General features: G+C 37.8%; 1 protein-coding gene and 1 long non-coding RNA gene across 6 annotated transcripts; both read right to left on the reverse strand.

The window, feature by feature from the left end:
* Window positions 1–4345: 4345 nt before the first annotated feature.
* Window positions 4346–104599, reverse strand: pamr1b (peptidase domain containing associated with muscle regeneration 1b). Of its 4 annotated transcripts, XR_009269268.1 has the most exons (15): window positions 103986–104599; window positions 68623–68799; window positions 66772–66897; window positions 53711–53825; window positions 36064–36281; window positions 24853–24960; window positions 23926–24096; window positions 23602–23790; window positions 21752–22588; window positions 17648–17833; window positions 11634–11700; window positions 11170–11402; window positions 8715–9058; window positions 7725–7820; window positions 7406–7515 (listed from the first exon to the last, which is right to left on the reverse strand). XR_009269268.1 is itself a non-coding variant. In XM_058766482.1 (14 exons), the coding sequence occupies exons 1-14, from the start codon at window positions 104119–104121 to the stop codon at window positions 6961–6963; spliced, it is 3462 nt and encodes a 1153-aa protein (XP_058622465.1). In that variant the 5' UTR covers window positions 104122–104599; the 3' UTR covers window positions 4346–6960. The 4 variants fall into 4 exon arrangements, 3 of the variants coding, with proteins under 3 accessions (XP_058622465.1, XP_058622466.1, XP_058622467.1); XM_058766482.1 differs by lacking the exon at window positions 7725–7820 and having other exon boundaries at window positions 4346–7515; XM_058766483.1 differs by lacking the exon at window positions 7725–7820 and having other exon boundaries at window positions 4346–7515; window positions 68690–68799; window positions 103986–104126.
* Window positions 91302–96662, reverse strand: LOC131533964 (uncharacterized). 2 transcript variants are annotated; one of them, XR_009269270.1, is made up of 5 exons: window positions 94171–96662; window positions 93952–94054; window positions 93053–93137; window positions 92835–92954; window positions 91302–92707 (listed from the first exon to the last, which is right to left on the reverse strand). It is a non-coding gene; the product is annotated as an uncharacterized LOC131533964 (long non-coding RNA). The 2 variants fall into 2 exon arrangements; XR_009269269.1 differs by having other exon boundaries at window positions 93053–93140.
* Window positions 104600–123699: the final 19100 nt, after the last annotated feature.

Genomic DNA, 123699 nt, shown 5'->3' on the forward strand with positions numbered 1-123699 from the left:
ATTATCTTATATAATCTATAGTGGCTGTTGTCGTTTATTTCTGCGGTGTAAAAGTCTTAACATGTATGCTCTGCTGAAACTCACAGTTGTTTGTGATGTTACCGCCTCTCTGTTCTTAAGTTGCCAGGGATACATTCCAAGTATAATACACATTAGTAAAAGGATCTATTTTAATTTGTATTTGTCTATATACACCTTGGGCGGCCGTGGTACATTATAAAAGTAGCCCAAAAAAACGCAACCCACGGCTCTGTAATTTTTTCCTGCGACTGTATTTTCAAAATAGCCCACTTGTGCCGGTGCCCTGGCAACACTGGTTCGCTGTACCCTCATCAAACAATGATAGATAACTTTCCGCGCTGTGATGACGGGAAGAAGTTGGGCTCAAACCTTATCAAATGATTAATTTGCGTTAAAAAAATATTAACGCGTTAACATTTTTTAGATTAACACGTTAACACTCCTATTTAAAACAATTGTAAAATGTTACGAAATGTAACAAAAATGTAACGATTTAGCGGACGCTTTTATTCAAAGCAACTTACAAATGAGGAAAGTGTTGAGGGCTAAGCAATGTGACGAGTCCTGGATAGTCTAACGCGGTACAGATAGCGAGTTTTTGTTGTTGTTTGTTATCAATTTAATAAAAAGAAAACCAGTAGACAATAGAACGTACGAGCGTAGACGGAAAATGATAAGAAACGATCTTGTATCTTATATCTGATATAAACAAGGATAACATAATATAAAGTAAATGTCTCGAATGAAGATGAGGTTTAAAGCAATATTTTATTAAATCAAGCACATTCGCAGAAATATTGACATATATGAACAAAGAGGCCCACTAACACGACAGCAAAAATTAGGAGACAAAGTGTATAACGCCATAAGCGTACGGCCTAACAATTACAATTAGGTGGGAAAACAAGATGAGAATGAATTTGTTTACGGCAGTTTCACCAAACAGAAAAAGCGAACAGTCATGGAAACATATAAAATTGGTCTGGTTTCAAAGTGTAAGGTAATGAAAAACTTTGCGGTTTATATCTCACAACGGTGCGACGAGGCCTAGAACAGTAGCGCCGTTAAACATGTAGGTAGATGAAAAATGTTGAATACAAACTAGAATGCAGCTCTGATGTGACTTATCTCAGTAATAAACAGTTGCATTTGCTAACTAACCACTGGAATTTATGACATGTTAAAACATGTTGGTATACTGCAGATGAGGACAAAAACTGCTTACCACATGTTTTCATAAAAGAACAAAATATTAAGACATCTGTTTTCTGGGATAGACTGAAAAAGACAGACACCTAAAACACTGGTATCAAAGTATTGGTGTGGACAGAATAAAAAAAAAAAAAAAGACATGAATCATCCCACTTTTCACTTAAAATGACTTATCAACTGTAAGTCATTTACCTAACTATTGTTTAGAGACATACACAAAAGAAATGCGTATCTATGTATGTGTAACGGGAAGTCAGACTCGAGACACAGGTGAATTATAATCAAACAGATGGGTTTATTGAATAGTATGCAGGAGATCAAGGAACTGGTGAGTATAGCAGAACTGGACTGGAGATGATACTGATAGTGATGTTCTTGATTACCAGGTCTAACAGAGATGTCGAGGATCCCGGGTTTTCCAGGAGCTAATGTGACGGAGCTGGATGCAGGTAAGTAGACAGAGCATGCGCACGCAATGTGCGATGTGGCTGTGTGAACTGTGTGTTCTTATAGTGCGGTGTGGGTGATTAATGAATGACAGTCAGGTGTGCATGATCAGTATTCCGGTGATTGTGAGCGCTGATAGGTGGAAGAGCCTGGCGTGTCCGTGATAGTCTGTACTGTGAAATGCATAGCTTTAAGTGTAATAGTTAATATAGCACATTCGCAGAAATATTGATGTATATGAACAAAGAGGCCCACTAACATAACAGCAAAAACTAGGAGACAAAGTGTATAACACCATAAGCGTAAGGCCTAACAATTACAATTAGGTGGGAAAACAAGATGAGAATGGTGAAACTGCCAGGTTGTGAAAATGCTTGGGTTGTCGTGTGTTGTGATCCCACATCGTAGACAGACCAGAAAGATGATGTAAAAAAATATATAATTTGTTTATTGTTAAGCAGTGCCACGTAGAAGGACTGTCATTTAATTGATCAATAAAAAAATCAATTCTTTTGCTGTATTTCTTTTGAGAGTTTAACCCTGTTAACCCTAATTACAGAATAATGCAATATCAAAAAATGATCAGACAAGTCTGAATATAAAACACCAGATTAATTTTTTTTCACTTAGAGAATTTGTTAAAATGTTATCAATTAAAGGTGTTGAATTTTCTTTAACTCTTGTAGGTTTATGAATAAGAGGAAAATAATAACTAGAATAAAGAATATTAAGAAAATCTACAGTAAGGATATCAAATTTCTCGGACCCTAGTATGTTACTGTGGCAAAGAATAATTATTTTGCCCTTTCTCTCGATCCATGTCAACTATTGTTGAGGTTTTGTCCGTCTCTCTTTTGGTCAGGTTTTTGATTGAATTAATTGTTTTAAGTTGAGCAGAATGCATTAGATCAGTGCATGAACTCTATGTGTGACGGATATTTATATGTTTTGAACATATTTTCAAGTTCGTTACATGTTTCTGTATGTAAGAACATGTTGGCTTACATGAGAACAGTTTGAGAACTTGTTGGTAATTTACATGTTGTGAACTTGCAGACAACGTTCTATTTGACAGCGCTTAACTGATATGAGTTTTATAGTATTTGATAAATGTTTTATAAAGCATTTCCATAAGAGGAATGTATTGAAGTGGTTGTTTAACAAGTTTGAAATGTTTTAATGTTCTTGTTTAACAGTTTTATATTCAGCATACTGTAAATCAAGTAGTTAAATGAGCACATAGTATTATTTCAGTTAATTCCATGTTAACAAACAGTACGCACTTCAGTGGTTCTTTGTGTCATTTCATAATTAAAAGCATCTAAATTGTTAACAGACTATTGTCTTTTAAATTAAAACTTAATACAAAATGTTTAGTAATGCACAATTGTGTAAGACACAAACCAGAACATCACATTAATATGTTATCAGTCCTTTTACACATGACAATGACATCTCTGAAGTCAATAATGAAATGCCTTTAACTGAAAATTGAGTGTTTAATCTTATCATAATACATTACTGACACTCTATCCTCCAATCTGATACTGTTAAGTGCTTTGACACAATCTGTATTGTTAAAAGCGCTATATAAATAAAGGTGACTTGACTTGACTTGACTTTACACATCTTGTGGACTATCGATTTTAAGAGTGTATGGTTTATTGTGCATGCAGATTATATTTTAAAGTTGTTAAGATAAATAAATGAGTTTATAAACTTATATGAGTTATAAGTTTATATTCTTTCTACAGGCTTATACTTTAGATATGTAGAACATATCCACATTTATGTGTCGGCTACTCAATATTGGTCGGTCGTGACTCGTATCCGACATGAAGGATCAGTGAATGAAACCGTGACCACAAACATCATCAGCTTAAATGAACAAAATAAGATACATATTCACACAGTTAACTTTATTTGAATGTTTCACTGATATAAAATGACCCTGAGTTGTTAGAAAAGAAATGTGTACTGACGTCACTGCGAGATGACTTAAGGAGCCGATGAATCGGTTCATTGAACCGAACTGTGGGAAAGAATCGATTCGCAGAAATGAATCGCACTTTGCATCACTAACAGAGATCACAAAAAAAGGTTTGTAACATCACAACACGGAAGGCGCGTATACTTCACAAAAAGTGTGGAAATGTAAATCTTTTTATATAGGGTATCTGAGCATAAGTATAATCAGAAGTCCAAAGATTTAGAGCACTGTCATGTATGAGTATTTTGGGATATGGATCCCCGGCCGCCATGTTTGAAGCCTGAGGTGTATGCTGGGTATTGTAGTTCCCTGACCTGAAAGTCCATAACGTTTGAATGAGGCATTGAATTACACATGTTCAATTTAACATCTTTGTAAAAACAAAAATAATTGTTAAAACATATTTAGACTAAACAAACATATATAAGAAGAATACGATATACGTATGGTAAAACAGACTTGACATGAATATGTTGTAATGGAGCAACCGTTGTTGTTGTGTCATTTTGTGAAATAGCATTAGGATTTGGTTGTGTGTTCTTGAAATCAAACAATTGTCTTTATCTTAAGAAAAGTCAATCGGTTCCATCTGCTATCTGAATATTCAGACAGTATTCATCATGAAATTATGAACCCGTCATCAGCACCATTCTGGAGAATGTGCATTATGTTAGACAGTTTGCTTCATGACCCCAAGGGGTATGTTTGTTGTGTTCGCTACCTCTGCATGTCTTCATCTAATTGAACATGACCAGTATTTTTAACGACTGTTAGCTCACGCCTATATTTTTTTAGTTTCATCATAAACTAGGTAGGCAGGGCCTTGTAATAATATGTTGAATCTTGATAAGTTGGTCAATCACACATCCAGAGTTATATCTTACTGCGGTGCTATAATACATTTTCTGCAATGGTTGTACTTGTTGTTAGAATGCTGCAAATTGGGTCCAGGCTTGTTTTATGAGTATACCCTTGATTGTCAAACTAGTCTTAAGTGATATTGTTCACATTTTTAGAGTTAAAAAGGTTAAAAATGTGATTAACTACAAACTACAAGCATCCTAACTTAGAAACACAACACTATATGTTTTTACCCCAAAAACTGGTTGTTCAACACATTTAAAAAAGTCATAAGAAAGTCAGATATGGTATATAAATTAAGTATTTTTTATTGATTAATATGATAGAATCATGCTGAATTGATGAGGTTATGTATTTATACTGGTTCATGTATTCACTGATTACTGTATACATATTCAAGAGAAATGCATACACTCATTTTTTTTTATCAATCTAAAGCTTTTAGTCTGTCATTACAAATATCTTAAAGAGAAAAGTCTTTCAAGCATTCTATTTTCTTTTGTCTCAGGACTCCATTACACAAAAACCACTTGAGTGTGGACATGAATCCTACATGAAAGCTAAAAAAGATGACTTTTTAAACTATTTTTACAGATTCTTAACACATCTGTATCAGTAAGATATTTATGTCATCACACACCATCAGACACATCAGGTGGGGTTAATAAGTTGGACTTATTGATTATTTTAATTATTTCTTCTATCAATTATTTGATCAACTCTTAGTAAAATAAACCTATATAGACCAGTTGTTTTTATTTTAATAAAATAAAATATTATACTGTGAAAAATAAATATGCTGCATTTAAATACCATGGTTAATACCATTTTTAAAGTGAGAAAGAAAGTCTAATCTGCTGTAAAGATTCTGTGAGACATTTGTAGCACCTTGTTTAAGAATTACTTTTGTTGCAAACAACCTTACAACTAATTTTCAGTCTAATTTAGGTCTAATTCATAAAGAAAAATCTCTGTAATCGCCTTGCATTCATCAGAGGATCATTTGACTGCATCTAATCCTTGCTTTAGAGCATCATGGTTTTAGGTTTGAAAGATCTGAAAAACATATGCGTTAAAACAAAAGTTATATCATTGTTTAATCATACTGCTTTTCATAATCATGTAGATTTTGCATGCATTTTTGAGTTTGCATGTTTGTGTTTGATCTTTAAAATGAAAAACTCGAACTTGTAGGCTATTAATGTTAAAAACAGAAAGAATGCTTTCATCAATTAAGAAATGTCAAAGATTTATTTAAAACAACTGTTTAATTTTAAAAACATTATTATGTTTATTTCTTTTGCCATACGTTTAAATCTATCTTTATGTTGGTCTCTCCACCGGTCTTAGGGGTGGGTTGTGGGTGTGGCTTGACCTCTGCGCTCTTAAGTTCATTCTGAGTTTTGACAGCGCTGAGTGAGAAGATGTCGCAGACAATGTGTAAGATGCTTTCTCTTATCTAACTTGTGACAAAAGTTTGCTTTTCCTAAAATTGTAATGTTACAAGGTTTTGACAACTGCCTATTGTTTAACAATCTTTTCTTTATTTTACTTGTAACAAACTCTACCTTTTTAAAATTTTAATGTTAGACTACAAGATTTTGACAACCACTGTATTGTTTAACAAACGTGTCTAATACTTTTTTTGTTTCGATCGACACAAGATGGTCGACTCTTCTTTTTTTTTAACTTTGTCAAACTCTACCTTTCCTAAAATTCCTAAAACACAGTTATTACATTGCTCATATTGCATGTATGTTAGATGTTTTTTCTTCAAATGTGTGTGTGAAAAACTTTAATAAAAACTTCCCTTGATCCCGTTTAACGACCAATACATCGTTTCACATTTTAAAGTTTAAAGCACATAGTTTTTTTGAACACAGAATTTTTATGACGGGTCATCAATCAAATTTTGACATTTGGTATACTATACTCTCTCTGTTGTAGTATTTGATTTGTTGTAATTTTGTCACTGCAGTGCATATCCATGAGTTATGATTCTTATCTGGGTTATCCCAATAAGAATGTATTGTGAAATGTTTGTAAATATATACATCTATTATACATCTTTCAATAGCGCTTACAGTGGTAAATACAACATTACAATTTATGTACATTTATAAGATTAGTCAAAGCAAATATCACCTGAGAGACTGAGGGCCATCATGAATAGGAAGCTGCTCAGTGTTGGTGTTTTAGGACTTTTTCCCGAAACATTAAAATATTGTTTTAGGACCATGTTGTTTTAGGACTATTTCCCTTATAATGGTTACAATAAGGTTTAAATTAAGTCCATGTCTTATATGTCTGTGCACTGCATAGTCCAGTGTATTTAAGCCTATACATTAATGCAGTATTATAATGGATAGAAGAAAATGAATGAAATAATATAAATGAGACAGAGATTAGATGTAATATCGTATGTAAGCCTATGTCATATTTTCCTCTATAAAGCTGACAAAATTAGCAACATGTGTGTACACGGTGTAAAGCTCTGGGTTGCAGTTTAAAGAATCATATCCAAAACTGACCAACCCTAAAAGTTTCCACTCCAGTGAGCCCTGTCCATGTGGAGGTGTCAGACTAGAGCCTGAGGAGACTGGAGGCAAAATAAGAATCCCTCCAGTGTCAGCAGGGCAAATGTTTGACTGTTCCACACCAGAACCCTGTCGCCCACACAGCATGTTTTCAGACACACTGATAGGAACACCATAACCGGCATATTGCTGCTCACACTGAACAACATCCCCCAGAATCACGCGGCCCACACGTGCTTTCTCAGCATCTTCAGCCTTCTGGTCAGGTAAGAGGGACCAGCCTGTCACCATCCTCTGTCTGGAGTCTTCTTCTGTATCACGAGCATCTGGTAGGCAGATCGGTAGCACATATTCTCCAATACGAGCCTTGTCCAAGAGCTTCAATACGGCCACATCTGAATCCAGCACCAGGGGATCATAGTTTGGATGTAGAGTGATGGAAGATACCTGACCAATCAAAGGTGAGACATGGAATGAATTAGCAGCATATACAAAGAACAAAACGTGTAAATATGCTGTAGTAGTCAAAACTTGGGCACACATACTGTGATTCAAATTTATGTTTTCCACGAACTTAGAAAACCTTTACATGTAAATAAATAATTCACATAAAAGTTGAATAGATATTCATATACAGATATTCATTAAATGATCACCTCTTGGGTTTCACAAAAGAAAGTTTGTTTTGGAATGACATGCAGGGGAGTAAATCATGACGGAAGCAGCAATTACATGGCCAAGCGCACCAATGCCTTGAAAAAAGAATTGTAACATTGATTTGGTGAAAAAATATGGTATTGTCAGAAGAAGGTTACAGTGGAACACACAATGTTTTATGTCAATACCCCAAAACATTGCAAAGATAAACACTCTCACTGTTTGCTGTCAACTTTTACAGTACTTCTTGCTATTACGCTCCTTGATCTATTATACAAGAACAGTTAACGTAGGTATATCTTTAAATAATTTGTATTTTGAAAATGATGGCAATATGGTGCTGGGCCCAATTTTTACAGTTACATTCAGGGCACAGATGACATACCAAATTTCATAATGATTTGTCAATACTTTCATAAAATTCAGCATTTTATGACAAAATTAAAATCCACTCATGAGGGAACACTGAGGATCATTCTCAGTACTCAACAGGGTGTGTCCAAAGGCATATAAAAAGACTGGTCTTGTGGTTTCAGGCAAAACTATTCAAATGTTAAAATATCTAAAGAAAATATCTATTATTCTATGGTTTGATCAGCAGGTGGTGTTGTGTCCAGCTGCTCAGGCACTACACTTTTTCATATGTTTTAAGTATAAACAAGTCAAAAACAAGTGGGGGAAAAATCTGGCAGGCACTAAGAAACAAATATTCTTAATATTATTTAAAAAGTCTTAATGTCATGTGCTTCTCAAATAAATGTAATGTTTTTAAAGGATATTTAGATATTTTTACTGGAAATCAGGACTAAAAAAATAATTTAAAACTCAATGTTTTTTTCAACTTGAAACAACAAACAGAAAGTTGCTTATGATAAGCAGCATATTTAAGCACATTTAATTTTAATAATTAGTTAGTTAGTTGTAAATGTGCAAATTAGTAATAATAAAGAATGGGTAGGAGTGTCCGATGTTCTGACTTTCAAACTAACCCGTAATCGTTGCAGTCCCTTGGTCACTCTCAGATCACTGCGATACTGTTTGCCAAGCACTACCCTGATTTTGGCCGTGTCAAGTGGATATAATTTCCCCAGCTCTGTGACACAGTGGGCAGCTACAACCACACTTCGCTGGTTCACCAGGGCTCCGCTGCAAACAAGCTGCCAACCATCCATGTCACTCTCTTCTTCCATCAGTTCAGTGTTTGCTCCCATTGTCTTGGTCACACTTAACTTCCCTAGTTTGCTTGCAACAGGCAAACGGTAGATGGCAGCCAGCCAGGGCCAGTTAGTCTCAGAAGGGTTCTGAGGGTCAAAGTTTGTCAGCTTCCCACACACTGGCATAGAGAAGGAGAGAGAGAGAGAACAAAAATTAAGAGAAGAAAACAAAAGCAATTCATATTTTACAGATTATCGAGTATGACAATAAAAGTGTACTTTAAGGGCTTGGATTGTTGTGGATCATATAGAGAGTTCTATTTTATTTTATTACTTCCTTAAGCATTTGCATGTGCTGACGCTCTGATAAGTGTGTATGGATGTGATAATTTCCTTCCGTAACTCTTGCATTTGACAAGAGCATTCGGGCTCACTTTCAGAGGCTCACCCTAAAATACTGGCAGATCACGAACAATTGGCATATTCACATAAATGTGTGACTTTGTTGGCATTTACAATGAAAGACATGTTACATCTTACAATGAAAAAAAAAAAAAACTTGCTCATTTTCTTACAAACCTCCATGATTTTCCATCACATGAAAACCTAATTACAGTATATCACAGAAGTGAATACACCCCTCACATTTTTGTAAATATTTTATTATATCTTTTCATGTGACAGCACTGAAGAAATGACACTTTGCATATTTTGTATAACAGTGTAAATTTGCTGTCCCCTCAAAATAACTCAACACACAGCCATTAATGTCTAAACCGCTGGCCACAAAAGTGGGTACACCCCTAAGTGAAAATGTCCAAATTGGGCCCAATTAGTCATTTTCTCTCCCCGGTGTCATGTGACTCGTTAGTGTTACAAGGTCTCAGGTGTGAATGGGGAGCTGGTTAAATTTGATGTTATCGCTCTCACTCTCTCATACTGGTCACTGGAAGTTCAACATGGCACCTCATGGCAATGAACTCTCTAAGGATCTGAAAAAAATAATTGTTGCTCTACATAAAGATGTCGTAGGCTATAAGAAGTTTGCCAAGACCCTGAAACTGAGCTGCAGCACTGTGGCCAAGACCATACAGCGGTTTAACAGGACAGGTTCCACTCAGAACAGGCCTTGCCATGGTCGACCAAAGAAGTTGAGTGCACGTGCTCAGCGTCATATCCAGAGGTTGTGTTTGGGAAATAGACGTATGAGTGCTGTCAGCATTGCTTCAGAGGTTGAAGGGGTGGGGGTCAACCTGTCAGTGCTCAGACCATACGCCGCACACTGCATCAAATTGGTCTGCATGGCTGTCGTCCCAGAAGGAAGCCTCTTCTACAGATGATGCACAAGAAAGCCCACAAACAGTTTGCTGAAGACAAGCAGACTAAGGACATGGATTACTGGAACCATGTCCTGTGGTCTGATGAGACCAAGATAAACTTATTTGGTTCAGATGGTGTCAAGCGTGTGTGGCGGCAACCAGGTGAGGAGTACAAAGACAAGTGTGTTGCCTACAGTCAAGCATGGTGGTGGGAGTGTCATGGTCTGGGGCTGCATGAGTGCTGCCGGCACTGGGGAGCTACAGTTCATTGAGGGAACCATGAATGCCAACATGTACTGTGACATACTGAAGCAGAGCATGATCCCTCCCTTCGGAGACTGGGCCGCAGGGCAGTATTCCAACATGATAACGACCCCAAACACACTTCCAATACGACGACTGCCTTGCTAAAGAAGCTGAGGGTAAAGGTGATGGACTGGCCAAGCATGTCTCCAGGCCTAAACCCTATTGAGCATCTGTGGGGCATCCTCAAAAGGAAGGTGGAGGAGCGCAAGGTCTCTAACATCCACCAGTTCCGTGATGAGTGGAAGAGGACTCCAGTGGCAACCTGTGAAGCTCTGGTGAACTCCATGCCCAAGAGGGTTAAGGCAGTGCTGGAAAATAATGTTGGGCACACAAAATATTGACACTTTGGGCCCAATTTGGACATTTTCATTTAGGGGTGTACTCACTTTTGTGGCCAGCGGTTTAGACATTAATGGCTGTGTGTTGAGTTATTTTGAGGGGACAGCAAATTTACACTGTTATACAAGCTGTATACTCACTACTTTAAATTGTAGCAAAGTGTAATTTCTTCAGTGTTGTCACATGAAAAGATATAATAAAATATTTACAAAAATACGAGGGTTGTACTCACTTCTGTGAGATACTGTAAATGATGAAGTTGATCTCTTTAATAAAGACCTCTACACCTCCTACACTTGTATCTTGTCTGTCATGTGTGGCCTCACCAGGCGAACAAGAAACATGACGTCCACTCCACTTTCCCATCTTCAGACAGGTTCTGCGTGCACTTCCAAAGTGCTGGTAGTAAGGTGACATACACTCATACTCAATGTGTGTGTAGACATGATGAAACCCCTGTGGGAGCGGGGGCATGGTGAAAGGGGCCTGGGTGGGCTGCACTTCCCTTAAGAAATTGGTCACTCCAGAGGAAGAATAAAACTTATGCACAGGTGTTTTCCTGAAAACACACACACACACAAAAGAACAAAGGACATCATATTAGACAAACATACAGAATTAATGAAATGCATTTTACAGTTCACAGATTAAATTTACTTGAAAATTACTTGAAAATTCTGCTTTGGAATGAATGGGAGAATTATGGTCATAGTAATTAATTAAATGGTTCAGCTTTGTATGTTATTGTAACATTCTGCCATCAGGAGTGACATAGTGCAATTGTCTATACCTGGATGGGATATGGGGATGTAGAACTCTCTGTTTCACCAGCACAGATACTTTGGGCTCTCGACAGGCTATAAATAAGAATACAAACAAAACATCTTAGTTTTGAATTTGTCAATGTTTAAAATGTTTAAGTCAGTACAGTATTTATGAAAACACTAAGAAAATAGATTGGGAGATTTATATTGTTTGTTTAAGTATTCTGTATGAATGTATTGGGTTTCTTTTTTACCAGCAGCTATCGCTCTGTAGCATCCGCCTTGTTTCCCATCGAAGCTAAACAGAGCTGAAACAGCCGGGAAACCTGAATGAGTGGAGCATGCCAGCTCATTTCATACCCATATGTATGGGGAGTGGCTGGCAAATTCCTCTAGCCAGTTCTCATTAGCCTTTTTTGAAAGCATCAGAGGTGTTTAGGGCTGGCTCTCAAGTGCAACCCCTAGTGTCACTACATTGAGCATATTGTTCCCTCCATTAGGGAACGGAGATTACAATAGTAACTGAGATGTTTCCTTTAGACAGTTTCCAATCCAACTCTGCTTAGCTTCAGTGAGCATTGTGTCAATGTAGTGACACTAGGTCCCTATACAAAATGCCACAACCAGCTGAACTGTGTTACGAAGTTTGGCGTTGCAGATGCTGGCAAGATACTGCGAGCCTGGTAGCACATCGTAACCCTCTCAATGTTCAGGTTAAGTGTATACTGAACCATGTCTTAAACATTCCTGCTTTTTTTTTTTTTAAATAAATAAATAAAAGATAAATTTACAGCCTTGCAGACCCTTAGTTTACGCTGGGGAAAGTGCTCTTTTTCCATATAGGGAAAAAAAAAAAAACTATGGAAAAAACACTACCCAGAGGAGGACAGTATGTGAAGAATACATCACATGGGTTTACCTAGTGGGAAGCACTACACATGGAAGAGGTCTCTGGGATGGGCTCTAACCAAGACATGGGAGAGGCTCATATCCACAGAGACTGGCAGCAAGCAAGGCTCTGCCCAGGGAATATACACGGTTACCGGCAGGGCACCTTTACAGTGAAGAAAAAAAAAAAGCATATAAGATTACCATATAGGAATCACCACATATGGAGCACTTAGTCCAATTAGACAGGCTCATCAGAAAAGAGGCATACCACAAATAATGGGCCTGGTAGCGGAATTATTTTGCCACTGATTCAGCTACTGATGAGTTCTGAAAACAGTCAGTTATTATCCCAAGTTTCGCCAGAAATAGGAAACACATGGATTGGAAAAGTGCGCATTATGGTGGTGTGTTTGCAGTGCTTGCAGGTTCACCACTTGGACCCTGAAAGGGGTAGTGGAAACTTTGTGTACAGAGCCAGTCTTCTTGCAGCTCCTTAACCCTCTTGATGGAGGTAAGCATGGTCAGGACAGCCGTCTTCAAAGAGAAGGCACTAAGCTCAACTGATTCTAAGGGCTCAAAGGGAGCTCTCTGCAGACCCTGTAAGACCAAGGAGAGGAATAAGGTACAATCTCAATGTATTTAGCCTCCTCATGCTTTTGAGGAATCTTACGATCTGGTTGTGATTTCCTTTCCTACCTTCCACAATGTCATGATACGCCACTATAGTCCTGATGTATATTTTCAATGTGGAGGGGGACATGTGTCTGTCCAGCCTTTCCTCTAGGAAGGAAAGCACTGACCCAATGGCAAATCTTCTTCTTCTCAGGAAGAAAACTAGTTAGCAAAAAGAAAGTGAAGGAGGGCAATTCCCCAGGGAGGGGGCAACGAGGGGAGCATGAGCTCCGAGAAGCAAGTCTTTGTTAGCCAGCAGGGTGCAACCAGCAGGAACTGTTCTCCTTCCTCCCTGACCCTTGAAAAATATCTGTGCAATCAGGCTCACTTGGGGGAACACATACATTGCACAGTCCCAGGGCCAACTGTGTGCCAAACCGCCCGTGCAGAACAGTGCTTCAGTCAGGGAGTACCATAGAGGGCAATAGGAGGACTCCTGCAAAGTGAACAGATCTACCTGTGCTTTGCCGAATCGACTCCAGATAAGCTGGACCAGATAAGTCTTGGGGATAGAGGTGGCCTGTCCAGTGGCACTATAAGCCTTTGCCTTAGAGATAAAGTAAACACACATGCTCTGGACAGCAGTCTAGTAGGGAAGTGGCAGAGATGCACCACAATCACCTGCTTAACCTGGGGAACCTAAGTGTACGCATGGCTGCCCACTGTCAAAAGTACTGACAGCTTGCAAATTGGACCCTGGCAGTAAGGAAGGTGCGTTCCACGATTTGATGAATCAATGTCTTCTGAAGCAATATGATGTGTAAGAAAACTTCACTTTGTGTTGTTTTTGAAGCGGTCTCATACACATGCATTGTATGGACCCTGTTAGGATCACCACTAAGCATAATTTACAGTTAATTTTACATACAATGTTCAATTTGAATATTTAAGATTTGTAACTCAATATGCTTCCTCAGATTTTATGGTCAGAAATTTCCCTGATTATAACTGAAGCTAAAAGCTTCTGTTACCATATTTAATACATTTAAGGTGGAAGAAAATAAAATGTAACGAGTACTTTTCAACAAAATTGTAAGGAGTAAAAAGTATTGTTTTTTTTCTTCAAAAATGTAATCAAGTAAATGTACAAGTAGCCAATTTATATTGTACTTAAATACAAGTACAAATCATCTATACTTAAGTATAGTAATCCCTTACACAAGTATTTTACACCCCTGTAAGCAAACTAATCAAAATGAAAATAATTCTGTCAGCTAAGAACAGGACACTGAGACTACAGTTCACACAGGCTGACCAAAACTGGACAACAGGAGATTGTAAAATGGTTGCCTGGTCTAATGAGCCTTGCCATTTCAGATGGTAGGGTGACAAATATGCGTAAACAACATGAAAGGATGACTTTCCTGCCATGTATCAGTGATTCAGGCTGTCGGTGGTGGTGTAATGGTGTTGCACACTTCGGGCCCCTTAGTCAGTGTTGGCAAGTAATTTCAGGGGAAGTTGCTAACTGAAAGTCAATTTGTTGCTAAAAGTTGCTAAATGACTTGATTTCATTGTGCAATGATGTCATTGATCACAACGCAAAATTGTGTCACTGCATCAAATCTCATCAAAAATATATTTTATATACTGTATGTTCATTTATATTTGAACAAATTTTCTGTGTTGATTTTTCACAGTTTTTTTTACCTGCATTTTAAATTACGTATTGTATTTTGTGTTTTCAGGTTACAGGGTTACAACAGATAATGGATAAGTCCTGGGAAATTAATCCTGGAATCTTGTCCATTTTTCTAGATATTTTTCTTACAGTGTACTAACTGATCAACAATTGCAGGTACAAGCTACTAACAAAGTGTATCATGAATAAACAATTATTATTATTATTAACTAATTTCATGTGATGTTCATGCTAGGCCTCTTTGGTTTCCTCTTTTTGTGTAATTCAGATGGAAAATGTGTGCCTTTTTATTGTTCAAGTTGCTAAAAGTTGTCAAATACATTTTAAAAACAGCTAAATTTGTAGCTAGGTGCTTTTTAGAAGAAAAAACTTGCTAGGGTAGTCTGAAAACTTGCTACAATAAGCAACATAATCGGTAAGTTGGCAACATCGCCCTTAGTACCAATGGTAACACTTTAGAATACTGTTCCGTCGTTAATGAATAACTACACAGGAACAAATGGCTAATGCACTATTAACATTGTAGTAACTACTATTAACTAACAAGAAACTCTGATTATCAATTTATTACTGTAAGTAATAGCGCTAAGTTGAAACTGGTAGCTCACTATTAGCTAACCAATAACTACTATTTTTTTCATATATCCTGAGAACTCCTAAGAACTACTTTATACAGGTTCATAATTAATGTGAATTATGCATAATGAATAATTAATTCTAAAATGAAGATCATGGTAACCCACTAGTAATGACTCAAGTATTGCCAAATCCTTCTAAATGAACTACTAATTACTTGGATCAGTATTCTAAAGTGAAAATCATCATAACTTCCTAATATTGACTGATGTCATAGTGAGCTTTTGAGATATATGTAAGGTTTTGGATAGTAATGACTCAAGTGTCAAACTACTAATTATTTGGATCAGTATTCTAAAGTGAAGATCACGGTAACCCACTAGTAATGATTTAAGTGTTACCAAATCTAGCTAAATGAATTACTAACCAGGACCTTACAAAAACCTCAAAAGTTTACAATGACTTCAGTAATTACTAGATAATCATGATCTTCACTTTAGAATACTGATCCAAATAATTAGTAATTCCTTCTGAAGAATTTGGTAATACTTGAGTCATTACTAGTGGGTTACCATGACCTTTACTTTAGAATGAATTATACATTATGCATTATTCATATTAATTATGAACCTGTATACAGTAGTTCTTAGTAGTTCTTGGGGAGGTATGAAAAAAATAATAGTTACTGATTAGCTAATAGTGAACTACCACATTCAACTAAGCACTATTACTTACTAATTCATTAATCAGAGTTGCTTGTTAGTTACTAGTAGTTACTAGAGTGCTAATATTGCATTACTCATGTGTTCTTGTGTAGTTATTCATTAATAATGGAACAGTATTCTAAAGTGTTACCGTACCAATTGAGCATAATTTAAACACAGCCTACCCTGATATTGTTGTTTATTGTGTTCATCGCTTTATGACCACAGTGTACCCATCTTGTGATGGCTACTTCCAGCAGGATAACGCATCATGTCACAAAGTTTAAATCATCACAGACTGGTTTCTTAAACATGACAGTAAGTTCACTGTAATCAAATCGCCTCCACAGTCACCAGATCTCAGTGCAATAGAGCACCTTTGGGATGAGGTGGAATGGAAGATTGGCATCATGGATGTGAAGCCGACTAATCTGCAGAAACTGTGTGATGCTGTAATGTCAATATGGACCAAAATCTTTGAGAAATGTTTCCAGCCCCTTTGTTTAATCTGTGCCATGATGAATTAAAGCAGTTCTGAAGGGAAAGGGGGTCCAGCTTGATACTAGCAAGGTGTACCTAATAAAGTGGCTGGTGAGTGTATAACCCTATTCAGATGGGATTAGTTTTACAAGGGTAGATAGAGTATTGTAATTTTACCACAGGACGTCTGCAATATTAATGGTCAATTCACATGGGAAAACAAATCTCAGAAAAGCTACCAGAAGTGGGAGGGGTAACTCAATGTACACACCGCCGTCACCTTCCTGTCATCATGTGCATGCCACATTGCTTCCTGTGCTTATATGTTTATAATATGTTGCTTATAAGTTCAGCTAGGGCTGACCGCACAATTTATTCATTAAATTCCGATTTTATTCTGTTGGCACTTACCTAAAGCTAACCGAAGTTTTGTTCCAGGAAATGATGTAATATTAACATACATATTTCCAGCTAGTCTATTCACATGGGATTAGCATTACTGTTCCTGAGGTAGGATTTTTCCGAATTTTTTTACAGAAGGCAAATGTCTTTGTAATATTTACTGACAATGTCCGTAATGATTACTGAGATTGCACATTCGAACGGGACTAAAATAACTGAGAAGCTCTATTAATAATTACTTTACCCCACCTCTCCATGTAAAACTAATGCCATCCAAATAAAGCAAGCAAATAAAGCAAGTTTAATAATTTGGCAAGGCACTGCCACCTAATGGCTGTTCCTGGTAACAGCCCTCTTTTTAAATCAGCACCTGCCATGATTATGTCATTTCTGATACTGTAAATAAGACAGCAAACTCGGTTAAAGAAATCACTGCTTGCCACTGCTATACACAATACTGTAAAAAGCCCCCTCCTCTGGAAGAGGTGTTACACCGAGGTCTCCTGACTGCTCTGTGGTCCTAAAAATAATTCTGCATTTCTGTGCAAAAGGTAAAAGTGCCGAATTGAAAACTGCCATTAGAAATCATTTTATGGATGACTTTGCAACTGTTTTGTATCTCTTCAGTAAATTCAGTGCTAAAAAGACTGCAGAAATCTGAGACTGGTTCAACCTCTCATACAGATGGGCTGCGTGCCAGACCAGGTGCCATTTGGCTGACATGTCCTCCGTGCGCTGCCACTCAGAGCATAAGATTGGTTACAGAAGAACTCCACTGTTTCTGGAAGGAGGTCAGGAACCAACTTATAGTAACCATTATACAATGGTGACAGTCGAAGACATGGTCTCCCTTCACCATCTGAGAGAGAAAAGAAAGTATGACAGAGAAAAAAACATCAATGTAAACATCAAACAATCAAAGTGCATGATTAGATAAAATGGTTATTGTTGCATAGGGCACCCTAGAGCACAGTAGCAGTGCTCCAAAAAAAAAAAAAGTCAAGGTGCGTTTCCACTGCCAGACCAGTGCTACACACTAAAACCCACCCTTAATTGTAGGTTAACTCGTAAGCTATTTCAGACACTCAGTGTTTTTTGTGAGTTTTTAAGTGAGTTTTGCCAGTAAAATTGTTTGAAATGTCTTAAATATTGATGTTAGCTGGTAGCTTAATAAGAAAATTGAAAAAGAAATCGAAAAAGAAAAACATTGAAAATGATCAGCAGTGCCAACTGTCTCCTGATTCAGATAAACTCCACTTTTGTTCATGACCACTCCTCAAGTCCCAGTTGACCCGCTTTAGACCAAGGCATTCGGCGGGCCAAAAATCTCTGGCCGCTGGTCCCGTGGAAGCCCCGAGGAGGCACAATCAAACCTCCAGTGACAGTGGAAACATAGCTGTTATTAGTCTCACCATTCAGAGGTTACTGTTTGTCCAGTCAGAGGTATTAACAAAATCAAAAATAATGTTGGGCATGCCGATTTATTCAGTAAACGCAATCATTTTCAATGGCTCGGAAAAAAACAAACAAACACCAAAAAAAAAAAAAAACTGTGTGATAAGACTAAGATTAATTTTGACTTATTAATTACCAGACATGGTCATTTGAGTAAAATGTATTTTGTTTTGAGAAATGTGAGATGTAGCTTTTTATTGGGGATGTGAGTTGGGAAGAATTTATCAGTTCCAATTTATCTTAATTTCAGCTCCTTAATGGTTCCATTAACATTTCTTGTAGTACTTTTAAAACTAAAAATTTGGAAAAAAGAAATGCAACACCATTGCCAAAGAATCAGATAATTTCAATTCATTTTGGAATCAGACAACACTGGTTGTGTTGTACAGGCACATCTCAAAAAATTAGAATATCGTGAAATTGTTCTTTTTTTTTTTTTTTTTTTGGTAACTTGTAAAAGTAAAACTTTCATATATTCTAGATTCATTACATGTAAAGTAAAACATTTCAAAAGTTTTTTTTTTTTTTTCATTTTGGTGATTAGAGCTCAGCTTACAGCTCATGAAAGTCAAAAATCCAGTATCTCAAAATATTAGAATATTTCCAAAGATCAATCAAAAAAAGGATTTGCAATACAGAAAAGTTCAAGTTCTTTAAAGTATGTCCATTTATGCACTCAGTACTTTGTCGGGTCTCCTTTAGCACAAACTCCAGCATCAGTGAACAGCCTGTGGCACTTCTGAGGCACTATTGAGCCTTCAGCTCATCTGGATTGTTGGATCAACTGTTTCTCATCTTTCTCTTGAAAATATCTCATAGATTCCATATGGGGTTCAGGTCAGGCATGATGGCTGCCAAACAAGCACAGTAATATCATGGTCAGCAAAGCACTTGGAAGTGGTTTTGGCACTGTGGGCAGGTGCTAAAGTCCTGCTGGAAAAGGAAATCAGCATCTCCACAAAGCTTGTCAGCAGATAGAAGCATAAAGTGCTCCAAAATCTCCTCGTAGACGGCTGCATTGACTTTGGACTTGATAAAACACCATGGACCAAAACCAGCAGACGTCATGGCAGCCCAAATCATCCCTGACTTCGGAAACTTCACACTGGACTTCAAGCAGCTTGATTTCTGTGCCTCTCCAGTTTTCCTTCAGACTCCAGACCTTAATTTCCAAATGAAATGTAAAATTGACTTTTATCTGAAAAGAGGACTTTGGACCACTGAGCAACAGTCCAGTTCTTTTTCTCCTTGGCCCAGATAAGATGCTTCTGACCAGGGATGGACTGGGAGTAAAAAACGGCCCTAGATTTTCTCCTAAATAGGCCACCCCAACTACAATACAGTCGCTATATCTCATAATATTACAGCAATCCTGTCGCATTTATGGCAAATAACATCACAAAACCCATGGTGACCCTGCTGACAAAAACAAATGAAACCATCAGAAATTCTAACGATTTCCACTACAAATACCATTACAAACATTACAACCTATCAACTTTTAACCATTAAAACTATTAAATAATGGTTTCCTGTAGTGTTTTTTGGGACATATTACATTAGGGTTTAGTGTTTATTTTTTTTTTTTTTAAAGCGACCAATTGCCTGTTGAGACCAACGGGCACCATTACAGTTTCCATTAAAACAATACAATTTTCATTATAATCAGTAAAACCATTACAAATGATGTGATGGTTTCTATTTTTTTCAGCATGGGATTGAAATAAATATATTATTGTATGAACTAAAATACTTGAAATCTACATAAAAAGAGCAGAACGCAAAATTTATAATATGACAATGATAAACATAAACCTAGAATCTAGATACCTGAAACAACAGAATTCTTCAATTTGAGTATAGGCTATGTCTCTTTGTGTGTGTGTCATGTTAATCAGACTAATCACCTTAGGCAACTTCATTTACTGTATTTTCTAACTCAATATCTCTCAAATGTAACCCGTTGTTGTAGAATCGCCGCTGTTTCTTTATGAATGAATATGGTTATGCCAGACAATGCAGAGTAATAATAAATAGCAGTGAACATTTGGACTAGGGGTGTCTTGGGATTTTACTCTAGTGCTCATAGGCTACACGCTGTGTATAGTGAGAGGTGGAAAAAGGTAACCAAACCTTTTTAGCTTCTTTCAACTGCCATCACGAGCCCACTTCGCGTCAGTATCGGTTAAGCAAAAATAGATTACATTAGCGCCCCCTTTTGTTGGCCGTCAACCTCACTTAATCTGACACTTTTTCTTTGATGAACCAGCCAGACTGACGGCCGTTCAGGACTTCTCCAGAACGTCCAGATGGCCAGTCCGCCCCTGCTTCTGATGTTGTTTCTGTTTCAGAAGTGGCTTGGTAGCCCTTTTCCTGAAGACGTCTGAGCGTGGTGACTCTTGATGCACTGACTCCAGCTTCAGTTCTCTCCTTGTGAAGCTCTCCCAAGTGTTTGAATCGGCTTTGCTTGACAGTATTCTCAAGCTTGCGGTCATCCCTGTTGCTTGTGCACCTTTTCCTACCCAATTTCTTCCTTCCGGTCAACTTTGCGTTTAATATGCTTTGATAAAGCACTCTGTGAACAGCCACCCCTTTCAGTAATGACCCTCTGTGACTTACCCTCTTAGTGGAGGTTGTCAGTGATTGTCTTCTGGACCATTGCCAAGTCAGCAGTCTTCCCCATTATTATGGTTTCAAAGAACAAGAGATACCAGGAATTTATACTGTAGGGATGGTCATTTATTCAAACTCAAATATAAATATTCTAATTTTGAGATTTTGAGATACTGGATTTTTGACTTTCATGAGCCGTAAGCTCTAATAATCAAAATTAAAACAAAAAAAAAAACTTTTGAAATGTTTTACTTTACATGTAATGAATCTAGAATATATTAAAGTTTCACTTTTTGACATAAGTTCCCCAAAAAAAAAAAAAAAAAGAACAATTTCACGATATTCTAATTTTTTGAGATGTATCTGTATATTTTCGATTCACTAAAAATAACTGGCTCTTATTTGTTTTCTGCACAATGAGACACGTTTATATATATATATATATATATATATATATACATATACACTTTAGCCCCGTTGCACCCTACTGTAGATTCAGTAACTGTATTGAAGCATCATTAAATAAATATGGCAGGAAATCTGTGTTTTACCACATAATTCCACTCAAGTCAGCTGAAAAATATACTTATGGGAACCATTAACAGTACTGGACATAATTCTTGCAAAAGCAATTTAACTATTAAATCACTATAAAACATTTAATTGCATAATTCTGTGGTGTTTATAGAGCATCGTAGAGATGATTCACCTTCCATGTCTGTGTTTTGTTGAGATTCTTTTTTTGTCTCTTGTTGTAAATCCTGTTCTGTTGTCTTTTCATTCACTGCATCCACTTTGACCTTTTCCATAGGTTTAACCATCATTGTCATTTTGTCAATTGTTTTGCTCATTGTTGGTATGACTGTTGTGCTATTATTTCCAGTAGTAGTTGTTGGGAGTTGTTCAGTTTCTTCAAGCAGTGTCTCCGAATTTTCTATGTCATTCCTATTGAAAAATTGAGTGTTATTCCCTTTGTGTATGGTATCTATTTCATAAAGAATGTTGTCTTTCTCATTTTCAGTCAGGCTTAATATTGTATATTGAGGTCCATCAGTTCTTTTTTGTCCTTTGTCCATTCCACCATCCTTGGTTTTGTCAGCCTTCGTTGTCTGATTATTGGCCATCCTATTGTCTATCAAAACAAAATCTATATATTCCATGCCCAAATCTTTTGTTGGGCTTCCAACTTTCTTTCCGATATCTAAATGTGCATCTTTGTCAAAGGGTTTAAGAGTGTCCTTATCCTCTTCAGTTTCCTTCTTTCTGATTGTGTTAATGCTGCTATCAGCATCTTTGTTTTCAACTTTAGGTTTTTCTTTTACAAAATTGCTGCCAAAATCTATGCCCATGTCTTCACCAAACTTTCCATCTCGTCCCACATTATCCTTTCCAGGGGTAGGTTTTTGTGGTTTTATATCTTTGACTGTTTTTGACTCGTTTTCTTTTTCTTGTGAAGTTTTGTTCTTGGCATGGCCCGCTTGGTCTTGTCCGGAAGGTTTGTGTTTGCCTTTTTGTTCATTATCTGCTGCAGGAATTATGTCCAGCTCTGTAAATAGAAGAAATTCAAAGGTTTAATTAAAGCACTTCTCTACCACACAAAAACTGAAGTACAAATGGAAAAGAAAATGACCACCATACTACCTACCATACTGATTACTACAATAATGATTTAATGTAAAATACATAGAAGACTTGAGATGCTTAATATTATAAGCAGTGACCATGGAGACAATCTAGCTATCCACAGAAGTGTCCAATGCTCAGGACCAAGAGCTACAAATGGTGCTTTTCCACTGCATGGTACGGCACGGTTCAGTTCGGCTCACTTTTGGGGGGTTTTCCACTGGGTACAGTACCTGGTACTTTTTTTAGTACCACCTCGGCCGAGGTTCCAAGCGAACTGTACCGTTACCAAAACGTGACGTGTAAACTCTGCTGATCACTGATTGGCTGGAGAAAATTGCCACTGCCTGCATCATTGAACTTGCGGCACGAGACACAACAGACCCGCTAGATGAACCTTAAAGCTCTTAAAAAAGTTAATTTATTTAATCTTTTTAACTTATTTTGTTAAAGCTTTGTTTTGGATTATTTACTTGTTACATACATCTAGAAATGGTGCTTTACATGTAATGTCACCTCTTTGTACGTAATGTTGATATTTTCTGTACTTTTTTATCTTTGGTACCTTGACATTAATAAAAAAACAAGGATAGAACGCGACTGTTTTGAATGAGCGCACCTTTCTTTTAACAACCAAAAAATGTCTGTTTCGTTGTCTGTTGAGGAAGTAGAGACGTTCCTCTCGTTGATAGCCAAGGAGCGGATCCAGCAAGAGTTTGATGGACGGACGCGGAATTAATACGTTTTTCAGGAGTCACGGCAGTAGAGGTGGCACAACTGTAACTGTGACACGTGAATAATCCCGCCCACTCTAAAGCGGTACTAAACTGCAGTGGAAACGCGAACTGAGCCGAACTGAGCCGTGCCATGCCGTTCTGAGCCATACCACGCAGTGGAAAAGCGCCATAAGTCATTGTATGGAATGCAGTTCGATACCTTTGACACAGGTTGGTGCTGTCCCACTCCAAGTGTTATTGCCCAGACAGGTTCTCTGAGGGGTTCCATTCAGTTTGTATAGCTTATAGCAGAAATACTGTATAGCAATAAGTACATCATTTGGTCCATAAACAAGGAAGTGATCACCATGCTCTGGCTTTGGAGGAATCCCGCAGTTTTGGTCAGGCACTGATGAAAAGATAAAGTCACGCTTCAACTATGATCAAATTAATTTTAACCCAAGTACAATGACTCAATTTTAAAAAGTAGTTTTTCTGCCTTGCTTGTAGATCTATATCTTATAATGAGTTTTTAGTTGCTTACCACACTGTGGACTTGGTGTACTCCATGACCCATCCAATAAACAGGTGGCCATCCTGAAACCCTTTAATGTGTATCCAGGGTCACACTGGAAGACAGCATGTCCTCCAACCCTTACATCCAGATGCTCTATAGTCCCGTGGGCTGGAACCAAAGGCCTTCTGCACTCAAGCACTGGGAGATCATATATACATACACAGGGCTCGGCATTAAAACTTGTCCACTTTTCCATTTCCAAAAAAATAAATTTTTTTGCAAGTGCATGACTGATTTACATGTCCAAATCACAAGCACAAAACAAGCCCTGCATACAACTGTTACATGCTATGGTATAAAAAGTGTCATGGAACACATTCTGTTATTTATTTATTTAGCACCACAGTGTGGCAGTATGATGTAAGATCAAAAACGACATTGATAACTCTAAACTGATTTCTTAGTGGTTGGTTCAGGTCATGTGACTCTTAGGTTAGAGGTTAACCAGTAAATGACTACAGTGTTCTAGATTCTCTCCATGCAGTTAGCTGGAAATTGCTCCTCTGCCTGTTTTCCTCACATGTTGTGCCTTGGAGAGCCTTTGCTTTTTTACAAAAAAAGAGAAAAGAAGTGGAAAAGAGCATAACAGTAAAAGCCCACAAATTTCCTCCTGTGTTCGACCCTTTTCTGAATCCTGTTAGCTTACTGTCAAGTTTGCATAGATCGAACACACATCAGGGGCAGAATAAAAAGTGCAGCCTTATAAAATACACGGCATGAATTTGCCTGGTAAGGGTAGTAGTATAACCAAAAGTTAACACATTTTAAACAAAACAACAGCAGCAGCAGGAACAACAAATTAGCTGCAGTTTGAGTCTAGACTTAACCTCTGGTCATGTCTGCATATGGATATAATTAAATTGTTAATTTATCTCTTTAAAAGACTGTTCTCACCATGTTCACATCTCTTTCCAGTATATCCAGCCAGGCAGGCGCAGTGGAAGGAGTGAGAGGAGTCTACGATGCAGGTGCCATCATGCAGACATGGAGAGGATATGCATTCTATACAAATACATACACTTAAATGTCAGTCATTCAGTTCCAACAATAATACATTATGCATTATATACACATGCCTAAACACACATAGCAATATATAAACTATAGATTGTATGTTAAATTTACAAGATAGCAAGAAAATACAAGATAACAAGATTTGTTTTCTTGAGAGGCAAAATTGAATATAGTACATGCATTAGGGACTTCAAGAGGATATTGTCAAGGTTATCTTTTTGGACTTTTTATCATTTGTTTGTTAATAAAACCTGCAAATAAATTCATATTTCTGACTCCTACTTGCAACCAGTTGCAAATATATCTTGAATTACAGGAATTTTATACAATTGCACTTTTTTCCCTCATTTTAACCCTGTGACATGCAAAGATCACAGGCGGCCACAGATTATTGTTGTACAAAATTTACAGCATGTTGAAACATAATACTTATGCCCGTTTCACACCGCAAGCGTGAGCAGCGCATATTTTTTCCGGCGTGCATGTTAACAAATGAGTGCATTCACACCGGGAGCAGAAGCAGGAGCAGGAGCAGCGTGTGAGCACCAAATAGGAGCGTCGAGTGAGCAGCAGTGCCGCGATTATTTTGGCACCGAGTCCATTTTTGCTGCGCCGCTTACGCTGAATTAAAGTCACAGTGCATTGTTCTTGATCAAAATTGACCCGATTAACATTAAAAACAACAAATTTCACCATAATATCATGTAAGTGATGTGTTTTGTGTTTCACAATCACCATATAAAAAAATAAAATGCACGAAAACACGTCACTTCCCAGATGTTTTCCCCAAACTTCAAAGGTCTGTTAAATCAATAAAACTACAGGCATTTATTAGTTTTAATATTACTTTTTCAATTCAATTATTCAAACCAATTCCACTTTATTGTTGGAATTCTTTCCAAAATTTGTCTTGGATCTTGCAGTGTGTCTCACATCAACTCACATCGATAATTACTAAACAAACAATACAATAGACTCACCTAGTACAAAAAACAACAGTATATACTGTGCATAAACACATGGCTACAGTGCATTAGAATAGTGAGTCCTTTCTATTTTCCAGAGCCCAGAGGACTATTTGAACCCCCAATTCTGATTTATTAATTTTACAGACTGATACACAAAAGATTTACTCAACAAAGCCAATTCAATCTAGCATATGCAACTCTAAGCCCTCTGTAAGATGGCAAAAATGAATATTCCTCATACAAAATGTGAGAAGGGTCAGCCAATTTGTCCTGACAGGGTCGGCAATTTTTTCGTTTTTCGTATTTCGTATCTTGAAAACTTGGCTCAAGTTTATCGTGTAAACTACCTACATATAGGGTAGAGTGGGGGAAAATGCCCCCCTTAAGGATAGTGCAATTTTTTTTTCTGTGAAACAAAAGTTAAATGTGATCAGAATAGTTATTGTTTTAGTGACAATGACATAAATTATAAACCAAGTATGAAAAATGTCCAGAGTTTTCATTTTATTAGATTTTTAACAAAAATTTAATTTGTGCCAAAACGCCCCCATGGGTGGGGTAAAATGCCCCCAGTCTGACAAAGCAATTTGCTTTAAACTTTTACAGCAAAATCAGAGTACAGGCAGCTTTATATATAATCACTATGAATAACAAAATTATAATAGCCTATTTGAAAAAAAAAATTGTTAGCTGATGCTAACTGGCTAGCTAATTAGCTACCTGATGCTAACTTGAGGTAATTTTTTAAATATAAAGTCCAAATATTTTTAGTCAACCAACTAGTTAGAATACATTTGATGGAAAAACAAAGGATTTGATGTTCAGAACAGAATAACTACAATAACTTGGGGGCGTTTTTCCCCACTGACTATGTTTGAGAGAAAAATTATGTCATTCTGAAAATATAATTATATTTTTTATTAAATAACACTTACTCCCTATCTACAAGTCAACTCAAGTCAAGTCATCTTTATTTATATAGCGCTTTTAACAATACAGATTGTGTCAAAGCACTTAACAGTATCAAATTGGAGGATAGAGTGTCAGTAATGTATAATGATAAGATTAAACACTCAATTTTCAGTTAAAGGCATTTCATTATTGAATTCAGAGATGTCATTGTCTAGCTCAGTTTAGTTTAAATAGTATCTGTGCAATCAAATCGGCGATAATCGCTAGAAATTAAGTGTCCCCAACTGAGCAAGCCAGAGGCGACAGCAGCAAGGAACCAAAACTCCCTCCGAGACAGAATGGAGAAAAAAACCTTGGGAGAAACCAGACTCAGTCGGGGGTCAGTTCTCCTCTGACCAGACGAAACCCGCAGTTCACTTCCAACCGCAGACATGTCAGACTGTGTAAAGGGCTTATCTGATTCCCGTGGTCTTGTCCCGATGGAGCGTTTTAATTTATAATTTAGTGTATTTGTTATATTTGTGTTTTATTCATTATTTGAAGTTTTTCATTTATATGATTTATTCATTTGCTATAATTGTAATGTATAGTTTAAAGCATTCATTGTTTCTTGGTGTATTTTTATAATCAGGGTTCCCACTCTTTCATGAACACCAGATTCAAGGACTTTCAAGGACTTTTTTAAGCACCATTTATTTTATATCAAGCACCTATCAAATTCACACGCCAGCATATGTAGTGTCATGAAAGACCTTACAGTACTAAACATTTTACTTACACTCAACATTTACATTAAAAATTTCAGAGTAATAATGTTTTGAATGTGTAGGTTTCCTAAATTTAGACCGTTTTGAGCAGTCGTGTTCAAAGGAATTTAACAAAATCCATTGAAGTTAATACTGGTAATATTCAAATACAATTTTTTAAATATTTATAAAATATACATCAAACTGGTTTTTGCTGTAGTTCTTGTACTAGATTTAAATTTGAAAGAATTTTGCAATTTTTAAATTAAATGTTAAATGTTGTAATAACACTGTAAAACCTGTTAATAATAATAATAATAATAATAATAATTTGTTACATTTATATAGCGCTTTTCTGGGTACTCAAAACGCTTTACATAGAGGGGGGATCTCCTCATCCACCACCAATAGAGACGTTACTCATTAATAAATAACTCAAGTCAAAATTATTTTGTAAATCCCATTGTTTCATCTTTGACCTAAAGGAATGCAGGTGCTCAAACATGCAACTGCTCAAAATTTCAATATTTTTTTAAAATATGCCATGAACATTTTAAACCTTGTGCATGTGCAAATCTGCAAAAAAAATATAAAGAAAAGAAATAAAAAAAATAGGACTTTCTATTTGCTTTTAAACTGTACTAAGCTGTTTTTCTTATTTTTCAAGTTCTCCATTTTCTCCTTAGCTCCATGTCGCAGTAAGTTTTGGGAGTTCATTTTTAGTCCATCTCCTGTCCTGAAAAGTCTGTCTTGCAGAGATTGAATAAAAATGAGCTCCTAGAACTTACTGCTATTCTGGAAGATAAATTCTTCAAACAGTGGCACACGAGGATGTGGTGCTGCTCCTTAAAGAGTCTCTCTCAACTTATCCGTCTATAAAAATTAGTCTTCATGTATTTCACAACACTTCAGCATGTTATTCTTATTAAGTGAGGGTCATTTTTTAGGATTTTTTACCCAAGCAAAGTCTCTGAGAACCTGACGCCTTGTAATTCTGGAGACTCCAGGAAGGTTGCAGTTCTGAAAATGGTGGCGCTGGAGAATAAAGGTTTGATGGTTTACACCTAATTCTTCACATTAATTCTTAATTATTTTGCAGTTACCTTGTGTTTTTTTCTTCTCCACCTGTTTTTGTCTGACCCCGCTGACCCAGTGAGCATTTCGCTGAACAATGGTCATGTCTTAACTTTACAATTTCTGTATTGCATTGGTTTTGAATATTTCTCATTGGGGATTTAATCATTTTTTACTTTTCAGTTAAATCTCTTTTTTGGCTCATTTTATCTGTAAAAGAAAACGTGCCTATAATTCTGCACATATGAATATAAGGAGTTTTTCACTTCCAGCCTTCATGGACAATTACATATCACTTATAAATGATTAAATACAAAATTAATAGTAGTTATTAAGATCGATGTGGTTTGGAATTGGTAAAATGTTCTTGGAAAAAAATATGATCAGAATATCAACGTGCCTAATAATTATTCACGCACTGCAAAGATGTGCTCACTTTACACAGAGTGCGCGTGATCGCGAAATCGAAAGTGAAAGTGAACTGCGAGCGCTCATTCAAATGTGATTTCAATATCCCACATATTAATAGCGCGAAAATGATATACAATATAGAATGTTTGCGGGAGCGGGACACACACGTTGCAGGAGCTGGCGGTAATGGTCAGAAACTCAGCGGGAGCCACTTAAGAAAACTAGGCTGCACATCAACACACGCTAAGTTTTTTTTTTTTGGCTCTACCCCATCTTTGACAGCACATATAGGACAATTTTTGAAATAGCGCCATAAACTAAATTTATTTCAAATTTAATTCAAGCACTTTCAAGGACCCATTTTTGTTTTCAAGTACTTTCAAGAAGCGTGGGAACCCTGTATAATATATATTTGTACAGGCCCTACTGTTCTCATATTATATATAACTGTAATGTTCTACAAAACAAGCTTTAAAACACTTTTTTTCTTACTGCTGAAAATTAGATCATTTACTGTGAAATCTGTTTTCTCTCCGGTACATCTATAGATGTACATCTCCGGTACAGCGCACTATAGATCCCCTGAGGAACAATTCCATTCATTCTCTACTGTAGGAGAGAAAGAATTGTATGAACTTGTTAAATCATCTAAACCAACAACATGTATGTTAGACCCGATTCCATCTAAACTACTAAAAGAGCTGCTTCCAGAAGTCATAGATCCTCTTTTGGCTATTATTAATTCATCATTGTCATTAGGATATGTCCCCAAAACCTTCAAATTGGCTGTTATTAAGCCTCTCATTAAAAACACAACTTGACCCCAAAGATCTAGTTAATTACAGACCGATCTCAAATCTCCCTTTTCTGTCAAAGATACTAGAAAAGGTAGTATCCTCACAATTATATTCCTTCCTAGAGAAAAATGATATCTGTGAGGAATTCCAGTCAGGATTTAGAGCGTATCATAGTACTGAGACTGCTCTCATTAGAGTTACAAATGACCTGCTTCTATCATCTGATCGTGGTTGTATCTCTTTATTAGTTCTACTGGATCTCAGCGCTGCGTTCGACACTATCGACCACAACATTCTTTTGAATAGACTAGAAAACTTTGTTGGCATTAGTGGAAGTGCCTTAGCATGGTTCAAATCGTACTTATCTGACCGCCATCAGTTCGTAGCAGTGAATGAAGAGATATCATTTCGATCACAAGTGCAGTATGGAGTACCTCAAGGCTCAGTACTAGGGCCATTACTTTTCACGCTTTACATGTTACCCTTGGGAGATATTATCAGGAGACATGGTGTTAGCTTTCACTGTTATGCTGATGATACTCAGCTCTATATTTCTTCGCCCGGTGAAACACACCAAATTGAGAAACTAACGGAATGCATAGTCGATATAAAAACTGGATGACGGTAATTTTTACTGCTAAATTCTGAAAAACAGAGGTGTTAATTACGGACCTAAAACCCCACATGTAACCTAGAACATTATCTAACACTTGACGGCTGCTCTGTCAATTCTTCTTCATCAGTCAGGAACCTAGGTGTGCTGTTCGATAGCAATCTGTCATTTGAAAGCCATGTTTCTAGCATCTGTAAAACTGCATTTTTCATCTCAAAAACATATCTAAATTAGACCAATGCTCTCAACGTCAAATGCAGAAATGTTAATTCATGCGTTTATGACCTCAAGGTTAGACTATTGTAATGCTTTATTGGGTGGTTGTTCTGCACGCTTGATCAACAAACTACAGTTAGTCCAAAATGCAGCAGCTAGAGTTCTTACTAGAACCAGGAAATATGACCATATTAGCCCGGTTCTGTCAACACTGCACTGGCTCCCTATCAAGCATCGGATAGATTTTAAAATCTTGTTAATTACTTATAAAGCCCTGAATGGTTTAGCTCCTCAGTACTTGAGCGAGCTCTTATCACATTATAGTCCTCCACGTACACTGCGTTCTCAAAACTCTGGCTGTTTGATAATACCTAGAATATCAAAATCGACTGCGGGCGGCAGATCCTATTCCTATTTAGCACCCAAACTCTGGAACAATCTACCTAACACTGTTCGGAAGGCAGACACACTCTGTCAGTTTAAATCTAGATTAAAGACCCATCTCTTTAGCCTGGCTTACACATAACACACTAATACGCTTCTATTATTCAAATCCATTAAAGGATTGTTAGGCTGCATTAATTAGATCAACCGGAACCGGGAACACTCCCCATAACACACAATGTACTCGTTACATCGTAAGTAGAGTGGCATCTACGCTAATATTTGTCTGTTTCTTTCTTATTCTGTTTCTCAGTCCGTATCCGATCAGATGGTGGATCAGCACCAAGAGATGATGTCTACAGTCCTGATCGTCAGCAGAGACCAAGACACCCAGATGAGCCCCAGAGACATATCCCCAGTGAAAACCTCGATTGAATACAATAAAACTAAAAAATATAACAAAATAACTAAAATATAATAAAATACCTAACTACATAATACTACTATTGTTAGAAATTGCAACAAAATTAAAATAGAAATAGAAACTTTTGAAACTTCTGGTCAGAGGAGAACTGACCCCCGACTGAGTCTGGTTTCTCCCAAGGTTTTCTCCATTCTGTCTCGGAGGGAGTTTTGGTTCCTTGCCGCTGTCGCCTCTGGCTTGCTCAGTTGGGGACACTTAATTTCTAGCGATTATCGCCGATTTGATTGCACAGATACTATTTAAACTAAACTGAGCTAGACAATGACATCTCTGAATTCAATAATGAAATGCCTTTAACTGAAAATTGAGTGTTTAATCTTATCATTATACATTACTGACACTCTATCCTCCAATTTGATAATGTTAAGTGCTTTGACACAATCTGTATTGTTAAAAGCGCTATATAAATAAAGGTGACTTGACTTGACTTGACATCACCAGTGTAAGCTTCACGGTGAAAACTTCTACATTACTCTTCTCAACATAGTGGCGCGCGCTGCTCCTGCTCTGGCTGCTCTGTAAATTCTTCGTCATCAGTTAGTAACGTGTACTTTTTGATAGCAATCTTTCCTTCAAAAAACATGTTTCTAGCATTTGTAAAACAACATTTTTTAATGCAGAAACATTAATTCATGCGTTCATGACCTCGAGGCTAGATTATTGTAATGCTTTATTGGGTGGTTGCTCTGCGCGTTAATAAACAAACTCCAGCTGGTTCAAAATGCAGCAGCTATAGAGTCCTTACTAGAACCAGGAAGTATGACCATATTAGCCCAGTTCTGTCAACACTGCACTGGCTCCCTATTAAACATTGTATACATTTTAAGATCTTGCTAATTACCTATCAGGCCCTGAATGGTTTAGCTCCTCAGTACTTGAGCGAGCTCTTATCACACTATAGTCCTTTACGTCCGCTGCGATCTCAAAACTCTGGCCATTTGATAATAACTAGAATATCAAAATCGACTGCGGGCGGGAGATCGTTTTCCTATTTAGCGCCCAAACTCCGGAACAATCTACCTAACCCTGTTCGGGAGGCAGACACACTCTGTCAGTTTAAATCTAGATTAAAGACCCATCTCTTTAGCCTGGCTTACACATAACACAGTAGTTGTAATGCAACAACTATGGAGTCAATTTAATGCCGCATATATATGCAAAAGAAAATAAAGTTTTGCAAAAGAAAATGAAGTATTGCAAAAAGAAAATAAGTTTTGCAAATAAAAATAAAGAATTGCAAAATAGATAAATAAAACAGAGCAAAAGCAATGATTTTGCAATACATATTTTCCATGGCCATATCTACTAATTTATTTGCAATGCAGCTTTTATTTTGCGTTTCAGTCAAGTTTGAGCTTGCGATACCGTTTTCCCTTTGCGCTTCACGTTTCTGTGCATCTCACTTTGTGGCGCTGTTTTGACATGGGGGTGGAGTCAGGGGACGGGGGCGTGTCCAACAGGCCTGGGCATGCCTCCCTGGAAGTGACGTCATCGGCCCGAGACGCAGATCACAGCTGATCCAGGCACCGTCACTGAGCAGAGGCATGCGGGCGGATCGTTTCCTTTTATTCACTAGCTTTAAAACATGCATGCTTTCGTTTTATTAACAAATGTATATGTGTATTAGCAGCGTTTGCTCAAGTTAAAGAAGTTGTTAATATAAACATCTGCTGTTTATTGCTCTCAATGTGTGCACACTTTTATAGCATTAAAATGTGTATTGTTTCATCTGGTTAACTAAATGTGCATTAATAGTGCTCGTTTAAAATCTCTTAACCTGTGCACAGCGCTCTTTGTTTACATTAGTTCAGAGTTACTGCTAGTTTTAATGTAAAAGAATGCAATTAACTTCACAAACTATACATCATTAAAAGGTCTAAGACTCAAGCTTCATATCCATCTCGACTTTGTTTTCATTTACATAACTCCTGGCATAAATTAAGAAATGACTGTCACTGGAAGTTTAAAAAAATGAAGCTTGAGTCTTTTGGTTTAAATTTCGTGGCCACGAGATGTTAATGGGTAAACAAACAAGCGTGACCATAGCAACCTGGGATTATCAGAGATGTATTTATTAATATTTTATTTTTAATTAAGAAATTATAAAAAAAAATACATTATTAAATTATTATATTACCACCACCACGGGTAATTTTACCCATGGCTGTTTTTCAAATAGGCTACATAATATATTTTCAATTAAAAATATCCAAGTCTTACAGTCATTGACTTTTACTAAAATTGTGTTATTTACAATCCCTGTTTATTGTTAAAAAATTGTTTAGATAAAACCAGAACAAAAATGGGGCATTTATACCTATAAGCGCCATCAGGACAAATTTACGCATAATTCCTGTCATCACGTTCAAATGAAGATGTTTTAGATGTTTATTCCTCTACTCAGAAATGTTCAAACTTTGGATTAAATATTAATTTGTGTTTGCAATTTTGTATCGTTTGTGGTTCGCTACTGTGTTGCTTATTTATTCCTGAAAAAAAAATCTGAATTATGATGTAATGAATAAAACAATTTTATGATTACCCCAAGTTTATTGGTGTTGTTCTCTTATTCAAATGATAAATTATATAACTAAACAAATTAATTAATTAGGTGAAACTGTGCACTTGAATTTGTCATTGTACATCTTTTGCAATGTGGTGAATTAGTATTGCTTATAATAGTCTATTTAGGGTGTTTTAGTCATTTAAATAACATGGGTTATCTTGAAACATTTTATTAGCTATAATATTACAACACCCAAATATGTATTTATTTCCTCGTAATTCGTTGTCATTGCAGACTGGTTTATATTCATCATTAAGAAAAGTGATTAGTGTAACCTGCTTAAAAATAGCTGTGAACTTAAAACAACAGGACAAAAACATAGCTGATGACTAAAAATAATAATTTTATGACTCTAGACATTGTGAAGACAGTGGCATAATACAGTGACATACTACGTTTTAGCCATATCAAAACAGTAGTCATGGCATGGGTGAATTGACCGCTGGTGCTTTTAGGTATACAGCGACCTCTGGTGGTTGAAGTGTTAACCATAGGCTACGTGCTGGACTGTATCGCGATGTAGACAACATTCGAATTAAGTTTATTATGAATAAATGTTACATAAAGTATAATAAAATAGGCCGACAAGAAAACATTTTTATCAATCCCACAAGTCTTGTAAGTCCATGTATTTTATTAGTATTAGTAATATTTTTATATTCGTTGTTATGTATTTGATTTATTTAACGTTCAGGGCTGTATAATAATAATAATAATAGCCTGATATACACATATATTACATAAAAAGACACGATCAGCGGACTGTGGGATGGATAAATATATTTGATCAGTCTCTGATAATCCCAGGTTGCTATGGTCACGGGTTTGTTTATGCATGATTAAACTCATGGCCACGACATACAGTATTATCATGTTCCCACGACTTAATATCTCGTGGCCACGACAAAACTAAACCAAAAATACTTTTTAATCTTTTTTTAAACTTCCAGTGCCAGTCATTTCTTAATTTATGCCAGGAGTTATGTAAATGAAAACGAAGTCGAGATGGATATGAAGCTTGAGTCTTAGACCTTTTAATGATGTATAGTTTGTGAAGTTAATTGCATTCTTTTACATTAAAACTAGCAGTAACTCTGAACTACTGTAAACAAAGAGCGCTGTGCACAGGTTAAGAGATTTTAAACAAGCACTATTAATGCACATTTAGTTAACCAGATGAAACAATACACATTTTAATGCTATAAAAGTGTGCACACATTGAGAGAAATAAACAGCAGATGTTCATATTAACAACTTCTTTAACTTGAGCAAACGCTGCTAATACACATATACATTTGTTAATAAAACGAAAGCATGCATGTTTTAAAGCTAGTGAATAAAAGGAAGCGATCCGCCCGCATGCCTCTGCTCAGTGACGGTGCCTGGATCAGCTGTGATCTGCGTCTCGGGCCGATGGCGTCACTTCCAGGAGGCATGCCCAGGCCTGTTAGACACGCCTCCGTCCCTGACTCCACCCCATGTCAAAACAACGCCACAAAGTGAGATGCACAGAAACGTGAAGCGCAAAGGGAAAACGGTATCGCAAGCTCAAACTTGACTGAAACGCAAAATAAAAGCTGCATTGCAAATAAATTAGTAGATATGGCCATGGAAAATATGTATTGCAAAATCATTGCTTTTGCTCTGTTTTATTTATCTATTTTGCAATTCTTTATTTTTATTTGCAAAACTTATTTTCTTTTTGCAATAATTCATTTTCTTTTGCAATTCTTTATTTTTCTTTGCAAAACTTATTTTCTTTTGCAAAACTTTATTTTCTTTTGCATATATATGCGGCATTAAATTGACTCCATAAACAACATATGCTTTGCACTGAGATGAAAGAGATGAGATAACTCGATCCATGCCCTGACCTGAAAAACTGTATTCATAAAGAGCAAACTGATAATACTGTCTTACCTGAGCTCTCCTGAAAGATGGCAAAAAACCCATCAAAGTTCTTGTAACCATCTGAGATGAAAAGAATATGCAAGGAATTGCCAGTGCTTTTGATTGGAGGTGGTCGCTCATTTCCACAATAACGTCCAATCACACGTGAGTTCAAGCTCTCTCCATCTCTCACTTCAACATAGTCATACTGACAGCTGTGGTCAAATTCCAAACTGAGCATCATGAACCTGAAATAAAGAAAATGACAAGTTCAGGTGATTAGGATACGATTCAGGTGTCAGGATATGCAGTGATTGTGTGATGATATACAGTCTTAGTAAAGTAATGAAGATTAGAGAAGTCTCCACAACTAAGCTCTCGTGATGACCTGCACACTGTAAAAAGTTGCGCTGTAAAATGATGGTAATCTACTGGCAGCTGTGGTTGCCAGCATTGTACTGTTAATTTACAACTCCCTACCGTTAATTTACAGCTCTTCATTTTTACAGTATGTTACCGTTATTATACCATGTGGTAACTCATTTCATTTTGGAAACCAATTGCTTCAAACCATTTGAGTTTTAAAAAATAAAATAAAAATAGTGTTAGTACAGTGAACTTATTTCATTTGAGTCCACTAAGAAGAAATGTTTTTTAATATAAAACCGCAAACACTTAAAGTGTAATAATAAAGCAACCAAAACATGACTTTTACTCAAATCTTTGTAGATTGTCATAAGTTAGCAATAGTACACATTTATGTACTAAAATGCTTAGTAAAGAGATCTTAACTGCATCAGCAAATCCACGGTTACTGTCTTTAAATAAAGCAGCAGAACATCAGTGTTTGTGGCTCATCATTGACTGAAGCACAGGCTCTACTCTCCAGCACAATGGTGACCCACACAACTACATTAAACTAACAGATCTCTCTTGAGCAAAAACACATTAATACAGTTCAGATTAATATTTACTCTCCTTATCAGTTAATGACTTTGCATAACTTTTTTTCTATAAACATTCACTGATATTTTAGTGAAATTAACTTGTTTTGTTTGGTAAATCTGACTGTTACGTTTTACAGTATATTGCTGTTTTTTCCTTGAATTAACGGTAATCTACTGGCAGCTCTGGTTGCCAGCATGTTACTGTTTTTCTACAGTTTGTTGCCGTAAATTAATTACAATATACTACTGTTAAATTATGTTTCATGCTGTTTTTTCTTCAGTTACATCTTTAACACTTTACACCCCACAGCAAAATCCTCAGTTTTAAATCAACACTTATGTGTCCACACTACAGAGTGTTAGAGTAACACTGAAGCAGTGAAGTTAAGTTACTGAGATAATCATGTGATTAATTAAGTGATGATTGCACATTAGTGATGAACACCTGCTGTTAACAAGCAGAATCACTGAATGAAAGAGAAACACAAGAACTACAACTGACTTCAGCCACAGCCTTAGATGAAATCAACTGAAATAAAAGAAGAAGGCCATATGTGGATCAAGTCATTCATTTACAAAAACGTATTTGCAGAAATGGAGCAACACAGTGTGGAAACACTGATTGTGTGTATGTTTAATTCAACATCTTCACTGTTTCCCGTAGCATACATGTAAGCAGCATGAATTTCTATTCTTCTGTGTTGACCTGATCGTCACTCTTTTGTGTATTAAACACAATCTACTACATATAGATAACTTTAAAAAACTCATAAATCCAAGGCACTCGAATAGTGTGAAAAAATTAAAAAGCCTTATAAGAATTTTTTTCACACTTTTTACCTTTTACACCCCAGCAGCACTTTTTTTGCATAACTTTGAATATATATAGATAACTTCATTTTAATGAAAAAGAAAAAAAGAAAAAAATATGATCATAATCTATGACAAAAATACTATTATAAACTAGGTTAGTGGATAATTTATCAGCAAAAGAAAAATCATGGGTGCACAATAATTTTATAAAACCTAGTGAAACATTTTTATTTACAAATAAAATTGAATAAGTGTAGGACTAAATCTGGTAAAATGGTACACATTGCTCTTTGTATTGTTGTAAAATACATTCATGAAAAAACAAGCAAATATATTTATATACTATAAAATTAAAATACATTTCTTTTAAATCTATAGCACAGTAATAAAGGCAGTAACATATGATAGATAGGACAGAACAAGAAAGACTATTAATAATCTTTCATTGCGCAAAAGAATTATAATACGAAAGGCTCCAAAACAGAGCGGCACAAAGCGCTTATGCACATCCCGAGCGCAGAATGATGCGCTTGAAGCAGCACGGAGTCAAAGCGCGCAGGCTGCGCAGCCCTCCGAGTCTGCACAGAAAAGTTCAAAGTACAAAGGGAAAAGATATTGATGCGTAGTGTATTAAATCTGTGCGTTAGTTTATTGATCCTTTTCTTTTAACAGTTTTAGACCTCAGTTACTGTGCGCTCTCGGAGAGCGTGTGACTGTAGTAACCGAACACGCAGTTTGACGCTGAATGGAGGATGACAGACAGAAGCAGCGGAGAGAAGAGTTTACCTGAACTTGAATTTAACGAATTAAATATTCATCTGTACCTCAGATTAAACTATGCAACAGCTTTAGAACACTTGAAATATTGTGCACGGAAACGTTATGGTGCTTTATAATGTTTTTGTGCCTTTCGTGGGGCTCAACAATAACACAGAATAGTATACGCACAATATCGGATTTGGATCGGTCTCGTCTGACCGATACTCGATCCGCAGAAAATGACCATATCGGAGCCGATACCGATCCTGAGTATCGGATCGATGCATCCCTACTTAAAATATTGATTAAATGCCTTTGCTATGGTCACACAGGTTAGTTTACGCATTAAACTCGTGGCCACAAGAGAAATATGTCGTTCCCTCAACATAAGAAGTCGTGGCCATGAGAAATGATTATCGTTCCCTCAACATAGCATCTCGAGGCCATGACATAAGGATGTTGTTACCTTGACAAAATTATCTCATGGCCACGACATAATATCAAGTTCCCATGAGTTAATATGACATTCCCACAAATTAATATCTTGTGGCCACAGCATAATATCACGTTCCCACAAGTTATTATGTATATACAAAACTAAGTGAACCAAACCTCCAAGTCACCGTACTTATTAGCCGATTCTGATGGTGTTCTTATAATAGTATGCAGTATCTCATTCCCTATCAGGAAACCAGGGGTATATACATAACCTAGATGCTCCCTTTCATAAGAACTGTATGACGACGTAATGAGAATGATATACCACCATACAAACAGTAGCTGCCAACTTAATCAACCCATGTGAAAAGCATACAGTGCAAGCCCAACAATAATGATAACATAAATATAGAATAAATCAACTAATATCAAACAGAAATAAGTGTTGCTGGAGTGAAACTCTTATTAAAAAAAACAAAAAAAAAACTAGTTTAGTTTAAGAACTACTGCTTTAGGTACTTAAAAGACATTCACTAGACCAGTTACAGAGGTTGTTCTTCTTTTACCTCAAATGGATTGAAAGTTTTATGCTAAGTTGTAGCAAATATGGAGAGTGGTGAGTGATCTGCCCTTTGGGCCCTTATTCTTGTTTGTGTAATCAGGACCTCTAGTGATTGTGGTTTGTAACCAGGAAGTAGATTTAGGAGCTGAACTTATTTAGGGGGACTTATTTAGTAACTTCTTTAGAAGTGGAACTTGTATTTTTGTATCCATTATTTATTCTAGTCTGCCTATTTCCAGAAGAAGAAAGAAAAAACAAAAAACTGAACTATGATGTAATGAATAAAACAATTTTTATAATTACCCCATTTAATGGTGTTGTTGTCTTATTCATATTATAAATGATATAACTAAACAAATTAATAATCTATTATTCTCGTTGTCATTGCTGGCTGGTTTATATTTACCGTTAAGAAAACTGATTAGTGTAGCCTGCTTATAAAAGCAGTGAACAAAAACATAGTTAATGACTAAAAATAATAATTTTATGACTCTAGATATTACTTTGTGAAGACAGTGGCATAATACCATGACATAATACCTTTTTTTAGCCATATCAAAACAGTAGCCATGTGTATGGGTAAATTTTAACCGCTGGTGGTTTTAGGTGTACAGTGACCTCTAGCGGTTTAAGTGTTAATGGGCTAAAATATATTTATTTTAATAATAAGTGTCAGGGGCGTTTAGAAAACATTATTTTAGAAAACAAAAATAACTTTATTCAACAATTCGTTAACTCCGCGTCACCCTGGCACCATTTTGGAGAGTATCACCAGTGGTGGACGAAGTACACAAATCAAGTACTTGAGTAAAAGTACAGATACGTATAATAAAATATTACTACAGTAAAAGTAAAAGTGCTGCTTTTTCAATTTTACTCGAGTGAAAGTACAAAAGTACTCGATTTTTTATGTACTTAAGTAAAAAAGTACCGATAGATAGATTTATTTTGCAATTTTATATAGGCTACTTAATTTAATTTTAGATTAGCACATATTTTTATAATCCTACTGCTCAAAATACCTGGGGTTTTCCCAAAATAACCACTACATGGAGTCAAGATATATTTTTGTTGTCGATATGGACTACGTTGACAAGAGTGATGTAATGTTCACTATGAAGCTTACACTGTGTTGTACCTGAGAGAAAACATCTCATTTTCACCAGTAAGAAGTAAAGCTTGTTGTTTTGCAGAATGTCACAGTTATATATAACATGAGAGTAAGGCCTGAATTTAGGAAGAACATTTTAAGGAAAATATAATTATATTTTCATAATGATTTTTTTCTTCTCAAACCTTGTCTGTGGTGTTAAAACACTCCTGGCCAAATGCCCCCAGAGGGCATCACTTGATAATTACTGTAGTTACCATGTTCTGAACATCACATCCTTTAGTCGTCCCTCAGATGTAATGTATCTAGGTGGTTGAATAAAAATATTTGGACTTTATATCTAAAAATTACCTCAACTTAGCACCAGCAAGCTTGTTAGCTAGACAGTTAGCATCATCTAACAACATTTACTTATTTTCAGTATGGTTATGAATAAACATTCATATCTGTCTACTCGGCTAGTTGATCCAAACAATATAACAATTTATACTGTTGAAAAACAATATAAAAACAGACGTCACATAGGGCTAATAGCATTTTAATAAAATTGCTAACGTTACAGCAGCCGGGAATTTGAATGCATTAGTTATTTTATTTAATCTGTGTTACTTTAATGTTTAATTTTGTTACCTAAAACATAGAGACACTGATGTTGATGCGTGTGCATTCAAGCATTTCAGTGGGCTTAAATAGATCACCCTTTACAGTTTTGACCTAAATATGATTTTCAGTTACAGTAATTAATCCTAAAATTTGACATTAGTAACTTACTTTTCGCAGCATCACTGCATGTACTGTTTTCGGTTCTTACTTGTGAATTCAGTTCACTGGAGACTCGCTCTAAATGGATCATTTGAATCAGTGAGTTGTCAACTCTAGAACAGCTGCAATCAGATCTTTCCAATTCGAGAATTAATCGTTTGGTGCGATTTGAGAAACCAATTTAACAGGTTCATTGAAAAGAGTCAGTTTGTTCATGAATCAGACACTGCTTCTGCGTCTCGGAGCACGTGATATATTATAAGGAGTAACAATATGGTTTATGAAATGTAGTGAAGTAAAAAGTACGATCTTATGCAGCATAAGTTATGCTTTGGAATGTAGTGAAGCAAAAATAAAAGTTACTCAAAATAAAACTACTCCAATAAGGTACAGATACTTGAAAAATTACTTAAGTACAGTAACAAAGTAAAACTACTTCATTACTGTCCACCACTGAGTATCGATATGTATGCAGGCGCTTTGATATGAATGAACAACGTAAGCACGTGGTGCAGCTGACACAGCATACGTTGTTTACGTTCAGATCAAAGCACGTGCATATGTTGTGATACTCTCCAAAATGGTGCCAGGGTGACGTGGAGGAGAAAAATTCTTGAACAAAGTCATTATTTTTGTTTTCTTTGCGCACAAAAAGTATTCTCGAAGCTTCGAAAAATTACGGTTGAATCCCTGATGTCACATGGATTATTTTAACGATGTGTATTGACCAAACTCACACACCAAGGACTGCTATCAGAATGAATTTATTCTGTCCTTTAACACAGTCCTGAACTTGGCTGACGCATTATACTGCCATCTAGTGGACATTTTAACATGGAACACATATCAATACATCTTCCCTTCTTTTTTTTCAGTAACTTTTTTTATAACTTCATACACAAACAATATTTGATCCTCCTTTGAAAGTAATTCAAATACCTCTTTATATTCCACCATTTACAATTCTCATTTGTCTCCACATAAATTTGACACTTAAACAAATAATTATCCCCTTAATCTCTGTTTACCATGTTCTGTTATTATCTGTTATCTCAACACATCTTGACTCTTATATCTCTCTGAGGCACTTTCAGCAGGTGTCTTCTGTTCCGCCTCATTATCTTTCCATGTTCTGTCAACACTTCGTATGACCTGGGTATAGTCTCTTTTACCACTTTGGCCAGCGGTCCCCACTGTCCATCACATCTCACCCGTACTACTTCTTCCTGAGCTAGTGGACTCAGTGGTTTGGCTGTTCTGTTGTAATGCTTCATCTGCCTCTCATTCACAGAATTCAATGTACTCTGTACCTTGTGATGCTTTGCTGATGTAAGCTTTGTCCGCAGTTTCCTATTCATGAGCATTTCCACCGGTGAAAGGCCATTCTCCAATGGTGATGCTCTGTAGTTAAGAACAGCCAGGTCTTAACCTGTCTCAGCGGCTTTTTTCAGTAGGCGTTTCATGATCTACGCTCCTTTCTCCGCAAAGCCGTTGGATTGTGGGTAAAGGGGACTTGATGTTATATGTTCAAAGCCAACATTTCTCACAAAGTCCTTAAAGCTCTGACTTTTGAATTGTGGTCCATTGTTGCTTATTACAGTTATTGGAATACCATAACGTGCAAATATGGCTTTTGTTTGCACAATCACTTGCTCTACTTGTGTTTGACAGCCTGACAAATTCTGGGTAATTAGAATGGTAGTCCATGAGCAACAAGTAGTCTTTGTCTTTCAGTTGAAATAAGTCCATTCCAACCTTTCTCCATGGTTCCACTGGTTTGTCGTGTGATTTCATGGGCTCTTTTGGTTGCTGATATCTGTGCTGTTGGCATACTTCACATTGCTGCACTAATGTCACTATGTCTCTATGCATGCCCGGCCAATACAGTACCTCTCGTGCCCGCCTCTTACATTTCTCCATTCCCAAGTGTCCCTCATGCACAAGTTTTAACATCTGTTTTCTCATGGAGATATGCACGACAATTTTTGTTCCTTTTAGCAGAACTCCATCTAGCACTGACAGTTTATCTTTAAAGTGTTGGTATGGGTTATCCAACATTCCTTCCCCAGGCATGTGAATTATTTCTATCACTCTCCTCAAATGTTCATCTGTCATTGTTACATTGGCTATATCAGCCCACTTTGCAGTTGACACTGGCATCTGTGCTTTGATAGAGTCCATGTGAATCTGCACACGTTCTTCTGTAGTGCTTGTGTTATTACACAAGTTAGCCTTGCTCAGGATGTCTGCCACTAATAAGTGCTTGCCTGGTTTAAATTCAAATGCCAAAGCTTATCTTGGTCGTAGAATTTTAGAACAGGTTCTTGTCAACTGCCCTTCAACCACAACCACTCTTCTACATGCTCCCTTTTCCACTGCCACTCTGTGTTTGATTCCAACAGGCTTCTTGACCTTGTATTTGCAGACAGATTTGGAACAAATTTTCCCAGGTAGTTTACTAACCCTAAGGCTCTCTGCAGGTCTTTCTTGTATCTTGGTTCTGGCATTTCTTCATTGCCTGGATTTTTTCTCTGTCCGGCTGTACCCCTTCTTAATACAGTCTCTCTCCCAGGTATGTAATTTCTCTTACACCGAACTGACACTTGTTTTTATTCAGTTTTAACCCTGTTTCTTGTGCTTGATTTAGGACCCTGCAAAGTCTTGCATCGTGCTCTTACTTAGTCTGCACTACCAGAACATCAATGAAAACCCCTACTCCTTCGATTCCATCAAAAAGCTGCTGCACGGTTTTGTGAAATACTTCTGGGGCTGAGCTGATGCCAAATGGTAACCTTAGGAAACAATGCATTCCAAATGGCGTGTTAAAGGTGCATAGCTTTGCACTTTCCTCATCTAGCACTATCTGATAAAACCCAGATGAGGCATCCAGTTTAGAAAAGTAACATGCTCCACTCATTGAACTAGTTTTATCTGATTTTGTTGGAAGTCTATAGTGCTCTCGTTGGATTGTTTTGTTTAAGTCCTTTGGATCTATACATAATCTTAGATCTCCATCAGGTTTCTCCACTATTACGAGGGAGTTCACCCATTCCGTGGGTTCTTCTATTTTCCTGATGATTCCTTCTTTTATCAGAGTGTTAAGTTTCTCTTTCAGTCCTTCTTTTAAAGCAACTGGTTCTGCATTTTCCCTCAACTTTATCTTGTGTTCTCCTGTTAACAGTCCTGTTATTGCCCTTTCTAAAGTGAGGTCAGTCTCTTTTAACAATTGCATCCTCACTCTTTTATCTTGTACTCCAATTACTATGTGATCTCGAATCATGGAGTCACAAAGCGTTCCAAAATTACACGCCTGGCTTTTCAATCTTAAATCCGTAACATACTGTTCGATGGATTCTGACTCTTTCTGCAGTCTATTTCTGAAGACATACCTTTCGTTGGTCTCATTTTTCCTCGGTGTGCAGTATAGCTCCAATTTCTCAATCACAGCCTCATACTCAGGGCGTCATACTCTCATCATTATTTTTTTCCTTTTTATTCGAAAAAATCCCACATGTGTTAACTAAATCTTGAAATATGCCGATTCCCAAATATGTGTAAATAGATGCATTTTCCACCTTCATAGATTATGTTGATCTATAATGGGCGATGGTCTAAGTAGCCTAATAATGTTGTCTATTAACTATGTGTAAAAACCTGTGTGTTTACTTAAGTAACAGGATATGTCATGGCATGCCATAAAATATTTTTAGTACAACTGACTTTGTATTTAATGTGAATTTAATAAAAACATTGTAAGTTAGGCTAAAATCATGACCCTTTCATTGTACAGAAAGAGAGCAAAGAACATTTACATTATCAAAAAAAAAAAAAAATTGACTTAAGTCTAGAGTTCAAGCACTCTCAAAAACTCCCATTAAAATCACAGAAGCTGTTTACACTGTGAAATGAGGATCTTACTTACAAATTCGTACACACATCTGCACTTTGTTGTTTCTAACGAGAGAATTCGCCAGAAAGAGGTATTCAGTGAGCGAGCGAGTGAAGAAAACCTGCATTTAGCGATGACTCATCTGAACGCCTCTGATTGGTCACTGCATTCATAAGCTCAATGGAATTGTGTGTGATTGGTTATAATGCAGCGCTGTACAAATGTGTCTGTATCTGGCTCAGCTCCAGCCAGCGAAGCAGATTTTAATTTAGCAGCTGATGATATGATCGACGTACTGAACGATCTATTCACGCCGGTGTGATCGTATCAAATATTAAAAATATGAATCGGCTATTTGTCTTTTGAAAGCTGCATTCAAAATCCTCTTGGCTCAAAAATCTGCCCCCTCACTTTGAATGGGCATGACGCCTCTGCTCATACTTATCTTTTTCTTCTTTCGTGAAGACAAATGTATTATACACATCCAGTCAGTGCACTGCGTCCTGCCACTGCTATTTTCAAAACTTTGTTTGAAAGCTTTCCATTTCTCATTGACATTACCTGTGAACTTCAATTCATGGTGAACGGATGGAATTCATCATCTTTTATCATTTCTCCTGGTACCATGTATTGACGAGGCTCACACACCGAGTACTGCTATCAGAATGAATTTATTCTGTCCTATAACACAGTCCTGAACTTGGCTTACTGCCGCATTATACTGCCATCTAGTGGCCATTTTAACATGGAACACATATCAATACAGATGTCCTTATTATGTTTCTGTGCCTTGATCGTGGTAGGATCCTTGCTGTGTACAGGAGGGTCAGAGAGCTCTCGGAATTCATCAAAAATATCTTAATTTGTGTTTCCGAAGATGAACAAAAGTCTTATGGGTTTGCAACAACATAAGGATGAGTAATTAATGACAGAATTTTCATTGTTGGGTGAACTATCCCTTTAAGCATTGCTCTTGGTTATTATGTGTGGAGGTTTTTGGTTTAGTAATTAAAACCAATTTTTTTCTCTTTCTTAATTTAGTAGTAGGAAGTTACTAGTAATCCAATATTTTTATACCAAATATGCATTCATTTAGTTTTGTGAATTGGTAAGTTTCGTCAGGCCTCGTCCGGAAGAACTATAGAGCAGAGTATTGTCTGCGTGATAGTGGAAAATCTCTCCATGTTTCTTAATGTTATCTCTTAAAGGTAGCAAGGTGAAAAGCAATGATCCTAGTACTGAGCCTTGCAGAACTCCATAACAAAGTTGTCATTGATATGATACTTCATTTACTGATAACAGTCAGATAAGTACAGTTTTAACCATGTCAATGCAATTCCACTAATGTCAACATGATTTTCAAACCTATCGAAGAGAATGTTGTGGTTGACAGTATTATTAAATGCAGCACTAAGGTCCAGTAACCCTAATATAGAGGTGGAACCATGATCAGATAATAAGTTAAGTTAATTGTACTGTAACTCTGATAAGTGCAGTTTCATTGATATGAAATTATCTAAAAGCTGACTGTAATTCCTCACAGATACCATTTCTTTCCAAGAAGGAGCATGGTTGTGAAGACACTACTTATTCTAGAATTTTCATAGAAAAAAGAGATTTGTTGGTGCCGATAGCCTTGTGGGCAGCTCACATATGGCGCAGTTGTGCTTCGGGTGACCCAGGATCGAATCCCGCCCCATGGACCTTTCCTGTTCCTACTCCCCATCTCTCTCTCCCACTCATGTCTTGTCCATATACCCACACTTGCGGTCTTGGCCACTTGAGAGCGCATGCGCGCGACAGAAAGTAAGTGTGAAAGACTGTCCCAGATCTTAAAAATGGCAAAGCACAGTGCCCTTAACACTCCACCGCTCCGGAGCGCTATTTGAGGCTTTGTGTATCCCATCATGTTCTGGAAATAAATTGTGAAACCTTTTGCCAGATCTCGCGAGAGGTCATGGAAACCTTTCCAGTGTAAGTTAAATATTAATATAATAATTAGATATTACATATAATTTGGTAGAAAAACTGTGTTTTTACTTTTTATAGGTGAAAAGATGAGTAGTGGTGATATTTATTTTGTACAACATTTGCAACTGCTTTTTATCACTTAATTAGAAGCAAATTACGTCACGTTCTGTCATATACTGTCCTGTCATAGAACATGTCTTTAGTTAACAATTCTGTAGAATTAAGTTTTTAATAAGAGGTTAATATCAGCTGGTAATAATGAGTTAATATTAGGAAGCATCTATGTTTTTTGGAAGCATCTATTTTAATAGCTTGGTAGGTACAGGGTTTAACATTCATGCTGTTGATTTAGATAATTTAACAAGTTATTATTCCTCTCCTAAAACAAATAATGACTGAAATAATGACTTTCTGATATCTTATAAGTAAATAAATTCATAATGTCAATACTGCTGTAACCTGTCGATGCTTTATTGTTAATTTAGCCATGGTATCAAATAAAAACCTAGGATTATGTTTGTTTTCTTCTAAAAGAGTTAATAAGTAAGCAGATCTAGTAATTTTAAGGCCTTTGTGTAGGTAAGAATAATATTTTTCAAGCTGCTTTCTTCAGAGCATGAGTTTGCGTGTTATACCGTGGTATCAGATTGTTGATTTTGCAGCCTTGACTAAATGGAGTATGCAAGACAATACTTAAGATAATACAGGATAATGATAATATCTGAGATATTGCTCTGCTGCAGAATTTCAATGTCATAAACTTTGATTCATGCAACAATGTTAAATCTAAAGTATGATTACGACAATGAGGGGGTCCTGACAAATGTTCTCTAACCCCAGTTGAGTTTAGGATGTCTAAAATTGGCATATTTTTCTACTGTCACACTCTGTGTTGAGGGACGGACATGTAGACGAGATTGTGAGAAAACAGGCTTTATTAATCTACAAATAGGAATAATCCAGACAAGGGCAGGCTGGTGACACACAAGTTATAGACATACAAGAACCGACCAACAATGAACAGGCAGGCAGCAAAAATACAGAGACCAAACTAAGGTGACAACTAAAAAGACAGTGAAGACGGTTGGGGATGGCACTCCCGATGGAGAGCTGCAGTAGGAGGTTTAGCAGGTGGGCAGACGACTGGGAGGAGGACAACAAATGGTGGAGCTGATGGAGGGATGAGCCATGGTGGAGGAAGGGCTGACGACTCCAGGGGGCCGAGTGACAGAGGCGGAGCCAGAGATAAGGGAGCCCAAGGTGTAGACAGAGAGCTGCAGAGCCAGGGCGACACAGATGATCCGGAGGGCCAAGGCGGAGCAGATGGCTCAGGCAACTGAGGTGCAGGGGGAGATGCAGAAGACTGCAGTATAGCCGGAGCGACAGAGGACCAAGGTGGAACTGGAGAGAGGGAGGAGCCAAACTGAGCCAGAGGGATGGAGGGACGAGGTGAAGCCAATGGAGAGTAGACCCGAGGAGAGGGCAGGTAGACCGACCAAGGTGGAGCACCCTCAGAGGCGGAGCTTTCCTCTGCGCCCTCGATCTCCACTATATCTTCCTCCATGGGCATGCTTCGTTACCAGCTCACGCACCTAATCAGACATCGGATGAGGCTCTGGCTCGATCTTCAGCTCTGTAGCTCCTAAAGGTGATGGCTCGTTGGTCACGGCGGGCTTTGGCTCTCTGTCTGTGGTGGGCTCTGGCTGATGCTTCGTGCAGCAGGGTGGTGCTTGGCTGAACTCTGGGTCTGGTGTCATGGATGAACCGCATGATACCAGCACCCACTCCATGTAGTCTGTGAAGCTCCTTCGAGGACCCTCCCTGGACAACTGCGCATGTGTAGCGGTGTTCAGTCCAGCGTGCAAGAATGCGTTCAGGCAGTCGTCCGGGAAGGTGGTCAGATGTCAAGACCAAGGAACTCCTCCAAATGCTCTTTGAGGGAGCGGTTCCCCTGCTCCAAGCAAAGCAGGGCCATCACGGCAAACTGGTCCATGGTAACGGAAAACAAAAAACTGACAAAACAGGAAAATAAACGGGGTAGAATCACATCTATAAACTTTGTTGGTCGGGTCTTCTGTCACACTCTGTGTTGAGGGACGGACATGTTAGATGAGATTGTGAGCAAACAGGCTTTATTAATGCACAAACAGGAATAATCCAGACAATGGTAGGTTGGTGACACTCGAGGTATAGGCTTACAAGACCCGACCAACAATGAACAGGCAGACAGGAACTTAAATACACTGAACAAACTAAAATAATGGCTAGACACACCTGAACTGAATGACGAAATCAAATCAAAAACCATAACAACTAACAAGACGGTGAAGACGATGCAAACAGAAAGTCCAAACTAATAGAAACCGTGACACCTACTGTATATAAACAATTATGAGTTTACAATATCTGCAAACAGTATTAATTCAGTGGGAAATAATTTAATGTATGTGATTCCATAGGGCTTTAGACAATGTGACTATTGACATTATGTTATTTTGCACTGTAGAGTTCTTAAGAAAGAATAATAGAGAGCACATGTAAATAAACTGTGCTGTCAGTGGCACAATTCATTCTTGGTGAACTCCCTCAAACATAATAATCTGACCATTTTATTGACTCCCATAAATATTTAAATTCCAATTAAAGGATATTATATATTTTATAAGACTTTTAATTGGCTTTAATGTAAACATAAAATATAGAATAACAGTTCCTGTCTTTTATTAATCCAAATTCAGGTTTTCAGGTCTTGTTTTCCTCCAGCATGAAGAGGTAATGTTTTCCTGGCTCTGAAACACTGACATGCATTTGTTTTCCTTGCAACAGGCCAGTAATGAACTATTGCCAGACTTCTTGACTGTGTCAGATTTTCCTGATTGTTCAGTACTTCATATTCTTATGAATCATTTTTTACTTTACTGTTGGATTCGATAAGACATGATGATGATGTTGACTCGAGACTTCAAAACATCTGAGGAACATTTGACTTGACTTTGTTGGATTAAAATTCTACTTCAACTAATAATTGACTACACAAAAAATAATCAATTTGGTTGCATTTGTTAAACATCAGATATGCTCACTAGAAATTTAGAGTAGAGGGCTGCATTGGGATTGGGATCTTGTGGGATGCAAATCTCGTGGGAGCAGGCAGTTTAACCTTTACTGTGGGCGGGAGTGGGCAGACAAGAAAACATAACACTACTTATTATCATAAGTGGAATGGCATTTACGCTGATATTAGTCTGTCTGTCTCATTCTTATTCCGAGGTTCCTGACTGTCTCCAGACCAGATGTTGGATCAGCACCTGATGACCACTACAGCCCTGAATGTCAATGGAGACCACAACAACTATGAGCCATAGAGACCTATTCCCTGCGCAGGTCTTGTCGACTAGACAGCCAACAGTCCTCTGCACAGAGGCTGTGGCCTACACACACACACACACACACACACACAGATAAATATAATGGTAACTAAAATTATTGTCAGCATTTATGAATATTTTACACTTTTACTACTAATAAAGTTTATTGAAGCTATTGTCAATAGCTAATCAATAGCTAATCCCCTCACACCTTCTGCAACCAATCTCTCCCACGCTCTTACCGTCACTCACACACATCATCAACACATCCATCCTCACAGGCATCTTCCCCACTGCGTTCAAGCAGGCTCGGGTAACCCCACTGCTCAAAAAACCTACATTAAACACTTCTCTTATAGAAAACTATAGACCTGTCTCTCTCCTTCCATTCATAGCGAAAACACTTGAACGTGTTGTCTTCAACCAGGTCTCATTGTTTCTTTCACAGAACAACAAACTGGACGCTAAACAGTCAGGTTTCAGGAGTGGCCATTCAACTGAGACTGCGCTTCTCTCGGTCACTGAAGCCCTGCGAATTGCAAAAGCCCATTCCAAATCATCAGTCCTCATTCTGCTGGATCTATCTGCCGCGTTTGACACTGTCAATCATCAGATACTCCTCTCCACCCTCTCATCACTGGGCATCGCTGGAATTCCACTTCGCTGGTTTGAATCCTATCTCACTGGTAGGTCTTTCAGGGTGGCCTGGGGAGGGGAGGTATCCAAAGCACATACACTGGTCACTGGGGTTCCTCAGGGATCGGTTCTTGGACCCCTCCTCTTCTCCACATACACTACATCACTGGGTCCCATCATACAGGCACATGGATTCTCCTACCACTGCTATGCTGATGACACACAGCTCTATCTCACCTTTCAACCAGATGATCCAACGGTAGCTGCACGGATCTCAGGCTGCATGGCGGACATCTCGGCATGGATGAAAGAACATCACCTTCAGCTCAACCTGGCAAAGACTGAACTTCTTGTCTTTCCCGCCGCTCCAACTCTACAGCATGACATCACAATCCAGTTAGGTTCATCAACAATTACCCCATCAACTTCGGTCAGAAATCTTGGTGTAATCTTTGATGACCAGCTGACCTTCAAAGACCACATTGCAAAGACTGCTCGATCTTGCAGGTTTGCACTACACAACATCAGAAAGATCAGACCCTTTCTGACGGAGCATGCTGCACAACTTCTTGTCCAGGCCCTTGTCATTTCTAGGCTGGACTACTGCAATGCTCTTCTGGCTGGACTTCCATCAAACACAGACAAACCTCTACAAATGATTCAGAATGCAGCGGCACGACTGGTCTTCAAGGAACCCAAAATAGCCCATGTTACACCTCTCTTTATCTCATTGCATTGGCTACCAATCGCAGCTCGCATCAAGTTCAAGACACTGATGCTTGCTTATAGAACAACCACAGGCTCAGCACCCGCCTACATGCACTCACTATTAATAATCTACATCCCCTCCAGAAGTCTGAGATCTGCTAGTGAGCGACGCCTCGTGGTACCATCACAAAGAGGCTCAAAATCACTCTCCAGAACATTCTCGGTCACCATTCCTGGCTGGTGGAATGATCTTCCCATCCATATTCGGAGTGCTGGATCCCTGTCAATCTTCAAGCAACAGCTGAAAACTCATCTCTTTCGACACTACTTGACTTCACCCTACACATTAAAAAAAACAAACAAAAAAAAAAACTCTTTCTCCTTATTTATTCCTTCCCTTGCTAGCTTGTACTTATTTAAACAATCCCTGAGACTTGGTGTTACAAGCACTTCGTTTGTCGGATTGCCTCTTCAAGATGAATCGCTTTATGTATTCCCCAAATTGTAAGTCGCTTTGGATAAAAGCGTCTGCAAAATGACTAAATGTAAATGTAAATGTCAATACATTTCAGTGACTATCCAGACAATATGTATGCTTTGTATATTTTGCATATTGGGATTGTAAACTTTATTTGCACTGAAAACATAACGGTTCCTGGCAGTGAAGTTTTGTCTGAGCATGTCAGAAGCTGCAGTGTTCCATAATTCTGTCACAGAATTCAATTATTGCATAACATCTCAAACTTAAAGAAACCATTAAAGAGAAAGAAATGTCAGAGATGTCAAAAACAAAACAAAACAACAACAAAAAAAACAATAAAATAAAATACAATAACTAAATAAATAAATAGAAATCACTGCACATAGTTTGAAACAATATAAATAAATAAATAAATAATTAGTCCAAAACAAGCTGTTTTGCTTTTGTATGATTTGTTCTGTATATATATATATATATATATATATATATATATATATATATAAAAAGGTAAAATAAATATTTTCCGGATGTATGCATCAAAACAGTGCCCTACCACGCATCAAGCAGTCAATACAGCACAGTCAAGAATAACTTAAAGAGGTTGCCTGCTAAACTGTGTGTGCCTGTGCTAAACTTTACTAAACTGTGGAGTTTTGATTCTTGTTGCTGATTTGAATGGTGATACTCCCGTTTTAAGTGGCCTTTCATTTTTGACCAGAAATGTGCATGCTTTTCTGATGTTTATTTAAGTTTTCCGTGTCTTTTCCCCATGTTACTTGAAATGTTTCCGTTTTGAATCGTTGTTACACGTGAGGAAAAAATAAACGATCAGTTGTGGGACTATTCTTTCATAAACTGCATACAATTCATTTCAGAACTTTCTTTTTTACCATCCGTTACTGAAAATGAAATTACTGCTTGATATGTCCTGATCTCAAAGTTTACACACATTTTTAGTTCATGAACTGGATCTCGCTCAGGACATGTGCTGGCTGTGGAAGTTTGGCCAGGACCACTTCCAGAATAGATCACTGGGGCATTTTTGTCCCATCTATAGCTTTGGTTTACTTAAACATATTTCGGGGACAAATGTGTACCCAGGAATGAGCTAAATTTAACATGTCTGCTTTTTGGGGGCATTTTCATTTGTAAATGTATACATAGAAACTTGAAGTCTTTGGAATGTCCCAGTTTATCTAATGTCTCTGTGTTTGTGTAATTTCAGTTCTCACCTCAGATCAATGGTGAAAGGCCGGTCTACTTTTAGTGTCCACTCGCAGCGGGCATTGTTTGGGTAACTCTCCAGAACCAGGTGACCTTGCCTCTTATGAATCACTCCTCCACATGCTAAAAAAGCAGACAAAGTCAGTAAAGTTGCTGTGTCAAATGCATTAAAAGCAAATACCATACTTGTATTGTGCTCTGTCCAGGAACAACAACATTACATGCATTTAACAATATCTGATATTCAGTCATTGTCAGACATGTAAGCAGAAAGAACAGTAGTAAGTGATATTCAGTATGTCTGGACCTAAGGAGGCGCTACAGTCTGAGAAAACTAAGAACTCTTATGAGAATCAACATTTGAACTCTGTCTCACAAACAGGAAAAGACGAGAAGACAGTGAAAGTGAAAGAAAGTGAAGTGACATACGGCCAAGTATGGTGACCCATACTCGGAATTTGTGCTCTGCATTTAACCCATCCAACGTGCACACACACAGCAGTGAGCACACACACACTGTGAACACACACCCGGAGCAGTGGGCAGCCATTTATGCTGCGGCGCCCGGGGAGCAGTTGGGGGTTCGGTGCCTTGCTCAAGGGCACCTCAGTCGTGGTATTGAGGGTGGAGAGAGCGCTGGACATTCACTCCCCCCACCTACAATTCCTGCCGGCCCGAGACTCGAACTCGCAACCTTTGGATTACGAGTCCGACTCTCTAACCATTAGGCCACGACTTCCCCTAAGACGAAAAGGTTCTTATTCTATTAGGATTAACCACCATTAAGATTCAAAATAAATAAATTGGAAACAGACTTCTCCCAGGCCTTTCACAAAAATGACCTCCTGTGTATATATGAGATGCATCTTCCCACTGAAATCAAAGCCACTCACAACCCCCAAATGTGATATGCTAAATTACATTTGGTCACTTCAGGGTTTATCTGGCTATTTAAGATATGACAAAGGGTTCAAGCAATCTGTAGACAGTCTCCTGCAGCTCTCATTATCAAGTAACATTTCTAAATTCTCTCCTTTTGATATTATTGTATGTTTTACATGATTGATCAATGTTTTATATTCTTTGAATTGGATTTTGAATTATTATTGATTACCAGATGAATAAAGAATGTTTGATCTTATTCTGACATACTCTGAAATTATTTTCTCAAGTAGATTAAGTGAAGGTGTATGTTCAGGCAAATCTGCGTCCAAGGTTAGTGCATTCTAGATCTCAGGTTAGATGGAGCATGGGGCACATCAGGTGGGATGCTAGATTACTGACTAATGGGTTGACTTTAGTTAAGCTGTATGCGGTTGCATTAACTTTAGGGGCTAGTTATAGTCATAAGGTTACTAGTCATAACCGCTGGTTATCATCCCAACTTTATTCAAGTTGTACATAGTTATTTCTATCATGACAACTCTCAGAAGATTTTAGCATGGTAATGGTTATGACAATGTTAATGTATTTGGTCTTGGCGGAATAGATCTGCTACTCTGCTGCTGCTTCTGCTGCTGGTTATTGCTGTAGTTGTAGATTATTGCTGCTGCTGAGATAACGCCTGGTGCTCGTCGAATAATTATCGACAGCAAGACGAATATTATTATCCGTCAAAAATACATATATGCACCTATCTTTAGTGATGCAGCGTTGAGAGTTGCTTCAGAAACGTGCCGCGGTGTTGCTGATCATCTCCGGTGGTCGTCTCGGAGCTGTAACACGACTGTGACTGTTTACATTCAACATACATTTGACAAATAATTTTCAAGAGAATACATTATGGCAAGGAAACGAAGCGTCGTCACAACCTTCAATTTAGGGCTGTGCTGATAGATGATAGTATCATATCGACGATAGTTAGAGATATCGCCTGTTGCTGATGCCTATTATCCGTCAAAAATATAGCCTCCTATCTTTAGTGGTGCAGCGCGAGTTGCTTCAGAAACTTGCCGCAGCGCGGTTGATCAGCTCAGGTAGCCGTGTCGGAGCCGTAAAAAAGTGCCACAGACGAGTGCAGTGTAAATAAGAGGTAAGAGATTTATTCATCATACAGAGTGACACATCATACAGCTTCACTGATTATAACGGGAGTGTTTTTTAAAGAGCATATAATACTCGCGCAAGACTGAAGTCAGTTATGATGTTCTTTGGTAATATAAATTTTCTTCGCTCGTTTTCAGTTTGAATAACTGAGGAAATGTAACCGTTTGATTAACTGCTCATCATCAAACATTTAAGAACATTCTTCCTCTCCTGAAAGATTCGCACACGTCTCTGTCTCCTCAGCGCCATCACAAGCCCCTACTGGCAGCTCCTAACCACTTGAGAGACCTCTCGAGCCGTCTTAAATAACTGGGAGAGTAAGAGTGATGCTTAGCTTTAAGAAATTTGATAACTTGTTTTTATACTTAAGTTTGAAAGTAGGAGTAAATTTCATAGATTCTCAGCACTTAAGACCAAAATGGCACTTTGAGAAGCTTGATAAATATGGGCCCAGATCTATTGCCAAGACATTTGTACTACTGCTGCTCCAGAGAGCCATGAGACCGCATGTTTGCTATGTGAGCCTGGACCGCTTTGCTGAATGGCCTAATGCTAGTAGACTAGTGCTGTGTGTACCTGATTGGTTGACCAGATAGCTTAAACTAGTGACTTGAGTTAAATGTGTTTCTGGGCAAAATACTGTTTTTTTTAAAGATGTATTTTTTTGGCATTTTTAGCTTTTATTGTGTTAGGATAGTTTAGAGTTGCCTGGAAGTGAAGTGGGAGAGAGAGGGGCAGGATCAGGAAAGGTCCTCAAGCTGGGATTTGAGCTCGGGATCCCTGCAGTGCAATGGCACTGTATGTTAGCGCACTGCCCACAAGACTATTGGCACCGGCAACAAAATACTATTTCATAGTATTAACCATAACCTCTAATTAATATTTCAGCTTTATTCAAGTTGTAGATAGTTATTTTAATCATCAGGGGCTAGATAAAATGCTGTTGAAGTATTAACAAGCCTGGGGAGGCATACTTCATAGTACTAGAATAATCTCTCATTATTGTTTGAACCTTAAAGCTGCAGTCCATAACTTTTGGCGCTCTAGCGTTTAATAAACAGAACTGCGTGCGTCTTGTGGAAGAAAATTGTAGCCGCAGCTACTTCTCTCTGTTTATGTCTGTGACGAATCACGCAGGTACTGGGCTACTCCGTGGCGGTACTTACCCGAACCAGTCTAAAATAGTCAGAATATAAACACTTATTATAGGCGCACCGTAGTGATTCAGGACAAGCCAAAAACACAGTTTGGAAAATGGATTCATGGTGTATTCGCTTATTATATAAATTTAGTAAATTTTGAACACAAAAAAGTTACGGACTGCAGCTTTAACTGCTATTTAAAGCATGGCAGGCATGGAGTGGCCTATTAAATAGTATTAGTCATAATGATCAGACTGGCAAGTTTGTGACTGCTGCATAAAAGAAATACAGTAACACACTGGAACCCTTCCACCGTGCCATTGGCAGCATTATACTTTTTTATACATATATGTACATTTATTGGAAAAATACCACCACTGGTAATTCACACTGAATCAACAGTCACCAACCAATGGCAATCAACACGTTCTTGTGGTTTTGTCAGATCAGTGTGTTACCCTGTCAGTATCTTTTGGCATGAGCGCTTGTTTTTGTTTGTTGGGTAATGGAATGTCTAAGAAGTGATGATCTAATATGTTAATCGGCGTTGCACAGCTTCTGTCGGTGCAGTATGAATTAGTCTTTAAGCTGCTTCATATGGAACAATGTTAACATTTTAGATTAGGAAACACTATTCACTATTAACTAGCCATGCATGTTACTAGCATATTGGCTGTTTATTAGTACTTATAAAGCACATTAATGCATGATGAACACATTGTAGATCTGTTAACTCTACCCTATGCATATACATAAGTACAACAACTACCATTCTTACTATTAATAAGCAGCAAATTAGGTGTTTATTGAAGGAAAACCCTTAGGCTTGTAGCCGGGTAAGGTATAGCCCAGGTATGATTGGCTGATGTCATGCCAGCCGGTGTGTCCCTACTTCTTTGTGATTGGTTAACATGGTTTAAATCCTATGACCTATCAGTGTTGGCATTGATAATATAAAAAGGGAAGGGTTTGATTTCTCAGGATGCATCATCCTTGGTACTAGACCTTTGTGGAAGTACGTCATTATGAACAAGGGATAGGGGTTGGTGCATCTTCCTGTTGTTGTGTTTTAGCAGTTAGGCCTTCGACCATGCATTTTGCTACATGGTAAATCTCTCTCTGTGTGTTTGCACATCCAGGGGTTTCCAGTAACTTGGTCGGATACGAATGTACATCAGTGATGTGACTGTACTGCTGCTTTGTTTTGTTTTTTTAGTGTTTGTTGGGTGACTATTTTACTTTGTTTGTCTTGGTCTTATTTTGATTAATTTTGTTTGTATGGGGTTTTTTTTTTCTTTCTTTTATTCATTCATGAGCAGCAATTCCTTAACTTGTGTGAGTTAGCTGGGGACGCAAGTAAGATATTTGGCCCTGGTCGGCCATTTTGTTCCTCCGGTTTGTGTATATGACTGCTCATTTTTACCCTATTGTAATTGTTACTTTTTTTTAATTATAATTTTTTTCTGCCGTAAAACTGATCGTGCAGCCCAAACCGTAAGGCCTAGTGACTTGAAACTTCATTGTTGCAATCCTTGGGTCAGTGTGAACAAAAGTGTATAGGTGTATACCGTTTTTACGCAAAATTTACCTATATCTGAAACCTAATTTTGTAAAATAAAACTTTATAAAACTAGTCCTAGGTTTTTCGCCCGATCGGAACCAAACCAATTCAGAAATATTCTGTGGACATTGAATATCAATAATTATCAAAAAAAAGTTGAAATTTCAATTTTCGCGCGAAACAGTACAGCAAAAAGCGTCTATGCTAACGTTAGCCAAATGTTAATTGAAGTATAACTCTTGAACGGAATGAGATATCTTCACCAAACTCAGTACACATGTGTACGAGCTCAATCTTTGGTCAAATAAAAAACAAAATTGCGTAGCTCTGCCACTTGGTGGCGCTATAAGACTGAAAAAAACATAAAAACAGCTATAACTAGGCAACCGTTGGTCTGATCGGCTTGACATTTTGTATGCAGTGTCTTGGTCCAAAGTGGCACAAGTGTCTATGAGGACATTCGCGTATGGCCGCCATTGGCCAATGAAGTTTAAGCACCTATTTGACACGGTTAACAGAGGTCGATCGGAACAAAACTCGGTGGGCATGTTCGACTCATGGCCCTAAAAGTCTGTATGAATTTTGAAATAATTCGGCCACTAGTTGGCGCTAACGAGAATTTTTGTCTCTGTAATCACATGGTGTTTCACACATCCACACAATATGCATATCATTTGATAGATCTCTTCATAATGAACAACTTTGCCTCAAGAACCATTGCTGTCAATCAAATCGTTCATTAAATATTCACAAAAATGTCAAAAACCTACTTTTGCAAACTAGTCCCTGGTTTTTCGCTCAATCTCGATCAAACCACTGCAACGCAATTCTCTGGACTGTCTAGATCAATAATTATTAATAGTAGCAGAATGGCATAGTAAAATTCAGATACAATGTTAGAAATAATATTAGAAGCAGTCTGCATAGCAACCAATTATATACCTAATATGGCAGGGGCAGCAGAAAGTACTTTTAGTTGCATGAAATTTCAGTGACAATGCATGGATGGTCAAATACAGCAATTCTAGTATTTTCATGGAGTGCAGCAGCAGTATCCATAGAATTTCAGATTGCGTTATTAGCGAATTATTAAAAGCAGTATGCATAGCAAATCAAATTATGCGTTTAGCTGCAGCAGCAGTAGGTAGACCGTAATTTACATTTACATTATTCATTTTGCAGACGAATAAAGTACTATTTCATTTTAAGTACTTTAGTTGCTTGAAATTCAGTGATAATGCATGCGATAAATAACTCTTTAAAGTGAAATAGGTATTTTATTTATTTGCTTATTTAACGGGGCTTACAGTAGATTTTGTGAACTCTTCAAAGCAAAATAGGTATAATTTGATTGCATTTGCTTGTTAATAAAGACGCTTATAGCATTTCTAAGTACTTTCGTGCAGCTGTAGCAGCAGTTTGCATAGCTATTCAGATCGCTAGTTTAGTAAATTTTAATAGCAGCAGCACGCATAGCAAAATTCAGACACAATGTTAGAAATATTAGCCGCAGTCTGCATGACAATCCAATTATCATTGTTGCTATTATAGCAGAGGCAGCAGAAAGTGCATTTGCTTGCATGGAATTTTAGTGATAAGATAACATATGATGTTTCATTAACAAAGTTCGGGAGGAGAACGTCAGATACTTAGCCTAATTAGACACAAGTGGTATGCCATCAAGCTAATCAACACACAGGTATAAATACAGCTGACATACCTCCACACATTTGACGGCTAATCAGCATCCTGTCTGCACCTTTTGCCATTACTTCACAGACCCGACTTTTTTTTTTTTTTTCGTCCAAACAACGAGACCCATGCTGGGGATCTTTTCGAATCCGTCACTTCCATGCTCTCATCATTCGGATGCATGGATTTCATCCGTGCCAACAATTCCTCCGATCGGGAAATGGATCGGATTTAAACATAAGCCAAACGCTGATTAATTCCGACGCACCGTCTTCTCGGAGGGTAACGTTAAACAAGCGGATTTGCACAATCTTTTCGTCACCCCGCAAACCAGCCAACCTCACTCCTAAATCCATTTCAGCAGCCAATAGATCGAGAAAAGCCCGAACTCGCCTCGCTCGACACCACCATTGTCCCGCCCAACACCCGCGAGCATCAGGTCGCAGCAGCAGGCCTTCAACGAGCCTGGGCCGCGCCCCAGTTCTCACCGCAGCAAGCCTCACTCGCTTCCCGCTTCGGCTCAGCCTTCACTGCGGCTCTCCCGGCCGCAGCGCCATATGCAGCCGGGCCTCTAGCTTCTGTTTCCAGATGCTAGCGCGAGGCAGCCTACGCCAGCGGCGCAACCATCAGTGTTGCCAAATAATTCTCAGGTAAAATTGCTCAAGGCAGGTAATTAAGTTGTTAAAGGACGTCGCGACATCATTGGATGTTAATGTCATTATGTAACCATGACACAGTACCTAGAATACACACAGGAATTACTTAAACTTTCTGTATTTTTCACCAGCATTTCTTACCAGTATTTAATTTACACATAGCATTCCTTAAATGGATAGATAAAATGGATAAGATTAATTTTGTTTTGTGGATAATTTTTGATCACAATAATGGGTTAAAAAAAAAAAAATTATAATAGCGTGCATTTGTTGCTGAAAGTGGCTAGGCTAGTGTGAGAATGGCTAATCCAGCAATAAATGGCTAAATCGGCAACACTGTAACATTTGGTGGGACATGCTGGAATGTCCAGGTAGCCTACAGCAGCAGGAGCAAGCTCGAGGCTGCCTCTGCTTGCAACACAGTCCCACACATCTGTCTTTTTCTCCCGCTACGAATAACTTTCTTTTTCCTTTACAGTGGCCTCCAGCTCCCGTAGCAGACACTAGCGTGAGGTTACTTCCGTTAGCAGAGCAGGATACGATAGCTCTTCAGGACTCCCTTCCTGTGGCCTACAGATACAGCAGCAGGAGCTAGCCACAAGGCTGCCTCCGCTCACATTACAGACCCACACATCTCTTTCTTTTACTCCTTTTTCTCTTACGATTCTATCAGTTTCCCACCTCAAGCCCCAGAGGCTGTTGTTCAGTGTGAGGCTGCCTCCACTAGAAATTGCGGCCCCTGCTCCTCTCTCTCACAGCTCTCTACTTCATTTAACGTCACAATATACTCTTACAGCAACATCACTGCTCGTCCCACCAAATGCTGTTACCTCGGTGCCACCGCCTAGTGGCTTACAACATCCGAGTGCCGATCCTGGCAGGTGCAGACATAGACCCCTCACCCAAGGCATCACCAATGAATAATTGGGTAACGGATGCATTGCAGGCCACATAGGCCATAATAATCGTTTTGAATTAAGTATCAAAAGTAAGTAAAACATGTTCTGTTGAAACGTCATATAATGGATTATACAATATCATGTAAATACTCATTACATCAAAGCCTAAGAGGGCTCCAATGGCCTGACAATCGTCTATATCAGTGGTTCTCGGGCCTGTCTTGTGGGCCCTGGCCGCCGCGCGGTTTGTATGTCTCTCTCATGGTCCACACCCATTTCAGGTCTTGCAGACTCTACTAATGAGTTCGATCGGGTGTGTTGAATGGGGGAGGCATGCGGGATGTGCTGTGGCTGGTGGTCCCCGGGACGGGTTTATGAACCACTGGTTTATATGCCACCGTGCGACCTAGTCCTCGTTCGGCTAAACATCCAATTCAAATGTCCACTTAATCTTTAACATTTGGCCATTTCTTTACGTCAGAAACTATCGTAATTATTACTATCATAACTTCGTAAATTATCGAATATGGATGTCAAAAGTTGCCATTTTTCCATTCATTACATTCAGCCGTTTCACTGAATTAATCTGTTTAGCTTTCCCCTATAGGCGGCGCAACTAAACGAGGGTTCATGATCCGATAATATATTGGATTGTCTTACAATCACGCAAGTAATCCTCATAGCATCTACCCTATTAGACGACTATTATTCTGAGTATTGAACTCCCTGTCAGATGCTGTAACAGCGCTCCCGGTGGAGCAATACCTTTCTCTGTCGACTAACGGTGAGGCTCACCCATCTGACACTGCGGGTAGTGAACTCACGTTAGATGCGTGAGAGCTTCCCAGTCGAGCAAACCTTGCGTTTCCGTCTGACTATAGGTGAAACTTGCACGTCCGATGCCGCAAGTGCAGAACGCCCGTCCGATGCCATAAGTATTGATCTCCCGTCGGATGCCATATTCACTCTAGCCTTCTGGGTTTCTGAGATGCTCAGGGCTCACCATCTCCTCTAAATTCGATCCGGACATCAACCCCACCATCTCAGACCTATCAGTTTTCGATAGCGAAACCATTTCATTTTGATCAAACAAGACAGACCAAGTTAAGAAAGGTAATTTAATTTACATTTGCAAACTCTTTTCTCCATCCAACCTTACCAGGCTGTTCTTGAGCATCTCCGCCTTAGAATTCTCAGGTCAAATCCCCCCTTCAACCCTCTATTCAAAAATCAATAAATGAATTAAATAATAATAAAAAAAAAATTGGGCGAGCCTTCCAGCCATTTTTAACTTGCCTTTTCAAGTCCCATGCTTGGCGAGGCTCACCTGTCTGACACCGTGAATCTTCACATCTTGTCGAACACTGGCCAGAACCTCGTAGCTAGACAACTTACCTTTTCCACCCTGCGGCCGGAGAGTCTTACCCAATCAGGCTGCGAGCTTCCATCTCCAGTCAGATGACGGCGAGTGCCTCCCGGCCACCTAACTTTACCTTTCTGTCTTTACCTGTCCGACACAGTGAGCCCTGATCTCCCGCTGGATGAGCACTCCCGGCCAGACAACCTTACCTTTTCAAGTCTCACGCTTGGCGACGCCTACCCGTCCGACACAGTGAGTATTGTGCTCCCGTCGGGCGTCAGCAAGAGCCTCCCAACCAGACAAACTCACCTTTTCCACCCTGTGGCCGGCGAGACTTACACATCCGGACTGTGAGTATTTATCTCCAGTCAGATGCCGGCTAAGCGTCCCGACCAAACTTTACCTTTCTGTCTTTACCTGTTCGACACAGTGAGTCTTGATCTCCCGTCGGACGCCGGCGAGAGCCTCTCGGCCAGACAACCTTACCTTTTCAAGTCCCACGCTGGCGACGCTTACCCATCCGACACAGTGGGTATTGTGATCCCGTCGGGCGTCGGCGAGAGCCTCCCAGCCAGACGACTTACCGTTTCATCCTACGGTCGGCAAGACTGACCCGTTTGACTCGGTGAGTATTGGCCTCCTGTAGAGCGTCGGTGTCGGTCTTGGCCACCCACCTATTTTCTGTCCGACGGGCGACGAGGCCTAGCCATCAGTCGCTATGGGTCTCGTCCGCCTGCCGAACACCGTCCACCTGTCTCTTCTATCCTCACACCTTTTCCCCCGCGCCAGGCAAGGCTTACCTGTTCGATGCCCTGAGTCTCAATCTCCCATCGGATGCTGCGAGAGCCCTCCCAGTTCCGGGTTTTCTCTTCTCCCTACCTGCTGGCGAGGCTATCCATCTGACATCGTAGTCTTGATCTCGTGTCAGACGTTGACGCTGGTCTCCCGGTGGGCTCCTGTACTTGCCGCCCGCAAGTGAGGCTCATCCATTCGATGCCGTGAGTCTTGATCTCCCGTCGGATGTCGCGAGAGCCTCCTTGTCGGACATCCCAAACTCTTTTTATCTGCCAAGCCAATAGGACCCACTCATCCGACGACAGAGTATTGTGTTCTAGTCGGAGGCTTCATGGGTCCTCTCGGCCAGATTCCGCCCTCTGTCCTCTGATCAGCAGGGGCTGACGGCCAGTAGGGCTTGTATGCCGACTCCGTGATCTATCCCACTGCAGGCAACTCGGGTCCTCCTGGTCAGGGCCTTAACCATGCTGCTCCTCCATCGGCGGGCAAGGCTCACCCGTCCCAACGTGATGAGCACACTGTTGAGCTTCGGTTCGAGCCCTCCCTGACCGGTCGCCCCAAACCATGCAGTTCACACCAGCGGCCGGCGGAGCCTACCCATGCATGCCAAACCGCTCCCTCAGAGCTCGTAGGCTCCCCCGGCCTGTCATCCAGGCTACTCCTCGATACCAGCTACCGCCATATCTCTATTGCGTATTTGGGGGGGATCTTAGTCTGGCGGCTGTCCAACACTCAATTGCTTTTGGGGGGTACTCTGGGTTCGGGCAATTCCCTAGCTCTGAGCCCTTCCCCAGGACAGCACGCCAACAACGTATTACCATACTCGCCAAATACGCATTACGTTACTCGTGCTAAATATATGTAAGTGTGAACTCGTGAATTGGAGTAAATATTACAACCGCAACAGCTCGCACAGTAAATTCCTACAACATTGTGAATATCATAACCGCAACAGCATGTACTTCAACTCTGTATTGAAATGTTAGTGAATATTATCAATAGCAGCAGTAGCAGAAGTTTTGTTGTGTGGGGGGCATATCGCATTGACTTTGTCATGTTGTGCCGCTCGCGTCTGGCGTAGACACCGTGTTAGAGTAAAATAGGCATTTGCCTAGCCTAATATGCCTAATTAATGGAGCTCTCAGCAGTTCAGTCTCTTGTGCAGCAGCTTGCATAGACATTCAGTCATTGAGATTTTCTCAGCAGCAGCATGCACAGCATTTCTATGTTGCAATTTTAATTTGGACACAATTAATATAAAAGCAGACATCTGCATTTAAATAGAGTCACTGTAGTGTCTTGCTCAAGACCATCCTGGAACGAGCCATGCATTTAGCAATGATGTGTTAAATGCAAACATTATTGTTCTTAATATGCAATATAAATATTTTAAATTATCAAAATAAACGAGCAGCTGCTTTTGAGGCAGAATTAGTTCTGGGCATATTACACCACAACTACAGGGTGTACGGTGATTTATTCTTTCACCACATATTTTGTTACCTTATTAATAAGTTAAAGGTAAGCATTTCCATTGCAGTAACACTGATGAACATTTAAAGAACAAAAAAAAAAAAAAAAAAACAATACAACTCTTAAATGACAAATTTAAAGTTTTTTTGGTCAGGCCACCCGAATCTGAGTCAAGTGGTTGCTGGGGGTTACTTCATCTTTCAGCCTACAGTGTGATTAATGACACACACAGTGCGCGTTTCTACCTAGGTAAGTTTGAGCTATTGGCTCAGACACACATAGTTATTTAGGTCCTTAGTTAAATAAACCTAAGAGTACAGCACCCAGGTTCACATTGTTAAGCCACTAGTTAAATGTGTTTCTGGGCTAATGGAGCCCAGATAAATTAACTCAGGTCACTAGTTTAAGCTACTCGCTGGCCTCCGTTACATGTGCACCTGAGACTGGTCAACCGATCAGGTACACACAGCAATAGTTCAGTAGCATTAAGCCACTCGGCAAAGCTGGCCCAGGCTCACATAGATAGCAAAACACATGGTCTCACGGCTCTCTGGAGCAGCATATGTCTTGGCAATAGATCTGCTTGTTTTGTTTTATATTCCTTCTGCCTATAGGGATTATTTTAAGAATATTATTGTATAGCAGCAACATACATAATTAATTGTTCTGTTTTCTTCTTCCAGCTTTGTTGGGGGGGGGGTTATACTGCAGCAGCAGTATGTCTTAAATACTCATGGCACCATATCGCCATATGCATTGGCAGTAGCAAGTTCCTGTACTTGCTTTCAGCAGCAATAATCTACAACTACAGCTATAATCAACAGCAGCAGATATTCAGCAGCAGTGTAGCAGATCTATTCCGCCAAGACCAAATACATTAACATTGTCATATCCATCACCATGCTAAAATCTTCCGAGAGTTGTCATGATTGAACTGTATGAAATTGATACAGAAATAAATGTGTATTTTTACTTCCCAGCCAGTAAGTTTGCATGCGACTAAAACTATTCCAAAAAATGATGCTTATCCAGGTAAGTGCCACGGGACGTGGTTGTAGCAATCAGCGCACGACGAAGGAGTAGATGAAAAGAAGTCTTTAATAAACATCAACACACAGTTTCCATTAAAAAACATTAATACGAGACAAAGACTGACCAAAAGGCTTATAAAGACAGGCAAACGAGATGATAAATGAACTCAGGTGATAAGAATGAACGATGATTAACTAATGAGAACAGGAAACAACCCAAATAAAGTCAAACAGGAACTAAGACGTAACAGTAAGCTGGCTGATCGTTAATAGAAAAAAAAAAAAAAGCATCATGATTAAAGTAAGCAAACACTGAGCATTTCACAGTCATGTTGAAGAGAAATTCCCAGAGCGAGGTCTCTTAAATATATCATTACTTTGAATTACACAAAAACTGCAGTGTAAGGAACTTACTTAAACAGTCCCCACCAGACCAGCCTGGGCGACACTCTGCACAGTACTGCCCTTTTACAAAGAAATCATCCCTTGGGCCCCATGTGCCATTGTTACAGCGCTTGCAGTTCTCGAATATGCTGCAGCCTGAAGAGGAAAAAGGAAAACACCTAGAATTAGAAAGAGGCATTAAATATTGAGATTTGTTTCTGAGGAACTAGCTAGAAGATGTGAATCGCTTTGGTGTTTTCCATGTTTTCTGCTATTTTCTGTAATTAAACCAGCCATCTCCATTAGAAAAAGAAGTCGATGATGTGCATTACAGGCACCGTCTTATACTTCCAGCTGTGCTGCTAATGGCGTCATGGGCTGCACGGTCCAAAGTATTTAGAGTGATTTCACACATGCTTTAGACACTGGTATGGACATTCCCCATAGTGTCCACTGGAGGACGTAGTGTCTCGTTCCCTCTTGGGGAACCATGGTAGCATGCATAACCTGATAAGTTTTCTTTTGAGCTCTTTTTGAAGATAAATAAATTATTAAATTCAGTTCATTTATTTGCATAGTCAGGTATTTTATTTCTGCTGCCTTCTCAAACTTTTGCTGCTGCAGCAGTGTTTATTCCTGCCTTGTAAATGCATTTTTAATAACGACATCTCTTAATCTTCAGCAGAGAAGTGAATAGCTCTCAAACCGCTGCTCTCTCTATTCCGTGTGATTGGCTGTTTGCTGCACATGTCACAGTCTCAGGTGCACATGTAACGGAGGCGTACACGATAGAACTACAGAAGAGTCAAGTTTTAAATAGGAAAAATATCGAAACTCTTTGGTCATTTTTGAACGCGATGCTACTGGTCTAATCGGATTCAATATGCTAAGCTATGCTAAAAGTGCTAATCGCCAGACCCAGAGATCGGCTGAATAGATTCCAAAACGGTAAAACTCAACTTATTAACTCTGGAAAAGTGGAGTGTTCCTTTAAAGATTTTTGAATTCATCACATGCATTAACATTAACGTTTAAAACCCTACTTAAGAGTCTATTGACAGCAAGGGATTGGGGGCCATTTGGGAGATGGCCAGTGACATTAACAGAACATACAGAACATGTGCTTTGTCCTGCCTATGACGGGATGGGTGTTTGACCCCCTTTAATACACTCTATAGCAGGGGTCCTCAACTCTGGCCCTCGAGGTCTACTTTCCTGCAGAGTTTACCTCCAACCTTGATCAAACTCCTGACCTGAAGACCTTTATAAGCTTTATTTAGCCTACCATGTATTTGATTAGGATTGGAGCAAAACTCTGGAGGAAAGTGGACCTCTAGGACCAGAGTTGAGAACTCCTACTCTATGGTTAACAGTAAAAATAATGGCTGATGATTATTGACATGAATAATCATCCATTAGGTCAATACACAGAGCTTAGATCCAAAAAAAAAAAAAAAAAGTTCTGGATGTGTGCATGTACAGACATTTTTAAGACCAGGCCAGTTAATTTTCCTGTTGCTGTAAAACTCGTTACAGACATCACCCAGTCAAGAATGTGACAAATGATTTCTCAGGAGAAAAAAACAAAAACAAAAAACTCTGACTGGAGTGAATACGTTGATTGTATTTTTTGTTTACAAGTTCCAAATGTCAGAATCAACAAATCATAACACATGTTGGGTTGATGGAATGTTTACAATATACAACATATATGACATTCATATTTCTGTCAAATGTTTGATTGCTTTCAAGCTGTTTAATTATTGAATATATAGGATCAAATGAAGCTATTATTAAACCATGGACAAACCATAAAACGTTTATCACAAGAAGAGAAAAATGAGAAATAGTTGTAAATGTGTTTGTGTGTTATCTGCTCACCAGGATGGATGATGCAGGGATCGCATTCATTTACAGCATTACGACAGCATGGCACTGCATAACCTACCGAAGTCCCTTGAAGAGGACATTTACAGTGGATGACATCATATTCACAGCATCCCCTACACATCACACTCCACTCGGGCCCTGGACAGTAGTTGTACAGGAACCTGTAATCTAACAAGAAAACACAATATCATAGGCAGTACATTTACATTTATTCATTTTGCAGACTTTTTTTCCCAAAGCGACTTACAATTGGGGAATACATCAAGTGATTCATCTTAAAGAAGCAAACAGACACAGGACGTTTCTCGTAATACCAAGTTTCAGGCATTGTTCAAATAAGTACAAGCTAGAAAGGGAAGGAATAAATAAAGAGAAGACTTTTTTTATTTAAGATGAAGTCAAAGAGTGTTGAAAGAGATGAGTTTTCAGCATATATCTGTTGGAAAACCATTCCACCAGCCAGGAACAGTGAACCAAAATGTTCTGAAAAGTGATTTTCTGTGTGCTTCAGAAACCCTCCACCTTCCCCAGCTCCACATCTATAGATACTGTATGCTACGAGGTGATTCATGGGGGTTATTCTTTCTTACATAATCACAGCAGCATGTTGTGGATGTATTGGCAGTAGCAAGTCTCGGTACTTGCTCTGCCGCAGCAGCGTAGCAGATCTATTCCGCCAAGACCAAATACATTAACATTGTCATGTACATTACCATGCCAATCCCTCAGAGAGTTGTCATGACAGAACTTATTTGGACATGCCATAGTTTATATCCATTTAGTTTATTTCAGACCTTTTCTCCCATCACTACATAATAATAATAATAATAATAATAATAATAATAATCAGTTTGTCATTTCTCTTTATTTCTTTTTAAGTAGAAAATCAAATGACCAGAAATGTTTATGTTGCTACTTTAGTGTTAAATCAAACTTATGTCATTCATATAAAGAAATATTCCAAGCCCAGAGTTGATTATTCAAAAATAACTAGGTTGATCAGATCATCTTAAATGAGTCATCCTCCGGGTCTGAGTGCAATTATTGGATAACATTGTATTGTAGACAGATTGTAGATTAATCTTAATAAACATGCTACTACAAACAAACACTAAAAACAATAACATTAAAATACCTTTAAAACAGTGTATTTCTAGCAGAGGTGGGGACAAGTCACACATGGTCAAGTCCAAGCAAGTCAAGTCAAGGGTTCACCCTAAGCAAGTCAAGTCGAGTCCTGATGAGTTTTAAGTCAAGTCACAGTACTAAAATAAATAGAGGATAATTTTTTCGATACATATTTATTTTTGCACAGAAAAGATTAACTTGTATACATATATTATGTGTCTTATTCATTATACATTTGCTATATATGAATTATGTGCATATCTGTGCTACATTAATATCTGAAAAGAAAATTAAATTGTGTTACTTACACAAAATGTTTAAAATCCAGTCTAAGATGTATAATCCAATCTGTCTAATTCAATTTAATAGAAACGGTCTAAAATGTGTTGCATTTACAGAAAATAAGGTTTGCCAAGATGTTGACACTAAACTGTGAACGATGGGGCCGCATAATAATCCCACCATGACTGAACACACGCTCGACAGGTGCGCTCGAGGCAGGCACAGCTAATACCCTCATTGCGATTTGGAACAGTGAAGGCATTTTCTCCTTGTTCATTCCCCAAAACAAAAGGCAGTTCTGGCCATCACAATTGTCCAGGTAATGGTTGAGCTGGGCAGCAGGGCTGGAATGAGTGGATTTCTTCTGCTTTTTGTGGTATAAGAACAGCCCAGTTTCACCACCTTTGATTTGCTCTTCTTCATCCCCATGACCTGTCTGTTCCATATTGGTATGCTCTGCCTCCTGGAGAATCAGATCTAAAACACAAAAATGTAAAATTACAAATGAACCTACACAACATTCTAGAGCTGCATGATTCTGGATACATTGAGAATCATGATTCTCCCACAATTCTAAATAGACAATTAAACTAAATTTCATGTAATTTACTAAATATTCTGACAAAATGTTAATTGCTGCAGTCTATTTAAAAATATTTAATTGAAAATATTTTTTTAAGCTGTCAGAACCTGAATAAATGATTCAATAAAGGCTTCTCACTCATAAAGGTTTCACTTGTTTCATTACTGGATGAATCAGTGTTTTTGAAGAATTGCTTCTTTTGAATGAATCAATGACAGTCACTTGTTGCCACCTACTGATGTAACAATGTAACAGAAACTTTATTTGAAGCATCAATTTACTTTTAAAAGTAACTTTATTTTTTTTTAATTGCTACTGTAGACATAAATGTTTAAATCTGAACTATAAACTTTTATCTCAGTATTTCTGTGATGGTTTGAATGATTGTAACAGTTTTTCAACTGCACAGTATCTGTATTTCTATTTCATACTTATACATGATAACTGCTCTCTCTGGGCCAGCAGCAGTGCCAGTGCAGAATTTAATGTTTGCTGTGATCGTACTTTAAACATTGTCATTTAGGAATAAGATTGCTTGGGTGTTTAAATCAAGATTGCAATCTTTTAATGATTTATTGTGCAGCACTTCCAATTTCTGTAAAAAATAAAAATAATAATATTTACAAGTATGGGGTCTCATTCAAAAATTAGTCTATCACTTACTTTTTACTTCCATGGTCAACTGCTCCTTCAGCTTGTCATCAACCAATACATCGTGCTGTATCCACATAACCCCAAAGGCTGGATCAAGAACAGCTGCTTTGACATAAACAGGATCAGAGAATGGCAGGATTCCTTCATTGGTCTCTGGCTGAGACATTTTTACATTGACAAAGATGCCTTTGAATCTTCTTTGCAGTGATCTTTGAAGACTGTGGATTAGGTTGACCAAGTATTGTGTTCCTTCTTTCTGGTTTTCCAAGTGATGGTTGAGGGAGAGAACACGGAATCACAGCACTTATGGTTACAACTTTATCTCCCTGTGTGAAATCAGTGGCATCAGCAAAGGGCTTCAGAATGATGACCAGTTCTTTAATCTGAGCCCACTCTCTTAGAGTGAAAATAGTCTCTCTGTGCCCTCTAACATCCAAAACCTTGCACAAAGTTTGGTAGTCACAGCTAAGCAAGGACTTCAGCTGTCGGAAAGTCGAATTCCATCGAGTAACAACAGAAGCAGGAACTCCACGTTGGCCAAATTCTTTCTCAAATTCCTCCTTAAAAGAAGTGCTTGTGTGGAGCGGAGAACTGATCCGCGACGCTTTTGGCCAGAGCCGAACTGATAGCCCTGGTTTCCTTAAGACCATCACCAACAACCAGTTGTAGTGTGTGTGCAAAGCACTGTAGTCTATGCTGACTTTTGGAGGTCAATGTCTCATTCAGCCTCTCCTACTCCTCATCCACTGGAAGGGCATTCCAAAGTTCTGCATCATCAAGGCAGTCATCATTATCCTCATCTGCTTCAGCTGACCTGGGAAAACGTGGTGAATGCCTTCTTCATATTTGCAGCATTGTCACAAATTATATGATCAATCTTTTGTTTGATTTTATACTGATCACATATTTGTTCAAATTCTTCACAAATTCTCTCTCCTGTATCCTGTTCAAGGGTCACCCCTTGAAGCTAGTAGATGAGATTTCAATGTTCTAGCATCTGCTGCAGTGTTCATCCAGTGAGCGGTGACGCCAAGGTAGCCTCTCATTCTTCTGTCTGATCAGATGTCCACAGTGACAGACAGATTTTCAACTGTGGCCATTTCACTTATTAGTTTTGATTGTCTCTCAGACACCACAGTGTCAAGTCTTTAGGTGATGGTTCTGCAGTATATTTTGAGTCCATAATGGAGAGAAAGTGAATGAAGTGCTTGTTGTCAGTGATAGACAGGGGCATGTTGCAATTAATGATCAGATCAGAGATTATTGCTGCTGTAATGGATTTTTGTCGAGGGTGGTTGACTGGATATGTAGTAGTCTGGGGCACAATGAACTGCAACATGGATTTCTGCTGTAGATCGCTGCAGTGTGTCTTGGATTTGAGATATTCATCATATCTGCATGGATAAACAAAAAATACAAATCCAATCAGGGAAAACGGTAAACATTAAAACAAATGTAATTTTCATATGCACAAACATTAATTATTATTATTATTTTTAAATACTCTAATGTAAGGAAAATCAATTGTAAATATAAATTAATTTAAGTGATGATCACTCGTATGTATGCACATAAAATTTGGTTACAGCAGTCACACATTTTCATGTTTACATAGACACAGAAATGTAAATACTTGTATGTACTGACAGAATGTACAACTTAAGCATTTATACGGGCTATGAACCTTATAAACTAATTATTGTGACTGAATATATATATATTATTATTATTATTTTTTTTATTTATTTTTTTTTTATTATTATTATTATTTTTTTTTTATTTATATGAAGGCCGTAATATTTGGGCTGTCCATTATAGGGCATTTTACTGACTCACATCTTTGAATCTCGTTAATCAAAATAAACGGGTCTTTTTTTCGAGTAATTTAGTTAATTTCAGCAGAATATAATTAAAATGTATGTTAATAGCCCAGTCACGAAGAAGTTATGATGCTTAATCGTCATCTCTGCAGTGGAGGCGTTATATGTTTCATACGGATTATATAATCGGAGAATAATTGTTTTCTATTTGAACTGGTTCATTATAAAAACATTTCACGTTCTATATATTTATCCAGTTTGGTTTCATTATTTTACAGTGCACAACGTTTTGTTGTTATTGTGAGTACACACAAAAAAAAAAAAAATGTAGACACTTCCCTGATAGCACACGTACATCTCGGAGACGTCTATTTGACATCTGCATTTACATCTGCAAGACGTATTTTTTGCTCATCTGCAATATGTCTATAGGTTATATGCAATACGTGCAATACATTTCCTTTTCGTTGTCAAATAGACATCTATTATATTTCTTTAAGATGTTTATGATTTAGAATGTATGTAAAACTGACATCTGAAAGATGTCTGGCAGATGCTTTCCATATCAAGAGATCTTTAACAGACATCTTGCAGACGTACGTGTGCTATCTGGGTTAACAGATTCGAACGATGTAATTATTCTTGTCTGTATGACCAAAAAAAAAAAACTCTTAGAAATTTTAAGTACAAGTGATCACCAGTGTTGCCAGATTGGGCGGGTTTAAATTTGATTGTGCGGGTAAATATTGGCTTGGGCAGGGGGACAAAATTTGGGCTGGTTTTTGGTCAGTTTGGTGGTTTTCAGAACATATAAATTGTATAGGCTATTAGTTAACCAACAAGCCCAAGTGTGCATATATATCTTGTCCTACTGCATGCATTGGTATATCCTTTAAAGATGCTGGACTTGTTATAGTTTTGACTGTGCAGACTTCTATATTATGTTCAATATGAACTTCACGGAAGACTTAGTTAAGTTAAAACTGTGTGAAATTATAGAGCGACACGAAAGTAAAAGCATTATTGATGTTGTTAATTTTTTTAATTGTCGGATTATCATACAGAATGACATAGTTTTGACTGTCATGGTGTGTGCATGAACCAGTGTGAAATACATATAATTACGTTGCTTATTCTGATCACTTATATTGAACACTTTTTTGCATTTAAATTCTGACTGTTGACATTGAAAATAATGCATACGGGTATCGGTTAATTTCTTGATTGCCGTTTTGACAGTGTCTGCTTGCATATTTGAATCATATTTGGTAGTTCTCTGTAATGTATTTACCCCGATTTGATCCATGTGAAATTTATCTAGCATTATATTTATATTATTTTGTCGTCATTATTTCGTTATAGAGTTAAAAATGGCTCTTATCAACCTTGATTTACATTCTATCACATTATTTTGACAGTTAAAGTTTTGGGTGGGTTTTTGTGAGCTTTTGGGCTGGAAATCGTCCATCCAATCTGGCAACCCTGGTGATCACATTGGCGCCTCCATGTTAGCCTGTCATGCAGTAAGCGCGCTGCTATTGAGCTGCCACACGCAGTCCACACAAACACTTGAAAATGCGCACATTTAATATAGACATAGCCTAAGTTACATGTAATATAGAGCGGCCCGCTCATCTTGAGATGCCCCTCAACATTAAAATTCTGGCTACGCCACTGTTATAGTCAAATTCCCCAATACACCTATTTACGAGACAGTGATGATAATGATCACATTTCTAATAATAATAATAATAATAAAAAAATAAAACATAATATGCAATCAAGGCCAAATTATGACAAACAGAAATGATTAATTCAATACATTAGTAATCGTTATAGATATTAGTGAAATTGACTATAAAGAAATGACTTTCTTACCTTTCCTTGTGGTTCTTGAAATGTTGGATGAAATTTGACATTGTGGTTGTCGTGTCGGATATTCTTGCGTTGCATACTCTGAACTGGACCATGCCAATAAAAAAAAAAAAAGATTTGCCAGATGCAAAGTCCTTATAGCCAAACGAGAGTATTTGTGGAGCTCGACTACAGTCTGAAATGTTTGGCGTGGTTTGAATTGTGCAGTGTTAAAGGCACAGATGCTGATTATGGTGCTGACATCACAATAATTATTTTTTAAAACGAATTTTATTACTGTTTGTTTATTATAAGTTCAAGTCATTGTCGAGTCTTCCACTTCAAGTCAAGTCAAGTCTCAAGTCACTTGCTCTCAAGTCAAAGTCAAGTCAAGTCATTTTCATATTTTAATCAAGCAAGTCGCAACTCCTGAAAATTGTGACTTGAGTCCCCCACCTCTTATTTCTAGTATCTGTCCTGCAGTATGTTACGTTGGTGGTTGTAAAAGCACACGAAGATGAAGGCGAAGGCAAATAGGTAATATTTAATCAATCCAACAGGTAATCCACATGAGCAATTTACAACACATTCAAGATAGATGACACGGGACTACTAACAAAACCTAAATTAAATACACATGATAATAAGACACACACATCTGAACATAATGACTAAATCAAATGAATAACCATGACAACCAACTAACTAAGGAAAGACAGTGCAAAATGAAAACCAACTTCTTTACTTTCCAATAAATGTGACTCCGACTTCTGTAGGCAATTATATGTGTGAAAATTGCTGAAAAGTGCACTTTTCATTGGACAAAATATGGAGTCATGTGACATGTCCACATGTCCTGAAAGTGAAAACAAAAGGTGTGTTCAACTTGAACCATGGCTACAGATGGCGGTCAACAAGATTAGCCGAGAGCAGTCGGGGACAGAGTTGGAAACGGACACGTCAAGTCAGACATTTTCTGCTCCCGGTAGTGATGCTCTCGTGGTGTTTGCATGCTCTATCACAGATGAAGTGCATTAAATGCAATATCTGTCAAATACACAGATGTTTCAGAAACATTTTCATGAGCAACAGAAACACTTTTTATATACTGCTTAATACAGCGCCTAAAAAGTTAAACATTAACATATACTATCTACACTGAACAAAATTATAAACGCAACACTTTTGTTTTTGCCCCCATTTTTCATGAGCTGAACTCAAGATCTAAGACTTTTTCTATGTACACAAAAGGCCTATTTCTCTCAAATATTGTTCACAAATCTGTCTAAATCTGTTATCTTCACGGATGAATCCCAGTTTTCACTGTTCAGGGCAGATGGCAGACAGCGTGTATGGCGTCGTGTGGGTGAGCGGTTTGCTGATGTCAACGTTGTGGATCTAGTGGCCCATAGTGGCGGTGGGGTTATGGACACAGGTGCATTTTATTGATGGCATTTTGAATGCACAGAGATACCGTGACGAGATCTTGAGGCCCACTGTTGTGTCATTCATCCATGACCATCACCTCATGTTGCAGCATGATAATGCACGGCCCCATGTTGCAAGGATCTGTACACAATTCCTGGAAGCTGAAAACATCCCAGTTCTTGCATGGCCAGCATACTCACTGGACAGGTCACCCATTGAGCATGTTTGGGATGCTCTGGATCAGCGTATACGACAGCGTGTTCCAGTTCCTGGCAATATCCAGCAACTTCACACAGTCATTGAAGAGGAGTGGACCAACATTCCACAGGCCACAATCAACAACCTGATCAACTCTATGCGAAGGAGATGTGTTGCACTGCGTGAGACAAATGGTGGTCACACCAGATACTGACTGGTCACCTGTGAGGTGGATGGAGTATCTCGGCAAAGGAGAAGTGCTCACTAACACAGGTTTAGACAGATTTGTGAACAATATTTGAGAGAATTAGGCCTTTTGTGTACATAGAAAAAGTCTTAGATCTTTGAGTTCAGCTAATGAAATATGGGGGCAAAAACAAAAATGAAGCGTTTATAATTTTGTTCAGTGTAAATACCAATAAAGTGGGGTTAAATAGGCTTTTATCAGGGTTTTTGATAAATGTTACTCAATTTAACATTGTGACTATAGTAAAAAGCTTCTACTGTTCTAAAAACAAAGATTTGTGAACATTATTGGAATTGAAGATGTTAGAATAAACTCAATACGTATGTGATCATTGTCCTGCGTTGAATCTGGCCAATCGTGAAACAGCTGTGTTATCAGCAGAGCTCCTGCAGCCACTCTGGAGAAACTGAAATTACTTTGAGGCCACAAGTGACAGTGACATGGTGCCGGCGCCATCTCAAGTCGGACAAAATTTCTACCTGGCATGCACTGCTTCATGTCAGCCGCCGATCGGTCTGCACAGCGCTGCATGAAGTCAAACACACCTAAAATGGACGCCTGTGGGTCATGTAACAACTTTTTTGTATTTTCATTTATTAGTATTTGACTTCTCCTTCCCCGAGATAGCATTTATCAATTAAATGGGTATCTCATTTTATTAAAAAAAAACTAACATATGATGTGATGTGCCTAGAGGCAACACGGTACCATAGAAGTTTAAATTAATTTCATTGGGTTATAGGTTTCAGGCTTGCCTTACCATTCTGTTGTCCTGGATGTGAGGACAAGCTAGAACTCCATTTCTCACAGTCAAAAGATTTGTGGAGCAGTATCTAGCCATTAGAAACTAGTTTATCTTTGCTTTATTGACTACAGCAAGGCCTTTGACTCTGTCAATCATGAAAAACTATGGACAACTCTATTGCAAATGGGAATACAGAAACAGCATTCAGCTATTAAAATGACAGCCAAGAAGCTATGGTTCGAACAGAATACGCAAACACAAATTGGTTTTCAGTTTGAAAAGATGTACGACACGGCTGCATCTTGTCATTATACGTGTTCAATGTGCATACCGAAGCATAATTACGAAAGGACCCTACAGACGGGGATAACACTGGAAACGTGTAGGTCAAGTCAAGTCAAGTCATCTTTATTTATATAGCGCTTTTAACAATACAGATTGTGTCAAAGCACTTAACAGTATCAAATTGGAGGATAGAGTGTCAGTAATGATAAGATTAAACACTCAATTTTCAGTTAAAGGCATTTCATTATTGAATTCAGAGATGTCATTTTCTAGCTCAGTTTAGTAAGGGTGGAAGATTATAAGCAATCTGAGGTACACTGACAATATAACACTGCTGACTGAAACGAAGGAAGATATGGAACAACTGTTAAGGAAATTCAGAAAAGAAAGTTGAAGAATGGGATAAGAATTGAACATGAAGACCAAGATTATTTCAACTGATGATATCAATGAATCAGTTCGAGAAGAAATTGAGTTTTGAGCATGAATATTTTTGGTGCCCTTGTGATAACTGATTTGACAAGCTGTTGAGTATCTCTAAAATTAAAGCAAATACACTCTGTGTCGGGAACTCTGCGTAATCCTTTATTCACCACTCACTGTTGACTGTCACCATTGTTGAGATTCATACACTGATTCTTGATGTCTGTGGTCTTTGACTTGCTACAGATGAAAACATTTTGTGCACAAAGTGATTTTTAAATTATTTAAATGATCTGATATTTACAATACTGCAAGATCTACAGCTACAAAAAAAAATCTAAAACAGTATGACATCTATATAATCAGATATTGGACTTGAAACGAGATCGGTGGATCATCACAACTCTTTTTTTCCTTGGCTTTGCTGACTAAGCTAAGTGTGTTTTATACAAACACACAGTTAAAGCAACCAATACAATATTAACACCAAAGTGTCAAGGGTCAAGAGCCCAACAAAAGGAAACACTGGTCTCTTTGATGGTGATTCCAAACAAAACAATAAAGCATATTAATTCTCAATAAGAGCTTCTCTAGAAGTCTGACAGAAATAAAGTCAATCTGGTCAGTCTGATGCTGTATGTGGAGTTGTTTAATCAGATCTTGAGAGATTTAATGTCTTCTTTTATTTCAGTTGATTTCATCTTCGGCTGTGGCTGAAGTCAGTTGTAGTTCTTGTATTTCTCTTTCCTTCTGTGATTCTTCTTGATAACAGCAGCTGTTCATCATTAATGATCAATCATCACATAATTATCTTCTTAACTCCAGCACTGCTTCAATTCTACTTGAACACTCTGTAGTGTGGAAACACATGAACACTGAGCAGTGTGGGGACTTTGCTGTGAATTATTACATACATCTTACCTGTTTCATTCACGTATGACTGATGCATATGATTCACATTAAGTTTATTGATTTATGTTAAAACTATATAATCTAAATGGATGGAAAATTGTTATGCAATTGAATTACATAAAATGTAAATTTAGGGCCAGTTATGGGTAATTAACTTGGCTGACACTTGGGCCAGTTATGGCCCATGTGTGGCCCTTGTCTGAATCCAGACTTGGTCCACACTAGGACCGTAAGTCATTGCGGTATGTGGGCCAAGCAAAGCTCATTGTCTGGGCCGGAGCTGGGCCAGAGAAGAATTGCTATGTGGCAAGATCCAGTTCTCAAAAGTCTTATGAACAAATGTTCTGTATGTGTTTCATGGCCTTATTTCAGTTACTTTAAAATTTAAGTTTTCTCTAACCACGCATAAATGTTGTTTTCTCAAAAACACAATCACGTATGTACATGCTGCTCACATGTTATTGTAGCCCAGTTTGTGCTGAATACAGTGTTTTTAGACTTTAGCCATTAAAATGTTTATAAGCAACTGAAAAAGGCAAAAATGTCAGAGCATGTCAAAACTTCTTCGGGGCCCCAAAACAACCTTAGACCCCAGAGAGGGGTCAGCAAATACACTCTGTGTCGGGAACTCTGCGTAATCCTTTATTCACCACTCACTGTTGACTGTCACCATTGTTGAGATTCATACACTGATTCTTGATGTCTGTGGTCTTTGACTTGCTACAGATGAAAACATTTTGTGCACAAAGTGATTTTTAAATTATTTAAATGATCTGATATTTACAATACTGCAAGATCTACAGCTACAAAAAAATCTAAAACAGTATGACATCTATATAATCAGATATTGGACTTGAAACGAGATCGGTGGATCATCACAACTCTTTTTTCCTTGGCTTTGCTGACTAAGCTAAGTGTGTTTTATACAAACACACAGTTAAAGCAATCAATACAATATTAACATCAAAGTGTCAAGGGTCAAGAGCCCAACAAAAGGAAACACTGGTCTCTTTGATGGTGATTTCAAACAAAACAATAAAGCATATTAATTCTCAATAAGAGCTTCTCTAGAAGTCTGACAGAAATAAAGTCAATCTGGCCAGTCTGATGCTGTATGTGGAGTTGTTTAATCAGATCTTGAGAGATTTAATGTCTTCTTTTATTTCAGTTGATTTCATCTTCGGCTGTGGCTGAAGTCAGTTGTAGTTCTTGTATTTCTTTCCTTCTGTGATTCTTCTTGATAACAGCAGCTGTTCATCATTAATGATCAATCATCACATAATTATCTTCTTAACTCCAGCACTGCTTCAATTCTACTTGAACACTCTGTAGTGTGGAAACACATGAACACTGAGCAGTGTGGGGACTTTGCTGTGAATTATTACATACATCTTACCTGTTTCATTCACGTATGACTGATGCATATGATTCACATTAAGTTTATTGATTTATGTTAAAACTATATAATCTAAATGGATGGAAAATTGTTATGCAATTGAATTACATAAAATGTAAATTTAGGGCCAGTTATGGGTAATTAACTTGGCTGACACTTGGGCCAGTTATGGCCCATGTGTGGCCCTTGTCTGGAATCCAGACTTGGTCCACACTAGGACCGTAAGTCATTGCGGTATGTGGGCCAAGCAAAAGCTCATTGTCTGGGCCGGAGCTGGGCCAGAGAAGAATTGCTATGTGGCAAGATCCAGTTCTCAAAAGTCTTATGAACAAATGTTCTGTATGTGTTTCATGGCCTTATTTCAGTTACTTTAAAATTTAAGTTTTTCTCTAACCACGCATAAATGTTGTTTTCTCAAAAACACAATCACGTATGTACATGCTGCTCACATGTTATTGTAGCCCAGTTTGTGCTGAATACAGTGTTTTTAGACTTTAGCCATTAAAATGTTTATAAGCAACTGAAAAAGGCAAAAATGTCAGAGCATGTCAAAACTTCTTCGGGGGCCCCAAAACAACCTTAGACCCCAGAGAGGGGTCAGCAAATACACTCTGTGTCGGGAACTCTGCGTAATCCTTTATTCACCACTCATCATCATGTACTACTACTTCTCTATTTTTCCTTTCTCCCCATTCACTCTCATAGGAGAGCTCCCTCTAGAGGCTCATTCAGAACACCACACTAGCACTCAAAAAATATTATGTTTACATTTAGCAGTGAGCAAGAACTGCTTACACACAAATCTTTACTTGTCAACATTGACACTATGATAGCTGACACTCAAACAGCAGAAGCACACACCGAATCTGCAAAACCATACACTAATTCTCAGCATTTGACTCAGTTTTCAACTTCATAAAACACTTTTTGCAAAACACAACACACAATTCTAACAGGAAGAAATACGTAACACAAATCTAACAGGAAGTATCTTGATTTCCTTTTTCAAACACAACCAATCAAAATGGCACACTAATTCATCACTAACTCCACACATGTGCTTCACTGAAGACCAACCAATCAATAAACACACATCTACACAACTACACATGCTTGATGTGTTTCTTTTCTTTTGTACTGTGTGATACTGTATTCACAACCACAAATGCTTATAGTAAAAAAAAAGTTTGCTTTCAATCTTGCTTTTGTTTTTACCGTGAATTTCTCTCTGCCAATTACTTTCAATCTTGAACAGAAATGTACATAGGAGCTCATGAAACAAGAGCTTTAGATTTTGAATAACTGTGTGTATATGATATATCCAAAAATATACTATTATGGCAAAGGTGTTTGCAACGTAAGACAAATGTTTGCTTTTGAGATGTGTTTGTGATATTTTGAGTGCAGTGCTTCATTTTGCAAGAGGTGTGAGGCATTTTTCATTTTGTATGTTCAGTTCTTGGATTTGTGTGTAAAAGTTTTGAAAAAAAAAAAGAAGCAAAATTTTGAAAATGTGTGTAAGCAGTTGAAAGATACTGTAACACCAACCAATTATGACTTTAGAATAGGCCTATAAATACACATCTACACAACTATATATAGTTGATGTAATTATTTTCTTTAGTACTGTGTAATACTGTATTCACAACCACAAATGCTTACAGTAAAAAAAAAGTTTGGTTTCAATCTTGCTTTCATGTTTACTGTGAATTTTTCTATATCTGTCTCGCTGTTTTTTTTTTGTGTTTTTTTTTAATGAACAGGAAATTAATCAAACAAACTAACTTTTTGCTTTTTAGGCAGCAGGGTATTAAAAGCAGTTGCGGTGAGATTATGTTGTTTCTCTTTAAACATAACACCAAGCTAAATCTGTTTTGTTGTTTTGTCTTTTTTCATGTTTTGGTTTCACTCTTTCTTGCAGAAAAACAGGTACCGTGCCACGCTTGACCCTTGGGAATTTTTAAACATTGTTATATATTTGTATTTTCATTTTTTCCCCTTGTATTTAAATATATATAAACAAACAAACAAACAAACAAACAGATGAAACAGAAATAGATGAATATTAATTCTGCTGTTTAAAAGAAATAAAGAAACAATGTAAGTGAATGGTCAATATGCACAAACAGCTGAAAACTCTCTATATTCTGCACGACATTTTGTGTGAATGTCAAAAAATAATTTCCGATTTGTTGCTTGTGACATATAAACACGCATATTAACCTGATCACTTTATTTAGCATTCATGCAAACACTACATTCAGATTCATCAATCAGAATGAATTTTGAAACAAAAGTTGTGCTTGTAAACATGTGACTTGTGCCCAGTAACTTGCCGCCACCCACAGGTGGTTTTAGTTTAATATCTAAAGTATAATTTCAGTTCATTTAAATCATTTTCATTATTTAAATCTTTTAATATTTATATACATGAAACCTGATTTAAAACATTAAACTCATAACGTTCATCTTCTAACTTTGCTTCTAACATTCAGCTTCTAAGGTTCATTCAACAGTCTGTAAATATGCTTAATGCCACTTCTGTGCCTCCTTTATAGTGCAAAGATTCATTTTGTTGATACAGATTTAATTTGATTGGTAACATCTCTTATTATTCTAAATGCAAATCAAATGCAAATGTCTGTACAAAGTCTAATTTGTTAAATATAATCTACAAATCATGCAGTGCTGTGCCACTGTCAGACCTGTGTCCTGTCTTGTGTTTTCTGTCCTTGTGCTCCCCATGTCATAGTTTTACCTCGTGTATGCCCATATTTGGTTTTCCTGTACCTGTTCCTGTTTAGATCAGTCCCACCTGTGTGGTATTAATTAACCTCGTTTAGTTTATAGTACTTAAGCCCTGTTTTTCCTTGTCTTGAGTGTCTGGTATTAATGTTGATTTTGTGTTCTCGCTGCCTTGTGTTACCCCTGTTGGATTGTGGATCATTAAAAGACTGTCTATGTTGAGTTTACTCCTCGTCTCCTCGCTTCCCTTGTGTTGTTTCGTTATAACCACTAAATAAGAAGTGTCTGTATAATATGTGTTTCTTTATTAATTGTCTTCTTCATTAATTTTTTTGGTTTAGCTAATCCGGCCAATTAGAGACAATTGCTAATCATTCTCCCTTTTTTTTTTTTATCAAATGCAATGGGTCATTAATGATGCTTACATTATCATGTGCAAATTCCCACACAATGTATATATTATTATTATTATTTATTTATTTTTTAATTTTATTTTAAATTTTATTGCCTGTCTTGATACCCAAGAAAATACATAGTTTAGGAACCATGAAATATGTTTAAAGTTTTTATGGGTTACAAAGGTTTATACAATTAAGTACTTTGGAATGGTAATCTAAAATGAACCTAAACCTAATAACTGGTTGTGCCACCCTTTGCAGCAACAACTGCAATCAAGCGTTTGCGATAACTGACTTAACTAGTCTTTCACATCGCTGAGGAGGTATTTTGGCCCACTCTACTTTGCAGAATTGTTTTAATTCAGCCACATTGGAGGGTTTTCGAGCATGAATGGACTGTTTAAGGTCATGCCACAGCATTTCAATTGGATTTAAGTCCAGACTTTGATTTGACCACTCCAAAACCTTAATTTTTCTTGAGACATTCAGAGGTGGACTTGCTGGTGTGTTTTGGATCATTGTCCTGCTGCATAACCCAAGTGCGCTTGAGCTTGACGTCACAAACAGATGGTCGGACATTCTCCTTCAGGATTTTCTGATAGAGAGCAGAATTCATGGTTCCATCAATTATGGCAAGTCATCCAGGTTCTGAAGCTGCAAAGCAGCCTCAGACCATCACACTACCACCACCATGTTTGACTGTTGGTATGATGTTCTTTTTATGAAATGCTGTGTTGGTTTTACACCAGATGTAACGGGACACACACCTTCCAAAAAGTTCAACTTTTGTCGCATCAGTCCACAGAATATTTGCCCAAAAGTCTTGGGGATAATCAAGACATTTTTTGGCAAATGTGAGATGAGCCTTTGTGTTCTTTTTGGTCAGCAATGACTTTTGCCTTGGAACTCTCCCATGGATGCTGTTTTTGCCCAGTCTCTTTCTTATTGTTGAATCATGAACACTGACCTTAATTGAGGCGAGTGAGGCCTGCAGTTCTTTAGATGTTGTTCTGGGTTCTTTTATGACCTCCTGGATGAGTCATATTTGTGCTCTTGGAGTAAGTTTGGTAGGCCGGCCACTCCTGGGAAGGTTCACCACAAGTTTTCTCCATTTGTGGATAATGGCTCTGACCATGTTTCGCTGGAGTCCCAAAGCCTTAGAAATGGCTTTATAACCCTTTCCAGACTGATACATGTAAACTATTTTGTTTCTTATCTGTTTATTAATTTCTTAAGATCGCGGAATGATGTGTTGCTCTTTAAACATGCTTCACTTTGTCAGACAGGTTCTATTTAAGTGATTTCTTGATTCAAAAGGTCTGGCAGTAATCAGGCCTGGGTTTGGCTAGAGAAATTTAACTCAGCTTTCTAAAATAATGTGGTTAATCACAGTTCTTTCATGACTTAATAGGAGGGGGCAAGCACTTTTTCACACAGGGCCAATGTGGGTTTGGATTTTGTTTTCCCTTCATAATAAAAAAAAAACTTCATTTAAAAACTGCATGTTGTGTTTACTTGTGTTATCTTTGATTAATATTTAAATTTGTTTGATGATCTGAAACATTAAAGTGTGACAAACATGCAAAAAATGTAAAAATCAGGAAGGGGGCCAACACTTTTTCACACCACGAAAAAGATATGTAGACTTCAAACTACAGCACAACTTTGCACAATAAAAAAAAAAAAAAAATTGTTGATTCAGTCCTCTTTCAGAAGCTGTCAAGGATGAGTTCCCTGCTGAAAAAAAACAAAAAACAATAGAACCCTGCCAAAAACACAATAGAAAATGTAATGGATTTTATGGTTATAATGGGAATTGTATTGGTTTTAATAGAAACTATAATGGTGTCTACTGGTACAGTACGTGATGGATTCTATTGGTGGGATGTTAAATCCTATTGGAAAAATGCCAAAAACACTACACAAATGAATTTTGTAATGATTTTACTGGAAAAAGCTAATGGTTCATAATGGCATTTTAATGGAAACCACTGGAATTTCTGTGATGGCTTCTATTGTTTTTTTTTTTTAGCAGGGTGTACCAGAGTGCACTCTAGGGGCCTCATTTATAAAGCGTGCGTATGCACAGATTTGATCTTAGCGTGTGCGCACGCTTAAATCTACGCCAGTTCTCATATTTATAAAAACTGTCTTTGACGTGGAAAAGTGCTTAGCGTCACGTCAGGGTTTGAGCAGACGTACACACTTTTTATTGTCGGAGTATTGCAGGTTTTTTTAAATGTAAGCTGTTCTTGCAGCTCGCTGTTCTAAATTATGATGAATGGTGATATTTTATATGTTAATGACATTAACTGATGTTTTCTGTTCGTTCGTACGTTCATTCTACAGTATGAATCGCACGTACGCATATTCAAGAGATGATCATAAGATCAAATTTAGGATGGTTTCTGCGCAACATTTTATAAATGAGACCCTAGATGATTTAAAACTTGCAGATGTTCTGGGGTCTCATTTATAAAACACTCCATAGATTTCATCCTAAAAGTGCACGTACGCACAAAAGCTAGATTTTGCGTACATGTGAATTTTTTCAGATTTATAAAACATATATACGCCAGAACCTGCGCAAAAATCCCTTTATGAATCCCAGTCAGGGGAAAATTGTGCGTACGTGCATCTCCACCCCAACTCCTCCCAGATATCACCATATATCCACTTGACACCGTGTTTAACACCGTCAAAAGTACAAGACATTAAGGAAATATGAGATCCTGACTGTAATTCCATTTGGGGCATAGCCTACACATTAATTTTTTATTGCTAAACATGATCCAGTATCCTTGTTACGTTTTATAATAAATATATGAAAATATCCATTCAAATCTGATTCAAATCAAATTCAATTTATGCAGTTTTGCTGATAAGGTGACCATAAGCTGAACATCTATTTTTAGTGGAAACAGCTGATATAATAGGCCTATATTTTTTGCAATATAAATACAATTGTCTGACTCGGCGAATTACTGAAAGTAAAAGGAAATGTGCAAATCTTACCATTTTCCTTTAATGGTATCCTTCAAATACAGTGGTATTTTTTATAATGTTTTAGAGATGCCTTTACACGACATCAAGACGTCCTGCAGCTGTGATTGTACAGTAATATATTATCATCGGTCCTATTCAAACCGGACAATGGACTGACCGTTCGACCACCGTATCCAGCTGTGTCCGCCATAATATCGAAGTAAGTGCACATCATGATCATTGTTCTCGCAAAAAAAAAAAAAAAAAAAATTCTGCAGAGATCTGCAGTTTAGTTTAAAAATGAATTATTGTGCACCTATAGCACTCCTCGCTGTCATTAAAACATGAAAAGTTATCAAATGCCTCGACTATGTGTCTAAATAAAATTTTTGTTTAACTTCTGCGTAATTACTTTTTTGTAATTTCAGTGCTTAACGAGAGTGGAATATTTATTGTAAATGCATATCTAAATGAAAACACAGTTTAAATCATTTACTTCATTACTTCTCACTCCAAAAGAGTTTGTACGCATGGTCTAGAATGTCCATAAGGTGTGTACATATTTGCGTGCGTACGTGCTGATTATGTGCGTGGAAAATTGCTTACGCATATTATATGTACCCATTTTGTGCATACGCGGCGTTTATAAATGAGACCCCTGGTCAGTGTTCGAAGTGTGTCAAAGCTCTTGAAAACGAAAACGACTCATATGGGACTACAACGAGATACTTCCCGGGTTGCATACGTAACAAACCCATAAATTTGCATCAACCCCTCCCTCCGGAACATGCCAAAGAGGGGGCAAGGCCATGTTCTGCGGCTTTGTCGAAGAGGAAGAGTTATAGTGGAGACTTCTAGCCATGCTGTCGAAACGGTGTTATTTTCACCCAGCTGTCAGGTCTTCTGTGTTCGGGCTTCCTACAGATGCTGTAGTTCGTCAACAATGGTTAAAATTTATGCTTGATTATGTTCCTGACAATTACAATCCTAATTTAGCTCTCTGTGCTGCGCATTTTATGGAAGACAGCTTCCAGAATCTACACGAGTTCAATGCCGGATTCACACAGAGACTATTACTAAAACATGGAGCGGTTCCAACTTTAAAACCAGAGGCAGCAGTTGTTGGGCCACAACCTGTAAGTAAGATTTCATAATTTTAAATGTATTTGCATGTATAATTTCAGACGTAATGTTTTAGTTTTATCAAGGACATAAACAAATGCCAACGCTGTCTTTAGTAGCCAGTTAGTTAAATGCTATTTCGTATGTCTATGACAAACGCGTACAAACATTTAGGACCCGAATTTGTAATTATGTACTAATTTTTTTAATGTATTTTCCATACTTTATGACGTAATGTTTCGATTTGATCAAGAACGTAAACACAAGCCAACGCTGTTTGGTTATAGTAGCCAGTTAGTTTGATGCTATTTTGTGTGTATAAGACAAACTTAAAAAAAATTATATGTAATCACAACAGCAAACTTCCATTCAGAAACGTTTTGTAAGAGCCGTGCTTGCGGAAGTTCTGCTTGACTCTCTTCATTACCGCTTTCTGGGTCTGATTCTGGCTCAAACTGATACGGCAATATTGACACCATTATTTACATTTGACCTCAGCGCATGCAGCTGTCGCCCGTGAAGGTAATGAGCGTGAAGTTTCCGGACAATGTGCAGTACGCAGTTTAGCCAATCACAACACACCGGCCCAACTAACCAATCAGAGCCCATCACCTGTTTCTGAGGGAGTGGTTTCAGAGAATCAGGAAGTAAACCGGTCGTTCAAATGACAGAGGAGAAAGCGGCTTAAAATAAAGGTGAAATATATGGAAAAATAAGGCATCTTTTAACAAACAAAACACGAAGACATGTTATATTGCACCCCATAAACACAATCAAGCAAAGAAAAAAAGCAGTAAACCACCCCTTTAACCAGAGATTAGACACACAATGAGTCTATGTTTATTCTCAATGAGATCAGTTCACTAACAGATGATTGCCATTATAAATATATAACAACCAACTACTGATCATTTTCTCCGGGCTTTTGAGTTATAACAAATATGTTCAAGAAACTAACATAGAAGTCAAGGGTCAAGAGCCCAACTAAAGCAGACACTGATCTCTAACATGGTTACTTCAAATGAAACAATAAATCAACATCTAAACCTTAGTTAATTCTCAATAAGATCTTCTGTAGATGTCTGACAGAAATAAAGTCAGTCTGGTTATTAATAAGTGGAGCTGGTGATGCTGTTTGTGGGGTTGTTTAATCAGATCTTGAGAGATTTAATGTATTTTATTTCAGTTGATTTCATCTAAGGCTGTGTCTGAAGTCAGTTGTAGTAGTTCTTGTGTTTCTCGTTTCTTCAGTGATTCTGTCTGTTAACAGCAGGTGTTCATCACTAATGCTCAATCAGTACTAAATTAATCACTTAATTACTTAACTGCGAGTTTTTAAACTTACATGGTTTAAGCCAAGGGGAATTGGTTTACTCAAATGGTTTGAGTTACTCTAATTTGTTGGGTTTTACAGTGAATGCATTTAACCTGCAGTTTACAACTGCATAAATAACGTTTTGATATTTAAATCCTAAAATGTTGAATACTGATATTTGAAATTATTATTTTTTTTTTAAATGAAAAGGTACTTTAAATGTGAAATTAAAATCGCCAGTAGGTGGTAGCAAGTCACTGTTAATTAGTGAGTCATTGCGACTGAACCGAATCATTTAAATGGTTGATTCATTCAGGAACGAAACCGTCATGTTGCTCAGAGATGCGAAACAGTACTGTGGCTGTGTTTGGAACCATTTTTTGGCGAAATAGAGCAAAAACAGGCAATATGGTGTCTAAAACGTAAGTCTATTAATATTAACTTCTTGTTTATTGAACTGTTGTATAGGCTAAAATCAGTATCACATGTGTGATTTTTGTGAAAAATGTCACTCTTAGTGTGATATTGATTAACTATATGAAATGATATAGCCTAAATATATACATTTTCTGCCCCCATGTCTTGAATTTTGGCAGCACTCTAAATGCATTTTATTAGACTGAATCATGCAGTGAAAGAACACACTCTAAATGAGCACAGTTAGTCTAGTTAAGCACTCATAACTCCTCTTATAATCTGTATGATAAATTAATCTCTTATTTTTATTTTGTCCTTTTTGGTCGATAACTAATGCTGATACCAATAATATATATATATATATATATATATCTTGTCTCTCTTGTGCAAATATTGAAAAATTATTATTATTGTTATTATTATTATTTTAGGTAGTTTTGAGAACTGTTTTTATTGGTTCCAGTAAAGATTAAATAATGTTAGATTCCTAAATTATTTATTTATTTTTAATCAGAATCCATTAAATCAACAATAATAAAATATTTTTCTTTTTTTTTTAGACAAATGGAGTCGCAACCTAAATATTTTATTTATAGATTTCACATTTGTAGGTGGTCTACAGCAACAGAGTCATCAACTCATGAAATGCAACTTGAAGGACGCCACTTTTAGCCTCAGACAAAAATTATTGGATTAAAGTTATACATTATTAAACTGTATTTAATTATTTAATTTAAAAGTCATGTTTGTGATTTTTATTCATCATGTTTGCTATAGCCACTGACTATTAAATCCATGTAATTTTAAGTAATTTTATGACATCACTTATTGTTGAAACGGAATGAAACGGAAGTAACAATGTTATTTTTTGTTAAATTGTAAAATTTTTTGTTAAAATTTTAAATAAATTGTGTATTTTACTTTTCTTTTTTTTTAATCTATCAAGTAGGCCTACAGCGCCTCTCTAAATCTATAAAGCTGCCTACCTAGTGCACACTCGGAACGGGAATCTGTTGCTGCTGAACACACAGTAACAGGTTTTGCACACCCGATGGATCATTCTGTAATCGCATTCTCAAAAGCAATGATCCAAAACATTGAATCTAATACAGGAAAAGATTTACTTAAAGAATGACCACACTGCTAACATGTTTTTATCATTTAGCACTTCTTGCACAAATGAAAGTTAATGCAGTCACACAATCAACACATCAACTTATCGTTTAAGGCAATATCAGCATAATTTTTCATATGGGGCTGAAGCCAATGATTACATTTTAAGCCCTTATCGGCTGATTCTGATGATATTCATTGTGATAATATCTTGCATCCCTGCATCATTGTGTACCTCTGTGGGAGATCTTTCGTTCATTCTCCTGTTGATTCTGCAGGTCAGGCTTTGTGTTCAGTTAAAATCCACAGGGATCTCTTCATTCAAATAAAACACTCAGCTGTGTAGAATATATATTTCCAGAGATGCTGGGGGGCTAAACAGCTCAGAAATTAGCTGTGCTTTCTAATCCGGCGTAAAAAACCACTCAACTCACACCAAAATCTAATGTTTGGGATTGTCAATCCAGACTCTTCAGAGTTATATGATATGGACACAGTGTATAGTTTAGTAACTTTATTTGGTAACATTGTTACTGCTACCTGTAATATAGAATAGCATAGAATTTGTTTTTTGCTTTTTCTGCGACATCGCGGCAGGAACAACATACAAAATATGACAGTGATAATCTCAGGTAATGATTATGTGCTTTATTCAATGTTAAAAGTGTCTAATACGAGTTTGAATATTATTTTGCTTGATGTTTATAGCCATAGTGAAAGCAACAATTTTACCTCAGATCTTGAAAATAAATTAAAGCAAACTTATGCCTGGCTCACACTACAGGATTTTTAAAATCCTAACCGATTATGAAATCCGGTTGCAGCACACACATAAGGAGAATCTTTGCAGATTATCTTCCCTCAAATCTTAAAGGTGCTGTATGTAGGATTTTGACTCTACTAAAGCATAAAAATTCCTTTGAAAATGTGCATTCCGGCCCGGAATGTCTGTGTTTGTTATGGTTTGTGAAACCCGCCCACTGTCAGTTTACCCAATTGTATTTCGGCACCGTGGGTTACCAGTTGGCGGAAAACACAGCGTATTTAATTTCATTCATCGGCCTGTGCGCTCGCTCTAGCGTGCTAGCAGCTTTCACTCACCCGGTATGTTCAAAACTCTCTTTCTCCTTATCAGTTGTGATATGTGTTCGACACATTATACAGACAATCGTGTTACTACAAAACTACAAGAAGCAGTTTCCTCCGTCTCCACTTTTCAACGGAGCCGTACAGCAGCTGTCTTGTGGTCGCGCATTGGCTGTTAAAGTGCTGACGTAATCATATAGCCGTCATCATCCTGATTTAAATCCTAAATATCAAACATGTTTGATGTGATTGGGGTGGCCCTGATTTGTGTGCTAGAGGATTGGGAGGTGCAAAGTTCTATCGGTGAACGCCTCACATTACCAGATAATCCGCGCCGAACATCGGGACCGATCAAGCACAGTAAAAAAGTGTCAGGTTAACACTACTAAAGATCATATATGGTCCCAATCTGTCTAGTGTTAAAAGTACACCATTCATAGTGTTGAATTTTTAGTGTTAATATAGCACCTTACAGTGTAGAAAAATTACACTCCGAGTGTAAATTGTTACACTTGCAATTGTTGTTCAAATTTTACACTCTGGGGTATTTAACACCCCTGGTGTTGACTTAATCCTTTAAGTGTTATTAATAAAGTATTCTTTTTAGCGCAAAAATAAAAATGCCTTTGTATAGTGTTAATGTACAAGATTAGACATAAAATCAAGAGTCTTCAGACAGATTCCAACATTTATTTAACAAATGGGCAAAGTGGCAACTTTAAAGCATATACCAGATGTGTAGAGGTTAATTAGTCAGTCACATTCATTAAGTGTTGCACGGAAACCTAGAATAGTTAATAAAACACGTAAAATCATCAAATTTACCTAGACATTAACAAATATGACAGGTAGATTTGAACAAGTAGCATCCATGAACGCTGTTCCTCGTTGTCCCATCAGCGAGCAGGTGGTCTCTACAAGGTATTCTTCTTATTAGTGCCTGCAGATCAAAGACAAAAATAACAATTAAGGTCAGCTCTCCAATTGATTTTATTTTTATTAGTCTTTCATATACAACACATCTGGCAATATTTTGAGGCAGACAATAGGTAGTGACAGAAATTTACCTTTTTGAAGATGTTTTTCAGCTTGATAGGAGGACATTTCTCCAGGTCCCTTGCAGCCTTGTGGTGATGGTGGAACCAAATGAAGTAGGAGACAAATTGATGCAATATCGCTGTCCCATTCTAAATAACAGATATGACAACTTCAGCAAAAAATGCATGAACACAGAATATAGATAATAAATGAATATAGATAATCTTATTCTGAAATATAGTCTAACCTTAAACATCGGTTTCATCCTCCTTTGCAGCTGATTCCAAGGTCAATTGTGTCCTTGAAGGTCTTGGGAAAAGCCAGGAACTTGGCTTCTTGGAAAAAAAATAAATATAAATAAAAATAATGACAATATCTCTCTCAGGAACCATTTTGCTAAACTGATTGTGTAGTCACACAGCGGCTCTGTTCACACCTGGCATTAGCATGCAAAATGAAAAATTCTGTCATCATTTACTCACCCTCAAGTAGTTCCAAACCTGTATGAATTTCTTTGTTCTGCCGAACAAAAAGGAAGATATTTTGAAGAAAGTTTGGAACCAGGCTGTTTTGGGGCACCATTGACTTCCATAGTAGGAAAAAAAATACTATGGAAGTCAATGGTGCCCCAGAACTGCTCTGTTTCCCACATTCTTCAGAATATCTTCCTCTGTGTTCGGCAGAACAAAGACATTCATACAGGTTTGGAACTACTTGAGGGTGAGTAAATGATGACAGAATTTTCATTTTTGGGTGAACTATCCCTTTAACTTTGTACATCTGGAAATATTTAGAACATTATTTACCCAAAATAGCATGCCATATGAACTGATAAAAACTGGTTTCAAGCATGCTCTGCATGGGCACTGAAGAAAAACGGATTTACAGTTTAACATACTTTGCGAACTAAGTTTTTAATTGCGCTCTAATTTCACAGTTTTGCATTAGATAACGTCAGTTAAATGACTGGTAAGTTACATGTCCCGCCTTACACCAGCTCCATCTACAGAAAGACTTGACTTGACGCGACACTTCAACACGGTGTTACGCGTCACAAAAACGAAATTGTTAGCGCGTAAATGTTTAACAGTCCCACTATTACCGTTTCAAAGCACTCAATGCTTTCAAATACAAATATAAATTTACCATTTGATGAATTCTCTCCTCTGAGTAGAAAACCGCCCAAATGCGGCTGCTTCAGACTCGTACCAGGCGAACCAGGCCTCGGCGGGAATGAAGGCGAGAGGATCTGTCAACGAACCAAAATGAAAGAAGCTAAAGTATATATATATATATATATATATATATATATATAAAACATAAATTGTAAACACATTCCAAAAATTATTTTACACGTAAAATCACCTTATTTCAGGAAATCGAACCCGCATTAAAAACTTTCACACAGGCTAACGTTGCATCTCTACCCCTCACGAACTTAACTCTGTAAACCTGACAAAAAAACTCGCAGTTAGTAATTTCTAAATGTGTTCACCACTAATCATATTTTGAGTAAAATTATCAACAAAAAGTATTTATCCCGTGTAATTTTATAAAGAGAAAAGCAATCCAACTTACCGTCTCGGTCGTCTGAAGATAAAATGGCGTCATCGCTTTGAGGCAGCGGTGCTTGAGGGTCAGATAAATTTGGCGTTTTTTTTTACATTTTCAGTGTAAAAGTGAAATTACATAAATATTACACCCTGTGACAACACTGAACACGAGTACTGTTTAACACTGTAGATTGTTAATTCAACTCTTTGGGAATTAATAACTTTTAACACTGCAAATATTACACTGCTGATTTTACTGTGAGGTGCTCGACAAGATTTTCCCTCCGATTCTCAGGAGGGGGAAATCGGGGCTAAATCGGGCAAAAAATCCTGTAGTGTGAGCCAGGCATTATGTTAAAACTGTGAACTCACTGCCAACCAACATCCATAACAAAGATGGTATCACTCACTCACTCACTCAAAAATGTTCAGTCCATTCACATTTGAATCATCTATTTTCCGTGTCCACTTTTCTTTTCTTCACACTTGTCATGTTTTTGCTGTCACATAACATCTACACTGGACGCAAAAAAGCATTGCAAACACTGATCTATATGTTCTCTATTATAGATCAGTGATTGCAAATCATTTGAACTTTGTGTCGGTACGTCATAATAGAACGAGTCAGCAGTTTACTAGAAAGCATCACTATCTATTGTATTTTGTAGTGCCGGTGTAGACACAATGTAAGTTAATGTCGCTTTCTGATGCTGCATTTGAATTTTCATACCACATTATTTGAAATTAGCACGGGCCAAACATTTTTCTCTCGCGGGCCGCCTATTGAGGAACCCTGGTCTACACCCTCACTAGTCAGCCTTTACATTGCAGTACACACTACAAAGTATTAAAAACCTGTTGTGTAAATGCATGAATAAATTATTTACAAAGCTTTCTGCATCCCCTAATCTAAAGTGTAAATCACTTGTAAATGTGTTACACATTATTTGTAGATTTTTCTTACCGGTTACAAATGATCTGTAGGTGTATACAAGGCATTTACAACACTTTCTGCATCCACTATTCTAAAGTGTAAACTAGCTTCAGTGGGCAACCAGTCTTGAGCTGCAGGGTGATATGGCTGTGGCAATATAGTCATACTGTAACTCTTAGAAGTATTTACATGTAAGTGATATGCAGTGGTGTAATGTAACGAAGTAATAATACTTCATTACAGTACTTAAGTATTTTTTGGGAGTATCTGTACTTTACTTGAGTTTTTATATTTCAGCCAACTTTTAATTTTACTCCACTACATTACCTAATTAAAATGTATACTTTTACTCCGATACATTTCCCCGAAGCATATTCGTTACTTACTACAAAATAGTCAGAAGTCAGAAAAAACACGAACTGCAGGAAAGCATGTTTGACGAATCAGAGGTCTGGCTCTTGTTAGACTCCTAAAAACACCTTTGCTCATGTGCAAACAAGTGCGCACACAACCGCGGATGATTCATTTTCCACTCAAGTCGAGTCTGGGGTGTGCGATAATATGGTAACTGTAAGTGTTATTGTAATGATGTGCGATCTGACATGATCAAATAGGCTATCACCAAATCACAGAGTGCACGCACGTTGATTTATTAAAATTCCAGGCATTCTAAATTGTAGACAGCAAAAATGCTTCTGTATGCTTTTTATATTTATATAATTCATTATAGTTAACTTAATCTATATCACACAAAGAGTGCCATTTTTCTGCAGATATCAGCATGATAACACATGTAATAATAATTTTATACAAGATTAGTAAAGCAACAAGTGACTTACATTTTAGACATAATATTGCTTGTTTTTGCTCAATCACAGCACTTTTTGCATCTCTGAGCAATGGACAGTGTTTACTTATTGAATGAATCAGCTATTTGAACGAATCGGTTGATAAAAATTATTCAGTGATTCACTCATTCACTCAACACAGTCAAATGCTTTGTTTCTGAATGAATCAGCCTTTTGAATGAATCAGCTGAATCTCAATGACTCACTCATTAACAGTCACATGCTGCCACCTACTGGCGGTTTTAATTTAACATTTTGACTATTTTTTTCATGTCTTAAATTATTTCAAATATCAGTATTCAACGTTTTATGTTAAAAACAAAACATTAGGCCTATTTATGCATCTGTAACTGCAGTTTAAATGCATCCATGTCCCCTCTAAGATACATTAAACTGTGTAAATACATCTAAATGCTATTTCAGATACAGATTCCAGAAATGTTTTCTTATGATGGAATGAAAGACACTAAGTACCGGAGTAAGTGCGAAGTGAGTGAGTTAAAACTGAACACAATCTTGATACTCAAGCTGTGTATGAACATTTATATATATATATATACATATATATATATATATATATATATATATATATATATATATATATAATTTTATTTTATTTTTGCTTCTTTTCCATTTTGCATTTACTTTTACAGTCATGGCCAAAAATATCGGCACCCTTGGTAAATATGATCAAAGAAGGCTCCTTTCATTGGATAATAAGAATTTAAAATGGGAGGAAATATCATTATGAAATAAATGTTTTTCTCAAATAGACGTTGGACATAATTATTGGTACCCCTAGAAATTCTTATGAGTAAAACATCTCTGAAGTATATTCCCATTCATATTCACAATTTTGAGCATTCCAGGGTGATTATGAACATGAAATTATCCAGCCATGGCTTCCTGTTTCACAGAAGTATAAATCGCTTAATCATCCATCACAATGAGAAAAACCAAAGAATATATTTCTGATGTGCAGCAAAAGATAATTGAGCTTCACAAATTAGTGAAGTGGATTTAAGAAAAGAGCTAGAGCAGTGGAAATTCCCATTTCCACCATCAGGGCAATAATTAAGAATTTCCAATCAACATAAAATGTTAGGAAACTGCCTGGAAGAGGACGCGTGTCTATATCGTCCTAATGCACGGTGAGAAGGAGAGTTTGAGTGGCTAAAAGACTCTCTAAGGACCACAGCTGGAGAATTACAGAAAATAGTTGAGTCTCGGGGTCAGAAAACCTTAAAACATCACCACATCAGCACATGTTGTTTGGGAGGGTTTCAAGAAAAATTCTCCTAGCTAATCCAAAAACAAACTCCAGCATATTCAGTTATCAGACACACCAGAACTTCAAATGGGACTGGCTTCTATGCTCAGATGAAACTAAAAAATGAGCTTTTTAGCACTCAAGATGGGTTTGGTGAACACAGGGATAAAAAGTACCCCATGTGTACAATGAAACATACTGCTGTATTTTTGATGTTTGGATCTTCCAGCCGTACAATAATCCAAACACAAACCTCAAAAACAACACAAAAATGGGTCACTGAGCACAAAACCAAGCTTCTGCTGGCCATTCCAGTCCTCTGACCTGAACCCTATAGAAAATGAGTGAGGTGAACTGAAGAGAAGGAGCACCAACATGGAGCTGTGAATTTAAAGGGTCTGGAGTGATTCTGGATGAAGGAATGGTCTCTGATCTCTTGTCAGGTGTTCTCTAACCTCATCAGGCATTATAGGAGAACATTTAGAGCTGTTAAACTGGCAAATGGAGGTTTCAAAAAGTATTGAATAAAAGGGTGCCGTTAATTGTGGCCAATGTGTATGAGAGAAAAAATATTTATTTCATAATGATATTTCCCCCCATTTTAAATTCTTATTATCCAATGAAAGGTTAGATTTTTGTGAATTTTTTTAATTAAGGATCAAAAGGATTAACAATGCAGATTAATTTTCACAGCCTTCTTTGATCATATCATAAGGGTGCCAGTATTTTTGGCCATGACTGTACTTTTAGTTTCAATACTTAAGTACGTTTAAGATTTTAAAAAATACTTTTCGTACTTAAGTACAATAAATATCACATACTTTAAGACTTTTACTCAAGTAATATTCTAAACGGTGACTTCAACTTCTACCAGTCATTTTCTGGTAAGATATCTGTACTTTTACTTAAGTATGGCTTTCAGGTACTTTATACACCACTGGTGATATGTAGACCCTGTAAACATATATAAAGGATCATTTTTGGCTTTCTCCAACTCTCTGTCTATGCACAAACTAACTAGTCAGGAAATCCAACATAGTCATCACTGAGTGTTGGTTTGAGCCCATTCTAAAATAATTTTGCCAGGGTGGCTCATTTATTTCCAGAGAGATTTAATTTGGAGATCTGAACATAATGAAATTAACAGTTAATAGTCTTTAAAGGTAGCTTCCTGAGGCGCTTTGGTGTTGACATTATTTCTAATCATTTACCAGTAAAACAATTTAAGTGTTCCTCCAGCTGAATGAAATCTTCACTCAACCAACTACAGTCTGTAGTCGCTACCCTCAGCCCTTAAAAAAGCTCGGAACAACATTTTAGTGGTTTTATATGACAAACTGTAACACGCACAGACAGACTAGAAATGCATAAAATTCAAGTCCAAGTCCTGGATTAGTTTAGCCATGGTTGAGTACATTCAAAATTCACTTTTATACACAGCTCACATGGAAGAGAGAAAATATTCTGGTGTTGTGATCTAATCACCCGATGACCTCATATTTGTGTGTTTGTGTAGAACTTTAGAAAAACAGGGAACAGTATTGTGGGAGGTGTTTGTAACCATTTCAGTTTGTTAGCAAAAAGCATACTGGAGTTTCAGTGTTTTTATTATTATTATTATTATTATACCAGAGCTTAGTTCTGGTATGAGCTTATGTCCAATATGTCTCATGAAGAGAACTGCATTAAATAATGTTATTATAGCTATAAATATCAAAACACTTATACACTGAACTGTTGTGCTCTCTAGCCAAGGTAGGTTCCTGTCCAATGTCTAGTTAAGATTTAAGAGTTAATGTTACAACAAAACTACATTTAGGCATACTCTCAAAATAATAGGTCCAGTTCCCTCACTGCAAAAATAATTTTCTTCATTACACCATATTTCTAGAAACAGGGTTGGGAACCACCGTCCTAAATAATTATGCCCTGAACTGCACAGCTTAGTGAATTGGAGATAGCGTAAAATATGCTTTTAGCAGATGTCATTCTTAGTGATTATAAACTTTGAGTTTCATACAGCATTACTGCAGCATCAAAAATTATTTTTATCAAAAGAAAAATTATACTATTAATTTTTTTTTTTTTTCAAACTCAGACTCACTGGCCTTGGCTCATTTTCTCTGAAGGACATTTATCAGAAAATATATTTTCAATGACCACTCACTGTACACTGTTGTTACGGGGCTGACGAGACGTGCGGATCCATCTGCAGACTTTTATTGAAAAAAGACGTGGTCATAACAGGCAGGGTCAAACAGTGGCAAACAGGTATAACATGGGCGAGACAAAGAGTAAACAGAGACAAGCGTGGGTCGACGATCGGTTAACAGTATCCAAAGGGGCGACACAGGAGAGGTAATCCAAAACGTCAGCTATAGTCCAGGCAGGGGAAAACACAATCCGACAAAGGCAAGGCAAGGCAAGGCTAGGCGAGGCAAGGCAAGACTAGGAAAACTAACGGGGCTCTGTAGGGCAGCGATAATGCATACAATACTCGGCAATGAGGGAGAGAAAGTCCATGGCTTAAATAGAGAGTGTGACTGGTTACAGCTGTGTGTGTGTGATCGGGTGAGCGTGTGATTGGTGAGATGGCTGATGAGAAACGCAGTCCATTGTGATGTGTGGTGTGAAAGTCAATGTGGTGAGCGAGTGACCTCTGGTGGTCCAAAGAGCGGCTTCCAGACGCTCCACACAGTCTATAATCCAGGAGGGAGGTGGAGCGGAGGCGGAACAGGGGGAGGGATGGAGGGCCAGGTCCTTGTGGAAGCGGAGTGATCTGGGACCGAGGTAGAGCCGGCAGAGCAGGAAGCCAGGGCGGAGCACGAGCCCACCAGGGCCAGACAGCAGACCACCACGGCGGCACAGATAGAGCAGGAGCCCACCAGGGCGGAGCAGAAGACCACCAGAGCCAGATAGTGGACCACCACAGCGGAGCAGACGGAACAGGTGGAGCAGAAGACCACCAGAGCGGAGCAGATAGAGCAGGAGCCCACCACGACGAATCAGGAACCCACAGCAGAGCCTGGGACCTAGGGAGAACGGAGACATAGAAAGGAGAGAGAACATGCACGGACCCAAGGACCGAGGCAGGGAACACAGAAAGTTCATAGACGGCCTCCATAGCCGTGACAGGACAGAACGAGAGTTCACCGACGGATACCGCTGACACCTCTGGAGGTTCTGCAGCAGCTGCCGCCACCTCTGGAGGTTCTACAGCAGTAAACTCAGGACACAGGGAGAGTTCATTGCTGGGTGCCACCACCATACAAGGGGCCGACGCGAGCCCCGCCGCTTCTGGAGGTTCTGCAGCGTGGACCGCCACCTCTGGAGAAGCTACAGCGGTCGTCGTCCACCTCGGGCAGTTCTGCGGTGGTGTACGCAGCCCAAACACAACACAAAGCGATTCCCATCAGGGGAAGTGCCTCAGACAGAGGAATATGCATAAGAACAGGAGGGTTAGAGTGAGTTGGTTTGGGGATACCAGCCGTGCGTGCAGACACCAGCGGTGCATCCCTCAAACTAGACATCAAACTGGGATAGTGGAAAACTGACCTTGATGATCTGGGTGTGTCAGCCCGGACGTGACGTGACTCTGGACGGTTAGCGGAGATGTGACGTGACGTGACTCTGGGCGGTTAGCGGAGACGTGACGTGACGTGACGTGACTCTGGACGGTCAGCGGAGACGTGCTGCTGTGACTCTGGACGGCTGCTGTGACTCTGGATGGACAGCCGTGACGTGCTGCTGTGACTCTGGACGGACAGCCGTGACGTGATTTGACTTTAGGTGATCAGCTGTGACGTGCTGCTGTGACTCTGGACGGACAGCCGTGACGTGCTGCTGTGACTCTGGATGGACAGCCGTGACGTGCTGCTGTGACTCTGGATGGACAGCCGTGACTCTGGATGGACAGCCGTGACGTGCTGCTGTGACTCTGGACGGACAGCCGTGACGTGCTGCTATGACTCTGGACGGCTGCTGTGACTCTGGATGGACAGCTGTGACGTGCTGCTGTGACTCTGGACGGACAGCCGTGACGTGCTGCTGTGACTCTGGATGGACAGCCATGACTCTGGATGGACAGCCGTGACGTGCTGCTGTGACTCTGGACGGACAGCCGTGATGTGCTGCTGTGACTCTGGACGGACAGCCGTGACGTGCTGCTGTGACTCTGGACGGACAGCCGTGACTCTGGATGGACAGCTGTGACGTGCTGCTGTGACTCTGGACGGACAGCTGTGACGTGAAGGGATTCTGGGAGATCAGTTGAGACTTGGCTTGATTCGTGACGATAAGCTGTGACTTGGCTTGATACATGAAGATAAGCTGTGACTTGGCTTGATACATGAAGATCAACTGTGGCTTGATTTGGCTCTTTGACATTAACTGTGACTTGACTTGGCTCATGAAGATCAGCTAGAACATGACGGGGGGTTGTTATGGCTGCCATTTTGTGAACGGGCTCCGCTGTCACCGCCATTTTGTGATCGTGCTCCTGCGTGGTTGCGATCATACAATTGAGTGCGGTGTCGCGTTCCTCCGTGACACCCACAGTGAACGATGAACCAACAGTCAATAGGGCATAGTCCATAAAATCACTTAAAGATGAACGGGGACCCTCACAAATTAGTCGCGATTTGAGCAGCTGGTTAATGCCCTAGCAAAAGAAGTCTATCAGTACACAGTCCAGCAGATCAGAAAAATAGGCTATATCTAAATACTCCTGTATATAATCCTCGAGTGATCGCACTCCCTGCTGGAGGGTTAATAACAGTCTCGCAGTGTCCATACCTGGCCAATATCCACATGAAAAGCCGCTGGATGCTTGTGTGGCCGAGTGTTACGGGGCTGACGAGACGTGAGACGTGCGGATCCATCTGCAGACTTTTATTGAAAAGAGACGTGGTCATAACAGGCAGGGTCAAACAGTGGCAAACAGATATAACATGGGCGAGACAAAGAGTAAACAGAGACAAGCATGGGTCGACGATCGGTTAACAGTATTCAAAGGGGCGAGACAGGAGAGGTAATCCAAAACGTCAGCTATAGTCCAGGCAGGGGAAAACACAATCCGACAAAGGCGAGGCGAGGCAAGGTAAGGCAAGGCAAGGCAAGGCAAGGCAAGGCAAGGCAAGGCTAGGAAAACTAACGGGGCTCTGTAGGGCAGCGATAATGCATACAATTCTCGGCAACGAGGGAGAGAAAGTCCATGGCTTAAATAGAGAGTGTGATTTTTTACAGCTGTGTGTGTGTGTGATCGGGTGAGCGTGTGATTGGTGAGATGGCTGATGGGAAACACAGTCCATTGTGATGTGTGGTGTGAAAGTCAATGTGGTGAGCGAGTGACCTCTGGTGGTGAATGAATGGAAGTGCAGACCAGATTCGTGACAACTGTACACCACTCACTGTTTTGTGTTTCTGCCCCTGCCGCTCCCGCACAAGGTTGTAGCACTTTAATTCATAAATGTGATCTAACAAAGGTAAAAGGCAAATTTTGAACATATATGCTGTTTATATTGCTTGTAATTGGGATGAAGTAAACATCTGTTGAGTATTTTAACATAGAATTTTTGATTGTGTTGAATTAAAAACCCCAAACTGCGGTGGGTCCACCAGACCCACGAACACTGGCTGAGTAACAAAAATATGAACACCACAGAAGGGTTAATTAGCATGTAAGTTCAAATTTTGCACTTTAGTATAGTAGCTGGATATTCCACAGGTCGGAATGATTTAGCAGCCATGGAACAAGAAACTCCACTGGGTTTTAGCAGGTCTCTCACTCTGAATAACCACTACTAAGCTCTATATGCTTTAACCCACACATAAAGGAAACCACAGTCCAATATGAATGCATTTGCTCCCTAACTAGCCTCTGCTTGAGGGATGTTTTGTGCAACTCTGTAAATTGTCCAACATATTTTTGGATGTCTGTACATGAGGTAAGGCATAACCTTTAATTGAACTAATACTTGTTTTCAAAACGTGACTTGAGGATGTGAATGTGAAGGGGAAGAGTTCCGTGGAAATTACTTTTTTCCCCTTTGCCTGGCCCTGGTCTTTGCCAAAGGGTGGTGAGCAAGGGAATACAAAGTCAGTGATCTGTCTCTTCATTTATGCATGTATCTAATCTTGGGGTCTGTAAGATTAAGACAGGAAGATCCCTTGAATGGGTATTATGAAGTTTATGGTTTTAGTTCACATTTGTTATTTACTCACTCTGTTCCGTTTTATTAGATTTATAGATTTGAATCCACATACAAAGGAAAACAATAAATTCCACCCATTTCACTTCTGAAAATAAATGCTTCTTAACCCTCTCAAAAACATTTACACATTTCACATTCCATTAACGCAGATGGGAGTGTTTTTTTTTTTTTTTTTACTAAAACATTACAATTAATTACTGTAATATTAAACAAATAAAGACTGGTACAGTTCCTATACCTCAAGCATAAAAAAAGACAGAGAGAGAGACAGAGAAAAAGTGTGTAAGGGACAGTTCAATTGACACTGACTCTCAGACAACAAAAGAGTGTGACTCTTGTTGAAAGCAATTAAATCAGACCTACCATACGGCCAGGCTGTCCCCTGAGCTGACAGGAGGAAGATGATGAGTAGGGTACTGCAGGGTACAGAGATGTGGTTTGAGAAGAGATTGTGGCCTGCCCGCTGGCTGCGCCCCTTCAGCTGAACAGATAAACACATGCTGCAGTCTTAAACTCTGTTTACTCTCTGAGCTCAACTGCTTTGACATCACCTCTCCTCTTTACTTCCCTCCCTCCTGACTCACATTTTCCCTCTCCCTCTCTCTCTCTCTCTCTCTCTCTCTGCATACTCCCCTCAGTTTCTCTCTGTCCCAAACCTCTTGCATTCTCTACACATTAAGCACACTCTTCCTCTCTCTTTAAATTTACTGTACTCAAAAGAGAAAGTCTCTCTTTCTTCCTCTGTTTCTCTCCCCTCCCTTGGTTTCAGGTTTCACACTCCAGCATGTAAGAGCCTCAGCTAATCAGCAACTCTGCTGTTAGAACACCCTCACTGTTTCAGAATAAAGGATACATTCACTGGAAAAAAGGTTGTTTTTAAGACAATCAGAATAACTGATCAAGAACAACATTCTATTCTATTCTATTCTGTTCTGTTTTGGGAATAAATGGTCACAGACTCACAAACCCTGACTTCTGACCAGTAGCATAAAGTCTGATTGAGTTTGCAACTTATATTTGCCAAGAACTGCCCACTTAAGTCCAAAGTACTTTCTATGCAGTTGCTCAGTGTCTTATTTGACCGTACAATACGTTGTTTCAACTCAGCAAAGCCTTTTCAAAAAACACATAAATTACTAACAGGCAAAAGCTGTTGCATTACTTTTCAAGTTATAGAGATGCAATATTTTTGGTTTAATAATAATTATTGTCACAGACTGACTGCAAACGATGACTTTTATTTTGAAAGGACTGCTGAAGTGCATGTGCACTCACAGTTTCCACCATAATTCCACCACTCTCTCTCTCTCTCTCTCACACACACACACACACAGTCTGAAGGCCAGCAAAATATCGTAGATGTCTGTTTGTTATCCTGTGTTGTAGTATGCCACTCACAGTCCTCTGTTTACTTTCATTGTATTGTATATTTAATTTTCTATTGTCTTTTGTAGAAATGTTTAATATTCAGTTATGCAGATTAACATCAACAGAAGGGACACCAGTTCCTTTACAAATGTTAACAGATTCATCTATGTAACTAAACATACACACATTTACTCAACACTGTACTTGCACTGTCGCATTATGGTTCACTTCTCACCAGCCAAACCTGTGCCCAGAAAAAGCTGCCATATTTAAAGTTTCCATATGCCCAGTAGGAAGGTCACTTCCATTGTCAGTGACATTACAGGGAAAATCAAGAACACGATTTCTCATTCATTTCACCTGAAATGTTTATTAATTCATTTTGTTTAATAATGTCATGTTGCATGCGCTTACTATTTGTGTGTTTAATTATCCAATTTTTCCAATGTTTCCTTACCAGATGAGATGCAATAAGATTCCAGCGACAAGCAATTTGTCTGTCCACACTAGATGCGACAAAATTAATCAAAAATTAGAAGAGCCAGTCAAAAGAGTGTATTAGTGGTCTCTCTCTGCAAGTGCACTGCACTTAGAGAAACTGCACAATAAAATCCACTGTTGCACATTGCCTGTCACTGTTGTGGCTGGTTAGTTCAAAAATGCTAATTAACATGGAAAAAAATACTAGTGATGCAAATTCCGATTCATTTCAGAAAACCAGTTCTTTTGGACAGTTTGGTTCAAGAACCTGTTAAAAAAAAAACGATTCATAAATTCCCGCAATGATATCACATGCACATGCAGTGTCATGTTACATTAATGAAACATTCAAATAAAGTTATGTGTGTGCACGCATAGGGCTGATTATTGCCTTTCATTCATTTAGGTTAATGTGGTCACTGATTCATTCGCTGATCCTTCATGATGGATATGACAGACCAATATAGTAGCGTACATCTTGGATAAGTTTCCTAAAAGTTTCGCACTTACAGCACGTTACAGACATTAATGCACAAACAAAGATATGTTCTACATGTCTAAAGTATATAGAAAGAATGAACTGGTTTTATAAACACACTGATTTAGCTCAACAACTTTTAATCTATAATATGCATGCACAAAAAAAAAAAAAGAAATACAGGTTTTTAAATGCATTTTGCTTATAACATTAATATTCTAAGTAAAATATTCTTAAAACAATAATTTTTTAATCTTTTTTTTGACTAGAAACAAGACAAAAATACAAAGTAAGATAAGCCATTTTTTTGCAGCGTGAGAGCTCAAAAGTACGGAGCCCTTTAAAGGACATTGTGGTGGGAAAAATTCGGGGTGAGTGGAAAAAATTCAGGGTGGGAGGAAAAAATATTTTTCAAATGTTCCCTCGAGAAACTTTGCGTTCTCTCGCAAAACTTTTGTGTTCTCTCGCAAAGATATTTGCGTTCCCTCGCAAAACCATTTGAGTTCGGACAAATTCTTCCTGTTTACTTTACAGCTTGCAGTGGTTACAGCTCATATGTTCACAATGGAGCGGTTCATAGAGTTTTATTTTGAACTTGGACTCAAATAAATTAATATGTTAGTGCTTAGTTCAAGGCAAGGTTTTGGGACATAATAAAACGCCTAATGTGGCTTAATGTTTTAAAACAGTGAGGAACAAATTCGATAATAATAAAAGCTTATAAAATTATTAGGCTAATATTAATAACCTTATTAATAATACTACTAAGCAGAATAGCCCAGAATATGAATGCAATGCCCTGCACGTAGCCTAAGCATTTTCTCCCCCATAAAATGCTTAAGGAAGGCTATAATGAAAACGGTGATTTAAAAATACCAAATCCATTGCATTCATATTCTGGGCTATTCTCCTTTATTAACAGTAATATTATTAATAAGGTTATTAATATAAGCCTAACAATTTTATTAGTATTTATTATCGCATTTGGTCGTAATGTCACTGTTTTAATACATTAAGCCACATTAAGCGTTTTAGAATGTCCCAAAACCGTGCCTTGAACTAACCACTGTCTGACTGTATTTCTTTATACTTGAGTCCAAGTTCAAAATAAAAACTTTATGAACCGCTCCATTGTGAACATATGAGCTGCACGAACCTTTCATTATAGCCTACCTTAAGCATTTTCTATGGGGAAGAAAAGGCTTAACGTGCAGGGCGTGGCGTTCATATTCTGCTTTATTAATAGTAATATTATTAATAAGGTTATTAATGTTAGCCTAACTATTATCAGGATTTATTATTATCGAATTTAGTCCTCCAATGTCACTGTTTTAAAATATTAAGCCACATTAAGCGTTTTAGAATGTCCCAAAACCGTGCCTCGAAATAAGCACTGACTGTATTACTTTGAGTCCAAGTTCAAAATAGAACTCTATGAACCGCTCCATTGTGAACATACGAGCTGTAACCACTGCAAGCTGTAAAGTAAACAGGAAGAGTTTGTCCGAACTCAAATGGTTTTGCGAGAGAACGCAAAAGTTTTGCAAGGGAACACAAATATCTTTGCAAGAGAACGCAAAAGTTTCGAGGGAACGCAAAACATTTGAAAATTATTTTTTCCTCCCACCCCGAATTTTTCCCACCACAATGTCCTTTAAAGGGCTCCGTACAAAAAAACAATTAGTTCAAGAATCAAACATCATTAAAATATACCTTTTATCACGTGTTGTGGAATCACATCTGGTCAGGAGAATTCTGTAGAAGCCAAAAAAGAAAAAAGGCAGATATTTTAGGGTGGAAATAATCAGAGTTTGTTGTATGGAATAATTTCATCTTCATTAAACTGATAAAATGATTAAGAAATAAAATGATAAATAAAACATGATAAATAAAAAAGACATATATATTAAATGGATCCCAGACATATACATCACAGGACATAATAATAGTAATTGTTTAGTGCTATGCTTAAATGTCATAGTTTAGTGTCATGCCACTAAAAATGTTAGATGTTTACGGTTGATAGCATAAATGTGCAATCTTACACTGATAATACAGGGCCGTAACCACCATAGACAAGTCCCCCCCAATAATTAGAAATTGCCAAATGTCCCCCCCAATATTTGAAATTCTTGCACTGATCTGCTGCAAATAGCCCGGTTGTTGGCAGAGACCATTTGCACTAACTCCACCCACAAACGTATGATTGGGATAGTCATTTGCAAAAGACAATAATCAGTCGTCAGATTCAGTGGTGCAGATGGTAAAGTGTGTGTCACACTCCTTTTGACACGATCAACCGCCGTTCGAATCTGCCTTATGGCGAACATTTTTCTCCCTTTTCAATTTTCAAATCACATCACATCAGAAAAGCATTTATTTTTTAATAAAAATGAAGGAAATAATCAAAAAGTTGTAAATAAAGTATGGGGTAGGGTTAGGGAGGGCTTTTGTCCCAATCCATTTAATAATTTGAAATAAAATTAAAAAATTACACTCAATATGTTACTGCATACTGTTTTATAATGTATTACAATGCTGAGGTGCAGATAATTGCCACTATTTGCAATAAGTAATTAGCAGAATATCCTGCTATTTTAACATAGAATAAATAGAATCTAAAGCTATTTTGCACTGTGTAAATAGCATATCACTAAAGAATACTGCTATTTTCATTTAATGTAAATTGCCTCTATCGCAACCCCCCAATTATATATATATATATATATATATATACACACACACAAAAAATTGGTCCCCCCCAATGTTCAAGACATGGTTACGGCCTTGACATAATATAAAATAAAATATGTGCCACACACAATAGAAAGGCTACTGCATTTTTTTTTTCTTTTAATTTTTTATCTGCTCAGGTGCTTTGCTTTTAGGAAATGTTGGATTACAACCCTTCTGAAGTGTTATGGCGTGCTCTAGAGTAAAGTGTTTTGGAGATGTCTGTGAGATAATGGAAAACACAGACATGCTACAAACAAGGAAAAGCCCAGAGAACAGGAGATTTTCTGCCTGCTGTCTGCAGAATACACACACTCTCCATTCATAACAGACATTCAAATAGTGCACAGCCAGGGGCATATGAAATAAACAGATGTTTCACCCAGTAAAGTTTGTTATGGTTCTCCATAAAAACATAGAGGTCATTGAGGTCATATTTTGGATTTTCCTTTGAATTTTCATATTTTGGCTGAATGACTTCATCTGTGATGTAGCCAATAAGCCCTGTAAAGAATTTGGAGAAGTGTGTGTATGTACTTTATGTAAAAACAAATTCTGTGTGCATTTAGTACTGACTTATTGGTAACTCAATGCAAATTCTGAATTGACCTGGGCCCCGTTTTTTATAGGCTGCTTATGACATCCAAAATAAAATAATAATAAACAGGATCATCTCATTGTTAAGCCAAGTCACCTTTACTTATATAGTACTTTAAATAATACAGATTGTCTCAAAGCAGCTTTATAGTAATGCATAGAAAATTAACAGAATCAATTGTACATCAAATATGAGACAAATTTAATTTCTGCTGCAAAGCAGCTCTGCAAAGACAATAGTGTCATTACTCATGTCAGGTAGGCAAAAGAGGAGAAATCAGTTGTGGGGATAACAATAATTAATTCAAATTAAGTGGCACACAGAAACAGGAACATGAGAGGAAATCTTGAGGCCACTGTCAGGAAGGATTCCAGCCAGGCGGTCCGGGGAATGGAAATTCAGAGTGAACCACAGAGCAAAAAAGAACAGCAACACTGAATGGAGTGGTATACCATCCAAAGACAGAGAGATGAGCCTGAAGCCTGGGGCAGGTCCTTAATAGAAATCCATAACCACTCCCCTGAGAAATGCTTCTCTTGCGGAACAAAACTATACAGGAATATACTCCAAAATGTAATGCAATATATTACATAATACATTTCCATATATTGGAAACTAGTGCTTATATTTTTCAATATACAGCAATATATGCATTGACAATATATGGCTATATATTGATACATACAAATATATTTAGAAATGAAGACAACAATAAATCTAATATTTACAATGTGTGAGTCATTATTGCATATATATTGCGCACAGATGCTCCCATATAAATGTGAATGTATGTACACACATACATACACACATTCACGCAATGAGTTAAAGCAGATCGTCATTTCCCATCATGCTTTGCTTCTTTTGTTGTTCTCTCCTCTGTGTCTGTCTTTACCGTGCCCCGTTTCTGACCTCTGTTAACATCCTGTTTACAGACTTTGTAATATTTCCACATATTTCCAGGGGTGAAGCAATATTTATATAGACAGAACAAGATACTTCATCACTCTGTCTATGGTGCATTGCAATGGGGTTTACAATGTCAATACAGAAGACAAAGCAATGCGAAGCATCACATCATGACTGCTCCTCTAGCCTCACCATGTTGTATTCCAGGTTCAGGTTCCTGTAACTTGACAGTATTCACACCTGTTATGATTGATCTTCTCTTACCAGTGATGTTAAGCTGGTGTGTGGACTGTACTAATTTGTGGACTGAATTAATTTAAAGGGGACCTAATATGCAAAAATCACTTTTATAAGGTGTTTGAACACAGTTGTGTGGCTGCAGTGTGTGAAAACAACCAGCCTATATCCACTCACTCATTTAAAAAAAAAAGCACAAAAAAAAACAATAAATCATGAACAGTCTCTCCAAACGAGGTGTTTCAGATTCTCCCTCTGTTCACGTCACTGAGGGGGAAAAGTTCCGCCCATTTGTGACGCTCTCTGCCCTATTAGCATAATCACAGCCCTGAGTGAGAAGCTGCCATCCATCTGCATTGTTAATCCTTTTAATCCTTTATTTAAAAAAAATCACAAAAATCTAACCTTTACGGAAGTTCTAAGCGGCCATGCATTATTATTTTTATTTTATTTTTTTCTCTTCTTGTTTTCTCGTGATCTCGACATAAGTTGTTTCCTCGTTATCATGACTTAATTTTCTCTTGATTTCAACATTACTGTTGCTATAGTAACTAATGCAACTTTGACAGGAACATTCTAAAATACTTAACCTGACTTAATGCTTTAATTGAGAGTGTTTTTAAAAGACAAAACAGAAAACAGTTAGGCTATAAGAAAAAATGTGTTGCGTTCAACTCATTTGCTTGCCTGTACAGGCTATTAATTTATTAAAAATGTGTTTACTGAGTTTGGTCTTTTAAAAACACTCTCTTAACGCATTGAGCAATGTTAAGCGTTTTGGAATGCCCCCTTTGAGGCGCAAATGATCGACAGATAACTGCGCTCCTATCTTGTGGATATAGAAATGACGTCTACAATAAAATAAATAGGCTAATCAAACACTGCTGATTTTGTCCAGAGTTAAGCTACGCTAAACATTTTATTTGTATAATTAACATGTTTAAATGGTCCAACAACAAAGCATTTAACGCCACAAGAGCAGGCGGAGCGCCTTAGAAGAATGCAGAGAAGAACTATTCTAAAAATCTTAAACTGCTTGGATTAAACTCACTTAATTTTCCTCGTTCGTTAAAAATTATATATAATAAAATAAAATTATTATATATAATAAAATTCTACATAATAATATATTATAATAATTTGTTTGTGATTTTTATTAGTCATGTAGGATATCGTGCGTAACAAGCTTAATGCTGCTGCTGTGTGTGTGTGTGTTTTACAAACAAATGTAGAAAATACAAAAGATTAGGTTACAACACTGTATAACATCACTGAACTAAATTGTACACATGTATATCTTATTACATTTATTAACAATAAAGATAAAAATAAGAAAGATGCACATTAGAAATTGGCTAGTGATGAGTCGTGCAGCAGTAACGTAACGATAACAGATAAAATTTCAAGCAAAATGATTATATTTATTCAAGCATTTAACATTTGTTAATTAAATGTCAGTAATGAATGGCTCAAATTATAGATAACCTAAGAAGGTCCTCTGCTCTGTCCCAAACGCGTACAGTATGCTGATACAACTCCCCAATCATAGTTCTATACTGCCACCTGTTGGCACAGTTGTGTAACTTGAGAACAACTCTAGTTATGTCGAGATCACGAGAAAATTAAGTCGTGATCACGAGAAAACAATTCGTTATGTCAAGATCACGAGAAAACAAGAAGGGAAAAAAATTATAATGCATGGCCGCTTAGAACTTCCGTAAACCTTTCATTGGATAATAAGAATAATAATGGGGGGAAATATCATTATGAAATACATGTTTTTTTCTCTAATACACATTGGCCACAATTAACGGCACCCTTTTATTCAATACTTTTTGAAACCTCCATTTGCCAGTTTAACAGCTCTAAATTTTCTCCTATAGTCAAGTCAAATCACCTTTATGTATATAGCGCTTTTACCAATACAGATTGTGTCAAAGCACTTAACAGTGTCAAATTGGAGGACAGAGTGTGTGTAATGTATAATGATAAGATTAAACACTCACTCAATTTTCAGTTAAAGGCATTTCATTATTGAATTCAGAGATGTCACCGTCTAGCTCAGTTTAGTTTAAATAGTATCTGTGCAATCAAATCGGCGATAATCGCTAGAAATTAAGTGTCTAATGAGGTTAGAGAACACCTGACAAGAGATCAGAGACCATTCCTTCATCCAGAATCACTCCAGACCCTTTAGATTCACAGCTCCATGTTGGTGGTGCTTCTCTTCAGTTCACCTCACTCATTTTTTATAGGGTTCAGGTCAGAGGACTTTCAAATTCTTATTATTCAATGAAAGGTTAGATTTTTGTGATTTTTTTTTTTTTAATAAAAGATCAAAAGGATTAACAATGCAGATTTATTTTCACAGCCTTCTTTGAACATATTTACCAAGGCTGCCAATATTTTTGGCCATGACTGTAAAAGTAAATGCAAAAGCAAAAAAAATTAAAATTAAAATTAAAAAAAAAAATGTTCATACACAGCTTGAGTAGCAAGACAGTGTTCAGTTTTAACTTTTTTTTTTCCACTTTGTATTTTTGGGTAAGAATAAGAAACACTTCATCCGGTACTTAGTGTCTTTCATTTCATCATAAGAAAACATTTCTGGAATCTGTATCTGAAATATCATTTAGATGTATTTACACAGTTTAATGTATCTTACACTGTAAAACCCAACAAGTTAGGGTAACTCAAAAGTTTGAGGAAACTGATTGCCTTAAAACATTTAAGTTTTTTTAAACTAATAGTGATGAGTACTCTGAACTTATTTCAGTTGAGTTCACTAAAATAAGATATACATTGCAGTTAAGTAATTAAGTGATTAATTAAGTGCTGATTGAGCATTAGTGATGAACACCTGCTGTTAACAAACAGAATCACTGACAGAAAGAGAAACACAAGAACAACAACTGACTTTAGACACATGCTTAGATGAAATCAACTGAAATAAAATGCATTAAATCTCAAGATCTGATTAAACAACCCCACAAACAGCATCACCAGCTCCACTTATTAATAACCAGACTGACTTTATTTCTGTCAGACATCTACAGAAGATCTTATTGAGAATTAACTAAGGTTTAGATGTTGATTTATTGTTTCATTTGAAGTAACCATGTTAGAGATCAGTGTCTGCTTTAGTTGGGCTCTTGAGCCTTGACTTCTGTGTTGGTAGTTTTTTTTGTTTTCTCTTTTGGTTGTTGTAACCATGTGTTTTTCAAACATATTTGTTACAATTCAAAAGCCCAGAGAAAGTGATCAGTAGCTGGTTGTTATATATTTATAATGGCAATCATCTATTAGTGAGCTGATCTCATTGAGAATAAAATAACTCATTGTGTGTCTAACCTCTGGTTAAATTAATGTATTGATTATACTGCCCTACAAAGGCAAAAGACCTTAACTCACCAGAGTGTGAAACTGAGAAAAATGACTTTAAAGTTTTTTTGTTGTCCATTCAATTGTATGACAGGTAGGACACTGAAAATTTGCCAAGTAGTTGTCATAATTAATATATTTATCTACATAAAAAAAATTGAGCTCAAACTTGACCTTTGACCCTTATTCGGAAGTTAATGTATTCTGCCTTTGCATTATCTGCAAAACAATAATGGGTCATACCAAGGCAAAATACCGTAATTTATAATTTATTGATCATTTTGACTTTTATCACTCTATACAAACATTTATATGATAACAATGAAAGCCTTAAAATAACATTTAGTGAGTTCTGTATAGTAAGGCTTAATATTACATCAATAGAATACTACAAAATAAAAAAATGATGAGAAGGCTACAACTCTACTGGATCATTTTAAACTTTTATCATTGAACTTAATTTAAGTAAAATAACACTTTAAGAGGTTAATAAAGTAACCTTCCACAAATATTTCTTACATTTGAAAGGTTTGATTTGGCTATGCCAGTAATATGTAGACGCCCTTTCTCAATACCATTCACCCTTTTCTGACAAAATGTATAGGAATATGCTATCTGATGACATTGTGTGTATGTTTTCCAGAATTAATGAAAAACTCTGTATTAATACATTTTCCTGGACAGAATGGAAAATGTATTTAGTACCACATGCATGTACAGACTACAGTTCTTGCAACGAAAGAAATTGAAAGAAATTCTTGAAATTGAAACGAAAGAATGTTAAGAGGTGAATAAAATGAAAAATGTTGATGTATTTTGGTTGTGTGTGTGTGTGAGAGAGAGATAGAGAATCACAAGATTCTGGAAATCAGTCCACAGAGGGGCTTAATTTATCCCTATTCTTCAACCTCATTGAGGTTTCTGACCAACAAGGAGCTCCAGAAAAACCTCCTGGTAGGAGGCATGAGGGGAACAAGATTCTTTAGGATCTCCGTCTTCTTGGCCTCTTCCACACCCCAGTCTTGCGGCCTTAAGGTGGTTGGTACACTGGGATTGAACTTCTTCTGCAGGAAGTCCAGCTCTATGAAGTCCTCCTCCCCATGGGATTTCTTCACAAACATGGACCTTGACCCACGTCGCAGTGGCATCACTTTGAGTTCAGCCAGCCTGGGCATTTTTTTAGTCTTGGCTGCAGAATGGCCATCCATCCATGCCCTGATGTTTTCATTCTTCAACTCCACCACCTCCACTTTCCTAGAGTTGGAATTGGCCACCACTGACAAAAAGTCATCAAAATCAAAAACCACTCCTCCAGGTCTGTGCCTCATTTCTTGTTCCACACCATGGTGGAAGCTGTCGGCGCTCATAAAGGTGTGCCCCGGCTCGAAAAACTTCAAAGTGACATCTTCAGCTTATATTGTTTCAGAATTTACCAATGTCAGCAGTGAAGAAAACAGACACCAGTTTTTATTTTGGGCACTACAATTATCCACCCAGTATATAACATGCCTGATGTCCCGCTCTTTTTCTAGTGCTGCTGCATACGCCGATGTGATTTCTTTGGCATTCCGTCCTGCAATTCCCTCATGCCAGACAACAGAGATGTTTTTTCTTTTGTTTTGTTTTTTGCCCACTGACGCAAATGTCTCATGGTATGTGGATATTCGTCGGGTGAACACTGCCGACTTCACACCTGGCATGCGTGGGAGCATGATGACTTTCTGCAAGTCAACACTTCTGACAGATGTGTCGCCAGGCCAGTCCTTGTCTGCATCCGACCTGTAGTGCAGTCGGGTCTCAGCTGCTTCGGTTTGGTGTTTATGCCACCTCTCGCACTGAGGGCAATTTTCTGCAGCCTCCCCCTGGTGATCAGCCCTCACATGCTGGTCCTGGAGCAAACAGCACTCACACTCTTCTTCTCCAAGCTTGGTAAAGCTTATGTTCTTTGACTTCACTGTTTTACGGTAAGTCTCGTAAGAGCAGCGGTTCCCTTTTTCGATGAAGTTGGCAAACATGAGCTTGACCGTGACATCACTTGGGAGATAGCGCCCTAATGGTGCATGCTCCCTCCGGTAGTGGCTGACTGACGGGTGGAAGGATTCAATGTGGTCAATCAATGGTTGCAAGTCCAGCTTGTTGGCAGGCTCGTGTCTCCCTCTCATGTCGTTGGGTGGAGCTAGAGCAGTTGTTATTGCTTTGCCCATGACTGAGAGAACTAGGCTATTATTGGTGGGATGATAGCCTAGTGTGGAAAGATAGAATAGCTTGCACACCTGCTGCGGGGTCTTCTGGGTATTCTGCAGCCTGTAGACAAACGATCTGCTCCGCTGCCGACTGGGATTGGCAGAGACCTTTTCCGTTGGAACCTGGCTGACTGAGGCAAAGATAAAGGCCCGTTTCTGTGCATACGTCATATTACCGTACTCAGACCAGATTTCTAGCCGCCTGTCTTCTGAAAATTTTCCAGAGCACTGCCGTCGGCATTTAGCTCCACATGGTCCCCTCATTGGTGGTCTATTTGTGGGCTCTGATGGAGGAGCAAGAGAGTGTGCTTGACCGTTTGAAACAAGGACAGACAGTGTAGGGTTCTCTGGAGCTGAGGCTGGTGTGACTGGTGGAAGAACTGGGTCTGGGGCCGTGACATGGGCAATCACAGGTTCTGGTGTCATTAGTGGCAGAGGAGTTGGGTCTGGTGTGCTCATGGTGAACAGCTCATCTGCTCCATAAAACAGATCATCGCTGAATCCACTGATGTCGAGATAACTGTGAAGAATTGTCCACTCTTTTGCCTCTAGTTTCGCGGGGGGCATGCTCTCTGCATTTTGTGCATTAACCCCAGAAATAGACTCGGAAGAAACTGAAATGTAGAAAAGAAAATTAGACACATGCAGCTAATGAGTATCATTATAGACAAGATGGTGTCTTTATATTGGTAACATTTTACAATAAGGTTCGTTAGTTAACATTAGTTAACTACATTAGTTAACATGAACTAATAATGAACTGCACGTATACAGCATTAATTAATCTTTGTTAATGTTAATTTTAACATTTACTAATACTTTATTAAAATCTTGTTAACATTAGTTAATGCACCGTGAACTAACATGAACTAACAATGAACAGCTTTATTATTATTAACTAACGTTAACAAAGATTAACAAATACAGTAACAAAATATACTGCTCATGGTTAGTTCATGTTAGTTAATTAACTAATGAACCTTATTGTAAAGTGTTACCGAAACAATTTGTAGGCCTACCCTCTGTTCATTGTCTTATTTTTAGTAACATTTAATACTGGAGCAATGCTAGTTTGACTTATAAAACATTAATTATTCAAAATAATTTATATGGAATAGTTCTCACAATTTTTTTTAAAGCTATGATATATCATAGCTTTAAAAAATAGTGAGAATTATTTTAATTTAGTTTTTATTATTTTAATTATTTATTTTAATAATTGTTTTAATGACATATGTTAAATACGATAAAATAAATATTTAAAAGGGGTATTTTACTACAACTATAAATGCACCACGAGTTTTACCAGTTTTAAGTAAACGCAACCTTTATTCACGTGACACGTCTGTGTTGTTTTATCGACAACAGCAGTGAGTGACCAAGTGCTAGCTAGTTTGTGTCTTTTAGCTCATACAGTAGCTTTAGCGGCAGTTGTACGTCCCGCTGTTGGAATCCTCTACAATACAGTCACACTTTTACACAGTTTAGCTGTCAGCATTTTAACTGTTTAACCGGGACAATTTCATAGTGGTTGGTATAAACCGGACGTCACCCTACTAATAGCCCACCCACAGCGACACTTAAAATTTAATGTCAAACTCCGGACAACTTTGCACTTTGATAGATTAGGCTAGCCCGCCGGCGTATGATGGATTTAAACAATGGATTTGTCTTCTCAGTGGATGTTGTTTTCAATGGATTTTGACCATGTTTAATAAAAAAAGGTAAGCTGCGATCTATGTTATATCTGCTGGGTTGGTCTGTGTGTAATGTTTTCTCCTTGCCAGGGGAGGTGTGTCGTGAGGCGTCCCCAACCCACTCGCGCTGTTTTCTGTCAGATTGGCTGGATAGTATCCAGGCTTTGATTTATTGTGTTTTACAACTGGCACACCATATCATGTAGTCTATTTGTGGATTAGGAACAGTTTGTGTCAAGTAGCCTATCTTAGCCCAAGTTTGCATCGCTAGCTAGCTAACTAGGCTACCAGTATCCTAGCTGAATTGCACAAAATCTGAAGTAGATTTTATCTAAAAAAAAAAAAAACGTAATGTATCCATATATCCTTACCTTGATCTTCGTGTTTGCGTTTCAAAGCCATGTCCAACATCATTTTCCCACGAGAATAAGCCATTCTTTATGCTAGATCATACAAACAACCACTGCAACAATTTTATTTTCACTTTATTTAAGTTAATGGGTGTGTCAAAAGTGCTTCAATACATTTGTGCATAACACCGTAACTTCAGCGCGGCAAAAATCTTAACGTTGGTAAAACAAAGGCAGAGTGCCTTAACTCCAGCGTAACTGAATTCCAGCGTTCTAGAGTGCAGCGGAACAAAGCTAAAAGACTGTAACTGATGTTAAGGGTTTCTGCCTTTGCTTTCCCTCTGCTTTTGGAAGTTATGGCAAAAACAGCATCCTATTTTCAGCAGAAAATAACAAAATTGACTTAAGATATTTTTCCACATGATAAAACTGATGTCCATTGTTCCAAAAAAGGCAATAACTCATTTTGACCAAAACTGAAGTTAAGGTCTTTTGCCTTTGCACAGCAGTATAGTAAAAGCGATTCTAAGAGCCACTGGTTCTGTGACAGTCAGTTAATATAAAGGACAGTTTGTCCACAAAAAGTTTTAATTTACGGAAGCAATTAGACTCACACAGACATCAAGAATCAGCTTGTGAACCTCAACAATGGTGACCATTAAAAAAATATAATAATAATTTTGCAATGCATGCTGGGTGCTAGCATAGTACAAAACTCATCCATGGCTCCCAGCATGCATAGCTGCATGATTTTTGTTTTAAATTTATTTTTTAATGGTCACCATTGTTGAGGTTCACAAGCTGATTGTTGATGTCTGTGTGAGTCTAGTTGCTACCATAAATTAAAACTTTTTGTGGACAAACTGTTTGTAAAGTCCTTTATATTAACTGACTATCACAGAAACAGTGGCTCTTAGAATTGCTTTTACTATAATCAATATGTTCATTCAATCAGAAATTAGACACGATGAGTCTATGTTAAATCTCTATGAGATCAGCTCACTAATAGATGATTGTCATTATAAATATATAACAACTAACTACTGATCATTTTCTCTGGGCTTTTGAATTATAACAAACATGTTTGAAGAACACATGGTTACAACAGCCAGATAAAAAGAAGGAACAGAACTACTAACACAGAGATCAGTGTCTGATTTAGTTGGGCTCTTGACCCTTGACTTCTAACATGGTTACTTCAATTGAAACAATAAATCAACATCTAAACCTTAGTTAATTCTCAATAAGATCTTCTGTAGATGTCAGTCTTGTTATTAATAAGTGGAGCTGGTGATGCTGTTTGTGGGGTTGTTTAATCAGATTTTGAGATTTAATATATTTTATTTCAGTTGATTTCATCTAAGCATGTGTCTAAAGTCAGTTGTTGTTCTTGTGTTTCTCTTTCTGTCAGTGATTCTGTTTGTTAACAGCAGGTGTTCATCACTAATGCTCAATCAGCACTTAATTAATCACTTAATTACTTAACTGCAATGTATATCTTATTTTAGTGAACTCAACTGAAATAAGTTCAGTGCACTCATAATTGTTAGATTTAAAAACTTAAAAGTTTTAAGACAATAAGTTTCATCAAATGGTTTGAGTTATCCTAACTTGGGTTTTTAAGGCAATCGGTTTACTCAAACGGTTTGAGTTACCGTGACTTGTTGGGCATATATCTTATTTAGTAAACTCAACTGAAATAAGTTCAGAGTACTCATAACTATTAGTTTTAAAAAACTTAAATATTTTAAGACAATAAGTTTCCTCAAATGGTTTGAGTTAACCTAACTGTTAGGTTTTACAGTGTAGAGGGAACTATTTTCGTTGGCAAAATTGAGCAAAAACAAGCAATATTATGTCTAAAATGTAAGTCAGTTATTGCTTTACTAATCTTGTATAAAATGATCATTACATGTGTTATCATGCTGATATCTGCAGAAAAATGGTACTCTTTGTGTGATATAGATTAAGTTAACTATAATAAATTATATAAACATAAAAAGCATAAAGAAGCATTTTTGCTGTCTACAATATAGAATGCCTGGAATTTTAACTAAGCGAGACATGCAAAATATGCAGAGCGGTGGGCGTGGGGACTGGCATTGGGAACTGCTGGGCTACATCATGTGTCATTTACAGGTGAGAAAACTTTATAGCACAGTTAGTAAAAGTACTACAATACCATGAAGGAAGATTAGGTTGTTGATGTTTGCCTGCCATTCTCGCTATGTCCGCACAGTGTGCGTGAACGCACTGATGACGTATCCTGTCTGTGCGAATAGGGTGAGCAGAGGTATGCAAATACATATGTTGATAGGAAGGTAGGAAAGCCAATAAAAGCGCTTGGACCGAGCGTTTTGATTGGACGAACATTTCTTGGTCCTACACCTTCCACAGAATATATAAATACAGATAAATATATTTAGACCACTTAACTTAATGATTGCTATCAGGATGTGAAGAGACTTTTAACCAGAATAACAAAAAAATGTTTCTGAAGACAATCACTTATGGCACCTTTAATTTATTATATAGAGACAGAGCCGAATTTCTTATTCAAAGATCCAGACAAAATTATTATTTTCAAGGTAGCAGACCTAGCCATTTACTGGATCTAAGACTACGTAATAGTGAAAAAACAGCGGTGAGGTTCTGACTGACCAGAAGAGCATAAATGACACTTTTCTTTCCTTCTATTGTGATCTATATAGTTCCAACTCTAAATGTGAACCCACATCTTACACTTTTTTTTATCTACTCTTAATCTTCCACATCTGTCAGAATCAGAATCTGAGTCTTTAGCTAGGCCTTTATCACTTATTGAATTAGAATCATCGATTAAAGTTATGAGCAAGGGGAAATCCCCAGGCCTAGATGGCATACCAGTTGAGTTCTACTTGACCTACTGGTCCGATTTGGGGCCACTTATGTTAGATATGATGCAATATTCGATTGATCAAGGATCCTTTCCACAAAATATGAACATAGCCATTATATCTCTCCTATTAAAAAGATAAAGACTCTACTTTATGTTCTAGTTACCGCCGACTTTCTCTAATTGGTGCAGATGTTAAAATTTATGCAAAAGTTTTAGCCTGCCGCCTAGAATGCTTTATGACTAAACTTGTTAATCATGATCTCTTCATCTCTTCAACAATTCAACAATTGAGTTCTCCTGCTGCTATACTCTCTTTAGATGCAATACAAGCATTCGACCATTTGGAGTGGAACTATTTGTGGGCAGTGCTAGATCACCTAGGTTTTAGCTCTAACTTTATAAATATGATTAAAATCCTCTATGCTAATCCCTCAGCCACCATTCTTACTGGCCAGATAAGTTCACAATCATTTCCAATCGGAAGAGGCACCCGCCAGGGTTGTCCTCTTTCGCCTTTACTGTTTGCTTTATCTATAGAACCTCTTGCTCAAGCTGTATGACAGGAATGTGAGGAAAACTTCCAACACTACTTGTGATAAGGAGATATTTATTATTACAGTACCAACGCATTTCGGCCTAAGAGCCTTCCTCAGGGTATTATACACAGTCTATACAAGCATTTAAAAGGCACATCTCCATATAGGACTGCACATTTACAAATTAGCAATAGCTGACAAGCTTAACTCAAGTCATCACACTAATTAATAGGAATTAACTAGCCACAGGAATTAATCACCCAATCAGAGCAGATTCACAACAGATCAACATGTGTCAGAAAACATACACTGCAGAAACACACATAAAACCACCATCATAGAAACTCTTTAAGGGAAAAATCCTCATTCATATCTTTTGGAAACAGACTTTTCAAATCAAAAATCCGTCAAGCTGTACGACAGTCAGAACTTATACTTATATCGGTTAAGAACACTTCACATCACATATCTTTATTTGCAGATGACATATTGCTATTTTTAGACAATCCAGTTCTATCAGTCCCCCACGTTTTAAATTTATTCAATCAGTTTAGTAATTATCAGGGTACAAAAATAAATGGACAAAGTCATACCTGCTCCAATTTTTGTGTTGGGTCTGCAACATTTTCTGGTTTTATTCTAGTGGTGCATTCTTTCACATACTTAGGTGAAGATATCTATTTGTCCTTGCAGGATATTGTCTCAAAAAAATTGAATAAAAACATGGCTAAAGTCACCTCAACATGGCTAAAGTCACCTCAGATTTGGCAAATTCCTACTTCTTTCCATGCAAAAATATCTGTTGTTAAAATGAACATCCTTCTTCACGTTAATTTCTATTACTCTATGATTCATTTACCCCCACCTGCTGGCTATTGGAAAAAACTTGATTCAGTAATCTCTCAATATATTTGGAATGGTAAACTCCCCTGAATTAAATTATTTACTTTACAGCATAAAAGATCAGATGGTGGCTGGTCCTTTCCAAATTTTAAATTATACGCTGAATCCTTTACTCTTTGTGCACTGTCAGCCTGGTTTAAACCAAATGTGTCAACCTCATGGTGGGCTATTAATTAATCATAAACATCTCAGCCTATACACTCAAAAAAATGATTCGGTCTAAATTTACATTTTATGTAATTCAATTGCATAACAATTTTCCATCCATTTAAATTACATAGTTTTAACATAAACAAATCAATAAACTTAATGTGATTCATATCCATCAGTCATATGTGAATGAAACAGGTAAGATTTATGTAATAATTCACAGCAAAGTCCCTACACTGCTCAGTGTTCATGTGTTTCCACACTACAGAGTGTTAAAGTAGCATTGAAGCAGTTTTAGAGTTAAGGAGATAATTATGTGATGATTGAGCATTAATGATGAACAGCTGCTGTTATCAAGAAGAATCACCGAAGGAAAGAGAAACACAAGAACTGCAACTGACTTCAGCCACAGCCGAAGATGAAATCAACTGAAATAAAAGAAGACATTAAATCTCTCAAGATCTGATTAAACAACTCCACAAACAGTATCAGATTGACTTTATTTCTGTCAGACTTCTAGAGAAGCTCTTATTGAGAATTAACAGAGGTTTAGATGCTTTATTTGTTTGTTTGAAATCACCATCAAAGAGACCAGTGTTTCCTTTAATTGGGCTCTGTGCTCTTGACCCTTGACACTTTGGTGTTAATATTACGCTGTTTGCTTTAATTGTGTGTTTATATAAAACGCACTTAGCTTAGCCAGTAAAGCCAAAAAAAAAAAAAGAAATAGTTGTGGGCAGATGATCCATTGACCTTATTTCAAGTCCAATATCTGATTATATAGATGTTGTATCGCTTTAGATTTGTTTTTTGTTTTTTTATTTTATATCTTCAGATAAAGAAGTCTTGTAAAAGTAGTCAGAAAATTTGAATTATTTACAAATCACTTTGTGCAAAAAAAGTTTTCATCTGTACCAATTCAAAGACCACAGACATCAAGAATCAGCGTATGAATCTCAACAATGGTGACAGTCAACAAAATGCTTCATGTTGCAATGCATGCTGGGTACCGGCATAGTACAAGACTCTCCTATGTATCCCAGCATGCATTGCAGCATGAATAAACAATGCAGCTGAATTGTCTGATTATTTTCTTTTATTCTTACTATTTTCTTTTACGTTTGCTGTTTTAGTTG

This window comes from Onychostoma macrolepis, chromosome 25, assembly GCF_012432095.1.
Source record: "Onychostoma macrolepis isolate SWU-2019 chromosome 25, ASM1243209v1, whole genome shotgun sequence".
Lineage (NCBI taxonomy): Eukaryota > Metazoa > Chordata > Actinopteri > Cypriniformes > Cyprinidae > Onychostoma > Onychostoma macrolepis.

What these genes read in the sequence shown, in the direction of transcription:
- pamr1b (XM_058766482.1), bottom strand. Translation starts at nt 104,121, where the DNA reads ATGTGTTTATCTGTTCAGCTGAAGGGGCGCAGCCAGCGGGCAGGCCAC. An exon ending in GTCTGGTGGGGACTGTTTAA is followed by an intron (nt 53,826 to 66,771) that starts GTAAGTTCCTTA and finishes CTGCTTTTTTAG; the next exon opens with CATGTGGAGGAGTGATTCAT. An exon ending in TCATGTTTCTTGTTCGCCTG is followed by an intron (nt 9,059 to 11,169) that starts GTGAGGCCACAC and finishes TCTCTATGCCAG; the next exon opens with TGTGTGGGAAGCTGACAAAC.